The sequence below is a fragment of the Vitis vinifera genome, chromosome 14 (genome assembly GCF_030704535.1).
Source record: "Vitis vinifera cultivar Pinot Noir 40024 chromosome 14, ASM3070453v1".
In the NCBI taxonomy this organism is placed as follows: domain Eukaryota; kingdom Viridiplantae; phylum Streptophyta; class Magnoliopsida; order Vitales; family Vitaceae; genus Vitis; species Vitis vinifera.
The window spans coordinates 2,766,537-2,897,712 of record NC_081818.1 but is presented as its reverse complement, the minus strand read 5'-3'; the positions used below and the strand labels follow the sequence as shown (position 1 = coordinate 2,897,712).

At 36.6% G+C, this 131,176-nt stretch overlaps 7 protein-coding genes across 17 annotated transcripts; 6 read left to right on the top strand and 1 right to left on the bottom strand.

The window, feature by feature from the left end:
• Nucleotides 1–1,810: 1,810 nt before the first annotated feature.
• Nucleotides 1,811–6,058, top strand: LOC100242661 (F-box protein At1g55000). The gene is made up of 2 exons (XM_002284504.4): nucleotides 1,811–2,496; nucleotides 5,340–6,058. The coding sequence occupies exons 1-2, from the start codon at nucleotides 2,071–2,073 to the stop codon at nucleotides 5,712–5,714; spliced, it is 801 nt and encodes a 266-aa protein (XP_002284540.1). The 5' UTR covers nucleotides 1,811–2,070; the 3' UTR covers nucleotides 5,715–6,058.
• Nucleotides 6,059–19,027: 12,969 nt separating this feature from the next.
• On the top strand, nucleotides 19,028–23,247 carry LOX (lipoxygenase). The gene is given in 9 exon segments (NM_001281249.1): nucleotides 19,028–19,217; nucleotides 19,953–20,242; nucleotides 20,354–20,594; nucleotides 20,689–21,030; nucleotides 21,125–21,210; nucleotides 21,366–21,473; nucleotides 21,584–21,888; nucleotides 21,972–22,235; nucleotides 22,343–23,247. Coding segments are annotated over 9 exon segments (2,580 nt in total). The 3' UTR covers nucleotides 23,097–23,247.
• Nucleotides 23,248–26,652: 3,405 nt separating this feature from the next.
• Nucleotides 26,653–30,714, top strand: LOC100252850 (probable linoleate 9S-lipoxygenase 5). Its single transcript, XM_010661557.3, has 9 exons — nucleotides 26,653–26,985; nucleotides 27,263–27,552; nucleotides 27,664–27,904; nucleotides 27,999–28,340; nucleotides 28,435–28,520; nucleotides 28,676–28,783; nucleotides 28,895–29,199; nucleotides 29,283–29,546; nucleotides 29,654–30,714. The coding sequence occupies exons 1-9, from the start codon at nucleotides 26,748–26,750 to the stop codon at nucleotides 30,405–30,407; spliced, it is 2,628 nt and encodes an 875-aa protein (XP_010659859.1). The 5' UTR covers nucleotides 26,653–26,747; the 3' UTR covers nucleotides 30,408–30,714.
• Nucleotides 30,715–33,061: 2,347 nt separating this feature from the next.
• LOC100257990 (pentatricopeptide repeat-containing protein At3g14330) lies at nucleotides 33,062–35,161 on the bottom strand. Its single transcript, XM_002280608.3, has one exon. It carries the CDS (start codon nucleotides 35,132–35,134, stop codon nucleotides 33,176–33,178), a length of 1,959 nt encoding a protein of 652 aa, XP_002280644.1. The 5' UTR covers nucleotides 35,135–35,161; the 3' UTR covers nucleotides 33,062–33,175.
• Nucleotides 35,162–39,012: 3,851 nt separating this feature from the next.
• Nucleotides 39,013–76,036, top strand: LOC100263126 (DNA polymerase zeta catalytic subunit). Of its 5 annotated transcripts, XM_010661559.3 has the most exons (24): nucleotides 39,013–39,206; nucleotides 40,462–40,544; nucleotides 40,797–40,854; nucleotides 43,119–43,168; nucleotides 43,301–43,413; nucleotides 43,802–43,844; nucleotides 46,565–46,633; nucleotides 47,479–47,634; nucleotides 47,749–47,920; nucleotides 48,011–48,102; nucleotides 48,189–48,623; nucleotides 51,030–52,722; nucleotides 60,837–61,064; nucleotides 61,272–61,390; nucleotides 61,469–61,576; nucleotides 62,139–62,281; nucleotides 68,474–69,065; nucleotides 69,995–70,141; nucleotides 70,772–71,047; nucleotides 71,823–71,930; nucleotides 72,543–72,748; nucleotides 73,651–73,954; nucleotides 74,702–75,316; nucleotides 75,595–76,036. In XM_010661559.3, the coding sequence occupies exons 1-24, from the start codon at nucleotides 39,095–39,097 to the stop codon at nucleotides 75,766–75,768; spliced, it is 6,096 nt and encodes a 2,031-aa protein (XP_010659861.1). In that variant the 5' UTR covers nucleotides 39,013–39,094; the 3' UTR covers nucleotides 75,769–76,036. The 5 variants fall into 5 exon arrangements, with proteins under 5 accessions (XP_010659861.1, XP_010659860.1, XP_019080602.1 ...); XM_010661558.3 differs by having other exon boundaries at nucleotides 61,272–61,576; XM_019225057.2 differs by lacking the exons at nucleotides 39,013–39,206; nucleotides 40,462–40,544; nucleotides 40,797–40,854; nucleotides 43,119–43,168; nucleotides 43,301–43,413 and adding an exon at nucleotides 43,436–43,611 and having other exon boundaries at nucleotides 43,793–43,844; nucleotides 61,272–61,576.
• Nucleotides 76,037–76,808: 772 nt separating this feature from the next.
• LOC104881408 (uncharacterized) lies at nucleotides 76,809–84,235 on the top strand. The gene is made up of 5 exons (XM_010661562.3): nucleotides 76,809–77,510; nucleotides 78,469–78,586; nucleotides 80,821–81,173; nucleotides 81,819–81,917; nucleotides 82,394–84,235. Exons 1-5 carry the CDS (start codon nucleotides 76,912–76,914, stop codon nucleotides 83,688–83,690), a joined length of 2,466 nt encoding a protein of 821 aa, XP_010659864.1. The 5' UTR covers nucleotides 76,809–76,911; the 3' UTR covers nucleotides 83,691–84,235.
• Nucleotides 84,236–86,228: 1,993 nt separating this feature from the next.
• LOC100266555 (protein ALWAYS EARLY 2) lies at nucleotides 86,229–130,496 on the top strand. 7 transcript variants are annotated; one of them, XM_059742843.1, is made up of 19 exons: nucleotides 86,229–86,344; nucleotides 88,702–88,826; nucleotides 101,572–101,670; nucleotides 101,894–101,956; nucleotides 104,497–104,574; nucleotides 107,832–107,997; nucleotides 112,938–113,200; nucleotides 113,296–113,656; nucleotides 118,779–118,856; nucleotides 120,801–121,069; nucleotides 122,795–123,106; nucleotides 123,203–123,381; nucleotides 123,471–123,753; nucleotides 125,564–125,725; nucleotides 127,183–127,284; nucleotides 127,396–127,614; nucleotides 128,279–128,569; nucleotides 130,015–130,211; nucleotides 130,294–130,496. In XM_059742843.1, exons 2-18 carry the CDS (start codon nucleotides 88,722–88,724, stop codon nucleotides 130,183–130,185), a joined length of 3,201 nt encoding a protein of 1,066 aa, XP_059598826.1. In that variant the 5' UTR covers nucleotides 86,229–86,344; nucleotides 88,702–88,721; the 3' UTR covers nucleotides 130,186–130,211; nucleotides 130,294–130,496. The 7 variants fall into 7 exon arrangements, with proteins under 7 accessions (XP_059598826.1, XP_019080575.1, XP_019080576.1 ...); XM_019225030.2 differs by having other exon boundaries at nucleotides 127,183–127,305; XM_019225031.2 differs by having other exon boundaries at nucleotides 101,575–101,670; nucleotides 127,183–127,305; nucleotides 130,015–130,496.
• Nucleotides 130,497–131,176: the final 680 nt, after the last annotated feature.

Sequence of the window (131,176 nt, the reverse complement as noted above, 5' to 3'; positions counted from 1 at the left end):
GGTTATTTTTTTAGTTTTCATGTTGTATAAATCAAAATTTATTCATAATGTTTTTCAAAAAAAAATACCAATGTATTTATATCCAATTTCAAATAGTAAAGAGACACAATTCCAAAATAGTAAAAAAAAAAAAATTACATATATTTTCAAAAAAAATGAAAAATGTACATATATGATTATAGTTTATTATTTAAAAAAAATCTAAAAATTTATGAGAGAATAAAAATTTATAAATATTATAAAAATATTAAATCAGTTGGTTAGATTTTGGTTGTCTAAACCTTAATATAAACTCAACTTAAATTAAATTCCAGTTGAAAAAACTTAATTAAAAGTCGACTCAAGTATTAAAAATTATTTTCTTAAATTAAATTCGAGTTGAAAAAACTTAATTAAAAGGCAATCAAAGTATTAAAAATTATTTTCTGAGCTCGTCTAGAGATAGGATTTAATATCAAGTATTGCATCCTCAATTTCACTTTTTTTAATATAAAAATAAATAATTTTTAAAATATTAGTTTTAAATTTATTTTATTCTATTTTTTGGTATTTTCTATAGTTGATTCAAACACGAGAAAATAATTTTTTTAATACTTTCTTAAAACCAAATATAATACTACCTTATGTAAAGTTGAAATATTAGTAATATTTCAATTATATTTTGGATAATTTTTTTTTCTTTATAAACAAAAATAGTTTTAACTCATTAATCATATAGAAGACGTTTGATAATGATTTTAGGAAGTGTTTTAAGTTTTTTTAATACTTTAAAAATAAAAATTTCCCAAGTGTTAAAAAATGTCAAAAACACTTTATAGAATCAATACCAAATGTAGTCATAGTATGACTCAAAATCGAAAAAAATATTTAATCAAATGAGATTTATCTCAAAAAGAAAATCAATTCATTAATTACAACTAACAGAATTGATTACGAACAAATAAGAACATTTTTAAAAATATTGTAGATATGGACTTTTATCTTATATCTATTGATTATAAAAATAAGAATGACTCTTGTATTCATGGATCAACATTACAACTAAATAATCGTTGACAGATAGGAGGTTGGCCGCATTCATCAACTCTCTTTGTATTCGAATGTCGTAGGGCGTTTTGATGAATATATTACAAGGTAAGGATATGCATTTTTTGTGACAATAATTGTTTTTAGCATAGTTGGTAGCGGTTAAGGTCTTACAAGTGGTAGTAAAGTTAAAGTCATGAATTCAAACATTAATGGTTTAGTTCGAGGAGAGATTATTGGCAGATTGAAATAATCACCCAATATAATTCTTATAATCACAATACACATCCATTTTTGCTTTAGAAAAAAGGTCGATATCAAGGTATGAATCAATATATTAGTATCAATAGTAATAAAAATACAAGATGGATTGAATAATTAATAAGAAAGATATGTTTTATCAAGTTAAGAACAATTTCAATGCATTTGTTTTTTCAAATAATTAATGTATCAAAATATACAAAATAATATACATTTGATACTAAGAAAATGAATAAAAAAACAAATTATTTTTGTAGATCATCCGATGAATAAAACGAAATAGACTAAATACAAACCGATGCAAATAAGATAATTATGATTGAATCATTAGAATGATTCCAAGTTTCACCTTATTTAACATAATCATTTGCTTTGAATTTTAGTTAGGTGTTAAAGTAGAAATTATATTAGTAAAGAATTCTCATATAAGTTATAAAAAAAAGTTAGAAAATATGATATCTTAAAAAATAAATATTTATTTTTACTTTTAAATAGCCAATAAATTAAATTCAATAAAATCCTTGAGGAATTTTCAAAATAATTTCCTGAGGCCCGGTGCACCAAAGGGATGGTGCACCGGATCCACCGGACAGTCAAAACGGACGTTCCTGTTATCGATATACCACTTGACTGAAGTAAGCCAGCGTCCATGTATCTCGTTCCTTAAATCCTCTGTTTGGCTCTCTAGAGAATTGGGGAAAAAATGGAAAATTTTTGACTCGATTCTTTCGGCTCTATCTGTTGCAGGCAACCCATTTTCTCGGCGTCCAAACGGACCTCAAAATGGGATGTTGCGGCGATGAAGAAGAGGAATTCCTCAAACACCTCATGCCCAACTTCTCTGAAACCCTAACCTTAGGCTCCACCTTCCAAGCATCCACTTCCGGCGACTCCGACGCCGTCATTTCTGCGATGAACTCGCACTTCTCGGCCCTCACCTGCCAGGACGTCCTCAGGGGCATTTTCGAGAGGCTTCCGGTTGCCGATCTAGCTCGGGCGAGTTGCGTGTGCCGAGTCTGGAACTTGGTGGCCTCGGACAGAGGGATCCAGGTTCGAGCTTTTAGGGCTCCGTGGAAATTGAAGGACGTGGTTGGAATTCCGAGCTCCGGAAGCTTCTGGAGAGATGATAGTCTTGGAAAATTTGCAATCTCTCATCGGTTGGTGCGCGGTGACTCTGTTGCTAGCCTTGCCGTGAAATACTCTGTTCAGGTATTGTTTGGTTTTCTAGAAAATGAAGGAAAAAACGAAAAGAAGCCAAATGTTCTGGTTGTTAGACTAATGTATTTGATTTTGATTATTTTCAATGCAACTGGAATATGGGATTCGAACTCAGAATTTTCTTTTTTTTTTCTTTGATTTCTCAGCTACCAAGCGGACATTATCTCTCCATTTGGTGGTTTAGTTAATTTAGTTCAGATATCAAATCCGATTTGGCTGTTTGGCTGCTGAGATAGCATGGAAAAGAGAGGAATTTAGAATCTTCTATTGTCCATTCATTGCTTTGATAATGAAGGAGCACAAATAAAATAAAATAAAATAAAATCGCATAGAAGCATTTTAACACTAGTAAAAAGAAGGTCTATGCAAGATGATACCATACTAGATATACATGCGTACTGCAAGATCAATGAATGTCACAACCCACTTCTGCAATAATATTTCGAATTAGGGAACTTATAAGATAGTTGGTGAGTACTGGCTTGCCCAAGTGGTTTACAAACAGATGCTAAGTGTTTCTTAGGGACCTTAAAATGCATGAAAGCAAGCTGTTATAGCAGATCAATGGTCATACAACTTTGCTTTGGGTCAGTTTGTATTTGGGAGGGCTTCTTCACGCCTTCAAGTTTGATTTGGGGGTTTCTAGCTAGCTACACAGTAAGTTGGGTGAAAGGGTAGGATTGCATGTCTTGCACTCTTTCAGCCTTATTATGAAGGTTATTACCTGATGCTGATACCATTAAAACAGGGCCCCAGGAGACACAAGTTAAATATGGTCCTAACCTTTGGCATTTTTCATGATGTGGTTTCTCTCAATACTCAAGTCTCTGCATCTTTTGATTTCTTTTATAAGCTAATTAGGGTTTCTAGCTAGCTACACAGTAAGTTGGGTGAAAGGGTAGGATTGCATGTCTTGCACTCTTTCAGCCTTATTATGAAGGTTATTACCTGATGCTGATACCATTAAAACAGGGCCCCAGGAGACACAAGTTAAATATGGTCCTAACCTTTGGCATTGTCCATAATGTGGTTTCTCTCAATGCTCAAGTCTCTGCATCTTTTGATTTCTTTTATATGCTAATTGGGGAATGATGGTTTTCCATCCGAGTTGGAAGTAGATTGATGGAGAATTGGCATGGACAGGCATACAGTGGATTGAATTGAAGAAATGATCAGGTATTAAATCCCTAGATTTGTTGATTATGGTCCATTTGGGGCTAGAGCTAGAGTTGTAGAGAAGCCACAAACAAACCATAAATCCGCATGTAGGGATTTGAGAAAGTAGGGGAAAGAGAGTCTGGTGGAGAACGTCAGAATAACAAGCTAGGGTTTGTGTGAGCATTAATTGCCTCTTTAAGCTTCTTGAGAAATCTGTTAAGATGACGCTCTTGGGCTGGGATGAGTCTTTGTGGGAAAAAAGAGAAGGGAAGTTTGGAGAGCAGACCCTTTATGTATTTTTTGGACGGTTTTGAAGACAAAGAACAAAATTGCATTTGAAGATAATGTGCTGTCCATTCAAAGACTTAAGAGCTCTTTTGTTTATTTTCTATGGTCGGAGACGAAATTATTCATAAAAGATGGTCCTTTGACTTTAGTTGGTTTCATTGATTGGGTGGGATCTCGATGAGGGTGGTTTTTTTGGCTCCTCCGCTTTTGATGGCCGTTTTTTTGTCCCAGCTGGGGTGGGGGGTGCATCTCTTCTGAATTTTTTTGAGTTGCTATTTTAGCGTCTCTTTTCTATACAATTTCTTCTCTTTTACTTATATATAAAAAAAAAAAGCTTCTTGAGAAATCTGGGAAAAGAAAGTTAGATGAAGAAAGTGGAAATAAATCATTACGGTCAGTATGAATGCCAACAGGTAAGATTGGGGTTTGAGGGAAGAAAAATGCTCATAGGAGTTTGAAAGCTAGGGGAAAGAATGTTGAAAACTATTGAAATTGACCTCAGGTAAAACTTCATTGGAATATTGTATATAATACCTATCAAAAAACAAAAAAATTGTAAATAATAGTATTGCTACATGTTATTCTGACAAAGGGATTTAAAATCCTCAATAATAGCTTCTAGATAAATCCAGCCTCTTGAACTTATCTAGTAAGCTCTAGGGTGCAACCATACAAGAACTAATGCATCAGATCCCATGAGAACTCAGCACAGTGTGCTTGGCCAAGAGTGTTGCTTGGGAGGGACATCCCATAGGAAGTCCTCATTTTGACCCCTTCAAAGTGGAAACGATAGAAACAATAATGTTTTTTAATAAATAAATAAATAAACCTAAGCTAGTAACTTTCTTCCTTTGCCTGGGTGGTGTCATCTATCTACTTTGTGCAGGTGGTCTGGGGTCTGAACCTCCATGAGACTCCTCCATGAAGGTGTGTGTAATAGAATACCTCCATTAGTGGTGAGAATAATTGAGAGAGATGGGATTTTTGTGTTGGCTAGTAATAGTTAAGAAATGACTGGATGAAATCAAATTACAGGGTTGAATAAGTTAATATTCTTATATAAATTTGAAAGATAGATGTTAATTCAAAAGTGCAATATTTGGCACAGCCTCGTTACTTGTTTTTTGTGTTATCCCATTTTTCTTAGAGGCCTTAACATTGACTGTAGCATGCTGAATGATTCAATGATGGAGATCAGTCTTCCCTGTTGTGGCAACTTTTGTTCCCATAGTTATACATTCCTTGATTGCACAGAGATTGATTTTCTGCTATCATTTTCCACTATTTAGATTTTCACTTCTTGAAGGAAAGCTTCTTCGTTTACCCCCTTTTGTTGTTAACCAGAAGAATGCATTGCTGTCCTGAAAACATTTTTCTTGTGTTTGCAGGTTATGGACATAAAACGTTTAAACAACATGATGAGTGATCATGGCATATACTCGAGGGAGAGGTTACTGATCCCTGTAAGCAAACCAGATATTCTTATCAATGCCATCTGCTACATAGAGCTGGATTCCTATGCAAAAAGGGAAGTAGCGGTGCTGTATCTGGAAGGTGGGCCTGACAAAAAGCTCAACTCTTTGTTGAATAAGGTCTCCTCTGAGCAAGGCAGGAGAAGGGTAATTGAGTCCTTGAAGAGAAGCATGCAAATAGATGATGGAACTGCCCAATACTACTTGTCTATATCAAATGGTGACCCTCGAGCTGCAATCTCAGAATTCTCTGAAGACCTTAGGTGGGAAAGGCATGCAGGCCTGTCCTAGTTCAAAAAAAATAAATTGTGGAGCTAAGTTAGCTTCTACTGCAGATTTGTCCGCATTTTCATGGGTTTGTGTGTGGTGGCTTTCCTTGCAATGATGTCCATATTATTTATTTTTCTCAAGGGAATATAGACTGTAATTCTAACATGACGGTTGTGATCCTAATGAACGAAGCAAGGAAGTCCCTTGGTGCCATTTGTCCTGTGTTCATTCCTTTTACTTTAGCCGATTTTGTAAATATGTGGCTTCTAAAATGGTTGATGAATGTTGTAAATCAAACACAGAAGGGACCTGTAATAATGTTCCATTTAGTGAACTTTAAACTATAAGAATGGAATTTGTTCCAACTGCACTTGTGATACTTGTCTGACCAATGCTTCAAGTAATGTTGCCAGGTTTATTTACTGAGCTTATAAGCCACAAAAACAGGCATTGGATTTCATCTTGCTTCACTACTAGTCATGGCAGCAGATCAGCCTATTGTATGGGAGCAGCAAATAACCAAGCTTATATGCCAAAGGATTGGGCCCCTTCTTTGTTTATCATATATGACAAGCTACATACAAGGAGTTGAATGTTTCAACCAGCTAGACAATGCCAACAAACTCATGATCCATGAAAAGAAAGCCAGCTTTGTTTGGAATTTGTCCCCAAATCACAGTTTCCAGGAAGCTCTCTCAGTGGGAAACCTACCTCCAAGGGAGTGTATCCCTGATATTCATCAGAAGCTCCTCCAAGTTTTAAGGTGACTCCCAATTGATTGGGTGGAATAGGAGAGAGAGAGCGAGAGCGCGGCGGCGAGCGAGAACGTGATGAAGGGAGAAGGCGAGAATACGCCGGCGAGGGAGCTGAAGATAAGGAGGGGCCTTGAAGAAGACGAAGGGGGAACAGGTTCGTAGTGGAGTCCAAGGTGTTCGAGCTTGCGTTAATAGAGAGAAGAGGAAAACCCCAAATATTCATAGAGGAAAGTAAGGGAGGAGTCTCGTCTTGGGTCAGAGTGGGAGTGGAGAGCTTAGGGTTCCTAATGGAGGGCTTACACCACTACATAATGGACGAGAAAGAAGACAGATGGGAAAGGGAATGGAAGGAACAGGGGAAATCCTACTCTTTGCTACGAAGCCCAAATAGAGCGGGGTGCTTCCTCCGTCTAGGGGTAACCGACTTGGAACGAAAGCAATACTGTATCTACATCCCAAAAGGTAGAGGAGGAAAAAAGGGATGGGCTTCAATGGCGGAAAATCTACAGCTACTGCGAAGATCAATCGACAGAAAGGACAACATACAAGAAGAAAAGGTCGGTGGAAACTTGGTTGTGAAGAGAACGTTCGCGAAAGTGGTGAAAAGACCGATCTGCAGAGATAAAAGCTCAGTTAAGGTGAAGGTATGGAGGGAGGAAATCCATAGAATCTGGAAAAATTGGAACATTGTTTAGTTGGGAGCTGGAACCCTGGGTCAGGCGATGGAGAAGATTTGGAGAAATTGGGGAAATTTCTGGCGAACTCTTGGGGATTGAAAGGAAGGTTAGGGTTGGCAAGATTGGAGAGAAATAGAATTTTGTTGGAATTTGAATTATTGGATGAAGCTCAACGTGCTCTTCTTTCAGGAGAGAGAACGATGGGAGGGCTTAGGCTGAGATTTGAGCATTGGAGTCCAAAGACTGGTTGCAGGGAGGAGGAGGAACAAAGCAATGAAGTATGCGTTAGAATCTTTGAGGTACCAGTCTCGTTGTGGAACCCGACTGTGTTGAGTAGGGTGGGGGATGAATGTGGTGGCTTCGTTGCCATCGATCCGTAGATGGCGAAGTTGGAAGAACTCCAATGGGCTAGGATTTTGGTTAAGATGGACGGAGAAGCTAAGCTGAGTATGTTGGAGATTGGGGTTGAGGAGGAAGTTTACGCCCTTGTCCTCTAGTGGGAGCTTAGGCCATCCGTGAAGAAGATTAGGTTTGACAGTCGAAAAAGTGGGGAGGTTAGGGGTGACAATTTCTCACGCTCCGGCTCGCGCGTGGAGTTGGAATCGGTCCTCGAAGTCAGATGAGGGGACGAGGATGCAGGAGAGAGGTATGGGCCGGGAGGTGATAGCTGATCGGGCCCAAGAATCAGCGCCCATGGGATCTGTGAGGAGGGCCAGTGGGCTGAGCTCACAAAGAGAATTTATGGGCCTAAAGTTAAAGGGAGTGGTGAATGAAGGTGTTGGGTCAGAGGCTGGGCCATCCAAGAGATGGGCTTTTGACGGGAATGGTTCTATGCATGATGGGGCCAGACCAATTAAGCCCATGGCCTAAGAATTAGTTTTCAAACGGCCCGAGGTGCTGACGTATTTAGATAAGGGGTTGGGCTTGCAGGAGAGGAACTTGGGCTGGAAAGGGATAGCAGACCGAGCCTAGGTGCCAGTGATTAAGGGCATAGAGAAGAGATCATGTGGGCTGAATGCAGTGATGAGCCTAAAACTAAAGGAAGTGGTGGCTATCTCTGCTGGACTAGAGGCTGGCCAGCCCAAAAGATGGGCTCATGATGGGAGTGGCCCAATGTCTGAGTTGGAAGGGGCCAGACCAAGTAAGTCCATGGCCCAAAACAAAGTTAAAAGACCCCAGGAGAAGGAATGTCTCTTGGAATGCAGAATTGCTAGCAATAGGAGCTTTTCAGAGGGAGAACGCTTAGTTATTTGGGAAACAGAGGAAATAAGGAAGAAAATGGAGAAAGCCATACTCTCAGCAACAGACAAGGCTCTAGCAGAGGAAGCCATGAGGTATGATTCTGGCCTAAGAATAGAGGGGAAAAGGGGCTATGGGTCTTCTCATCTTATCCTTTATTCTTTTGATCGGGCTCCGGAGAGGGAGTCTTACGATCACTCTGGGGTGCTAGGGGAAATAAATGAAGTTGGACCCGGAGTGGATGGCAATGGATGTTGGGACTTGGTAGAATTCACTAAGGACAGTAATTTGGCTAGGGGGGTGGAGTGGGATTCAGAGATGACAAAGCCTCAAGAGATCAGGAGTGAGAAATAGGACAGATGGGAGGAAAGTAGCTTGGCGAAGTTTAGTCACTTTTTAGGAGAAAGAGACGAGAAAGAATTCATAGCAAAGAATTGATGGAGAAGTCAAAATTTGAAAGGGAATTGAAGAGGCTAGAGTGCTCAGTTAATTATGAGAAGGGGAATAAACAAAAAGGCCCTTCACAGACAAATGGGATCAAATTGCAATAGATTAATGAAGCTAAAGTTGTTAAGTTGGAATGTGAGGGGGGCAAATGACAGGTCCAAAAGGAAAATTATCAAGACATTCATAAGGAATAAAAAAGTTGACTTACTGTGTATTCAGGAGATAAAAATTTAGCCAATGTCGGAGGGGGTGGTGAGAAGTTTAGGCTTGGGAAGATTCTTAGATTGGAGGGCCTTGGATGCGGATGGGACAGCGGGAGGTCTGTTGATTTGCTGGGATAAAAAATCGCTGGAAATTGTGGATTGGGAGGAGGGCCAGTACTCTCTATCTTATAGATTCAAGAATGTGGAAGATGAAATTGTCTAGGTGTTTACGGGAGTCTATGGTCCTTTCACTAAAGAGAAAAGAGAATGTTTGTGGGAAGAGATTGGAGTTGTAAGAGGAATTTGGGACGAGCCTTGGTGCTTAGGGGGCGACTTTAATATTACCCTATTTCAAAGAGAAAAAAGCAGACAAGGGAGAATAACTCCGACCATGATGAGGTTTGCTTATATTATTGATGACCTAAGGTTGGTAGATTTTCCGTTGCAAGGGGGAGTGTTTACTTGGAGCGGGGGCCTTAACAACCAGTCTTGGGCAAGACTGGACAGGTTTTTGGTGTCTCCTAGTTGGTTAGATCAGTTCAATGGGGTGCTTCAAAGAAGACTGCCTTGTCCTGTTTCTAACCACTTCCCCATTCTTCTAGAAGGGGGCGAGCTAAGGAGAGGTCCTTCTCCTTTCAAGTTCGAAAACCTGTGGCTAAAGGTTGAGGGTTTTTTAGACCTTATCTGAAATTGGTGGAGGAGGATTGAGGTAAGAGGCACTACTAGCTATAGATTGGCAGCAAAGATGAAATAGATCAAACAAAAACTAAAGGTTTGGAATAGAGAGGTCTTTGGAAATCTGGAAGGCAATAAAAGTTCAGCTTTGCAGCAAATGGATTTTTGGGACCGTGTGGAAAGTGAAAGAAGCTTGTCTTTGGAGGAGACAAAATTAAAAAAGGAAGCAAATGAAAGCTATAAAAAATGGGTCCTTTTGGAAAAAAGTCATTGGAGACAACTCTCAAGGGAGATATGGCTTAAGGAATGGGATAAAAATACTGGATTTTTTCATCAGGTGGCAAATGCCCACTGTAACAATAACTTCTTGGACATAATTAAAGTTGATGGGGTTTGGCTCTTAGAGGAGCAGGAAGTAAAGGAAGGGATTGCTAATGCTTATCAGCAGATGCTCTTTGAAGACTCGGGGTGGAAGACGGATATTGTGAGGATTCAATTAGATCATATCAGCCAGCAAGAAGCAGAGAATCTTGAGATTCTGTTTTCTGAAAATGAGATCCATTCAACCTTGATAGAGATGAATGGGGATAAAGCCCTTGGGCTGGATGGTTTTACTATGGCGTTTTGGCAAAGTAGTTGGGATTTTGTGAAAGGGGAGATCTTGGAGATATTTAAGAAGTTTCATGAGCAAAGCTCCTTTCTCAAAAATCTCAATAATACTTTCCTGGTTCTAATTCTTAAGAAAGGGGGGGGGGGGGGGGGGGGGTTGATCTTGGGGATTTTAGACCCATTAGTCTCTTTGGGGGGAGGGGCTATACAAATTGCTGGCTAAAGTGTTAGCTAATAGACCCAAGAGAGTGTTAAGCAAAGTGGTAGCCCCAACCCAGAATGCATTTATGATGGGAAGACAAATCCTTGATGCTTCTTTAATTACGAATAAAGTGATAGACTCGTGGCAGAAAAGAAAAGAGAAATGGCTCATATGTAAATTGGATATTGAGAAAGCGTACGATAGCATCAACTGGCAGTTTTTGTTGAAGACTTTACACAAAATGGGATTTGGCTCAAAGTGGTTGGGTTGGATGTGGAGTTGTTTATCTTCAGCTAAGTTTTCAGTTCTAGTTAATGGGGTTCCAGCTGGATTTTTCCCGAGTTCTAAAGGGCTTCGTCAAGGGGATTACTTATCTCCTTACCTCTTTGTTCTAGGAATGGAAGTTCTAGATGCCCTAATTAGGAGGGCGGTTGCTGGCGGCTACCTCTCAGGATGCAGTATTCAGGGTGATAGAAGACACAATCTAAAAATCTCTCATCTTTTCTTTGCTGATGATACAATTGTGTTCTATGAGGCTAATAAAGAGCATCTAACACATTTAAGCTGGATTCTTTTGTGGTTTGAAGCAACTTCAATGCCTAAGGATTAATTTGGACAAAAGTGAAATTATCCCAGTTGGTGTGGTGGAGGAGATTGAGGAGATGGCAGTGGAATTAGGGTGTAGGGTGGGCTCGTTGCCTTCTCAATACTTGGGCTTGCCATTAGGGGCTCCTAACAAAGCTCATTTTGTTTGGGATGGGGTGGAAGAGAAAGTGAGGAGGAGACTAGCACGGTGGAAACGACAATATATCTCCAAAGGTGGGAGAATCACTCTCATAAAGAACACCTTGGCTAGCATGCCAATCTATCATATGTCTCTTTTCCAGATGCCTAAGTCAGTTGCTAGAAGATTAGAAAAAGTTCAAAGAAATTTCCTTTGGGGAAGGGGAAGCGTGGAAAGGAAAGCTCATCTAATTAAGTGGGAGATGATTTGTGCAGACAAGAACAAGGGAGGGCTAGGCTTAAGGAAGCTAGTACTCTTGAACAAAGCTTTGCTTGGTAAATGGATTTGGAGATTCGCTTGTGATAAAGATAATCTTTGGAAGCAAGTGATAACGATGAAATATGGGCAAGAAGGTCATGGTTGGAGAGCAAAGAGGGCTTATGGGGCGTTTGGAGTAGGGGTGTGGAAGGAAATTTTGAAGGAAACTGAATGGTGCTGGGACAACATGGGGTTCTTAGCTGGGAAGGGAAGCCGAAATTAATTTTTGGACTGATGTTTGGTGTAATGGTACAAGGCTGTCCCAAAATTTCCCTCATCTATTCGCTATGGCTTCCCATAGGAATGCTACGGTAGAGGAAATGTGGGATCAGAATTTCGGTCAAGGGGTTGGAATCTAAGATTTTTGAGGGATTTTAATGATTGGGAGTTGGATATGATAGGGGATTTGCTCCATGCTCTGAGGAGTTACAAGTCTTCTATGGAGGAAGATTCAGTTTGCTGGAAGGGAGGAAATAATGGAAAGTTTAGGGTCAAAGAAGCGTATAGATTGTGGGTCAGTACCAATGATATTGTTTTTCCGTCAAGATGCATTTGGGTAGATTCAGTTCCAACCAAGGTTGCATTCTATGCTTGGGAGGCTACATGGGGGAGGGTGCTCACTTTTGATAGGCTCCAGAAAAGAGGATGACAGCTTTCTAATTGTTGCTTTCTGTGTGGATGTGAAGAAGAAACTGTAAATCATATACTTATTCACTGTATAGTGGTCAGAGTACTGTGGAATATTGTCCTTGGGTTATCAAGTGTGTAGTGGGTCTTTCTAGAAACTGTAAAGGAGGTCTTAACTGGCTGGAGAGACCCTTTTGTGGGAAAGAAAAGGAAAAAGATATGGAAGTCCATACCGTTGTGTATTTTTTGGACGGTTTGGAAGGAGAGGAATAGACTAGCTTTTAGAGGGGGAGTGTTAGATATTCAAAAGCTTAAGAATTCTTTTGTTTGTAGTTTGTGGAGTTGGGCTAGATTATATATTGGAGAGGAGCATCTATCCCTTATAGGGTTCTTGGAATGGTTAGCGTCCAATTAAGGGGTGGTGAGACTTTGTTGGTCCTCTTTTTGTTTTGAGAGGTGGTAGTTGCTTTGTATACCCCCTGTATACTTTGTAACTTTCCGTCTCTATTTTAATACAATTTGCTTTACTTATCAAAAAAAAAAGTTTTAAGGCGACTCCCTATCCCTTGAGCAGTTTCTATATATAACTTACGTTAGTTGTGGAGAATTTTACCTGTACCATCTAAGAATAGGTTTTGCCTTGTTTCTGTAACTTACAAATAAAACCCCTTCACCCAATTACTCCTCATGTTTTCTTTTGTTGCTTCATTCTGATTCTGATATGGTCTCTTTAGTAACTTTCATCTAAACCGAAATGAAAAGAGAATATATTAAACTCAAGTCAATTCAATGTTGCACCTCATTCCCCACATGCAACTGTGCTTTACAGCAGTTGTGCTGAGGCAATGCTTGTATTCCAAGCATATATTCCTAGCCCACTCAAGGTCTTGGATTAAACAGAAAGGGTCTGGTTGGAGTTGGTAGATATACAGTTAGAATCTTCTTGTTCTACTTATATATGTAAACAAAAATATGTCATATACCAAGCCATGACAATATATTAAACAAAAAAGAGAGAATGAAGCAGTGGGTGGGAGTTGGTTTGCAAGTGACTTTTTAGGTTGTGTTTTTGGGGTTGCTGTTGGATGGCCTAGGGTCTAAGTGTTCGGCTTTCCAAAGAGTGGATGAGGTAGTAGTGAGTTCCTTTGGTTTGTTACTCACCCAAGTGTTTGTAAAGTCTGGAGTTTTTCTGGGTTGTAGGGTGAAGTCTTTTGTTTTGGGTATTGGTTTGTTGTTTCTCTTTCCTTTTACTTGTATTTGCCTGCCACTTGTACACTACGTGTGTACTTTCTGCGCCTTTTTCAAGCACTTTTAATATATTTGCTTTATTTACCTATCAAATATATATATATTAAACAAAATATGATGTTCTAAGATATGAAACCAATTATAAATGGTATGAATGGCATCCCAAGATCAACAAATACACTATGCTCCTTTCTTTTTTTGCTTGTGTTTATTTTGGTTTTCATTAATTTATGTAGAATTCTTTGCACGGTTGGGAGATTGTTCAGAATGTTTAGAAGAAATAATATGTAAATCCAATAATTAAAATTATCTCAACCTAATCCAATATAAAAGATCACAAAATCCAGTAAAAAAATGTTATATACCAAGCCATGACAATATATATTAAACTAAATATAATCTTCTAAGATACGAAACCAATTATTAATGGTATAAATGGCATCCCAAGATCAACAAATACATTACTCTCCTTTCTTTTTTGCTTGTGTTTATTTTTTATTTGATGCAGCTTAAGTCTACATGGTGCAGGGAGCAATACTATGAATTGATTTATTCATCTATTTGGTTTTCATTAGTTTTTGTAGAATGCTTTGCATGGTTGGGAGATTGTTCAGATGTTTAGGAGAAACAATATGTAAATAGAATAATTAGAATTATTTCAACCTAATCCAATGTAAGGATCATAAAACCTAGACTGACCCCACCTATTAAATAATGCTCTCATGGCTGCCCCTTAGTTATACTTTTTTTTTTTTTGATAGATAAGAAGATAAATATATTAGAAAGGGCTGCCAAAAGAGCAACCCATAGTTGTTATATTACATATTAAACAATGCTCTTATGGCTGTCCCATAGTTGTTATACTACACATTAAATAATGCTCTTATACCTGTCCCATAGTTATACTACTAGCAGGTCAAATGTAGGTTTAGCAACTAGCATATTTCATATTAGCAGAAATAAATTGCAGATTCTAAGAGATATATGATATAATTTTGTTGAGTAAAGGAAAAGAAAACAATGAAAAAGGGTATACTGTTAGCACATTTACCATTTCATAATGCTAATGCTGATCATCAAGAGGTAGAAAAATAGAACTTCATGTGAAACTGGTCATGCTTAGCTTCTGGTCCACCATTTTATTGTTAGTTGTCACCTTCCATAACAAGTTAAGACTGTTAGTTGATACAGTGAAAACTCAACTTTGGTCACATTGACCAGATTCAAATTCTACGAGCTTGTGCTTGTGATAAGTATCAAATTAAAGATTAGAACACGTCACTTGATGGTGCCAGTTTTTTTTTTGTTTTTTCACGCATGTTCATATGCACCAGGTCAAGTTCACACTAGATTATCTAATACTCATTTTCTATTTTGATGCTTGTTTTACAAGTTCTTCTAATGACTAGATGGTAGTTTTGAGAGGAAGAAAATCTTGCCTTTGATAGAAGTAGAACCAATGTTTTATGCATTTAAACTCCTGGTATATTGGAAATTATTAGGTGCTGGGTTAGGATCCTCATTAGAGATAAGAAGACTTTATTTCCACTTGTATTGAACACTATTATATTCAAAATCCAGACCTCAATGCTTACGTGGATTTCGGATTTCATAATGAAGTTATTGAATTCAGGTTAGGCAGGATTAGGTTTGTTTCAACCTTATACATGATGGAAACCAATGAACTTAATTGAATAGATGGAGTTGGACTTAAGTTGGCTTGACATCCCATGTGGAATCCTTAGCTTTAAGTTGGTCAAGAAAAGCCATCACCCGTAGGCCTTGTCCCAATGGGCAATTTCTATTGACTTTCTTACTTACCCAGCAGGAAGGTCATGTTTGAATTGTTGGAATAGTGGGCCATGTCCCAATTGGCAATTTCTATTGACTTTTCTTACTTACCTAGCAGGAAGGTCATGTTTGAATTGTTGGAATAGAGGATGGGGAGGTGAAAATCAGCTCTATCTATTATATCTTTTTGAGCTTTAATCCTAACACCCCTCACATACAACATCTCTAGATTGAATAGATTGAATTAAATTTGAGTTGGCTTGGCAGCCCATGTATGCCCTTCAGCCCTGAATTGGTCAAGAAAAGCCATCACACATTGTCTCACTCTGCAATTGGGAGATGATATCTTTGCCCATATGTTCTAATAGGAATAAAATATTGTGATTGTTGTGATTTCTTACATGATTATCTACCATTCTGAATTGATCATTAGGAAGACCACTTCCCACAACCAACTTCATCTTTCTGGTATGGGTCAATTTGAAGGTCTTAAGGAATGGGTCCAAGCCTGGAAATTGGAAACCCTAGCACAAGTTGCAGGATAAGGATGAGAAAGACAAGTCAATATGAAAATGGAAACTGGGTTTTTCCTGAATCGCTTAACAAAAAAGAAAGTGACCACCAATTTCATGTTGAATTGGAGCATTTCTTAAAGTGGGGTTCATTCAGAAGATGCAAAGTCTATGGGAATAATGACGTAGTGTGGTGTTCAAGAAAGTGACAGCATATGTGTTTCTTGAACCCTAAGTTTACACGGAAAGGTTTATTTTGGTGTGGAATTGGGCTTTTTTTTTTGGCGGAAAACTGGGTTTTCATTTCTAAAATTTCCATAATTCTAAGTTTACTTTTAGATTTTGAAAATTTTTAAGTCTTAAAAAGAGTTTAAAGAAAATAAGATAATTTTCTACTTTTTATTTAAGAGTTTTTTTATTTTATGTAAAAATTTATTTTTAAAAATAAGAAAAAAAAATCTAGATAGTTAATGTTTTTTTTTTAAAAAAATTGTTCGGTAATTTTAAGTATTTACGTCTTAACTTTTAAAAGAATGAATTATTTTTATAAGAAAAGAATAAGATCATTTTTGTTAAAATATAGTAAAAAAAATGACGGAGGAATAGTTAGATTTTCAAAATTGGGTTTTCAATTACCCTTTTAATCAAATAATCCATATATATATATATATATATATATATATATATGATGAAAATTAATTAACTAAAATGGTCGAATTAAAACGTTCAACATTTGCTAATTTGGTGGAAATATTAATAAAAAATAGACCATTGATTTGTTTATCGAAGCAAGAAAAAAAAAACACTTCATACATTCGAATGAGAAAGGAAATTACCTAAAATGTTCGAATTGAAAAGCTACACCATTTGCTAATTCGGTGAAAATATTTGCTAAATCGGTGAAAATATTAATGAAAAATAGACAATTGATTCATTTTATCAAACCAAAAAAAAATAAAAAACGCGTCATTTCATACATTTTCATGAGAAAGAAAAATTAGTCAACTAAAATGGTCGAATTAGAAAGCTACACCATTTGCTAATTGATTCGGTATACCAAAGTAAGAAAAAAAAACACTTCATGCATTTTCTTGATTTTCTCATGTACCCTATGATAATATGGAAAATTATTTCATAAACTCATTTTATATATATCACATTTTTTTTTTCACTTATTAAACAAAAAAAATACAAATGTTGGTTTTGACTTAAATTTTGGCTTGGAAGTTAATTTGGTTACATGAAAAATATTAAAATATTTTTGAAAAAGGAAAATTTTCATATTGAACATGAATTAATTGAATGAATCATGGATTCATGATATTATTAAGTTATTAACTAAAAATTGCAATAATTGAGAAATTCTTGAATAGTTTGTTTGAAGTCACATTCTAGACTTCTAGGGTTTAAGATTTTCTTGGAATTTGGGTGGTTTCTTTACCCTCAAGCTATGCCATGACCATATTTGCCTGATTCAATAAATTGAAAACAAATGAAGGAAATAAAAAGATTATAAAAAGCCCATTAAAATTGGACCAATACTAAATTAATTGCATACCTTGTTTGAATATTGTGCTACTATACTATTTTTTATGAACAAGAGGAAATGACAATTATGAACATGGATGTAAATAAAATAAAATACATATTTTAATATAATTTTATTATTTTTAATCATATTTTTTATTTAAATAATTGTTTTACTATTTTTCTCGCTACATTACTAAATTGGTATCCAATAAAAGGAGAATCGATCACGACATGCGTTGCTCTCGTTGTTTCGTACCTAATTTGTATCTTCAATCTTATTTATTTATACTTATTTCATTAAATATACCTTGATCTTATATATTTATACTCTTATCCAATCACTTAAATTTTATTATGTATCTTCAACGATTGAAATTATGCATTCAGAAGGTACTAGTTTGGTACTTACGAATTTTCATTATTTTTAAAACAAAAGGTAAATTGATGTTTGGTAAGATGAAACAAACCAAAAAAGAAAAAGGAAAAAAAAAGAGAAAAGAATATGCCAAAGACAAGAGACAAAAGCATGATTCCAATTCCAAAAGGGTTGAAAGATTTAATCATGTTTCTTATCCACATAACTATTTTACTATTTTTCTCGCTACATTGTCGAATTGGTATCTAGTGAAAAGAGAATCGATCACAACATGTATTGGTCTCGTTGCTTTGTACTTAATTTGTGTTTCATTATTTTATACCTTAGTTTGTTTTTTTTTTTTTTTTGCACTTCAATCTCATTTATTTATATTTATTTCATTAAATGTACATTGATCTCATATACTTATACTCTCGTTTAATAACCTAAATTTTATAATATCTTCAATGATGAACTTTCAACGATTGAAATTACGTGTTCAGAAGGTACTTAATCGGTACTTGTGAATTTTCATTATTTGTAAAGCAAAAGGTAAATTCATATTTGGTATGCATGATGTGCAAACATGTTTTATAAAGCCAAAAAAAAAAAAAAAAATGCCAAACATGGGACTAAAGCATAATTCCCATTCCAAAAGGGCTAGAGATATAAAGTTTGGAACTTGTTATATCAAGGCTGTACTATGTAAGACCCACCAAAGCAGCCATGTGATGAATAAGTGACAACTCCTTCATTTATGATAAAATAAAGACACCAATTCAAATAAATAAATAAATAAAATATAATATACATAAGAGGTAATGCATTAGAAGAATGGAGGGATCAAGAAAGGCAGCCCAACCAGCCAATGGAAAATAGTCAAAATACCTAGTCTATTCCTCCATTTTTGGCCTTCAATAAACCCTAGATTCCCTCCCTCCACCCCACACCTTTTTCTTTTTATTTTTTAATTTATTTATTTATGATTATTTTTAGTCTAATTATCTATAAAATAACAATAACCCACATTAGAAATCATTTTTTTTTTCTTCTTCTGTATCTTAATTAGCTGAAATTTAGAAATTACCCATATGTTTTTTTTATTAAAAAAAAAAAAACCTTTCTTGACTGAAGTTTCTAAAAATAACAACCATGTATATATTATTAATTCTATTTTTTAAAGAAGGAAAAGGAAAGTTTCTGAATAGAAAAAGAGAAGCTTCTCAGATATTTCATGTTTGATTTTAGGCATTTTATACGCGTATGTTTATGTCTATAAATACATGCACCACCTGAGCTTTTCTTCATATATTCTTCTCCTGCATCCCTCTTTCTCTCATATTCTTGGCTTTCTTTTGCTTTGCTGTTGTTATTGTTGTTGTTGTTGTTGTTGTTGTTGAAGAAGAAGAAGAAGAAGAAGAGATGATTCATTCAATTGTTGGTGCCATTACTGGCGAAAATGATAAGAAGAAGATCAAGGGAACTGTTGTGTTGATGAAGAAGAATGTGTTGGATTTTAATGACTTCAATGCATCGGTTCTGGACCGGGTTCATGAGCTGTTGGGACAGGGAGTCTCTCTGCAGCTCGTCAGTGCTGTTCATGGTGATCCTGGTGAGTTTTTTATTTTATTTTATTTTTTTATTTTTTTTCATGTTTTTGATGATGGGGTTATTGAAGTTGGAGGAGAGGAGAATGATGCCGTTTTGTGAGGGGTGAGATGGGTTTTGAGTTTTGATGATGGGAGTTGGAAGAAGATGTGTTTTTTGGAAGAGGTCAAGAGGGGTTATTCTCAGAAATTGAGTCAATGAGTTTCTTGACATCTTCCATTCAACTGGGCACTTTTCTAACTGCTTTTGTTTTTTGTGTTTTGTTTTTAATGCTTTTGTTTTCTACTTCTTTCTCTTGTTTATATTTCTTTTCATCAACCACTATACATGCCCACCTAACTCAATATGAAATTCCCATGCAGCTGCCCTTTTTTTTAAGCCACTAGATCTTGGGTGATTTTTTAGTCTTAGATCTTGGGTTAGATTTCCCCAGATTTCACAAAAGTTGAAACTGAAATTCATAAAATTTTTGAGGATCACTCCTGTTGGAGTTAAAGAGAAAGAATTGCCATAAACCAAGGAGATGAATTGTTGTGAAATATTTCTCAAAACTTCATCATCAAATACCTGCCAAAACAGCCACAGTTTCTGAAATTTCATGCAGCAAAGCCACTGCTGCTTGTAGCAAGTCCAAGCTCAAACATAAAAGCCTTTTCAACCCAGTGATTTTTGAGAATAACATGTAAAAATGCAGTGACCATCTGTTAGTGATGATATTGAACTTGTGTGCCTTTTGTAGCAAATGGGTTACAGGGGAAACTTGGGAAACCAGCATACTTGGAAGACTGGATTACCACAATTACTTCTTTAACCGCTGGCGAGTCTGCATTCAAGGTCACGTTCGACTGGGATGAGGAGATTGGAGAGCCAGGGGCATTCATAATTAGAAACAATCACCACAGTGAGTTTTACCTCAGGACTCTCACTCTTGAAGATGTTCCTGGACGTGGCAGAATTCACTTTGTTTGTAATTCCTGGGTCTACCCTGCTAAGCACTACAAAACTGACCGTGTTTTCTTCACTAATCAGGTAAGACTAATTTGCTTGATACTAGGAGAGTCTGCTGTGGCATTGTGGCCCATTGAGCTTAGGCAAGGAGAATTGTCTGCTAAAGGAATGTGTTTATTTTATCTGCTGCAGACATATCTTCCAAGTGAAACACCAGGGCCACTGCGCAAGTACAGAAAAGGGGAACTGGTGAATCTGAGGGGAGATGGAACCGGAGAGCTTAAGGAATGGGATCGAGTGTATGACTATGCTTACTATAATGATTTGGGGAAGCCAGACAGGGATCTCAAATATGCCCGCCCTGTGCTGGGAGGATCTGCAGAGTATCCTTATCCCAGGAGGGGAAGAACTGGTAGACCACCATCTGAAAAAGGTAGATATTTGATACACAAATTCATATTGTTTTCTCATGCTTTTATCATAAAAGGATGAATATGATTGATTTCTGCTCTTCTTTTAATTAACAGATCCCAAAACTGAGAGCAGATTGCCACTTGTGATGAGCTTAAACATATATGTTCCAAGAGATGAACGATTTGGTCACCTGAAGATGTCAGACTTCCTGGCTTATGCCCTGAAATCCATAGTTCAATTCCTTCTCCCTGAGTTTGAGGCTCTATGTGACATCACCCCCAATGAGTTTGACAGCTTCCAAGATGTATTAGACCTCTACGAAGGAGGAATCAAGGTCCCAGAGGGCCCTTTACTGGACAAAATTAAGGACAACATCCCTCTTGAGATGCTCAAGGAACTTGTTCGTACCGATGGGGAACATCTCTTCAAGTTCCCAATGCCCCAAGTCATCAAAGGTACTGCATACATCTAACATCTTGTAATCTTTGAAGCCAGATTTATATATTTATTTTTCATAAAATTGATGACGTTTTTATCATGCTGGAGCAGAGGATAAGTCTGCATGGAGGACTGACGAAGAATTTGCTAGAGAAATGCTGGCTGGACTCAACCCAGTTGTCATCCGTCTACTCCAAGTAAACTACAGCTTCCTTTCAAATAATTTTTAATGCCCTGTTTGTTTTCTGAGAAAATGGAACTTGGAAAGGCTTCCAGACTTTGTTTTCTTTCCCTCCATCTACTGTTCTAGCTCTTTTCTGATAATTATTGGCTCTTTCTACTTTGTTTGAAGGAGTTTCCTCCAAAAAGCAAGCTGGATCCTGAAGTTTATGGCAACCAAAACAGTTCAATAACCAAAGAACACATAGAGAATCACCTGGATGACCTTACTATAAACGAGGTAACGCTCTTAGGTTCCGTTCTTTCAAACTAAATTTTTCAATGTCGACATGTTAATTTTTTGCATTGGAACACAAGCCATAGTAACTGAAAAATGGTGCTTTTTACTAGGCAATGGAGAAGAAGAGGCTATTCATATTAGATCACCATGATGTTTTCATGCCATACCTGAGGAGGATAAACACAACTTCCACGAAAACTTACGCCTCAAGGACTCTCCTCTTCCTGAAAGACGACGGAACTTTGAAGCCACTGGCGATTGAATTGAGCCTACCACATCCTAATGGGGATAAATTCGGAGCTGTCAACAAAGTATACACACCAGCTGAAGATGGCGTTGAAGGTTCCATTTGGCAGCTGGCTAAAGCTTATGCTGCTGTGAATGACTCTGGCTATCATCAGCTCCTCAGCCACTGGTACGTAATCTCCCAAAGGAAAGTGCGTACAGTTGGGGCGTAAATCTGAAGCGGGTTATGAATATCTTTGATGTTGGTTGCAGGTTGAATACACATGCTGCAATTGAGCCATTTGTGATTGCAACCAACAGGCAGCTCAGTGTGCTTCACCCAATTCACAAGCTTTTGCATCCTCACTTCCGTGATACGATGAATATAAATGCATTAGCTCGACAAATCCTCATCAATGCTGGTGGAGTGGTGGAGAGCACAGTTTTTCCATCAAAGTATGCCATGGAAATGTCATCTGTTGTTTACAAAGACTGGGTTCTCACTGAGCAAGCACTTCCTGCTGATCTCATCAAGAGGTATATAAATACTGTTAGTGATTGTTTTCTTTCCTGCTGTGCAATGAATCTAGTGAAAATTGTGATTTTCATCTAACTGATATGCTCCAACTTGGGCACTCTTTCAGAGGAATGGCGGTTGAGGATTCAGAGGCCCCTCATGGACTCCGCCTACTGATAGATGACTACCCCTATGCTGTTGATGGACTTGAGATCTGGTCAGCTATTGAGACATGGGTGAAAGAGTATTGCTCATTCTACTACAAGACAGATGAGATGGTCCAGAAAGACTCTGAGCTTCAGTCCTGGTGGAAGGAAGTCAGGGAAGAGGGTCATGGCGACAAGAAGGACGAGCCTTGGTGGCCTAAAATGCGTACTGTCAAAGAGCTGATAGAAACATGCACCATTATCATCTGGGTGGCTTCTGCTCTCCATGCTGCAGTGAATTTCGGGCAGTACCCTTATGCAGGCTACCTCCCAAACCGCCCAACGATAAGCCGCAGATTCATCCCTGAAGAAGGCACTCCTGAGTATGAAGAACTCAAGTCCAATCCTGATAAGGCTTTCCTGAAAACAATCACTGCCCAGCTGCAGACCCTTCTTGGCATCTCCCTTATTGAGGTCCTTTCCAGGCATTCTTCCGATGAGGTTTATCTTGGACAGAGAGACACTCCTGAATGGACCCTGGACACAACACCATTGAAAGCTTTTGAGAAATTCGGAAGGAAGCTGGCAGACATTGAAGAAATGATCATAGATAGAAATGGAAATGAGAGATTCAAGAACAGAGTTGGGCCTGTGAAGATACCATACACACTGCTCTACCCCACAAGCGAAGGTGGGCTTACTGGCAAAGGGATTCCCAACAGTGTCTCCATCTAAATTTTCCTGGAAAATCATGAGCACACTGCTGATCAAGATGGCTTAAATGCACATTGCTAATATAGTATACTGTAATTTATAATACCTATTTTTCGACTTTGTAGGATTCATATTGATGCATATATTTATAATAAGGAATTATTTATTGCTAGAAAATTGGGAGCTTTTCACTTTTTTTATGATCTGTGCCACACTTAATGTTAAAAGATGAAGGTGAAGTAGCAAAACAGTTGATCTGAATGCGCAGCCATTGATATCAGGAATCAAAGTCAGATGGTGCAAATGCTCTCAAAACATCCACCCTCCCACAAAATTATCTATAATTTACATGTTAACAAGAACTCAAGAGTGAGTAAGAAACTATGTTGAGAAATACTTTCTGAAACCACTGAGGAAAGTGTCCATTTGAAGAAGTGTGAGACTCTTACCTAAGAAGTGTCTGTAGATTTGAATAGTAACTGCCAATATCTCTATCAAATCTTTATTATTACATGTATTAGATTTTGATATGATGCTTGGATAGTATGCCTATAAACAAATGCATCCCCGAGCTTCTTCTTTGTATATTCTTCTGCTCTCACATTCTTGGCTTTCTTCTGCTTAGCTTTGTTGTTGTTGTTGAAGAAGAAGAGATGTTTGTTCAATTGTTAGTGCCATTACTGGTAAAAATGATAAGAAGAAGACAAGGGAGCAGTTGTGCTGATGAGAAGAATGTGTTGGATTTAATGACTTCAATACATCGGCTCTGGACCGGGTTCATGAGCTCTTAGGACAGGGAGTCTCTCTGCAGCTAGAATTTTGACTCGTGTAGACAGACATAGAATCAAACTGAATTTATTGATCATTACATAATTGGATTAAGAGCTATATATTCTTCTTGTTGATCAACAGTTATCTTCAAGGGGTAGAAAAACATAACTTCATGTGTGACTGGTCATGTTTAGCTTCTGGTCCACCATTTCATTGTTAGTTGTCACCTTCCAAAACTAAGTGAAGACTGGCAGTTGATACAGTGAAAACTTCACATGCTCGCACTTCACTCTTCACACTAGCTTATCTACTACTCATTTTCTACTTTGATATCATCTTGGTTTTCAAGTCTTCTAATGACTAGATTGCAATTTCAAGAGGAAGAAAATCTTGCCTTTGATGAAGCCTGTTTTCAGCCTTTTAAGTATTAAGTTGTTTGTTTTTGTAATATTTTGTTTATATTAAATATTAAAAAAATAAAGAAAAAGCAAAATATTTGATTTTTTTTTTCTATTTAGCCAAAAACTAATAATAAGTCATGAAAAAAATGGAAAAACAAACAATGTAAAGTTTGAAAGCAAATTACTTTCAGCAAAAGATTAAAAAAACAAATACCCTCGAAGTTCGACTTAAGTTGGCTTAACATCGATCTCATGTAGACCGGGATCCTTAGCTGGCCCATGGCCCATATCCCATGTCCTAATTGGCAATTTTTATTGACTTTCTTACATTCCTTGCACTAAGGTCATGTTTGAAACGTTGGAATAAAGAATGGGAAGGGAAAATCGATTCTATCTATTATATTTTTCATTCATTCATGTGTTCGGATTGTTCTTAAGAACGAAAATAATAAAAAAATTCACTATTATGGAAATCAAATGCTACTCTCATTAGGATTTTTATTCCTCTTTTCTAAATGCCAAACGTGTCTAAATTGAATAGATTGAGTTAAATTTGAGTTGGCATGGCAGCACATGTATGTCCTTTAGGCTGAGTAGGTCAAGAAAAGCCATCTCACATTGTCTCACCAAGCAATTGTGAGATGATATCCTTACCCATATGTTCTAATAGGAATAAAATATTATGATCATTGTGATTTATTACATGACTATCTACCATTCTGAATTGATTGTTAGGAAGAGCACTTCCAACAACCAACTTCATCACTTTGGTATGGTCAATTTGAAGGTCTTATGGTTTGGAAATTGGAAATCCTATATAAAAATTTTATTTTTAAAAATAAAAAATAAAAAATAAATCAAAATAGTTATTTTAAAAATAAAAATCAACATGAAGGTGGAATAGTTCTCTTTCCTTATAATAGGTGGAAGGCAAGTAACACCCAAAAATAAATATACAAGGAAAATTAGTTACATTTGAAAGCTACATCATTAAGTAATTTGGTAGAAATATTAATGAAAAGTAGGCAATTCATTCATGTTTCATCAAATCAAGTGGAAAGCTGTATGCATTGTTGACTAATTTGCTGGAAATATTAATGATGATTGATGTTGTTTACATAGACATGTGGTTGTATTGATGGTTTGTGTGAGACCAAACATTTTTTGGGTATTGCATGAATTTGTGTTGCACCTGCATAGTTATATAAATAGCAATTCGGTAAATGTTTGAACAAAATATGATCGAAAAACCGTCACAACAAAACTTCTACAATACATCTCATTGCGGCTTTTATTATATAGTAGAGATATGAGTAAGAATAAATGACGATTTCTATGGCCTATAATATTGAGAAAGCAAATAAGAAAATTATGTGGTTCGTAATTATTAGGCTATTAAATATTTTGTGCCCCTGCGACCAAAATTATAACCATGGATGTAAATAAAATAAAATAAAAACATATTTTAATATAATTTTATTGTTTTTAATCATGTACATGACTATTTTACTATCGCTCTCACTACATTATCGAATTGGTATTCAATGAAAAGAGGATTGATCACAATATAAGTTGGTATAATTACTCAGTACCTAATTTGTGTTCTATTATTTTATACTTTAATATCTTTTTTTGTACTTTAATCTCATTTATTTATATTTATTTTATTAAATATACCTTGATATCATATATTTGTACTCTCATTTAATATCCTAAATTTTATCATATATCTTCAATGATCGATTTTCAATGATTGAATTATGTGTTTAGAAGGTACTGAATCGGTACTTACTAATTTTCATTATTTTTAAAGCAAAAGGTAAATTGACATTTGGTATGTATGATGTGCAATCATGCCTCATAAAGCCAAAACAAAGCAAAGAATATATATATATATATATATATATATATATATGCCAAAGACATGAGAATAAAGCATGATTCCAATTCCAAAAGGGTTGAGAGATTTAAGACCCACTTTATAGAGCAACCATGTGATAAATACACCAATTGAAATATATATATATATATATATATATATATATAATATACATAGTCCATTCCTTCTTTTGGCCTTTAATAAACCCTAGATTCTCATATACCTTTTTTTTTTTTTTTATTCTAGTTGTCAGTGAAATAACAATAACCCATTAAATGGAAAATACATAATTCATAATAGAAATCATTTTTTTCGGTTTTCTATCTTATTTTGTTGAAATTAGAAACTACCCATTTTTTTTATTAAAAAAAAGAAAAAAAGAAAAAAAAGAAAAATCTGTCTCGACTGAAGTTGGTCAGTATAGACTTGCAGCCATGTGTATGTTATTAATTCTATTTTTTTTTTGAAGGCATAGGAAAGTTTCTAAATAGAAAAAGTGAAGCTTCTCAAAAACGTCATATAGCATATGTGCGTAAAAAATACTTGCACCACCTGAGCTGCTTCTTCATACATACTTCTCCTTCATCTCTCTGTCTATCATATTCTTGGCTTTCTTTTGCTATGTGGTTGTTATTGTTGTTGAAGATGATGATGATGATGATGAAGAAGAAGCTTCTTTCAATTGTTAGTGCCATCACTGGGGAAAATGATAAGAAGAAGATCGAGGGAACTATTGTGTTGATGAAGAAGAATGTGTTGGATTTTAATGACTTCAATGCACCGGTTCGGGACCGGGTTCATGAGCTTTTTGGACAGGGAGTCTCTCTGCAGCTCGTCAGTGCTGTTCATGGTGATCCTGGTGAGTTTTTTTTTTTTTTTTTTTCCTTCATGTTTTTGATGATGGGGTTGTTGAAGTTGGAGGAGAGGAGGTTGATACCGTTTTGTGAGGGTGAGATGGGTTCTGAATTTTGATGATAGCAATTGGAAAAAGATGTGATTTTTGGAAGAGGCCAAGAGGGGTTGTTATTCTCAGAGATGAGTCAAATGACTTTCTTGACATCTTCCATTCAAGTGGCCATTTTTCTAAGTGCTTTTGTTTTTTGTGTTTTGTGTTTTTTGTTTTGATGCTTTTGTAGCAAATGGGTTACAGGGGAAAATTGGAAAACCAGCATACTTGGAAGACTGGATTATCACAATCACTTCTTTAACCGCGGGCGAGTCTGCATTCAAGGTCACGTTCGACTGGGATGAGGAGATTGGAGAGCCAGGGGCATTCATAATTAGAAACAATCACCACAGTGAGTTTTACCTCAGGACTCTCACTCTTGAAGATGTTCCTGGACGTGGCAGAATTCACTTTGTTTGTAATTCCTGGGTCTACCCTGCTCAGCACTACAAAACTGACCGTGTTTTCTTCACTAATCAGGTAAGACTAATTTGCTTGATACTAGGAGAGTCTGCTGTGGCATTGTGGCCCATTGAGCTTAGGCAAGGAGAATTGTCTGCTAAAGGAATGTGTTTATTTTATCTGCTGCAGACATATCTTCCAAGTGAAACACCAGGGCCACTGCGCAAGTACAGAGAAGGGGAACTGGTGAATCTGAGGGGAGATGGAACAGGAAAGCTTAAGGAATGGGATCGAGTGTATGACTATGCTTACTATAATGATTTGGGGAATCCAGACAGGGATCTCAAATACGCCCGCCCTGTGCTGGGAGGATCTGCAGAGTATCCTTATCCCAGGAGGGGAAGAACTGGTAGACCACCATCTGAAAAAGGTAGATATTTGATGCAAAAATTCATATTGTTTTCTCATGCTTTTATCATAAAAGGATGAATATGATTGATTTCTGCTCTTCTTTTAATTAACAGATCCCAACACCGAGAGCAGATTGCCACTTGTGATGAGCTTAAACATGTATGTTCCAAGAGATGAAAGATTTGGTCACCTCAAGATGTCAGACTTCCTGGCTTATGCCCTGAAATCCATAGTTCAATTCCTTCTCCCTGAGTTTGAGGCTCTATGTGACATCACCCACAATGAGTTTGACAGCTTCCAAGATGTATTAGACCTCTACGAAGGAGGAATCAAGGTCCCAGAGGGCCCTTTACTTGACAAAATTAAGGACAACATCCCTCTTGAGATGCTCAAGGAACTTGTTCGTACTGATGGGGAACATCTCTTCAAGTTCCCAATGCCCCAAGTCATCAAAGGTACTGCATACATCTAACATCTTGTAATCTTTGAAGCCAGATTTATATATTTATTTTTCGTAAAATTGATGACGTTTTTATCATGCTGGAGCAGAGGATAAGTCTGCATGGAGGACAGATGAAGAATTTGCAAGAGAAATGCTGGCTGGACTCAACCCAGTTGTCATCCGTCTACTCCAAGTAAACTACAGCTTCCTTTCAAATATTTTTAAATGCTCTGTTTGGTTTCTGTGAAAATGGAACTTGGAAAGGCTTCCAGACTTTGTTTTCTTTCCCTCCATCTACTGTTCTAGCTCTTTTCTGATAATTATTGGCTCTTTCTACTTTGTTTGCAGGAGTTTCCTCCAAAAAGCAAGCTGGATCCTGAAATTTATGGCAACCAAAACAGTTCAATAACCAAAGAACACATAGAGAATCACCTGGATGACCTTACTATAAATGAGGTAACGCTCTTAGGTTCCCTTCTTTCAGACTAAATTTTTCAATGTCTGACATGTTAATTTTTTGCATTGGAACACAAGCCATAGTAACTGAAAAATGGTGCTTTTTACTAGGCAATGGAGAAGAAAAGGCTATTCATATTAGATCACCATGATGTTTTCATGCAATACCTGAGGAGGATAAACACAACTTCCACGAAAACTTATGCCTCAAGGACTCTCCTCTTCCTGAAAGACGACGGAACTTTGAAGCCGCTGGCGATTGAATTGAGCCTACCACATCCTAGTGGGGATAAATTTGGAGCTGTCAACAAAGTATATACGCCAGCTGAAAATGGTGTTGAAGGTTCCATTTGGCAGCTGGCTAAAGCTTATGCTGCTGTGAATGACTCTGGCTATCATCAGCTCCTCAGCCACTGGTATGTAATATCCCAAAGGAAAGTGAATACAGTTTGGGCTTAAATCTGAAGCGGGTTATGAATATCTTTGATGTTGGTTGCAGGTTGAATACACATGCTGCAATTGAGCCATTTGTGATTGCAACCAACAGGCAGCTCAGCGTGCTTCATCCAATTCACAAGCTTTTGCATCCTCACTTCCGTGATACGATGAATATAAATGCATTAGCTCGACAAATCCTCATCAATGCTGGTGGAGTGGTGGAGAGCACAGTTTTTCCATCAAAGTATGCCATGGAAATGTCATCTGTTGTTTACAAAGACTGGGTTCTTACTGAGCAAGCACTTCCTGCTGATCTCATCAAGAGGTATATAAATACTGTTAGTGATTGTTTTCTTTCCTGCTGTGCAATGAATCTAGTGAAAATTGTGATTTTCATCTAACTGATATGCTGCAACTTGGGCACTCTTTCAGAGGAATGGCGGTTGAGGATTCAGAGGCCCCTCATGGACTCCGCCTACTGATAGATGACTACCCCTATGCTGTTGATGGACTTGAGATCTGGTCAGCTATTGAGACATGGGTGAAAGAGTATTGCTCATTCTACTACAAGACAGATGAGATGGTCCAGAAAGACTCTGAGCTTCAGTCCTGGTGGAAGGAAGTCAGGGAAGAGGGTCATGGCGACAAGAAGGACGAGCCCTGGTGGCCTAAAATGCATACTGTCAAAGAGCTGATAGAAACATGCACCATTATCATCTGGGTGGCTTCTGCTCTCCATGCTGCAGTGAATTTCGGGCAGTACCCTTATGCAGGCTACCTCCCAAACCGCCCAACGATAAGCCGCAGATTCATGCCTGAAGAAGGCACTCCTGAGTATGAAGAACTCAAGTCCAATCCTGATAAGGCTTTCCTGAAAACAATCACTGCCCAGCTGCAGACCCTTCTTGGCATCTCCCTTATTGAGATTCTTTCCAGGCATTCTTCCGATGAGGTTTATCTTGGACAGAGAGACACTCCTGAATGGACCCTGGACACAACACCATTGAAAGCTTTTGAGAAATTCGGAAGGAAGCTGGCAGACATTGAAGAAAGGATCATAGATAGAAATGGAAATGAGAGATTCAAGAACAGAGTTGGGCCTGTGAAGATACCGTACACACTGCTCTACCCCACAAGCGAAGGTGGGATTACTGGCAAAGGGATTCCCAACAGTGTCTCCATCTAAATTTACGCCAATGATGCCAAGAATCAAGTCAGATGCTGTAAATGCTCTGAAAACATCCACCCTCCCACAAATTTATATATAATTTACATGTAGAGTGAGTAAGAAACCATTTTGAGAAATAATTTCTGAAACCACTGAGGAAAGTGTCCATTTGAAGAAGTGTGAGACTCTTACCTAAGAAGTGTCTTTATATTTGAATAGTAACTGCCAATGTCTGTGTTAAATCTTTATTATTACATGTATTAGATTTGGATATGATGCATGTATGGTTTGCCTAAAATAAATGCATCCCCGAGCTTCTTCTTCATATATTCTTCTGCTCTCACACTCGTGGCTTTCTTCTGCTTTGCTTTGTTGTTGTTGATGAAGAAGAGATGTTTGTTCAATTGTTAGTGCCATTACTGGTAAAAATGATAAGAAGAGGACAAGGGAACAGTTGTGCTGATGAAGAAGAATGTGTTGGATTTTAATGACTTCAATACATCGGCTCTGAACCTGGTTCATAAGCTCTTAGGACAGGGAGTCTCTCTGCAGCTCATCAGTGAGAGCTATTCGTGGTGATCCTGGTGAATGTTTTTATGTTTCTTGTTGCTTTTTTGCATGTTTTTGATGATGGGGTCGTTGAAGTTGGAAGAGAGTAAAATGACACTGTTTTGTGAGGTGAGATGTGTTTTGAACTTTGATGATGGGAATTTGAAAAGGATGTGCTTTGACGAGTCGATGAGTTCGATGTATTTTTGAAGTGTTTAAATAAAAACCGTTCTCTATTTCACTTTGTTTTTAAAAACTGAAAACAGAGAATAACGGTCAAACAATATTATGAATTTAGAAAAACAATTCTCCATTTTTAAAAACACAAAACTGATTTTTAGTCACATGGCGGAACAAGATCTAAAAGAGCTAGAGAAATGGTAATCAGATCCAGAACCGGACCATCCAAAGCAGAACACTGCAAAGCATCTGAGGGAGCCGTACCAGTATTCTATTCTGCAGCAGAACACAGCTTAGAAGTGAGTAGTTGGGAAAATAAATCACCAGTAATCTTTACAAGTGCACACCCCATCTTTGAAATGGTGGAAACGATTTGTATCTCTCAAAACAATCTCTCTCCTAGTGACCTTGGACACAATCTTCACCCAGGAGTGGCAATCTACACAAACATGAAGATTCTTTGTTATCCTAATTGGCATCCCGGAGGCTGTATTGATGAGTGCAAACATGGTTGCAAGCCATACGTCCACATTGCCCTCATTTGAGAAATTCGGAAGGAAGCTGGCAGACATTGAAGAAATGATCATAGAGAGAAATGGAGATGAGAGATTCAAGAACAGAGTTGGGCCTTTGAAGATACCATACACACTGCTCTATCCCACAAGCGAAGGCGGGCTTACTGGCAAAGGGATTCCCAACAGTGTCTCCATCTAAATTTTCCTGGAAAATCTTGTACACAGTGCTGATTTCGATGGCTGAAATGCACATTGCTACTATAGTATACTGTAATTTATAATACCGATTTTTCGACTTTGTAGCATTCATATTCATGCTTATATTTAAAATAAAGAAGTATTTATTGCTAGAAAATTGGAAGCTTATCACTTTTTTTTATGATGTGTGCCGTACTTAATGTTAAAAGATGAAGGTGAAGTAGTAAAACAGTTGATCCCAATGCGCCGCCATTGATGTCAGGAATCAAGTCAGATGGTGCAAATGCTATGAAACATCCATCCTCCCACAATATTATCTATAATTTACATGTTAACGAGAACTCAAGAGTGAGTAAGAAACCATTTTGAGAAATACTTTCTGAAACCACTGAGGAAAGTGTCCATTTGAAGTAGTGTGTGACTCTTACCTAAGGAGTGTCTTTCGATTTGAATAGTAACTGCCGATATCTCTATCAAATCTTTATTATTACATGTATTAGATTTGGATATGATGCGTGTATAGTATGCCTATAAACAAATGCATCTCTAAGCTTCTTCTTCATCTATTCTTCTGCTCTCACATTCTTTGTTTTCTTCTGCTTTGCTGTGTTGTTGTGGTTGAAGAAGAAGAGATGTTTGTTCAATTGTTAGTGCCATTACTGGTAAAAATGATAAGAAGAAGACAGGAGAACAGTTGTGCTGATGAAGAAGAATGTGTTGGATTTTAATGACTTCAATACATCGGCTCTCAACCAGGTTCATGAGCTATTAGGAGAGGGAGTCTCTCTGCAGCTCATCAGTGCTATATTTATGGTGATCCCTGTGAATGGTTTTTATGTTTCTTGTTGCTTTTGCATGTTTTTGATGATGGGGTTGATGAAGTTGGAAGAGTGTAAAGTGACACCTTTTTGTGAGGGTGAGATGGGTTTTGAACTTTGATGATGGGAATTGGAAAAAGATGTGTTTTGAGGCTTTTTTTCGGAAGAGGACAAGAGGGGTTGTTCTCAAAAACGAGTCTCTGTAAAATGTATTTTTGAATAGTGTTTAAATAAAAACCGTTCTCTATTTCACTTAGTTTTTAAAAATTGAAAATAGAGAATAATGGTCAAACAGTATTATGAATTTTTAAAAACAATTCTCCATTTTTAAAAACACAAAGCTGATTTTTATTCACATGGCGGAACAAGATCTAAAACCACTAGAGAATTGGTTATCAGATGCAGAACCGGATAATCCAAACCAGAACATTGCAAAGCATCAGAGGGAGCCGTACCAGTATTCTATTCATGTCTGCTTTTCAGATAATGAAGTTACAGCTTAGAAGTGAGTAGTTGGGAAAATAAATCACCAGTAATCTTTACATGAGCACACCCCATCTTTGAAATGGTGGAAACGATTTGTATCTCTCAAGACAATCACTCTCCCAGTGACCTTGGACAAAGTCTTCACCCAGGAGTGGCAATCTACACAAACACGAAGATTCTTTGTTATCCTAATAGGCATCCCTGAGGCCGTGTTGATGAGTGCGAACATGGTTGCAAGCCGTTCACTGTGACCACACACCCACATTGCCCTCATTTCTTCACTTACATCATGAAGAACAACACCAGTGTCTGGGACATATCCAACTTCTTCCATAGCTTCCATCAGTCTCTTCCAAACTTTCTTATACTCAACTGAATTGCGAAACTCGTTACTCCCGCCTGCCACAAAAGTATGAATTTTGCTCTTGATTTGAAGCCAGCTGCATCCAGCCTCTTTCGTCATTCCCCTCTTTTCCATAAACTCTCTAACCACCTTAACACTCTCCCACATCCCTGCATTTGCATAAATGTTTGACAGCATCACATAATTCCCAGCATTATTGGGTTCAAGCTCAAACAACCGCTTTGCAACAGCCTCAGCAAGAGGAACATTACCATGGAGTCGGCATGAGTTGAGTAATGATCCCCATATGCTGCCCGTCGGCTTAAATGGCATGTTTTTCACAATTTCCAATGCCTCCTTGATTCTCCCAGCTCTACCCAAGACATCCACCAAACAAGCATAATGCTCTACAGTTGGAGAGATCCCGTAATCCATCTTCATCATTTCAAACAATCTGCAGCCGTCATCTGCAAGCCCTGCATGGCTACAACCTGACAACAAGGCAATGAATGTGATCCCATCTGGACTGAAACCAGAACAAATCATCTCCTGGAACGACTCCATCGCTTCCGTCATTCGACCATTGATTGCATACCCTGTGATCAAGGTATTCCATGAAGTCAAATCTTTACCTTGCATCCCATTAAACACTCTCCTACAGTAATCCATTGCTCCACACTTTGCATACATGTCCACAAGCGAATTTAGCACTGGTGCATCTGGTTTTGCGGTGGATTTCACAATCACAGCATGTATCTCTTTCCCACTACCAAGTGCAGTAACCCGAGCACACACAGGTAAGATCGTGGTAAGCGTCACCCAACTGAACCCCATTCCCTTCCCCTGCATTATCCTAAAAGCCTCAATTGCCTCAAACACTCCATCTTTCTTAACCAAACCCGCAATCAACGAGTTCCAAGATACAACATTCCTATGAGGCATTCCATCGAACACCCGTAGCGCCTCGTCGAAACACCCATCCTCACTGTACAACCGAAGAAGCGCATTGTTCACCACCTGATCCGGATCCTCAGTAGCTTTCAACACCTGGGCATGGACCGCTCTACCGGTCTGCAAATCACCTAGATCCGAACATGCTTTCAATGCCATAGAAAACGCAAAATTACCCAGCTGACCAAACTGGCACACCATCTCATAATAGAGAAGCAAAGCTTCTTTCGGGTACCCATTTCTTGAGTACCCAATTCCCATGGCCACCCAAACCGACTCCGGCAAATCTACATCCTCCCCACCATCCTCAAAAACGCGGCGAGCCTCATCAACTCTTCTACAAACTGAGAAGAGAGTGATGAGCTTGCCTTTCAATGTGGGGTTGTTGAGAAGATTGTGGTTGCACCTATCTCTATAAAGGAGGAGCTGAAGGTAGAGTCTTTGGCCATGTTCCAGAGCTTTTCTGGAGATACAGGAGTGTAGGAAGAGGGCGCAAGCCTCAACATCCGGTGCGGTGGCCGGGGATTTGGACGGCCAATATTCGATTAGACGAAGAGCCTCGTCTAGTTTACCAGATTTTGAAAGGGATTTGAGAGTTGAATTGTGAAGCCTGTGTTTGTGGAGGGTGGTTGGAGCCGAAGTGGCAGTTATGTTAGTTGAAACTGTTATGTTAGTTGACAGAGAAATGGCGGGTAGCACCATCATTTCTCCTTATTGGACTTGTGAAGAGCTTGTGGCGGCTTCTGTCTTATAACTATAATTTTTTTCCCTTTTTTTTTTAAACAACACGTAAGCATTTGTCTTATAACTATAATATCTTTTAATTATTTTCTTTTATTTTAAAAAATAATTATTTAAATATATAAAATGATTAAATATAAAACATTAAATATAAAAATTATTTTTAAAAATATTAAAAATATGTTAAAAATATTTCATATTTTTAAATAAATTTTTATTTCAAAAAACATCAAATAATAATTTTCAAAAATTGATTTTCATACATGTTTTAAAAAATAGTTACTAATCACCTCACAAGTTATTTTTTTAAGGTTTTATTTTACTTTTTTACTACAACAAATCACCCAAAACCCTCTTTTCTTTTCTAAATATCCAAATATCAAGGGCTTGTTTGTTAAAAAATAAAAATTAAATTTGTTTAACAAGCAGAAAAAAAAAAAAGCAAAATATTTTTAAAAAGGAATATATTTTAACTGTTTTGTTTTAAAAAAAAACAATGGGATAAATATGAATAATAATCGGTAATAAAGCATCGAATATAAAATTTTATTTTTAAAAAATATTTGAAAACATAAAAAGGAGATTGAAAACATCATTAATTTCAAAACACTTTTCTTATAAAAAAAAACCTGAAAAAAGTATTTTTAACTTTTTTAAAACAATTTTCAAGAACATTCCTGAACGTACCTCAAATCATTCTCCTTAAAAGTGTTCAGGAACAAAATCATAGTCTATTTGACAATATTTTTACTTGAAATGCTTTTAGTGGAAGTGTTTTATTTATAAGTATTTTTAGGAGAATCATTTATTATTAAGAGTGCATGGTAGTGATTTTAGAAGTATTTTTAATCATTTTAACATTTAAAAAATAAATTTTTTTAAATATTAAAAAAAAAAAGTTGAAACACTTCCTAGAATTAGTACTAAACACGTTCTAAGTGTTTTCTATAAGTGATTTTTCAAATTTTTAAAAGTGTTTATTAAATTTTGCTAAATACGGATTTTTTTTTTCAAAAAATACTTTTAGACTAACAATGCTTCGTAGAATCACTACTACATAGACTTTTAATTGATAGGTTGCTTTCCAATATGGTGTGGAAATGTATAAGTGAAACTAACATTTAGTTAATTTTGATTTTGATGATAACACAATAAGGTTTAGAACTAATAACTATATTTCAAGTGTGATTAGGCAAGAAGATTTCCAAAGTAACAATTACAAAGACAAAATCAAATCAAAAGAAAATCCATAAGAAGAAAAAGATTTCAAAGGGAAGTATTTTTCAAAACTTAAGTTTCATAAGATCTCTTTGTAATATTGTTGGTGGTTATTGGTGCATTAGGTTTTTCATGCATTACATTATTTATTTATGCAGCAAAATCATCTAAGAGTTATTTTGTTTTAATCTTTTAATTTTAGATGATTTTATGCTTTCAATTAAAACTTTGTGTCAAATGTTTTCCAAACCTATCTAAAAAGTCTTAAGTTGAAAAAAAATGGTTATTGAGCCAAAAACAGCTCAACCGGTTGAACTAGATGAAGAACCTATTGACTTATTCGGCTTAACCAATCGAGGGGTGCAAAAACCTTTTATATATTCTAGAACATTATTTCAACCGATCAAGTGACGGTCAAGGGGTGATCGAGGTCTAACGGTCACCTGTCATACACTAAATGCTAACGACTAGTGAATCGATCGAACTGGAGCTCGACCGAATGAACCCCCAAAGGCTAGTTTGACATTTTTTTTTTCCTCTATAAAAAGGCTTCAATTTTCATTGTTTTAAGAGTTTAACGTTCTTAAACATTTCTTGAATATATTTGAGCATTGGAAGAGTGTTTTTTTAGTGCACCACTGTTTTAAAACTTGCATGTCATTAGTGCACCATTCAATTATAGTTTTCTTGTATCATTTGAGCCTAAAGTTTTGTACTAGGATTTTGTGAGATTATTTCTTATTTTATTTATAAATCTTTAAGAGGAAGAATCTAAGCGTAAGGTATCACTTAGGGATTATCAAGTGTGGGGTATCACTTGAAGAGTTATTTAAGAGTGATGTATCTCTTGAAGATTATAAAGGGTGCTTGGTGTAACGACCCACATCCAACCGTGTAGATATTATCCGCTTTAGGCCGAAATGGCCCTCACGGCTTTAAAACACGTCTACATTGTTAAAAAGATATCATATTTATATAGCGCCAGGATCTCTTCTCTATTTAATATGGGACATCACAAACACCCCATTGTGCAGATATAATGTTCTCATTGTGTTCTATGAGATTATTGGGCTAAACAAATAGACATCTCTCATAGGGCTAAACAAATCCTCACATCAAAGTCAAGGATTGACTCTGATTCCATTTGTAATGATTCACACCCAACCATATAAATATTGTTCGTTCTAGGCTTCAAAGGGGCCCTTATGGCTTTAAAACACATTTATAAAGTTAAGAAGAACCTTTACATATATAAAGCCAGAAACTTTCTCCCCTATCCGATATGAGACGTCACAAACACCTCTTCATGCAGACATAACGTCCTCATTGTGTCTCATGGGATTGCGGGACCAATAGACAAACACTAATGGAGCTAAACAAATCCCCACACTGGGGTCAAGGATAAGCTTTGATACCATTTGTAACGACCTGCACCCAATTGTGTAAATATTGTTTGCTTTGGACCTAAAGGGGCCCTCACAACTTTAAAACACCTCTACTTTATTAAGAAGAGTCCATATTTATATAACATTAGAAACTTTCCCCCTTATCCGATATGAAATGTCACAAACACCCCCTATGTAGATACAACGTTCTCGTTATGTCCCATGGGATTATTGGGCCAAATAGACATATATGCCTCATAAGGCTAAACAAACCCCTACATCAGAGTCAAGGATCGACTTTGATTCCATTTGTAATGACCTGCACCAAACCATATAAATATTATCCACTCTAGGCCCAAAATAACCCTCATGACTTTAAAAACGCTTCTACAAGATTAAAGGGAACCTCTACATATATAACATTAAAAACTTTCTCCCCTATTTGATGTGGGATATCACAATTTGGAGCCATAAGTCTAAGATGGTGTATTGGAACCATAATCCAATTAAATTGTTTGAAGGCTTGGTTTGGAAGTCTTGAATTAGTAGAACCTCAAACTTAAGATTGAAGTTAGAGGAAAGTGAACGTAAGTTGGGTTGCGCCAAACCACTATACAAATCTTGTGTTTGCATTCTCTTTTCCCTATTCTTTTACTTTATATGCAATTGTCTTTGTATTGTTTTATTATATATTTATATATAATTGTCTTTTGCATTAACATATTTACAAAAAAAAACCATCACCTTATTCACCCCCTTTTAGGGTAACCTTAGGTTAAATTAACCCAATTTTTCTAACAGTATCACTTTGACAATAATTTTTATGTAAACTACCTAATTTTTTTTTTTACTAGTATTAAGTTATGAGTTTACACTAAAGAAACAAAGAAAAAATGGTAGATTTTTATGAAAAGGCATATAGGAATTTTGAATTAAAAATGATTTTTTAATCAATTATTTTATGCACAATTGTTAATTTTTTATTAAATATAAATTATTAAATTTTGTTAATTTTGATTTAATTACATCAATGAGTTTGGTTTTATGGGTGGTTTCTAAGTTTAACATTGAATTAATGATTAAAATTAAAGTTGACTTCATAGGAAAAAAATAATTATTTTATGTCAATTTATGAAAAAAATTAATTATTCAAGAAATTGCCGATGGCAGTTGAAGTAAAAGTCTTGAAGGTCCAGGGTCAGAAATGTCAAAACAAAGTGTACAGGAGAAGTTTTGCCCCTCCTCTGCAGTATAAAATCCGGAACTCAAAAACCAGAGCTGCAAAATTCGATGAATATTTTGTAAATTTCAGAGAAAATCGATGGAAAATTCACAGGACGATGCGAAGATTTTCAGCGTTCGAATCGTTTCGATGGATTACTATATGGCGCCTCCGATTCCAGACCTCGACATTTGTTACAGTAGCTTTCAAGGTAATGAGAGCAACCTCCAAACGACGTCGTTTGAATTGCTTTGGTTTTTGCAGAGTTGGAGTTGGAGTCTACTTGGTTGGTGAGGAAAAGGAAATGGAGGGTTGAATTTGAGAAATCAAGGGCTGAGGGTCAATCAAATTTGAGTGATAGAGCAGTTTGGCATTGATGTTTGAAGTTTTAATTTCTCGTGTTTTGCTTAGTTTTGTTGGAAATCGAAGCGAGGGTTAGGGTTTTGTTGAATATTTATCTATTCGAATTGTGTTTTTTGGTAGTGGAGTTCGACGAGTTCTTTGTTTGGGTCTGTTTCGTTGATGGAAAAAAGGAGGGAGAATAACAGGAGAATGAGGATTTGTATTTGAGTGAGCAGGTGCTCAAATAATTATAATAAAAAAAATTGAGTGTTACAAGAGTTTGGCATCGGTATTTATAGTGTTGTTTTCTTTCATTTTGCTTAGGCCTTCTCGGCAACCAAACGGAGGGTTTGGGTTTTATTTTGATCCCCATGTCTCTGTATTGTACTTTTGGTAGTAGAGTCTAATGAGTTCTTCGTTATTTGGTTGCCGAGAAAAAGGAGTTAAAAGAAAAAATATGGAAGTTTTGAGTTTGAGAAATCAAAGGCCTGAACTAATCAACTTTGATTAATAGAACAGTTTGGGATTGAAGTAAGAATCAGAATGTTGGGTTTTGAGAAATCACAGGCCTCAACGCATTAAATTGCAGCAGTAGAACATTTTAGTCTACATAAGTGCCAGAACCTTGGTTCTTTTATTTTGTCTCAGCTGTCTGCAAAACTGCAACCAAACACCTGGTTGGGTTCTACTTGATCTCTCTCTTATTCTGAATTAGTTTTATGGTAGTGGAGTCTGATGAGTTTCATCGGGTCCATTTGGTTGTTGAGAAAATGTAGGGAAAAGAAAAGAAGTTAATTTCTTTTTGTTACTTTCAGATTTTTCATTATCTGAAATTCAAGAGAACAAAAAAACCGACACTAATCATGCTTAATTTTAAAATAATTGAGCTACTTGAGGTGAGTGTTTCATTAGTAATAATAATAATAATAATAATAATAATAAATAAATAAATAAATAAATAAATAAATAAAACAGCATAAATATGCGATTTGAAATTCCTTTTATTTCTTTTCCTTGGTTTTCTCAGCATTAAACAGTTAAGGTTTTATTGCATTCAAACTGTCATCTTTCTATATGATAATACTTATTAAAAAATATTTATCATTGCTGGTGGAATTTTGAAGGTGGTATGGTGAAGGAAGTTCCTGTAATAAGGATTTATGGCTCTACTCCTGTGGGCCAGAAGACTTGCTTGCATGTTCATCGAGTAAGATCACTGCTCTATTTGTTTGAGATCGAAAGTTTTTGGGTTTCTCTGACATCTTAGTTTCAGAAATTGGATTTTTATAGATGCTTGCAAGCTGTTATGGGTTCAAGATTACTCATGCTCCATGACTGACCTTATAGTTCCACCACCCTTTTTTCGTATGCTACAATTGTGTTGTTAGATTATCTCCTCCATTCACTAATTTTGATTTGAAGCTTTCATGCTGAATTTTATGCCTATGATCTCGTGTAGGCTTTGCCCTATTTGTATGTGCCATGCACGGATCTAATGCCTCAGTCACCCCAAGAAGGTATTCTACATGTTTGGAGTTAGAGTATCATTACTTTTCCTTTTTTATGTTTTCTTTGCACCTACTGCTTGTGTTTGAGTATGTGCAATATTATGGAATGCTTATGCTTACTGTTCTTTAGTTTGATACTTTGGTCATTCTTGTATTATTGAGATTATTCTGCAGTGCTTATGATAGAAATGATTAAAAAATATTATTGTTTTGCATTTGTTTTGTGTACTGCCTTTTTGAGAAGATTTGTAGCTGAATGCACCCCAAAAGAGGGGGGTGCTGGTTGGTTTTGTGGCTGCCCTCTTCCCCATACATCCAAAATCTTTTGAAACTTCTAATTTTATTTCATTTAAATTTTGGCCCCAACAAATTGCATCTAACCCCCTTAAAATTAATTGAAACATTAATTCCTCTTTGTTTTAACCGACATAATAGTTATTGATAAACAAACTTTGATTATTAAATGTGGCACCTATAATAACTACAATGTTGCATGTACTCCATGACTATTTTTCAAATAAAAAATTCTTCTATTTCATTTAACTTGTTCTCTTTCTATTTTTTTTTCCTACAATAAATCTTTTATTTCTTTTAGAAAAACCTTACACATGCTTGTTTAATAGCAGAGATGAAACCTTTTTTTTTTTTTTCAAAAACATAAAACTAAAAGTTAGTAATTTTATTTTTATTTTTTATTTTTGTAACTTGTATTCAATTGAAAAATATTTCTAAAAATTGGTCATTTTTGGGGAATTTTACAGTATTATTTTTGCATTTTCTATTTTGAAAATGCAACACTGAAATAATTGAAAATGATCCAAAGACAAACAAAAAAGCATTTTCATTTTGAAAATGGAAATATTTTTTGAATTTTTTTTTTCATTTTGGTTACTAATCAGCCCCAAGACTTTGTCTCATTATGGTTTTACTGTGCATTCTTATTTGATAGATTTGAAGTACTAGTAGAAGAAATAAATCTAAATAAAAATTTTTCACGCTGACTTTAAACAGTAAACCCACCATATACGTTATTCCAACCCACCCTTATTTTCTTTTTGCATTTTCTCTTTTCTTGAAATTTTTAAAAATTTATTAATATGATATTCCATTTTTTCTTTAAAAGAGAAAAGAAGTAACTTTAGTGAGAAACTCTCACTTAGGCACTTTGATTTTGTCTGTGCCTCAGAAACTATAAAGCCCTATTTGGATTGACTTTTGAGAAGTGAAAAACTTTTTTTTTTTTTTTTGAAGTTCAATAATAGCTTTTTTACCTGTTTGACTAATTTTATTAAAGGAACTTATGACTTAAAATTTTTTAATGTTGCTTTTTGTAAAAGCTCTATTTTGATTTATGCAGGAAGTTATTTTATGTTCAATAAAATTTTAAACTATTAATATCGTACTTTGAAATATGATTTTGATTTTGGGTTCAATTTCCAACTAAAGCAAAAAATGGAAAGCTATCCAAAGCATGCTTGAAATATTTTCTTAAAAAATATAATTCTAGAAAAGAATTACTAATTTATATTAGCAAGGAATTGAAAAATCTCTAATTACAAAAATAAATTGCAAAGGTTTTAATAGAACTTTTTTTAGATTGGAAATATATGTTATTCTATATTTTATAAAATTTTGGATTATATTGCTACCTTGGCCCTTGCGAATGAATTTTTCTAGGTGTCTCTATGCTACATGAAGATGCTTTGTTTCCACAGTAGTTGTTGACTGGGACCTTGCATTATCATTATTAATATCAAATGTAGCTTTTGTTTTGCAACTGTTGAATTAATGTTTAGCAACACTGCCATAATATCAATTCTGTTTATGTGAGCCATACTCTCTTATTTGGTTAGATGCATTTGCTTGTCTCAATCTTCAATTGTTTGGATGGCCTAACTGTGACATGCATTTAATTTATTCTTATACTAAATAGATAAAACAGAATTTGGATATTACAACTTGTATTAATGCACTCTTGTTTGAATCTGGCCTGGAGAAATGCTATCATTTTCATTCATGTGTATGAACAACTGAACTCTATGTGAAGACATTTACTGCTTGTTGCAGTTTTTTGTGTTTCCTTTGCCTTGAGGATGCAGCACATAGTGCTGATATTCAACAAATAATCTAAGTATTCAGTTAAGATTATTATGATTGGTGATTATGCTTACTGTTTTAATTTGGATGCCAATTATACACTATGGTCCTTTTCATCTAGTTAAATAGTTTTACACTGTGTGTCTTTTAAATATGACTTTCTTTGTACTTTGCAGCTGATACATACACACATGCTGTATCTCTTGGTGTTGAGAAAGCCTTGAAGGTATGCTTGGTTCAATCATTTTGAGTTGTGAGTTATGTCATGAATGGTGCTTCTGACTTTGTGGCGCTTTCCTCTTACATGGCTGCTTCCACTGACATGATGTGAATGTATTTTTGGTCTGAACTTCAACAGCTTAAAGGTAATGCTGGTTCAAAACGACAACATGTGCATGGCTGCAGCCTTGTTCGGGCAAAAAACTTTTATGGTTACCATTCGTCAGAGGAGCTATTTGTGAAAATATATCTGTATCCAAATACCAGATTATTTTACCAATATGTTTTTCTGATTTTGTTTGTTTGTTTGGTGGTTGTTGTTGTTGTGTGCGGGTGTGTGTTTTTTGTGGTGCCTTGAACCAGGTGGATAGAAGCTTAAGTTGTTGCCACATTTGTTTTCATTTTGCTCTGGCAGTTTCTCAAAACTAACAGACCAACATTTGAGAATTGGTAATATGGCTAGTCACTAATCCCTTGATATCTTCCTAAAATGTCAGTAATCTACACTTCTACTAGAAAGATAATACTGATTATCTAATAATTGTTAAAAAGTTCTAGGAATTATTTCTTTGTTGTTTTTGTTCTTTTAACTTTGATATTATTGTGGTTGTGCTATAATATACCTTGACAGAAATATAAGCTACCATCCGCATGATGTCTCTCGTGCTGCTAATCTTCTTCTGGTACAGATTCCTGAACCTCTTATTTCTGTTACATTCTTGTTTTGAAATCATTTTGTAGTTATCTTTGAACTTCACATTCCTATATCATTATACTCTTTGGCTAGCGTGATGAATCTTAGTTTGTGGCTCCTCAATTTTTTTTTTAACATGTTTTAAGGTAATTACACTTTCATTCCCCTCAATTATGTCCTGTTTTGAATTTGATTTATGGATGCAAGCATGACTGTTGGCATAAAGTGATTTCCTGGAAAAAAAAAAAATTTGATCATTGAAGAAGGTTTCTTTCTTGAGAAAATTTATAACAGGAGTGGAAATTTAGTATGGTCGAGAAAACAACAAACCTATCTTCTTACATAACCACAGATTCTGAAAACAGACCCACTTGCCAATGCTATATAGACAGTGAAATTCTATTCACCTTCTTCCTGTATCTGATTTCTGCAACACATTCTGAGGCCGAAATAAAATGAAAAAGAAGGCAAAAACAATTTGCAGCATCAAGAGCAAAAACAAATACAAGAAATAAATTAAATAAAGACAAATAAAAGCAACTCAAGCGTTATTTTTGTTCTTTACAAGCTTTTTAGTAATGGATGCTGTTTGTTTTTGGAATATTTCTGTTTCCTAGTCCCTTGTATTTATATATTTGTTAGTGAAGAAATCTGGGAGGAGGGAGGGTGGGGGAGAACCTTGACAGTCTGGCCATGGGTGCCCCAGTTGCAAGATGACTCGTTATTGTTAAACTATAAACGTGAAGGCTAGTTTTGACATTTACAAGAATACAATATTTTTTAATAGTTTAAGCGTATAATGTCCATTTCTCACTTTTTGTTGATGGTGTCTATTCCCCTGAAAGTTCAGGTTGGGTATTTGATGTGTTTTAGAGTTTAAGGGGACAAGTTTCAGAACTTAATAATCCAGAGGTGAAAGCAAAAGTATAATTTACTCCACATACTTGATTTTGAGAATACAGTTTGCACTTTCCACTCATGGTTCGGCATCTTTTGCCTCCTGAAATTAAATTAATACATGACATAGTTGATCACTGTTAGAAATAAGGAAGTGTTTCTTGTGTATCATAATAAAGTTACAGTGCCTTCTAGTACTTTCTATATATTTTTCTTACCTATTAAAAATAAATTGGGATGTTTCTACCATGTAAGCATGATGCTTTTGTCATTTTCTTTTTAATCTTTTAAGTGCAAATATTGTTAATGACAGGCCTTCAATCAATTATTGTTAGTGACAGGTCTTCTATCAATCTTACTGTGCAATAAGGCTAATTTGCCCAGCTCTAGAAAATGTTGTTCATAGATTTTTTTTTTTTTTTTTTTATCTAATAATATAGGTTCCATGAATAGGAGGCAGATGTAATGTTTAGACGATGGGTGCAGTCAGTGTGTGGTTGGAAAGATATGTAACACTCGTTTTTCCAGCCGCACACTGACCACTACATCTCTTAGCCAAACTTTGTTTCCTAGCTCATTCAGGTTGAGCTGTTTCCATCTGCCTTGAGGCGTTATTTCATTTGTGCAGTTTCTTGGTTGTCGAGAGAAGAGCGTGTTTATCCCCTTCTTCTTGTGTTATACTGGAAGGAGAGGAGAGGAGAGGAGAGGAGAGAGGGGTTTTTTTCAAGGGAAATTTCCTGTTTCAGGATGCTAGGTTGGTTTGAAGGGGAAGTGCATCTGTGTTCTTTAGAGCATCCTTCTTCTTGCTTGAGTTGTTGTTTCTCTGTTATCATGCTTCATCATTCGTATAAAGAGTTTAGTATTATTTCTTTTACTTTTCGATGCATTTGAGCCCTTGTGATTCAAGCATCTAGGTTTAAACTCTCTCACACACATGCACACTCATATGGAGGTAGACAAGCGCTATGTTTTTTTTCCCCCCAGACAAATGGAGGGATGGAGGCTCCTTGGATTTGGTTTACTTCTTCTCTTCTTTTGGCCTCTGTTACTGAAGCTTCTACGGGTACTATTTTGAGCCTATATTCTACTAGTCCGGAACCTTGTTTGCTAGTCTGAAAGATTAAGTGAAGAGACTTTTGATCAGTTATTGCCTTTATGTGGTTCAACAATGCTAAACTTTTAATGGGTATTCTATCTGCAGAAGGAGATTTGGCGATCATTATTTCTTGGTTTCTAATAGGGAGAGAGATTAGTGGAAATGCAATGAATGACTTTGCTAAGTTTTGATTCTACTAGAGAATTAGCATGCTATTTTTCCTGACTTAAGCTGTGCAGTTTGTTTGTTTGGTTTGTTTTCTGTGGAGCAATATTTACATACTTTTCTCTTTTGATCAGCCACCTATTATGGAAGGGGTCCTTGCTCTTGTCTATAATTACCCTCTTAGTGCAATGGATTTGTCATATCTGATAAAAGAAAGTTTACATGCATGCATATATAAACATTCAGGAGAGCCTAGCTTGTGACTGCAATTATCAAAATTGTTTCTGAGTCCTTTCTATTCCCTCGCTTTATGAGGAAAATTTTTGAGTTTATGGAACTCAAATCTTCTTTTCCATATTACCTTCAATTCTTATGGATCTAAGTGTGGTTGATTTCCAGTTAATAAAATGATGACTACTTTTTGTATATATGCATATCTATTTTCATTTTATGGATTACATAAATATTGTGTTGTTTCTTTTGTTTTTTCTTTAATAGATACATAGCATTGTGTTGTTTTTTGCATGGTAGATGACACACTTGTTTTGCAGGGAGGTTCAGTTCTTGATAAAAGTTTACAGCCCCATGAATCACATATTCCCTTTCTTCTCCAATTTCTGGTAAACAATTCTTAACCTGTGATGGGATCTTTCTTGTGGTTTGAGATGGTGGGATTTTTATTCCCATGTTCTGGAATTAGAATTGTATTAACTCATTTACCAGCATACCCTAATAACCTATCTTAAATATAAGATTATAATAATGTTGCAAATACCATAGTTTGAAGATCTCTTTTCTTTTATAAATTTTTGTAATTTTTAGTTTTCTTCTATCATCATTGAATAGTTATTCACAGAACTTTTATTTACATTGGGTTTGATTGTAAATCAATATTTTTTAGATTTAAAACTTTTTAAGCAATTTTTTTGGCTCAAATTATAGGTATTTTTGCATTGGAGAATCAATCCAAAAATTTTGTATTGACTAAATTATTTTCCTCAAAAAAAGATATATAAATATCAAATTCCTTATTATTTAAAAATTAATCAAAACTTCAATCTCTATACAAACTAAACATAAAAATGGCAGTTGCTTTCTAATTGGATTCCTGCATTTCATACATCAAAATGGAAATGATAGATTCTTGGGATACCAATCCTTGGGATTTATACCAAGGTGTTTTATTCTCATTCCCTTGATTGCTTGAACCAAGAGGAGTGTTAGTGCATATGAGAGGCGGTTTCTGAATTGCACTCGTTCTTTATTAAAATGACTTTGTTTGATAATGGTAGAAATCCAGGGTAACTTGGTTAGTTTGATTTCTGCTAGTTTTATATTATGCCCTGTTCAGACTGACACTTTGCTGGCCTTGTCATTTTGTTCTGTCAGTTCTGCATTTAGCACAACTGTTGCACTTTCAGAGCTCTTGCTTTTTGTTTAACATTTTTGTGCTGAATAATGTTAGATTGACTACAACTTGTATGGGATGGGTCATCTACATCTATCGAAGATGAAATTTCGTCATCCAGTACCTGATGTTTTCTCCTCAAGGAAAGTTAATTATAATGGCCAACAAAAACTGGAGCCAGATGACTTTGCTTGCATATCTGCTCATTTGCAGGTCACCTTTTCTTTCCCTCTTTTTATGTTCCAGAAGTCTTTGGGATCAATCTGAATTGCCTTTGATGCTTTCAATTTCATAATAATTTTGTATGATGTTGGTACTTCTTATTAGGCAGATTCAAGTGGTGACACATGTTTAAGTTCACCAGTTTGGATATCTTCCACAATTCCAGGTGGTTGGATGTGGCAATTTTCTAGTCAACTAGATGCTTCACCAGGTCAGGGCATTTGCAGCCCTAAGCGTCAAAGTACCTGTGAGCTTGAGGGAGATGCTATTGTAGAAGGTTTGTTTGCATTCATAGCAGTGTTTGTCAGATATCTGGTATTGTCTTCATGATTTCCTCGCTAAATTGGTTTTTTTTGGTGCCCAACAGAGATTCTTAATCAGCAGTTTAAATTGTACTCATCCCTTTCACAAACCCATTCAGATGTGAAAATGGTCCGGTCACTGATACCAATTTGGGAGGTATGCTTTCATCTGATCTATGTATATGATTTAAAAATTTATGTTCTTTGCCATTCCCTTGTTGAAGTTTACATTCATTGCCTTAGGAGGAGTTTGAAAGGACTGGAATGCATGAGGTGGCAATGCCTCCTGATCCTGGCAAACCACTGCCAGAAGATGTTTTGAGAAGTCTCTCACATGGGCTTGAATTTGAGAACAAACTTGGAGAGTTGTGTAATCAAGCAGGTGACTCTTTGGCTTTTACTCCATTGGAGAAAGATGAGAGGTTTATGCAGTCAATAACATCTTCAGCTGATGAGAGAAATTTAGTTGGAGATGTACTTGTTCGCCCTAATGACAATGATGGAGAGCCTTCAAAGTGTTTCAAAGATCAAAATAAGAACATTTCTCCAGTATCACAAGGTTCATTGTGTGAAGAAGATGATGATGCAATACCCAGTGAAGGCAGGGGTATGTGTCTACAACAATTGTCGGTTGACGAAAGGCAAAGATCTGAAAATATTGGACCATCAGGTCTGAAGGTAACCCATCATGATCTTTGTGTTTCATTCTCTTTTTTTTGATAGACTGTTTCATTCTCAATATTGATGTTCTTTACTCCTAGCTAATTGTTTTCTCAGTGTCATAATTTACCTAGAAGTTTGGCTTATTTATGGTCTTGTAAAGTGAGGGCTACCATGTGGTGTGTCAAATTACTTTATTCCCTTTATTTTATACTGATTTAATACCAAGCTAGTGATCCACTTTGTTTTGTGATGTTCCTTTTGCATTTTTTACAAGTTCACCCAAAATGTGTGTGGGCCCAAGGTTTTCCAAAAGGCAAGTGATCAAATGTTTTGATAATGACAAAAAGAAAAAAGGATTAAGGACTAATAATTGGAAATGAAGCCTATGCAAGTTTATTGCATTTCAAAATCAAAGGTGCTTTGTTCAAGAGGATAATGAAAATCATGTCAAGGCATCAAGACCAGGGCATTAATCTTTTATTTTTATTTTGATCTCTTATAAGGGTTGGGAAAGGGTGCACACTAAAAGATGATCTATCACTTCAAACTTTTCCTTGTGTCAAAGAATGGTTCATAAAAATTATCCCTTGATGAAAACCTTTTTCTTAAGAACCATTTATGAAATTGTTTTGAAAGCTGAGGTATTTCTAACTTGGATAACTTAAAAAGGGTTTAGCTTGTTAAAATTTGTTTGGAAGCTTTTCAAAATTTTGGAGCACTCAACAGCATTGTCGACTGCGTGGTCGAGCGAGTGCCCTGATGCATTGTTTTCCTCATTCAAAAGCCTGCAGAAAGTTATGGATAGCTTGCCGGCTCGACTGGGCGGTCAATCAACAGCACCCGTGTCTCTTGCAATGGTTACCTATTATGAAATAAATGCTGCAATGGCTACCTAGCTTGTTGATCAGGCGGTTGACTGAACCAACCAACCTTTGACTCTAACAGCTAGTTGCCTCCCAATGCTATATGAAAGATCCTTATTTCACATTAACGAGTCTTCACCAACCTGTTATTGATTGCTATTCATTGTGACATGTCAAAATCATTTGAAGGTGTGCTTTTACTTCAACTTGAAGTCTTCTTGAGTGCACCTTTACTTCCTAGCCATTTATTGACTTGTATTAAATTTGCTCAAGTTTGAGGTTGAGTTAAATCACCTTGAAGTGATTAAAATTTTCTATTATTTGAGAAAAGTGTGACAGTGTATAGGAGTTGAGGGATACTCCTTGGAGAAGTGTGAAGGTCCATTGGAACCTAAAAATCCAATTGTACTCATTAAAGGCTTGGGTTGAAGCCTTGAAGAATGGTGGAACTCTCACTCGGAAAAGTGCTTAAGGAGATTGGATGTAGGCGGGTGGTTGCTAAACCATTATAAGCCTTCATGCAATTGCTCTCTCTACATTCTTTACATTTATCTCTTATATAAATTGTTTTTGTTTTAAAGTTTTAAAAGTGATCAACACCCAATTTTAAAAGTTTTAAGTTATTTTCACAATGTTGATCAATATGATATTTTTTTTTTTCCCTTTTTTTCTGACTAAGTGGTATTTAATCATTATTTGATGTTTCTATAAATACCTTCCTATATCAAATCAGGAACAACCTACCTAATGATATTTTGTTGGATAAACTATTGGATGTTTGCTCATGTAAAGATGGTCCCTCGTCTTTTTGGAATTTATCTACAATTATGTGTGGTTTTCATTGCCGGATGCTCTTTGTTGGTGAAGTAGTTAGGCAACAAACAATGGTCCAGCATGTGGCACAGTTGTTTTCATATAACTGCTGTTGATGTTGAGCTTTATTGTGGCATCAGTGAGTTTATAGTTCTTTATAAAGTAAGCAATATAAAATCAAAAGGCTGAAATAAAGCATGATTAAGTCGACATATCAGCACCCTCCACCCACACAAGAAGGTGATTTAAGATCATTTGCTTCAGTTTAAGAGATGGAGGTTCCTCTGCCTCAGATGTGCACTGTTTTGCTTTTTCCAAAGAGGTGTCATACCTTCCTTATCAAAAAGCTCCCCTGCTACCTGAAAGCAGACCACCAAGTTCCTGTAGAGAATGTTGTCACCTTTTGGTAATGGAGTTTGGCAACAGTGAAGAGGAAAAGGTCATTCCTTAGTGAATCTAATGAAGTTTATTTTATGTCATGGTTGATTGTTGAAGTTATTATCTTCAACTATGGCAGCAACATAGTCTTTAATTACTTGACCTGTTCTTATCTCTTCTTTTTCTATATTTTATTTTATACTTTTCCCACTCCTATAAGTTTATCCTTGAACCCTAAATGATTGAAGCCCTAGTCCATCTATTTGATTGGAAACAACTATCCTAATGATTTCCTTTTCTCTATTATGTTTGGCCATATTATAGTCTCATTACTCAAGCATTTTGAAAGATTATTTATTTTTTTCAGGTTGCAGATAATGAAGCCCTGGGGCTACTAAGCTGGCTTGCCTCTTCTCAGGCTGCAGAAGATATAAACTCTGACGATGAACTTGTTTGTCAGACCATTCTGAGTCCATTGTTGCCCACAGTAACTATTGATAAGGTGTTGGAGAAAGCCAATATGGATTATGAGAATGAATCCCAACAAGAGTGTCAGGACATTCTTGATTCAGTTGAGGATTTAGCTGACTTTAAGGGTTTAAAGGAGAGAGCCTCTTGTTCCACAGATCATAGCCATTCACCTCAAACTTCATTAGAGAAAATGATCCCCCAAGTGGATGGTTCTGGTGATGATCCTAATGATTGTTCAGGTAATTCATCTGAAACAGAGATGAAAAGTGAGACTAAGAGGTTTTCTCAGCACCAGGTCCTTCAAGATACTGGTGCAAGTTTCTCTAATAAGCATAAAAGGAACCAGTCTTTATGGGGCTCTTTACCTTTAACAACAACTCAAAAGGTGAATGATAACTTAAAATCTGTCAGTTTGAACATGGCCAAGAAAGATGCCAGTGAAGTTAAAGACGGTGCAGATAAAAGTTTCTTGGCCAGAAATGAGGAAGAAAAATGTTGTGAGGCTTTATGCAATGTGAGAACAGATGTCAATGATTTAAAAGAAGCAAGTACTTTAGTTGGATGCTCTATGCGGGACTTGATGAGGAGAAAAAGATGCCACCGGGTTGAGCCATCTGAATGTGTGATTCATACTAAAAAGGTTCTTTCAGAAAAGGAACTGAAAGATGTTTCATTTCTTCACCCAAAACAGTTTCATGCATTGCAGGACAATGGGCATCACATGAGGCCTTCTCAGTCTCCCAACTTCTGGCCTTCATCTACCCATCAGCAAATAGATTTTCAAGAGGCTTGTGATTTTAACTCTGACTATTCTGCCTGTTCTATGTATGGTAAATTACCTAGTTTTTCCAGCACTGATGGCTCATTGCTCATCAATATATCGAAGGATGTACAATTTGATCATTGCGGGAGACGGGATGATGAGGTTGGCACAGAAGCAACTGCTGGATCCAGAAACTTCACTATTACAGGTCACTCTCAAATGAACACTGGTACAAAAGAATCACTGCAGCCTTTTAACACTGAGGTGCGAGATTCTGCAGCTTCCATGGTCGATTTTGAATTTTCTAATTGCAAAGAGTATGCTTGCAAACCTGATCCTTCAACTGATGTTCAGTTTTTGAAGTTTGATACTGGTGATAAACATTTTGTTGATGAGAGATTGAAGCAAACTAAAGCATCTGCTTCAAGCTGTTTGTCAAATTCACCTTTTGAACATGAAATGGTATGTCGAGATGGGTACACTTGCAAAAGTGGCCGTGACTGCAGGACCTCCATTGAGTGTTTGCCTGAAATATCTTCTGAGAATCTTGAAGGTTGGGATGGTGCTACTGGCACAACACTTTCACAATTTAAGAATTGTGGTGGTGGAGATTGGGGAAATGATGCTGGCTTGTCTGGGACTCACAATTTAGTATCCACAGTTGTCAACATGGAAGCAAAACCTGTGGAACTTATTGGCATGACCTTCCACCAGAAGCCTCCCACTGTAGACTGGACGGATGGGACTTTTGATAATGCCTTGTTGTCACCTGCTATCCCCAATTGCTCTTCTCTTGAGAATGAGGAAAGTTGTAAAGGGAAATCAGGTCAGAATTCCAATTGCCTTGAATTGTATGCTACAACCCATGTGTGCTTTTTTTTTTCTTTCCTAAGCTTGGAACCTGCTTAAACCTGCTCTAATCTTGATTGGTATAGGAGGTATAGGTTTGTGTTTCCCCTGCCTTTAAGATTCCATGTTTGTCATCTCCAGCCTTGTATTTTCTTGATTATTGCATGGCATTAGATTGCCTTGAAGGGTAAGAAATCAGGGCCAGAGACTTATGGTTTAGAGATGATATTGGACTATGGTATGTGAAGTGCCTTTGGAGTTGCGACTATTGCTTAAAATTATACTGTTTTGGAAGATTAAATAAGAGAGTGTCATGAAGAAATGGATGCTGCATTTAACAGAATGCTAGAACATAAAGGGTCTTTTTTTTTTTTTCCTTTTTAATGTCATGATTTTCGTATGAACCATGAAAATGTGTTGTTAGGAACAGTATTTGGGAGAATGGTAGTTTTTTTTCTTCTTAAATTTTATTGTTTTATTATTTTTTTTATCAAAAACAAAACATATTCATTAAAATGTATAAAAGTACAAGTGAAAAGTGAGAAATCCTTCCCAAATTTACAAAATCTAATAAAAAACAGAGCTAGAGAAACACACTCTAATAGACATCAAAATGGTATAGTGGGAGACAATATACTGACTCGACATTCCTTAGGGGTTTGTGCAAACTCCTACAAAAAGTTCCCTTGGCATTGTTCCTCTATTTGCTATTTTAACTCTTTTGATCTACATATCAAAATCTAGTCAAGTTGTATAATATTGTGAGGAATGCCCTTGAAAACTATAGTAGAGACCCCAAAAGAGGAATATAAATAAATTTGATTCTATATCATCCATCTCTATCGCTCTCTATTTGTCCTTAAAAATCCTTGCATTTCTTTCTCGTCATACTATCCAAATCACTATAAAACGAGCGATATGTCATAGAACTTTTCCTCTAATAGTACTCCCCAAACCTCTAAAAGAAATGGTCATTATGTCATTGATACTTCTAGAACGAACCCAATTCAATCTAGCGAGTCTAAATAGCTTGTGCCATAATGCCAAAGTCATTGGATAGTGTAAAAGAAAGTGATTAAATCCATTCTCCACTTCCTATACACAAAGTGCAATGATCCAAAGTAAAGGCTTTGAAAGGTCTTATGACTTGAAGAAAGTCATTGGTATTAACCCTCTTGTTGGCCACTAACCAAAGTAAATGTCTTGACATTTGATGAGATTTGATTTCATATGAATTTTGTTGGAGAGAAAAAACTAAAGTTGATTGATTAGATAAGGCTAAGAGGAATGATTTGACCGTAAATAAGTGTGAAGATGATAATGACCAAACTCTCACATCTAGGAAGACAATAATAGATTTTCACAAGGGAGAATGAATATGAGACTTTCAAGATCCTTTATCTCTAAATCAATAAGATTTCAACAAAAGTTAAAGTTCCAAGTTAAAGGAGAAGAGAAGTCGAGGATAGATGAAACATAAGAACTTCTAATTGATGTAACTTTATAAAGATTAGGAAATTGAGAGCTTAAAGGTTGTTCCATCCACCACATCTGCCCAAAAAACAGATTTTGAAGAAATTTAAGGTAGAAAAAAACTTCTTTTTCTCTATTATTCAAATTGATTATACCACTGATATTTATGCATGAATGGCTGAGGCCATCTATCTTAGAAAAGAAATCTAATCCTTGATTTCAGGAGATAAAGTCTCTCATAAAATCAGGGAATAAGTTGGAATAGGAAATACAACTATACCACAGCTGTGACACAACTAGAACACAGCTGTAACACAACTGTAGCTGTAACACAGCTGTTAATACAATTGTACATTCCGGATTTCCACATTCCCCCTCAAACTAGGTTGTAAATGTTGATCATTCCTAACTTGGATCTCAAGTTTTCCAAGTTGGAAATAGAAAGTGCCTTGGTAAGGATGCTTGTTGTTTGGAGAGCTGTTGGAGTGTAAACCAATGAAATTGTTCCTTTTTCTATCTTCTCATTGATAAAATGGCGATTTATTTCCACATACTTTGTCTAATCATGATGAACCTTGTTCTTAGCGATACTTGCGACAACTTGACTATCACAAAACATTTTCATAGAATCTTTTACTGGAATTTTCAGCTCATTTAGAAGTCTCTTTAACCACATTCCTTCACAAATTCCATGTGCTATAACTCTAAATTCTGTTTTTGTGTTGCTCCAAGCTACAACAAACCGTTTCTTGTTTTGCCAAGTAACCAAATTCCTCTATACATAGGTGCAATATCTTGAGGTTGATCTTTAGTAAGTTATGGAACCAACCTAGTCTTCATCTGAAAAAATCTCAATGTTTCTCTTCTATGTTCTTTTGAAATAGAGTCCTTTTCCTAAAGTCATTTTGAGATATCTTAGAATACGATACACAACTTTCATATGTTCCTCAATTGGATTGTTCATGACTTGATTAACCACGCTGATTGAAAAAGTAATGTTTGGTCTTGTGTAAGAGAGATGGATGATTTTCCCCACAAGTCTTTGATATCTCCCTCTATCCATCAAAGCACTTCCTTCGACAGTTCCTAATTTAATAATGTAGTTAATAGGTGTGTTTGTAGGTTTATAACCAAGCATCCCAATCTCCTTTAGCAAGTTTAGAACATACTTACGTTGGGAGATTGCAATACCCGTTTTTGATCTAGCAATTTTCATCTTAAGAAAATATTTGAGATTCCTTAGGTCTTTAATTTTGAACTCATGGGTAAGAAAACTCTTGAGTTTGCCTATTTCTTCCTTACGGTCTCTGATTAGGACTATGCCATCCATATAAATGATGATAATGACAGATCTTTCCTTAGGTGTGTGTTTTAGAAACAGAGTGGGGTCAAACTGACACTAAGAGTAATTAAACCTCTTTACAGCCTTGGTAAAACGATCAAACCAAGCTTGAAGAGACTACTTGAGACCATATAGAGATTTTTTTTTCCTGCAGACTTTGTTAATGTTTGCCTGAGTCTAAAGATCAGAAGGAATTTTAACACACACTTCTTCTTCTAAGTCACCATTGAGGAATATATTCTTGACGTCCAGTTGATGAAGAGACCAATCTCGATTAACAACTAATGACAACAGAACATGAATTGTATTCAATTTGGCAACTGGAGCAAAGGTTTCTTGGTAGTCAATTCCATAGGATTGCATAAATCCCTTAGCAACCAGTCGAGCTTTGAACAAGTCAACACTTCCATTTGCTTTGTACTTGATTGTGAAGATCCATGTACTCCCAAATGGATTCTTTCCTTCTAGAAGTTCAACAAGCTCCCATGTCCCATTTTTTCAAGAGCTCAAATCTCTTCCTCAATGGTTGTCTTTTATTCAGGTATTTGTAGAGCTTAATGGATATCATTGAGAATCTGAATATCCGTAAGCCTGATAACAAAAGCTCGATAACCTGGTGACAAACTCTTATAGGAGATAAAGTTATAAATCAGATGATTTGTACAAGATCTTACTCCTTTCCTTTTGGCAATTGACAAATTGAGTTCTTCATCTTCCAAGACTTGTTAGGATTAGAATCAATGTTACTCAAATGTGTCTCTTTTGGGACTGAATTTGGTTCAATTTCATGTGCTAGCCTGGGATGTGTTTGTTGCTCCGTATCTTCTTGAGACTTCTTTTTCCTTGAGTAGACAATGAACTCACTGTTATTGACAGTTTGAGATTGGATTGGGTGAAGAGGAGTACTCAACTTAGTGTCTACGAATTCAGTTGTTGGGAGTGGGAGACTTGGAGCAGGAGAGATAGGATTTGAATTGTGAACTATAACAAACTCAAGTGTTTGAGGTTCAATCATGGTTTTTGTTTCCTAAAATTGGTATTCCTAAATTCTATTCTCCCCCTGAATATCGGTTTTGGAGTTATGGGGCTGATTTTCAAAGAATTCACATCTATGAAGGTGTAGAACTTTTTTGTGGCGGGAGAGTAACACTTATAGCCCTTTTGGTTTGGAAAGTATCCTAGAAAAATACACATAGTGGCTTGGGATCAAGCTTACTCTAATGCTATTGGGGAACATGAAGAAAGGTTGAGTAGCCAAACACTTTGGGTGGAATGGAGGAGATGAGCTGTGTCCTAGGGCATGATTTGAGAAAGACTTTGCACGGTGTTTGGAAACTCAAGACATGGGAAGACATTCTATTGATGAGATAGGTTGCAATAACTACAGTTTCTCCCCAAAAACTCTTTAAGACTTGAGTGGAGAACATAAGGGCCATTGTAACTTCTAACAAGTATCTATTCTTTCTCTTGGCTACCCCATTTTGTTGAGGAGTATCAATGCAAGAACTTTGATGAACTATACCTTCTCTTAATAAAAATTCCCATAGGATAGAATTGAAATAATCTCTAACATTGTTAGACAACTACTAAATATAACTTAAGGAAGTAAATAATCTCCAACAAAAGATACGAACAACTTTGCACCTCTTCTAACTAGATAGTTTGCCACTTGATTAGCAGAGTGAGGAACCCATCGAATGGAGCATCCTAACTTTTTAAAGATATCAAATATTTAGCATAGCTACCGGTTAAGACTCCATGAACCTCTTTCCTTTTTAGCAACCCATGAGATAACAAAAGCAAAATCCCCCTCCACTACAAAGTTGGACAAACCAAAACTTTTGCTTGCACAAAGCTCTCTAATAGTACTACAACTTGAGCCTTAATGGTGAAACTCTTACTTGCAAGTTTATAATAGATCTACCAAGTAGGCGAAGCACTCATTATTCTTACTTTTCCGGGGACCCTCCCATTGTCATAAGTTGTGGCAGCTCCAACTCGCAACCAGAGGGGTTCTCAATGATCTCTAATAACTTTGCAAATCCTAAGTTGTCATGGAGTCCCCAAAGAACATCCATTGAAGGTTAACTTGATTACTACTTCACTTGATGATGAACAAGTCTCAAACTGCATCCTTTGTCCTCCTAATATATTAAAAAACCCTTCCTATCAAAAAAAAAAAAAAATATTAAAAAACCCTTGTGTTTCTTTTCTATCATTTTGACAAGTCAAACTAAAGCTTGCAATACCCCATAAAACCTTTTGTTTGTCATGATCTCTAAAGCCTTTAAAGGAAATGGTCATCACCTCTACCACTGTACATGGTGGTACCTAATCTACCCTCACAAAGCTAAATAGTCTATGCCATAAACCCAAAGCTATTGAGCAATGAAAAAAAAAATGATCAATGAATTCACTGCTCTCCTTGTGCATGATCACCACTTCAGATTAAGAGCTTTGAGAGGCCTCCACTTTTGGTGCATATCATTGGTATTAGCCCTCTTACTTGCCACAAGTCATGTGAAAGCCTTAACTTTAGGAGAGGCTTTGGATTTCTAAATGAAATTTAGTTGGAATAAGACTGATTAAAGTAGCTTTGGGTATGTGTGATGAAATTTCTTCTGGTTGGCACTAACGTTCTTTTTCTACCATACTATTAAAGAACATGATAAAAAGTTTTCTTGCACTCATGTTTAATTTTATGTGATCTTATTTATTTAATTTTATTTAGGAGAGAGTGAAGTGAGTTGTGTTCAGGACTATTGTGATAGTGTTGTCTTGATTGGCAAGATTCATACGATTGATTCTTAGAGAAAACATTATTTAATATAGTATATATTTCTTGGAAAATGGTCTTGTTCTTGGTCATTTTATGTCTGATATCATTTCTTTTCTATAGATATTAAAGCATTTCTTTTCTTTGCAATTAACTTTTTTTTTTCTTTGATAAACAACAAAAGTCTATATTAAGAATTGTCAAAAAGAGGCGGTACACTATGTATATGTGTATACACAAAACATTCCAAAATAAGTACCAAACATATACAAGGTTAACCTACAAAAACAAGACAAGCTTACTACAAGAAAGAGCATCTAAGAAATCCAAAGTAGAGGGGTTTTCCATTTCTAATGAAGTATGATACCACTCTAAAAGTGATTTAATGAAAAGCTCCTTCAATGTTTTTATCTGAGAGCTCTTATCATCGAAAATCATTTGGTCGCGGTCTTTCCAAATACACCAAAATAAGCAAATCAAAGTCAAGCGTCAAACTGTTCTTCTTTTTTTATCTAGCCCCATAAATTTCCACTTGAAGAGGATATTTCTCACTGAAATCGAAAACACCCAAATCAAGTCAAAGACTGATAATAGAAAAATCCATAGCACTCTTGTCTTATCACAATGATTTTATTTGCAATTGTTGTCATGTGTCCTTATTGGTTTTCTTCAATAATTAATAATATTTTTATTCATGACGCAACATGAATTTTGTAGGGAAAGTATACATTAACCATATGTCTTTCTTGTGCTAAGTGGTTGATTATTAAAATTTTCTAGTTGCTAAATTCATTTTGATTTGAAAAAAACTTCGTCAGAAAAATGTATATTGATTCTTGATAAAAAGAAAAAAAATTGATTATTTTATTTCCTTTTTATCAAGTTTATTGTAAAAGCTCGCTAGTTAGTATAAATGCTAAAGCTAATTGGAGTTATCATATGAGCTTGCTTATTTATATAATCATTTTGCTTTTTAATGCTCATAATTGCATAGTTGGGAAAAAAAAAACCTAGGTGAATCTTTCAATGGCCATGGTTGAAGCAATTTGTTGCCTTATGTACTTAAGGGATTGCCCATAGGATGCGAGATATCTCATATCACACAATATTTGTGGTATTATTACTTCTCTATCAATTGCTTACTAACTACACATCTATAAACAATTTGGGGTGTACAATCAAAGACTGAAAAGAACTTTCTGTTAGTAAGCTACAGTAAAACCCCTATAAAATAATACTTTTGGGATCAAGAGAAATTATTATCTTAGCAGGGTTATTGATTCATCGATAAATTAATAATTTATTAATGAATGAATATTTATTAATTTAGAAAGATTATCATGTTTCTATTGTACAATACTTATACATGTATGACTTATAAATCCAAAAACAATGGATGTGATCAAAAGTTAATACATACAAATCTAAGACACACTAAAAAAGAGATGGTTATTAATTGTAGAAGATAGAAAGACTCTTAAAAGGAAAAGATTTGGTGTTAAAACTTCATACCTTAGAAAATAAAGAGGTTTCAAATATGTGATGGTTCTGAGAAATGAATTGAGAAAAATAGAAGTTGTAAAAAGTTACTTAATATTATATTATGAATTTTTGTGTGCTATTTTTTTATAGACTTCATCAATTATTAATTTATATTTTCTTTGGGTCTTAAGGATTCCTAAAAAAAATTATTATCTTCTACATACACGGGCCCGAGTTGGGATTAAGAGATTTTATTATTTTAACAATATTATTAATTTATAGAGGTTTTACTACATTTCTAACAACTATTCCAAAAAGAGAGAAGGTATTAGTTTTTAAAACAATAACGAAGTAATGACAAATCATTATTAGTATTCAACCAATATATGAAATGATTTAGGGATAGAACAAAATAGTGTTGGATTTGGAAGCCCAAGAAACACTTCCTGATTACATTTAGTTTATCTCTCAAGGAAATATTGCAATTGTAGTGACGGTGCCTTGTTTCATGATAAACATCATTGGTTAACATTAAAATCTTATCAAAGAGAGAAGTTTTCTTTCTCCTTTTTACTCATCTATTCTCTTCTCAAAACTTGTCGAAGCTATACTCAAAATTGTTTATCTATACTTGTATTTAATACTTGTAAATTGTGTAATTTATTTGTTTATTGTTATTGTTTTAATTGACTAAAAGAATTGGTTACTGCATAATGAACTTAGGCACACTGGGGAGCATTAAGGGTGCACCGAGCTTAATATTCATGTTGCGGCACTCGTCTTAGCAACAAATTGGCAAAGCTTTGCTACATTGAACTCCTTGTAGTGATTTATTTTTCTCTGATTATTGACACACTTTTAGGCTATCTTTTCTAACTTAAACAGGATTGATATCTTATTGAACATATGCTTCACATTTTCATGCCTTTTTTCTTCTTCTATGTTTGACACTGATCTTATTTACTATGCTTCTTTCAAGTTTATCCTTGAACCATTTATGATCTTTCTCATCACGCAGTTCAAGGCACAATTCTGGATGAATTCATCCCATTTTTTGTGGGGGACTGCCAGGAAGAGAAAAAAGTTTGGAACAAGTGCTATAATGACTTAAATAATCACCAAGAAGTTGGCATGGGTGTGCCTACCCACTATCAAAATGATGGCTCATTCTTGTACTTGTTGACACCAGTATTTTCACCTCCATCCGCAGATTGTGTTCATAGATGGCTGTTGCATGATGACACGGGTATGAAGTAGGCCTCATAAATGATGCTATCTTGTCTTTTCCAGCTTGTATTAATTATTATCTATATTTTGGTTGTCAAATTCTAGTGACTTCAAGAGAGATCTTAAAAGCTGCATCAATGGAAACTTCCTCACTGAAAGATAAAATTATTTCAATGCTTTTGATTGGAATCATATATCTTGACTAACTGCTAAGTGCTCATTGCAGATACCTCTGCTGAGCCTTTGCCTGTGGGGTCTGTGTCTCACGTGAAACCTGTCCTGGATCAACAGAATCATGAAATTCATGACAACCTCAATGCAAAAAAGAATGCTTTTCATGATAAGGTGCCAGAAAAAACACAGGTCAAAGGGAATATTATGAAAGTAAAAAAATGCACTAATTGCTCACAGGATATCTCTCAGATTTCAGGCCCAGAGGAGAAATCAAAACCTACTCCTCTTAGTCAAATTGGATTTCGGGACCCGGCAAGTGTTGGTGGGGGACAGCAAGTAACATTGTTAAGCATAGAGGTAGCACTAATAGCATTCTTATCAATTCATCATGCCTGGTATTCTTGCAAAAATGCAAAAGTGTGTCTAAGAATGTATTCTACAAAGAGAGATGCTCCCTACATGGTCTCCTAAATTTTTGAGTTGTAACTGGGTTACATAGAATAGAAATAAGTAGTTTGTGGTGGCTAGATCTGTGCAGGACTTGGAGATAGATTCAAGTTGCTTGTAAATGATGATTGATGAGTTCATTAGAGCTCATTGGATACAATAAAGAAACCCTTGCTTCATGCTTTCATTACTTCTAATAATCTATTAAATATGGATGGTGTTTCACTTGTGCTTGTATGAAAAACATACTTGTTCTATTGAAATTATTTTTGGGCATTAAAATTTTTTAAATGTTTGTTTTATTTTCCTCAACATTGATACTTCTATAATAATCAATTTCTTTATTGGATCTTGGCATTTGTCAAAGTAATATTTGAGTCCTTGTTAGCAATTGGTATGACCTATCATGATGTTTTGTGTATTTTGGGAATTGGAATTTGATGTTTGATTTGAATGCAATCCTGACTGACAGATTCAAGCAGAATCTAGAGGAGATCTCCGACCTGACCCTCGATATGATGCCATCAATGTGATTGTTCTTCTGATTCAGGAAGATGATGATTCTGCTCTTGAAGTTTTTGTGCTTTGTCGAAGTAATATTGAACCTTGTCAGAGGTATGAGTGTTTTTAATCTCATATTGAGAATTCACATACTCACCAAATCTACTGATTGATTTATAGCTTCATATGTCTAGCTTTCTTCTTGGTTGTTTTTGCAATGGTATGGATGTCGGAGGATTAGCATCACTTTAGGAACAGATATCAATAAGAAACTAAACAAAATTGAATAGCAATTATCAGAATAAAAGGTTACTGCTAGCACCAGTCTACTAGGCTTCTTGGAATCATTACCAAGGCAGAGAAAGGATCACATCCACTTTACAACTAAACTGTATAAATTTTTCAATCATTCTCCAGAGGAAGATCAGATTCCTTAAGCAAAGACAACCTTAACCTTCAGCTTATACTAGATGAAAAATTGATAAATTGACTTGAAACACTTAAATTTTAATGTATAATAACGTGATCAGTGCTGAGTTAGGACCATGAATAATGTTGCTATTCTTAATGAATGTACCATGCTATGTAAGCGAGAGCAACACGGAGGAAGAAATTCTCAAATACTGGGAGACAGAGGACTTGAGGAAGCAAAATATGAAGATCTTGCACTCGGTGACAGACTCGACGCTAGTTGAGGAAGCTCTGAGGTACGGGTCTATCTCATTGTTGAGGGGTGAAAGGGTTTCTGGGTCTTCTCATCTTATTCCTTTTCTTTTTGATCGGCTCCGGAGGGGGAGCATTACGATCGTTCAAGAATTGTTGGGGATGAGCCTCAGTTTGAGGTTCCCTTGTGTGTTTTATTGGGAGATGGAGCAGAGGAGAACGAAAACGGCTGTTGGGATTTGGTAGAGACTAATGGTGGCAACGATAAGTCTAGGAGTGAGGAGTGGGGCTCAGGTTTGAATGATCCTCAAGCTTTTAGAGGTGAGAAGGAGGATAGATGGGAGGAAAGCAACCTGGCAAAATTCAGTCACTTCTTGGGATTTTCGACTAAGGGATTAGAAAAGGAAATCCTGGATTTTTTGGTTAAAATCAGAAAAAGAAGGGAGAGAATACATGGTAAGGTGTTGCTAGAAAAGTCAAAGTTTGAAAGGAAATTAAAGAGGTTGGAGTGTTCAGTGAATTATGAGAAGGGAAGGAAGCAGAGAGACCCCTCACAGGGTAAAGGGTGCCAAATTACAATGGTTTAATGAAGGTAAAATTGCTGAGTTGGAATGTGAGGGGAACGAATGAAAAAGTGAAAAGAAAAATCATTAAGATTTTCATAAGGAATCAGAGGGTGGATCTAATGTGTATCCAGGAAACAAAAATTCAACAAATGTCGGAGGGTGTGGTGAGAAGCTTAGGTTCGGGGAGATTCTTAGATTGGAGGGCCCTGGACGCTAGTGGGACTGCGGGAGGTATTCTGATATGCTGGGATAAAAGGACCTTGGAGATTTTGGATCGGGAGGAGGGCCGATTCTCCTTATCTTGCAGATTCAAAAATGTAGAAAATGGAATTGTATGGGTATTCACGGGAGTTTATGGACCTTTCACTAAAGAGGAAAGGGAGTGCTTGTGGGAAGAGATTGGGGCGATCAGAGGGCTCTGGGAAGACCCGTGGTGTGTAGGGGGAGACTATAACATCACCCTGTTCCAAAGAGAAAGGAGCAGGCAAGGAAGAATAACTTCAGCTATGAGGAGATTTGCTCAGATAGTTGATGAATTAGGGTTGATGGATATTTCTCTACAAGGGGGAGTGTTTACTTGGAGTGGGGGTCCTAACAATCAGTCTTGGGCTAGATTGGATAGGTTCTTGGTGAATACTAGCTGGCTAGATCAGTTCAGTGGCGTTCTTCAGAGTAGACTGCCTCGACCTTTATCTGATCACTTCCCTGTCTTATTAGAGGGTGGTGGTCTGAGAAGAGGTCCCTCTCCCTTTAGATTTGAGAACATGTGGCTTTAGGTTGAAGGCTTCCAAGATTTGATTCGAAGTTGGTGGTGGGAGATTGAGGTGAGAGGCAGTGCTAGTTTTAGATTAGCTACTAAGCTGAAGGAAATTAAATAGAAACTAAAAGTTTGGAACAAGGAGGTGTTCGGGAATCTAGGGTGTAATAAAGCAGCAGCTTTGCAACAAGTGGAATTCTGGGACCTTGTGGAAAGTGAAAGAATTCTGTCAGTGGAGGAAACAGAATTAAAAAAGGAGGCCAAGGAAAATTATAAAAAATGGGTGCTTTTGGAAGAAACTCATTGGAGACAATTATCAAGGGAGATCTGGCTAAGGGAAGGGGACAGAAATACGGGCTATTTCCACCGTATGGCAAATGCAAATCGCAGAAATAATTATTTGGACAGAATTAAGATTGATGGGGTGTGTCTTTCTGAGGAGCAGGAAGTGAGGGAAGGAATTGCAAATGCCTACCAGCAGATGCTTTCAGAAGATTCGGGTTGGCAGGCTGACATTGGGAGGCTGCGTTTAGATCAGATCAGCCACCAAGAAGCAGAAAATTTGGAAGCTCCTTTCTCTGAGGCGGAGGTACATTCAGCATTGATGGAGATGAATGGGGATAAAGCCCCGGAGCCGGATGGTTTTACAGTAGCCTTTTGGCAAAGTTGTTGGGGTTTTGTTAAAGAGGAGATCTTGGCAATGTTTAAGGAGTTTCATGAGTAAAACACTTTTCTCAAGAGCTTAAATAATACATTCTTGGTCCTAATCCCTAAGAAAGGTGGGGCTGAAGATATTGGGGACTTTAGACCTATTAGTCTCTTGGGGGGGTTGTATAAATTACTGGCTAAAGTCCTAGCTAATAGGCTGAAAAAAGTGATTGGGAAAGTGGTTTCCCCTGCACAAAATGCTTTTGTGATGGGCAGACAGATTCTTGACGCCTCCCTAATTGCAAATGAGGTGATAGATTCGTGGCAAAAAAGAAAAGAGAAGGGGGTCATTTGCAAATTGGACATTGAGAAAGCTTATGACAACATGAATTGGCAGTTCTTAATGAAGGTTCTACAAAAAATGGGCTTTGGGCCAAAATGGCTGGGTTGGATGTGGAGTTGCATATTTTCAGCAAAATTTTCAATCTTAGTGAATGGGGTTCCTGCTGGCTTTTTCCCGAGTTCTAAGGGGCTTCGCCAAGGAGATCCTCTATCTCCTTACCTCTTTGTCATGGGAATGGAAGTGTTGGAGATTCTTATTAGGAGAGTTGTTGAAGGGGGATTCCTATCAGGGTGTAACATTCGAGAGGGCGGAAGGACTGCTTTGAACATCTCTCACTTATTTTTTGCAGATGATACAATTGTTTTCTGTGAGGCTAATAAGGACCATCTAAGTCATTTAAGTTGGATCCTCTTTTGGTTTGAAGCTGCTTCGGGGCTAAAGATTAATCTGGGCAAAAGTGAAATCATCCCGGTGGGTGAGGTGGATGATATTGAGGAGTTGGCAGTGGAGATAGGGTGTCGGGTGGGATCTTTGCTGTCCCAGTATTTGGGACTACCCTTAGGGGCTCCTAACAAGGCCTCTTCGGTGTGGGATGGAGTGGAAGAAAGAGTGAGGAGAAGACTTGCGCTATGGAAAAGGCAATTTATCTCCAAAGGTGGTAGAATCACGCTTATTAAAAGCACCTTGGCCAGCATACCCATTTGTCAAATGTCTCTTTTCCGGATGCCGAAGATCGTTGTTAGAAGGCTAGAAAAATTGCAAAGAGACTTCCTATGGGGAGAGGGAAATAGGGAGAGGAAAGTTCACCTAGTGAAATGGGAGATAGTGTGTGGGGACAAAGAGAGGGGTGGGCTTGGTTTGAGGAAGCTTGGCCTCCTGAACAAAGCTTTGCTTGGTAAATGGATATGGAGGTTTGCTTGTGAAAGAGAGAATCTATGGAAGCAAGTGATTGTGGCAAAGTTTGGGCAAGAAGATGATGGATGGAAGTCTAAAAAGCCTAATGGGGCGTTTGGTGTAGGGGTATGGAAGGAGATCATGAAGGAAACTGATTGGTGCTGGGATAATATAGAGTTTATGGTGGGGAAGGGGACTAAAATCAGATTCTGGACTGACGTGTGGTGTGCGGGTACAGCGCTGTCCCAAACTTTCCCGCACCTCTTTGCCTTGGCTGCTAACAGGAATGCTACGGTGGAGGAGATGTGGGATAAGAATTCGGATCAAGGAGGCTGGAATCTAAGATTTTTGAGGAATTTTAATGACTGGGAGGTGGGCATGGTAGGAGATCTGCTCCTTAAGCTGAGAGGGCTTAGGCTGTCTTTGGAGGAAGATTCAGTCTCTTGGAAGGGAGGAAAAAACGGTAAATTTAAAGTCAAGGAAGCATACAGTTGTTTAGTCAATCCCATTGACACCGTTTTTCTGGAAAAATGCATTTGGGTGGATAGTGTTCCTACCAAAGTCGCTTTCTTTGAGTGGGAGGCTACATGGGGGAAGGTGTTAACGCTTGACAGACTTCAGAGAAGAGGATGACAATTCCCTAATTGCTGTTTTTTGTGTGGATGTGCAGAATAATCTGTAAATCATGTCCTTATTCACTGTATAGTGGCTAGAGCCCTTTGGGAGTTAGTCCTTGGGCTTGTAGGTGTTAAGTGGGTCTTTCCAGAAACTGTAAAGGAGGTCTTATTTAGCTGGAGAGGTCATTTTGTGGGAAAAAAAAGGAAAAAGATTTGGAAGTCCATCCCGTTATGTATCTTTTGGACGGTTTGGAAAGAGAGGAATAGATTTGCCTTCAAGGGGGGTGTGCTACATATTCAGAAGCTAAAGAATTTTTTTGTTTGTAATTTGTGGGGTTGGGCTAGATTGGATATTGAAGATGACTCTCTCTCCCTTCTAGGCTTTCTAGAGTGGCTAGCATCCACTTAGGGGGGGTGAGGTCTTCTTGGTCTCTTTTGTTTTTGTTGTGAGGCTATAGCTGCCTTGTATATCTCCTGTATGCTGTGTGGCTATTGGCCTCTCCTTTAATACATATTTGGTTTACATATCAAAAAAAAAAAAACATTGAGGGATGGATGTTCTTTGAACAACTCAAGGTAGTTGGGGATAGGAGGGTTGCTTTGGGTCTCTCCTATTTTCTTGTAGTCGGAGATTATGCTATTTGTCAGATTATGGGCGACTAAGAAAGAAAGAGAACCGTAGAAGTTTGATGGGTGGTTGCACCAAATTATTGATATTTCTTAAAATTAGGATGTTTCTTCTCTTGGGCTCCTCACTTGGGCAATCGTGTGGCAGATGTGTTAGCAAAATGCAGACTAGACAAATGGTTTCTTTTGTACGGGATTTTATACCTCTATGAATTGTAGCAAGAGTCGACATAGGATTGTGTACTTCTTGGATGGATTTTTCATCATTCTAATCAAAAGTAAAAATAAAACAGTATTTAGATATATGATTTAAGTTCAGTTTCCATATGGTGTCCACTTCACATTTTGCTCATCCTGTTAATGCTCAGACCACAAATCTGCTCTTTCTTTTTGTTGTTCTCTAAATTTATATCAGGGAATCCCTTTCTGGATGAGTATGATATTTTTCAGTTGGATTTGGATGCAGTCTTTTAGCCAGGGAAGTTCTTTCCAGTCATTTGTAGGCCTGTCTTTAGATATATTCCATTTTGATTTCAGTTCGAGCCTGTTGAAAATATAACAGATCTAAAGCCCGAGTGTTGTGCTTGTACCCCTGCTTCAAGTTCCTTATCTGAATTTGGGTAATAATAAGTGCATTCAAATCACTTAACTGAGCATCCAATTTTACATGGAACAGTATCTCTTAATCATGGTGTATTTTTCTAATGTAGTGGCCCTTAAATACAATGTGCTTAGTCTGTCATAATAATATGTGCATTGTTCAATTAGTCCTTTAAGTGGACTCAGAATAGTTGCTCAAATCTGAAATTGTCCCAAACCTGACTAGGATTTTAAAAGTCCTGCTTAAGCCCAGGCACATAATTTGTATGTTTGATTTACCTTAAACAGTAACATCACCTTTGGATCTACCTCATTAGTTAAATCCTTTTCTTTTTTTAGCTGAAGGTGTCCTATTGTTTTCTTGGAGAAACAAACTAATTGCACTTTTTATTATATTCTTTTGTTTCCTCAAAATGTATCTTGCAAGATTTTGTCATGCTATACTACCTTTGAATTTTAGCATTTCAAAATTCATGAGGTTCTCTTTTCTGTTTCATCCACTAATCGTTATTATACTTTGATTCATTCTATTGGTAATGGAATGAATGATCATCTTCTTTGCATCTCATGCTTAGCTCCTTCTGTTTGCAGAAAACTTGACGGAATATCTGGTTGCAAGGTGTTGGTTTCCTCTGAAGAGAAACTCTTATTTGACGACTTTATTAATATTATATGTTCATTTGATCCAGATATTTTGATTGGCTGGGATATTCAAGGTGGCTCCCTTGGTTTCTTGGCTGAAAGGGCTTCACATCTTGGTATAGGTTTACTTAATAAAATATCTAGGACACCATCTGAAACCAAGACAGCTTCTAGAAATTTTGAAATTCCTGAGAAAAGAGTAGCTGATGAAATGCTTCCTGAAAATTTGGTTGATGATTCGGTTTTACTTGAAGAGGCAATTATTGAGGATGAATGGGGTCGGACTCATGCAAGTGGTGTCCATGTCGGTGGTAGAATTGTCCTTAATGTTTGGCGACTGATGCGTGGTGAAATTAAACTTAATATGTACACTGCTGAATCTGTAGCAGAAGCTGTTTTGAGGCAAAAAATTCCATCAATTCGTAATAGAGTATTGACTAAGTGGTTTTCAAGTGGTCCTGGAAGGGCAAGATATCGTAGTATTGAATATGTCATACAGAGAGCAAAGCTGAATTTTGAGATAATGAACCAACTTGACATGGTAAGTTAATGATGATTTGAATTGGAATGTGCACTTAGGTCTATTCATGCCCCATTCTTGATTTGCTGGTGGTTTTCTTCTTTTTCTTCTTCTTCCTTTTTCTCTCTATTTTTTGGTTCCTCCATGCAACAATGGTTTTAACTTGGAATTCATTTTACTTCCATTTCTTTTTAACATGCAAAAGAATGAATAAGTTGGTAAATTCTTTTGACACAAGCATGAGATTTGTCCTATCTGATTATAATAATTTGGCATGCATGATTGGAATTGCTAGGGGCTTTGTGTATCCTCATTTCTATTTAATTTGATGGTGGATATTTTAAATAGAATGTTTACTATAATGAAATCTTATATTTCTTGGTTGCCAAAGCACAAGTAAGATGATGGTCTAAAATTTATGTTGGTATTATGTCTCAGTTGATATCTTCATATATCTTGCAGTGTCAATAAATGTTTTTTGAAATCTCTATCCAAAATTTCCATGTTTTATGTTATATCTGCTATCTTATAATTGATATCAATGTCTCATATTTTCATAGCAACAACAATATGATGGTCTTGGAATGGGAAAAATCTGAGACTTGCCTCAACAAAATATATTCATCTTCATAAGTATTAGTTTGCCAACTTGTCAGTTCTTGCTTATTCAGAGAAGTTATTTGCACTTATCTTGGGGAATGATTATGGGATTCTCTATCCTTTGTTTTCTCCTTTTTTACTTCTTTTAGTTTCTGAGGCTTGCCATAAATCATATATGTTTATATTACTAATTTTTAGTTAAAGGAAATGACACATCTGATGATATTCTGTTCAAAAAGGAAAAATATATCTCCTACATGTAGATCCATCTATGATAAGAAAAAGTATCTATCAGCTGATGTCTTTTATTTATTGTATTTCAACTTCCCTTTATGTATGTGTCTGTGCAGATAAACCGGACATCGGAGCTTGCTCGTGTGTTTGGAATTGATTTTTTTTCTGTTCTCTCCCGAGGTTCGCAGTACCATGTTGAATCAATGTTTCTAAGACTGGCACATACTCAGAACTTCCTTGCGATTTCTCCTGGGCCCCAACAGGTTTCTGCTGATGGCCTCTCCTTTTAAATACTAACAGCATGTGTTTTTTTTTTTTTAATCTTTTTATATATTTTCACTCTATAATCCATTTTATGCATGAGATGATGTTATTGACCGTTGCTTTCACTCACTGCATTCTAACTGTTGGATTTGTGTCTTGAGTGCCTACTTGATGCAACCAGGACCTGAGTGTGAAGCTTAAGGTTTCTAGGAGTGATTCCTCGAGTTCAACTAGTGTGATATTAGTCATCCATCCCTAATTATTTTCTTTCCTTTTCATATCCTGCATCGCTATTGGAAACAATTTGAAATGGTATTATCTCTATGGCATGCCCAAATGCCCCATGATATTTAAACTCAGTCTTTTCCTGGAGCAATGTAATTGGCATATCATTAATCATTATACACATCTTTTTCTGCTCTATTCTCAATCAACATATAATGAATCTATTTTTTCTTGAGATTTTGTTATTTGGTCATCTAGATGTTTGTTCCCTTTGTGGCATTTGAAAGCAGAACTGACTTTGCGTACTTCTGTTTATCAGTCACCTGCACTTTCTTTCATTATGCTCAATTTGATCCTTTTGAACTTTGAAATGCTGAGAAAGCCTCATCTTTATTCTTAACTAGGTTGCTACTCAACCTGCTATGGAGTGCCTGCCTCTTGTAATGGAGCCAGAATCTGGTTTTTATGCCGATCCAGTAGTGGTTTTGGATTTTCAGTCTCTTTATCCATCTATGATAATTGCATACAACCTCTGCTATTCTACATGCCTTGGAAAAGTTGCACCTTCAAAGGCAGATGTACTTGGTGTTAGCATATATTCACCAGATCCGCATGCTTTACATGATTTAAAAGATCAAATACTGCTCACTCCAAATGGTGTTATGTATGTGCCTTCAAAGGTATCCTTTCTCAGAAGTTATTTCTTTCTTCCATTATAGAGCTTCTACTCATCTTCATCTGTTTATCATATTTATTATTGAGCATGCATTTGCAACAAAGTATTGTAAAACTTGAGATTGTTGATGGACCTGGACAGAAAGGGTAGGTATTACTGGATCTACTTCCATAAAACTTTTAACATGGTTATTGTGTCACTAGTGATGAATTTTGTAATAAACAGCATAAGCACAGTAGCCAAGATTGTTAGTGACTTTTCCCATGCATTAGAACATGTCCTTAACTGTTTCCTTACTTGTTGGGGAGTAGCTCCACCTTGTGTGGATTCAGAATACCCTCTTGATTCTCATAACCTTTATGATAGCACATGTTCTTTATACTTCTCTTCTTAATTTCCAGTGGTTGTAGTGCAGTTTGAATTTAGCTACACATGGAGCTCATTATGCTATAATACATATTTTGTGAATTGCTAGTCTGATTGTCTCCTTTGACTTTTACGTTGTCGCAAGGACAAGTATTAATTAGAAGAAATGGCATATATTAGCTACTATTTTGATGAAAAAATGACTCTAGTTAAACTTGTGGCAAGGAGAAAAAGTTGTTACTGATTTGATTGAGTTTTAGAACTGATGACAATGTGGCTTGGATTCTGTCCAACTGTCCATTTTAGCATTCTGTTAATGTGTTAGTTTAGTTATATTGACTTTAGGTGTAATTCTAAAATTTTTCGTCTTATGTGTTATCTATAACTAGCATTCATTTTGTGCTGCAATGTAGGCACGTAAAGGCGTGCTGCCTCGTTTGTTGGAAGAAATATTGTCAACTAGAATAATGGTGAAAAAAGCAATGAAGAAGTTGGTTCCTTCCCAGCAGGTTCTTCAAAGGGTGTGTTATACTTCAAAATTACCTCAATCTAATTCTGCATAAGAAATTTCTTAGAATTTCTGCACCTAGTGATCTAATTCCGATATCAGTTGTTACTCTGGACGCTTACCTTAAATGGACGTGTTTATCTGTCCAAAATTTCTATAACTCATGGAATTTAAGCTTTGTTCTTTTATTTGTTCAAGTGAAAAGAATGTTGACATTTACGACTAATATAAAATAAAAATGAAAGCAAAGGTGCAAACTTTGAAGAACACAAATTTGGAACATTTTTCCCTTTCTTTTCTTCCTAAACATGCATATATTCCATGGGTTTTGGATTTTTAATATATATGCTTTTGTGTAAGGTGAGATAAACTCTCTCCTTTTTTTTTTTTTTTTTTTTTAAACACGTGTTTATTCACATCATGACTTTGATATGTGGTCCTTTCATTATCAGATTTAAAACTCCAAGGTCATTTTTGTCATTACTTCTTGGATGAAGTAATAGTTTTCAAACTGTCTTTAGATCATGTTTAGATTATAGTAATATTTAGACTTTGTTTTGAAAGAAAGAATGCACAAATGTAAGCCATTAAATTCACTAGTTTCACAATATCTTTTCCCTTTCAGATATTTAATGCAAGACAGCTTGCTTTGAAGCTGATAGCAAATGTAACATATGGTTATACAGCTGCTGGATATAGTGGTCGTATGCCTTGTGCAGAGCTTGCAGACAGCATTGTTCAATGTGGCCGTAGGACACTGGAAAATGCTATTTCACTTGTAAATACACATGATAAATGGAAAGCTAAAGTTATTTATGGTGATACTGACAGGTATACTATCAATTTCTATTTTCCATTGTAGAAGAGAGTTGTTTGCATTGAAGGAGCTGGAGTCACTTCTAATGGTTTACACACTCACAAGATAACATGCGGTGACTGTTAGACTGCTAAAATTTCATGATCATGTTGTTTTTTTTTGCCTATGATAGTTCCCCTAATGTGATAAGTTTCATAGTCCAAGTTAACGTTAGGATCACCCAATTGGATCATCTGCATTACCCTATTTCTGTGAATGCCCTTCCAGGGGCAGAAATTTATGTGCTAGTTGGCACCTTACTAAAACAAGCTGTGACCCTTTTGAAAATCTAGCTGGGGCCTTATTACTCTCCCTCCCTCCCTCCCTCCATCCCTCCCCCACTCACTCACTTTTTTTTTCTTTGGTGCTCAGAGTCAGTGTTTGATTTCAAGGGAGGGAGATGGGAGGTTGTTGTGGACACCATTGTGGTCTAAGATCTCATTTTACAACGCCATGTAGAACCTTTTCAGTTGGTATTGCACTTATCATGTTTAAATAGTTTTTTTTTTTAAATCTTTACATAACATTTAGAAGGTTTACAGTATATGGTATTGTATTTATTGGAGTCCTGCATACATTCTTAAGATGTATAATGATTGCACTTTACACATACAGTCATGCATGCATTTGAGGGGACGATTTCCTGTGTAGCTGTCTCTATTGACACATTTCCTTCTTGTTTCGATCATTTCATTGAAGCTGTTACTGATATTGAAAAATTTTAGATATCCTGTTAATATCTCCATCTTTCTGTACTCTCAGTATCTTAGTTGATATCCATGCTTAAGAGCTCCAGTGTCATTCCTTATGTCATCACTCCATTTTTTTTCCTATTGTTTTCTGATTTCCCTGGTTAAAATAGCCTCTTATTGTGCAGCATGTTTGTCCTCCTTAAAGGCCGCACTGTCAAAGAATCTTTCCAAATTGGACATGAGATTGCATCTGCAGTAACTGCAATGAACCCTAATCCAGTTACATTGAAAATGGAGAAAGTCTATCATCCTTGCTTCCTTCTTACCAAGAAACGTTACGTTGGTTACAGTTATGAGAGCCCTGATCAAATTGAACCCACCTTTGATGCTAAAGGTATTGAGACAGTACGTAGAGACACATGTGGCGCTGTTGCTAAGACAATGGAGCAATCCCTGAGACTTTTTTTTGAACATCAAGACATTTCCAAGGTAGAAGTTCATACACTCTTTAGCATGTACTTGTGAATAATTGTGATGTTAGTGTTTGACTAAGTCAGGTTGGTTCCCTCCATTTTCTCAACCAATATGTGATATTTCCAAGATAAAGAGACCCTAAGAGAATTATTGCAGAGAAGTGCTTTTAAGCTCTTTCAATATTTCCTTCTGTTCTAAGCCAAATTATACTGTATTTGTCATAGAAGATTCAGTTGTCTTAGGTATCATTTAAGAGCCAATTATATGTTGATATTTGTTTAGAAGATTCAGTCGTCTTAGGTATTATTTAAGAGCCAATTATATGTTAGTATGTGCTATCATTGCATTTTGCCCTACACTGATATACACTTGGCACAATATTTATGACTTTACCTATAGATGGGCAATCCAAGTGGGACCTTGTCAATTATTTGTACTGCCAGGGAACAGTTTATGTTTTTGTATTTCAAATGATGCCCAGAATTTGGTACAAGCAATTGTCAGCTGTGCTGCTCTGTTACCATGATACAGATCAAAGTAGACAGTTAGAGTAGATTACTGCAACTTTGTAGAATCCATCTCTGCATTGAGGAAAAATAACCGCAGCCATGAATTCTTCTTGAAGTAAATAGGGCCTTCTTGTTCTTCAATCCGGCATTCATGATGAGTGCTGCCACGTTTCACCCTCAGAGAAGGCTACAAGTCTCCCTACATGTGTTTTGAATTTCCTTTCAGGTGATATTTTCCATTTGTTGTGTACAGGTTAAAGTATACTTGCAGAGACAGTGGAGAAGGATTCTATCTGGTAGGGTGTCTCTTCAGGATTTTGTTTTTGCAAAGGAGGTTCGCTTAGGTACATACAGTTCAAGAGCTTCTTCACTCCCACCGGCGGCAATTGTGGCCATCAAAGCAATGAGAGCCGATCCCAGGGCTGAACCATGCTATGCGGAGAGAGTACCTTATGTTGTAATCCATGGGGAGCCTGGAGCTCGCCTGGTTGATTTGGTTGTGGATCCATTGGATCTTTTGGCAATTGATTCTCCCTACAGATTAAATGATCAATACTACATCAACAAGCAGATAATCCCAGCTTTGCAAAGGGTATTTGGACTTGTTGGAGCTGATTTGTACCAGTGGTTTTCAGAGATGCCTCGCCCAGTTAGGGAAGTTTATGCTAAACACAAGTCTCATGCTCCAAATCCATACCGGACCAGAATTGATTTTTACTATCTCTCAAAACACTGTATCCTATGTGGTGAGCTGTCCCCGGCATCAGCCCATATATGCGATAAATGTTCTAAAGATGGAACTGCTGTTGCTGCAGCTGTGATTGGAAGAACTGCAAAATTAGAGAGAGATATTCAACACCTTGCAGCTGTAAGTATCATGATCTTTTTCTATCATGCCAGATTCCTAGTGTTCATCATCATCTGTATTTTGTATCGATTATTTGGCCAATTCAATTTAATTAGTCCCTGCAGTAGATTGTTCTTGAAATAGCCCAAACCATTTCTTCTTGCCCCATATGACAATCTATGGTTTTCTATGGTTAGTTTTCTGTGTTCATCATTCATTGAATTTTCCAGCAAATCATACAAGAACTTCCCACTGCTTCTTAGTGAACAATTGGTTAAAGGGTGTTGTTTAATTTGCAGATATGCCGACATTGCGGAGGTGGAGATTGGATCGTGGAAAGCGGGGTGAAGTGCACATCACTTGCATGCTCAGTGTTCTATGAAAGACGGAAAGTTCAGAAAGACCTGCAGGGTCTCTCTTCTGTTGCTACAGAAGCAGGCTTTTACCCCAAGTGTATGGTTGAGTGGTTCTGATTAGTGATTACCATCTTCTCTTGCTTGAACCCCAGTGGGGAATTAAAATAAACACCAGATTCATGCTGGAGCTCAGATGAAGGTCATCCTCCTGATTTTAGGACTATACCAAGCAAAAGACATCATTCCTTTTTCCTATTTTTGTTCTATATTATTCTCAGAATATTAGAATCGATAGAATACATGTACAAATTTGTGATGGTGAACCAATAATATTTGATTGTTCTACCCAATGAAAGTATACAATGAAATCTAGTTCATTGGTGCACGGATAATTTCATTACCCTCACGAGCAAGAACACATCCCTCATTACGAGCTTGTACACATGCTTTAAGAGCCATTCGGTTAGCTACGGCATCTGGTGCATTTCCCCAAGGGCGTCTTAAAGTTCCTCCATCAAACTATAGTAAGGAATCATCTCCAAAGATTTCAGTCGGAGTAGGCATATGCCAAATGTGAATACCCCTAGAAGCTAGTGGTAGAACACCTAATAGAGAGGCCTAATCTTGAGTAAAATAAATACCGTGACTTTGATCTTTTTCAATAAAATCATCATGATGAATATGAGATCAAGATATAAATAAATGATTCTAGATAAAAAATAAAATAAAATCTATTTTATGGAAAGTGATTTTTACATATAACCTTCTGTTTAAAAAATAATTTATTTCAATTTTTTTAATTTATAAATAACAGTTATTACTAATAATTTTTAATTATTTTTATGCATAAACTTCTATATGAAAAAATAAATTTTCAATTTATTTTTTGTAAGTAATAATTATTACACAAAATATTATATAGAAAATAATTTCAAACATCTTAGATTTGTTCTAAAAAATAATTTGTTTGTAGAATAAATTCTTGAAAAACTTTCTATTTTATTTTATTTTAAATGTTTCCATATATTTTTCTATGGATTTGTCAAATAATTTGGATGTAAATAATAATTCCATTAAGAAAAAAATTTGGGTTTTTAATAATTAAAAGTTAAATAATATTTATAAATAGATAAATAAATACCCAAAACCCTACCTCTCCCAAGTTCAAGGTTTAAGCTTCCCACTGGTCATGGCCTCTCACCCTCAAGTCTCAAATCCTCACTATATGAGGGTTTAAGCTCTAAACCCTGTCAGTCGCAAATGGCACAAAATCTTAACACTCTCCTTCCTCTCCTCAGACGCCTCTCCTCCCAAAACCCTAATCCTAACCTCACATTCTCTCTCTTCCTCTCCCACCTCCTCTCCAGACCCTTCTCAACCATTCCCTCCGCCACCCCCGCCACCACCCCCTCTACCACTAAACCCTCATCCCTCTCCTCCCGCCTTAGTTTTGTCTTCGACCAAATTGACCAAATCGAGAAAGAACGCCAATCATTCGAACAAAAGGACCAAGTTCTCCAACGAATTCGAGCCTGGCGCGAATCCAAACCAAGCACCGACTCCACCGCCGACCCGGATGAGGAGCACAAACCGGAGCCGCAGAATGAGAGGAGAGAATTGGGTGGTGGGGTGGTGGAGCTGGCGCACCCGTGGAAGGAGTGGGTGGAGTTGATGGAGAGGTTGGTGCAGCAGAACTACTTTGATCACAGGAGGAAAGATGAGGATGGTTTGGTTGAGAGTTTGGGATTTGGCGATGTGAAGGAGGTTGTGGACGATTTCGGGTTTGATTTCACTAGGGATTGGAAGACTGTTCAGACCGCTTGCCTCAATTTTGGACGTGATCGTTTTGATATTTTGAGGTGATGTTCTTGTCTGGTTTCAGAGAAAAAATGGGGGAAAAGGGAAGGAAACTTGAGTTTTCTTATGTAATTAGGTCTTTTTAAGTAATGGGAGTGAAAATTATGAAAAAGAATATAAAGTCAAGATGCTTTAAAGAAATTTTAAACTCCTTTTTTTTTTTTTTTTTTTGGGTTTTTGAAAAAAAAAATGGAGGTTTTCCATCTGAAAAGAACCCCAAAGTGGCATTTGCAAAGTTTTCGGTATTTTGCTTTTGGAAATGAGAGCAGTTTCTGGAAACCCGTTTCATTCTGAATGGAGATTTCATTTTCTGAGGGAAAATAAGGAATCAGAGATTCAGGGAATTTTTCCATTTTTCTGTGTATTCTCACCAAACAGAGTACTCCTTGGAATTGAAAATGTTGTTTTGCCGTTTGAGTATTGAGGAAATGCGGTTCTGCCTTGTTGCTGAGAAATGCAGTGGAAAAAGGAAATCGAAATTTTTGATTTTTTTTTTTCAAAAAAGTTAAAAAAGAAATTAAAAATTGGATTGAGAATTCAGAGCTTAGAAGGGCCATATATTGTTTGTTTTAGTATATGGATGTAGTATAGATACCACTCTTCTATAAGTTTCTGACCATTTATATGAAAATTAACACAATTATATTGTTACTGTATTTGGTCAATGTTGCTACACCAGAAAACATGCACTAAAAATTAACACATGTTATCCCCCAATTTCCGGTTCTGGGATTTGTAGTTCTCCACCTTCTAAATGATAACCAACCTATTAAAATTCAGTCTATATTTGAAGGAAAAAAACTTCCTCCACTAATCTGTGGGTGGGTCAATCTTAGTTAGCTCATTACTGTTGCACTAACTGACCTTACGAACAGACCCTTTAGTGGATGTAGTTTATTATCCTGCTTGTTGAATGAATCCACTTTGCATTTCTTCTGCTGAGATGATGTTGGATATCAGGTCATTGTCAAGACAAGATATTCAAATTTTAGTTGGTTATGGATGCCCTAGCGAGGACAGGAAGCTGGTTTTCTCTGCAAAACTATTGAGAAAGCTTGTCCACCTTGATGAAGGAGATGTGAGTTTACTCTTTTCTCTTTTAGTGGTCATTGTTTTATAAACTTTATTTTATTTCGTTTTTTTGTTGATATTTATAAACTTTGAGAAAACCCTCTGATAAAACTGGTAGCATTTCTTTTTGTCATTTTTTTTTTGTTTCTTACATTTTATCATTTGCAATATAAGTGCAAATATGTTTCTAAATCAAGGTTTTGCATTTTAATAAAAGCCCTTCAGGCTTTAGAGACTTGCATTTGTTATTATGTGGTTTGGTCTACCTTCCAGATTGCTCGGACATAATCAAACTAATATCTGAACATTCATTATCCTTTTTTTAGCTGGTGAAGGGTGATGATGTTTGCAAGTCTTTTTTGTTTGTTTTTTTAAATCTATTTTAACATATTGTAATAGATAAAAGAAAAGAAGATGTGTTACATGGGGAAGGGTATCGACTTTGGGTTAGTTGAAAAGAAGAAGGTTGTCTCTAGTAAATAGATGTTGTATGTGTAAAAGGGAAGAGGAATCCATCGATCACATGTTTCTTGGGTGCACTATAGCAGGAATCCCATGGCAGTTGGTTTTTTCTTTGTTCAGGTTGTATTGGGTTATGCATTTTTCAATCAAACCGTTGTTACTAAGTTGGAACAGATCTTATATGGGAAGGAGGCGGAAGAGAGCTTGGTTGGGGCCCTTTGTTCCTTTTTTGGACCATTTGGTGAGAGAGAAAGTGAAGGTCTTTTAATAGTGTGGAAAGTTCAGAACAAATGCTTACATCCTCTTTTATGCATAATTTATTGGAAGGTGTTAGACTTCATTTAGAAGGGTTTTCTATGTATATAGCATATTTCATTGATTGGTTAAGTGACAAGTAGATGAGGGAAGGTGTTGTATTCTTCTTTCATCTCTTTTTTCTTGGTGCCATTTATATACTCCTTGTGTATAGTCTCCTTAGCTTCACTTATCAAAAAAAGAAAAGTTGTCCTTAGCTTCATCCTCCTTGTCTTTTTTTCTTCTTTTTTTTAATAAAAAACAAAAGATGTATCAATTAAGGATAAAAAGAACATGAGAAGGATGAGTTGTTCGCCCCACAATTGTGAGAATCAATCAGAATATGATTCTCCACTATACAAGGAGCCTATACAAAAAGGTTTAGACCACAAAACAAGCTCCTCTTATTTATAAGATTATTTTTCATGTGCTTAGGAAAAATAAAAGATATACAAAACTGGGAATAAAAAGTCTTTAGGAAAGAAAAGACACACGAATCTATGAAATAAAAGTATAAATTTTCCTACAGAATATCCTTGGGCAGCCCAACCCTAAGAATATGTCCCTCAAAAACTCAAGGGAGTGTGAGACCCACAATCATAGTGAAGGGAACTAGGGAAGAGACTTCACTTTTAGTCAGCGTAAGCAGGGCGCATTTTGCATTATCAAATGTTAACTAGGATACTACGCCGCCTTCCCAATGGGCATATTTTGGAATTCTTGGTTTGTGTTTAAAGCGAGTTTTTTTGCTTAGAAAGCTAGTTGGGAGGAGAAGGTGGCTGTGAACAAATAGATGTTCTCTCTATGAAGATGAAGAGGAATCAATTTTATCACATTCTTCTTCATTGTGTCAAATCAAAGATTTTATGACAATTGTTTTTCTCCTCATTGAGCATGGTTCCATTGTGGGAAGATAATGTAAGAAGGCATGGATAATTGCTTCTCTGTGCATTTTTTGAACAATTTGAAAGGAAAGAAATCAAAAAGCGTTCAAAAAATAGGAGCGGTCTGACCAAAAGCTAAAATGTTCATTCCTAAGTATCATTTAATAGGGGTTAGGTTGTACATAAAAAAAAGTTCAATGCCTTTGATTAGTTTTGTAGATTAGTTTGGATCTTGCTAAAGGGAAGAGTTGTTTTTTGTGTTCTCTATTTTTTGGCATTGCCATTTATTGCCTGGTATATAAGTCCTGTGTACTTTGGTGTACTACTATTTTGTGAATCTATAAATTTTATTGCCTAAAAAAATTGATGTCAGTGCCCAAAAGGATAAAGATCCTCTAATGGATGCTTCAAAATAAAATGAATTGTGACATGTGTTTTGGTGCATAAAACAATGTCCAACTTGGCCAAAAACACAAAGTGTCCTTGATTCATTGTATGGGATGGAACATGCATTTGCAATCATGTCACCCTTATTTTGAAGTAACTATATTACTGATTATAAACTTTTCTTCTAATAATGACCACACTATTCATATTTCAGGTATGTAGTTCCTGCAGTCTGAGGAGCTCCTGTGAGAAAGCTTATCTGCTAACCAATAAAGAGGATGAGGCACGGACTATTGATGTTATGCGAGTTCTACTGACTTTTGGGTTTGATCCAGTGAATGGATTAGTCACAAATAAGTCACTTATGAAACAAAAATCTGTCAAGAATGTAGTCCGTAAGTTGCTTCATGAGGTTGTGAAATTGAGTGCAGTTCCAATAGATCCAAATCTTCCCCCTCCAGTAATAAAAAGGGCCCCACCAAAAGTGAAGCAACCTCCTCCCCCACCAAAGAAACGTGTTGGACGTGATGACATTGAGATGAAAAAAGGGGACTGGCTATGTCCAAAGTATGTTCCCTCTTTGAAAATTTTATGAAATGCTTTTTTTATCTGTATAGATCCATACTAGAAGAGTGCTGGTTTCCATGGATGCATATAAATGTATAAGTGAAATTATCTTTTCATGGGCATAAAAGTAGAGAGAAAAAAAATGTGTTGAACACCTACTAGTGGAATTCCTCGATTGATTGCTTTCAATTGATGGGTAACTTGTTAAAGGAACTTACACCTGGATACTCAAATGCATCCTTGGAAATATCAGTACCATATGGCATGTTGTTTGTCAACCGAAGCTTGGATAAACTACTCAGAACAATGTGCTGGTTTAAGTACACTTAATTCATGTTATACTCGTGTTGTCTCTGATGTGCCCCTCTCCAGGTGCGTGCTTGAGTATAGCAATGGAAAGCAACCTGCTTTCTATCCAGTTATGGATAATTAACCCTGATATCTCTAGCTGTCAACAGGAACATAGATATCAAGATTAAATCACCTAAAAAATGGGTGATTTTGTCTTATTGCCTGGATTGATACTGTAGTTATAGTTTGTTTGAAAACATATTTTGAACCTCTCATAAGTCAATTATGCCTTTGGCAACTAATTTTGGAGGTGGAATGTTCTAAGTTTTTGAGGATGCTGAACTCTGTTCTCAGGTGCGACTTCATGAATTTTGCAAAGAATACAGTGTGCCTGCAATGTGATGCCAAGCGGCCAAAGAGGCAACTGCTTCCAGGAGAATGGGAATGCCCTGAGTAAGTTTCTAATGCACACATTTTCCTTTTGTCTTCTCATTTTACCTCTGAATCAACTCTAGCTCTTGTCTTGTAAGCAACCATGCCTATATAATCCAATTTTGCTTACTATCATGATGGTGATTTTGAAGTTTCTTATGGTACAATAACATAGTAGTGTCCATTATGCATGCAGTTTATATGTCGATGGTAAAAGTAGCAATCCTGTAAAGCTAGGTTTGTGTAGGTGCATGCCTGTATTTTACCCATTTTATTGTGGCCCCCAATGGTTATTGTTCAACCCAACACAGTAGATCTGATGGTTGCAGTCTAAGAAATTATATTTGGTCTTGAATATCACCTTGTTAGTTGTTGCAACTGTAGCATTAACAGTTTTACCCCTTGAATGGTTTTTAATATAATTCTCCATATTACTAAGTATAAGGTGTCTAGTTTGATTGGGAGTTTGACAAATTGTTCATCATATTCTTTGGCAGCTGCAATTTCTTGAATTATAGGAGAAATATGGCATGTTTTCATTGTGAACACAAGCGTCCACCTGATGAGTTTATGGAGAATCAAAGACAAGAAAGGGAAAGGGGTCCCAGAACAAGGTTGGAGAAGGTTGCCAGCAGGGCTGGAGTTCCTAATGCCTGGAATTTCAATTTTGATGATGATGAATCAGATGGGGCAGATGTTGCTGCTTTTGAGTATGCGGATTCTCCAAGAATGGGCCAGGATGCTCCTTTAGATGATCGGGCTCAAGGAGAGAATTTTAGAGGGCCAGACGATGATTTCAACAAAGGTAGCAGGCTTCCAGGGGGCCACAAAAGAGAATATCAGGATCCAGATGTTAGCAGACCAAGAATGGGATTTGATGACTTTGATGATGAGGATGATGATGTTGACAATTACGAGCTAGAGACATCCAGTAGCAATCCAGCACAGAAGACTTCTTCAATTGATTTCTCTGAGCTTGAAGAATACTCAGGGTCTGAAGATATAGAAGGCTTTGATGAGAATTTTCCTGGTCGTCACCAAACAAAATCCTCAAAATATAATAAATCCTCTAGGCCCATTCATCGAAAAGCAGCTTTATCTGGCATTGAGGATGATGAACTAGATCTTGATTCAGATGAAGAACTTTCAGTTAATCCCAAATGGAAATCTAGTCATGTTGCTGATTCTAGACAAAGGGGTAGAGGTGCAACTGGTCCATCCAGGGGATTGAGCTTTGGTTCGGATGAAGAACTTGGGCTTGGTTCTGGCACTGATGATGATCTGGGGGAAGATTTCGGATCGCAAAGTAAAAGGAATAAATTGGGTTCTGGTAGACGGGATCGTTGGAGAGGAGGTTCTGATACTGAAGATGGACACTTCTCTGAATCTAATGATGATGATCCACGTTCGTACAGATCCAGAGCCAACAAAGCAGCTCCTGGTAGAAGACAGAACAATTCTAGAGGCCGTGGGGATTTTGACTTTACTCACGATTCAAAATTCAGGTCCAACAGTGCGAGGGGTGGCAGAAGAAATTCTTTCAACGATGACTTTAATAGATCATCCCCAGGATCTCGTGGTGGTAAGAATAGAGGAGGGTTCCGAGGGAATGACTATGATGGCCCCAGAATGAGTAACAGAGCAGGCAATTTCCGGGATTTCAATGGACCCAGACGAGGACAAAGATTTGGAAGTGGGCGAGGAGGAAGGGACAAGGATTTCAATAATCGGTCAGACAAGAACTGGGATTTTGATCATGACAGACCCCGGAGACAACGCATAATTGAGAGATGAATCATCTGATGAGAAGACATGGCATGACTAGAATTCCAGTTCCCAGTGCCCAGTTCATCTCTGCAGCTGACAGCTTGTTTGAGGTTCCTGAAATGAGCGAGTCTGACGATTCATTCTCCTTAAGATTGGCCCCAGAACCCAGAAAGACAAAATACAGATGTTCCTCCTGGCCACAGCCATATTTATAATCTCCAAAATACCAACTACAACCCAACTGGTGGGTGGATAAGAAGATTGGATTTACAGCATTTAGGGTTTTCACACATTCTTTGCAGTCAGATTTTCCAGTGTGGAAGGTACTGATCTGTTGTTCTACTCAATTCTGCTCGGTTAATGCTACTAATTTACAGTTTGTTTAAATCTTTTTCTTGGGGGAAGATTGGCATGGCCTATTGAATTTTGTTGTAGCTTCTTGGATAATAATGCTAGGCCTAGTATTTATGATCCTGACCTGAATGAACAATTGAGCATTTTGCTCCAAATGCCTTGTAAAGTGTTCTTGTCCACATTGCATTGGAATGATATATAGGGATATTTTTCAAGTATATTTAAGATAAAATTTTATCAAAACATGTCCTTTTAATCAAAATATGCCTTGTAAGTTTTATCAAAATATTTATGATTCATTTCATCGCCTTCTAATCAAAATGTCGCGTTTTAATCAAATAACCCTAATATATTTAACATGGTTCTATCTATAGAATAATTTTCAAATTAAACCTATATCCTTAGTTGTTTTTATTTTATTTTATTTTATTTTATAACTTTAATTTACTAATTTTAATTTGCAAGATTGATTTCATTCAATGCTTTTGTATATCAGAGAAAAAAAAATCTTTGGTTTGTTTGACAACTGTTTTAAAAATAGTCTTTCAAAGTGATCTTTTAAAATAGTTGTTAATTGTTTTCGAAAACAAAATATCTAGTTGAGAATTTACTAATTTAGATATGAAAAATAGTTCAACATAAACCTTATCTACACTAATGTGAAACATTAAAAACACTTTCACATGTAAACACGTCTTTGTTATGTTCCATGGGATTACATGATCAAATAGATAAACATCATTGTCCCATGGGATTTCAGGATCAAATAGATAACCATTCATAGGGTCAAACAAACCCGGGTCGGGAGAATCGATACAATTTGTAACCATCGCTCCTAATCATATAGATATTGTTTGCAATTGGTCAAAAAGGGTTTATGACATTAAGAATTCATACTCATATGATGTTAGGAACTTTATCCTCTATTCTATATGAAATATCATATTAATTATTAAAACAAAATTTTAAAATAGAAGAAAATTATTAACTATAGTGTGACGCAATGACTTTAATTTTAGGTAAATATTTATGCATTTTTGGTAATATTTTTTATTATACCATTAGAAAATTGAATATTTTATTTTATTTTTATTTTCTTCACAATTAAAATAACTAAAATTTTCAGATCTTACAAAATTTCATTTATCAAATTTGATTTTTATTTTTTTATTTTCAAACTATTATATTATTTATTATTGAATTACATTATTTTAAAAATACTTCTAAATATGGTTTTCTATTCTAGAGTCTAAAAAAAATAGCAATATGATTTATCTATATTTTGAAAAATATAATATTTTTTCCTATGAACTATATATATATTTATTTAATGTAATAGTTATTAAAATTAATCTTATTTCAATAAAATTAATTTTTTTTTTTAAAAAAATTGCTTAATATTATTTAAGGGTGTAACTTAGATAAGTTGACTTAATGAAGCTTAAACTCAACTCATACTTTTGACCAAATTTAGACAATCATTTTTAATATTGGATGTCAAATTTTAGTTAAGCTTTTCAATTTAAATTCAATTTAATTTGAACTCAATCGAGACAAGGTCCGAATAACCAGGACTTAATATTTTTTATAATATTTTATAATAAATATTATCTTATATAATAAATAATATTTTTAAATTAAAAAAATTTAATTATAATTATATTATACACTTTTTTTTATCTTTTAGAAATATGTATAGATTTATTTTCCCTTTTGGATATTATCTTAAAATTTTATCATATTTATTATTTAAATTTTGGTATCAATAAAAAAAAATATTATATATGATTTTTGGATAATATAACTTGTTAAATCTGATCAATTTGAGTTAACCTAAATTTTAAAAAATAAGATCGGATTGATTTTCAATTGAATAATTAAGATTAGAGGTTAAGTTGAATTGAATTCAATTTTATCGGTATTTTTAGTTCAAATTAGATTCATTGTGAATCTAATTCAATAAAGTAAATGTAAGAACCATAATTTAATGCTTTTTAAGTAAAAATTGAAAAAATATTTAATTAAAAATATTATTTATTATTTTTCATGTTTTTGGAAATAATTAGTAATAAACTTAAAATTTTAAAATTTAAATTTAAATTTAAAAAATAAATTTTCATTTATAGAATGCAATTAATTTTATATAGTAATTAAAGAAAAATAAAAGAAAAAAATCAATTGACCCAATTGGCTTAGCCACCATACATTCAAGTTTCGCGGCAACACCATCTCTCTCTAGAACTCTTTAGTCTTTACTCTCTGTGGAAGCCCCGATCCCCTCCCTCTCTCTGAATGTCTCCAATCTCATCTCCGAAACCCTAAACTCGGTAGGATGACACTCTACAACCTTACTTCCATGCGTAAACTATGGTTCTACGTTCAACAATTTCAAAATTTTTCTTGAATTTCGCTACATTTTTTTCAAACAGTTTTTTGAAGTTTCTTGATCACCTTTTTTGTGAGGGATTGGTTTTGGAGGGAGGTTTCGAAGCAGTTTTTTGGACTGATTCATCTGGGTATAAATTTGAATTGGGTTGGTTGTGGCTTGATGCTGGAGGGCTTGAAGTGGATTGCAAATTGTGATAGCCGTGCATTGAACTGAACTTGGGTTTTTATTTTTTTGAGCGTGTCAAATTAATTTTGTAACTTCAAGTTGGTTTTGATCTTTTCCTAAGTCGAATGTAAATATAAATTGGGTATTTATCAATTTATTTTTTAAAACTGGTTGTGATTGTGAATGTGTGAATAGATTGGTTTGATGCCGGGGACTTGAATAGTAGTGGAGGATTTGATTTGATTTGAATTTTATTTATTTATTTATTTATTTATTTTTTCTGTAGTGCATTGAATTGAGATTTTCTTTTTCTCTTCTTTGCTTTTTTTTTTCTCTCCTTTTTTTTTTTCGGGTTTTGGGTGGAATTTTAAAATCCATTTCCAGTTCCCTTATGGTAAAATGAAAGCAAGCATTAGTGAAATGGAAGCTTATTATTGGAATCTGAGTAATTTATTAGAAAATGAAGTTTGATGGCTTAATTGCCCCAAATCCTTGAAATTCCCAAGTACAAGCAGGGTTATCAAATTCGAATTGGAATTCCAAATTGAGTTTTAATTGTGCACAGCTAAATGAAACCATATTTGTATTTTTTTTCAATTCAATCGGGTGCATAATGCTCTCTTTCTGCAATTTCTATTGATTTTCATGATGTTGTGTTTTTGCTATTTCTATTGATATGATTCCAGTCTTTTCCACCACCATCATCATCTGCATCATTTCAGTCTTGCAAAATAGCATAGGTTGGTTGCATCATTCTGCTCTCTCTGCGACCATTTCTTTGCCTTTATCCCTCTTTGTTTTCAGAGGCCATTTGAAATTTATAGATTGGATTTCCTTAGTCTGGTGCCTTGGGCCTTATTCGCTATAAGGTTGAACATCTAGTTTTCTAGACAAGAGAAGGTACTCCAAGAATCTCTCAGGATCATTTTAGATGGTTATCTGGTGTTACTAAAGAGGTTGGGTTGTACACCTTGGGGATTGTTTCATTTGATAGAATAGGTGACTGACCATTTTTATAGACTGCCTAGTAGATACTGGTAGATGAATTAACTACCAACATGCAGTATTTTATCAGACTCTTAATGTCATCCATGTGATTACAGACCGGAGAGCAGGACCCTTATGAATCTTTTGGACGATTTGGAAGGCAAGGAGCAAAATTGCCTTTGATGGTGATGAGCTTTTGCTCCAAAGGCTAAAAAACTCTTTTATTTTTTTATTTTTTTGTGGTTGGAGACTAAGCTGTTTATAAATGATGGTCCTTAGACTCTAGTTAGTTACTTCGATTGGTTGGGCTCTTGTCGAGGGTGGTGTTGTTGGAGCCCTTCCTGTTTTGTAGCTCCTTTTCTTGGTTGAGCCTCTTGGCGGTCGGTGTATATGTCTTGTATACCTGCATCACTCTTTTGGCGGCTCTTTTAATATTCATACTTCTATACTTCATTATCTATCAAAAAAAAAAAAAAAAATCAGCAATGTCGTAGAATGTCCGATGTTAAGGTAATTTTTTCCCCATCCTTTATTTATTTATTTATTTATTTTTGAGTAGATCTTATACTCTTACCTCATATCTGTTCTTTTTCTTTTTGAACAAAAATAAAAGATGGACAATGTTTATCTTATGAATGTATTAATCTTGGTTGTACATCATATCGCTTTATAAAGATTAACTACTTCTACAACTGTCCTTTCAACCTGATCTTGGTGCATTAGTTGCCATACATAACAACATGGTAGCATGTAAATCATCAGCAATCTCTCTCCTTGTGAATAATTAATCTTAAGTGGCCAAATAGTTTTTCTCTTTTTTGGTATTGCATATTTATTATGTCTATGTCATATGTCAATTTTCATTAATAATATCATATGCTGACTTATTGTAGCTAACTTATCATTTCTGACCTTGCATTCTCCAACATCTTTTTTGAGAGTTCTCAGATCTTTTTCTAAATATGCTTTTATAAGATCGTTGGGCTTGTGCCTCCCTTTCTATAAATTGATGAGCTTTTATATTTGTTGCCCCTTCTGTGAGATTATGTTTTTTCTTCTTATTATCCATTACCATATTTTTATCAATCAGATTGTGCTTAAGAAATTTGATTTGCTACCTTTTATCTTATTGATGCCTCTCAGATTGATAAAGAAAGAAATTCATGGCTCCAACAAAAAAATATAGAGGTGTGAATAAGCGGTTTTTAAACTCCCATGAAGTTTCTCTTGATAGAGACATTGAGAATTCAACCAAATCTAGGCAACGGGTGAGTTTTGGCTTCATTCACTATGTACCATCTGCTGATGCTATGAGAAGCAGTTACCTGGTTTTATCAATCTTTCAAGAAAAGTTACGTATATAGTTGCTAAATGAAAGCTTCTTGTATCCATGTGCTTATTCAAGAACTTTTCTATTATGATTAGCCATTCATACTCTAGTATGCTGTTCTGGTTTGATTATAGAATATGATGGGCGGTCCCTACAGCGAGACTTGTTTTCATCTTGACCTAGCTGCAGGGACCTACACCTGTAATTGTAATTAATTATTGACATTTCTATGTATTACCTGTCGCTGACATATGCTTTTGTCTTGGATCATATTGTATTAGTCAGGAATGGGGAGTAGAAATTATGTGGTTTTTAAGTGATTATAGACTGGGTTGGGTTGTGCTTTGTCTTGGATTCCTGTTCAGCAAACCAAGTCACAGATTAGTTAGCCAAGCAAGGAGCAAAGCATGTGGCCTCCTTTGTTTGAGATTTCCTTCTCCCCTGAGTGTCCAATGTTTTTTGCTCCTGTTTATATGTGGGATTTTATGAGGAGGGGCTAGTTTTTGTGGTTTTCATGGTTACTTTCTACCATCTTCTGTACATCTTTGAAGGATTGCTCATCCTTCTTGTATTTATCATTTGTTTGATGAATGAAAATGTTTGTTTCTGATAAACAAAAAAAAAAAAATTGATATTGGACTGGAGTTTAGGGAGAAAGATTACTGTAAATTATCTACTCCAGGGAAATGTTGGTTTTTCAGTGTCAAACTGATGGGTTAAGGTAGGGTCAGGAGTTAGTTATAACAGCAAGGTTTTAGGGTAAAATTAAGGTTAAGTCTGGGTTGAGTAAATACAGCAATGCAGAAAATAAAATAGAAGAAGAGTAGGCCTTGGAATTTTCACTTTGGCCTTCTAGGATTAGATTCTGGAGTCAAGTCAATACAAAATCAAAAAGTGCTGAAAATTCTTGTTCTTTGAGTTGGTAAATTGACTGTAATTTATTTATGGTCACCATCTATGTTGCTTGGACTTGGGTGCAGTTAGATGTTTAGGAGTTTGGTTCTTTTAACTTCAAATTTTAGGATATGGGGAACCGGCTAAAATGGATCCAAAATTTAGATATCGGTGTGGTGACATGAAATAATAAAAGGAAAAAATAAAATAAAATCAATTAAAAGTAAAGATATCTTTGATAAGGAGTTCCTATCTTTTTTCTTTTATCTTTATCTTTTCTTTCTTATCCTTAATTGTTATTTATTTATTTATTTTGTTTCAATATGCTAATATATTAAGAAAGTCGGAAAAAAAAAACAATCAAAATCAAACAACCATATTCAAAGTAAAGTGGGAGCGTCCGACAAAGATCCCACACCACACCCATGTTGTGTTATGTCAATACGCATATGTTGGATGAAGTTGGAGAGTCCGAGTATCATAGACCACTATAAAAGGGGAAATTCTTTCTCAAATCTTAAAGGAACTTACAACTTGGTTGTGAAGGGTAATGGCACCCATGTTGTGTTATGTCAATATGCATATGTTGGATGAAGTTGGAGAGTTCGAGTATCATAGACCAATATAAAAGGGGGAATTCTTTCTCAAATCTTAAAGGAACTTACAACTTGGTTGTGAAGGATAATGGAAAAATCTATTAGGTATAGATCAGGTGGTTTTGTAGATTAACTATGTGAAAGAAGACTTTATGTGAGGAAGACCCACAAGTTGGTGAAATTTTATGAAATTATCAAACCTCTCATGCTTCTAGTGACATGTCTTCTTGCTTGTTTTTCATGGGAAAACCAAACATTCTAATCACCCCTTTGTTCCAACAAAGAGGGCATAAGATACAAAAATAGAGTTTATTGGAGGAGGGTCCATAAGGTTGCAAGACTAAATGAAATTGTTAGACCTTCTTTTTCGCCTAGTGATTCATCATGCATCTATTTCCTTGACTCTCATGGGAAGCCAAACAACATGAAATCATCCCTAGGTACCAATAAGAGGAGCAAGGATCTAGAAGGATGTTAAGTCACCCAAAATCCATTCCTTAACAGGTATTTTAAGATTGAATACATTGGTAAGCCGTTTGTTCTCACTGTAGCCAAAGCTTTAAAATCAATTATTCAAATAAATGATCCACTATCTTTAAATTGGAAATGATTCGATCTTCCTAAACCCTCATCTTTAAAATTAAGAATGGTTCAATCTTCCCAAAACATGATTATCTTCTTTGAAGGTCCTATTGAAGAAAGGAAACATCCATTCTTAGCCTTCAATTTTGTAATTCTTTTATATAAAGAATTGAGCTAAGTCTTGAGTCATGTCTACGTTTGGGGTGATGAAATCTTTGGCAACTCTTTTTTATTTTTATTTTTATTTTTTTAATCCACTATAAGTCCTTGATGAAATATTTGGCCACTTTTTTATTTTTTTATTTTTTTAATCCATCATAAGCCCTTGATATCAACTATGAATCTTCATGGGGAATTTGATCCATTCTTTTCCCACTTTGCACCTTTTTTTTTTCTTTTGTGATGGGAAACAAACAATTTATTGAAGTAAATTCTTAAGTAAAAATTAAGGACGTAAGATTTTTCCAAGAATAAAGGATGATAAAAAAAAGGAAGGAGAAATATCTAACATGAGCAACAAGATAGCTATGTAAATCAAACATGATAGAATCAAACATGATAGAAGACCATGTAAAGAATATAGAAACGATATGCCTCTCAAGGGTGTAAATAATCCCCTACAAAATAAATCATCCTCTTGGATTCATGTTTTGCTAATTGATTAGCTAAACATGGGGACCAAGAAAGACATAGCCCCAAGTTGCTAGTTATCTATTGATTCCCTACTTCTACACAGAATACACTATTTTGAGTTGTGGGCCTTATGAGGTCTCCTCTTCTAGAGCAAATAATTTGTATTAACCTTCTTATGTGCCAAGGACTGTGCAAAGACCTTGACTTTCAGAGGGTTTATAGATTTTCAAATGAAATTTATAGGAATAAAGGATCTTGAGTTGGCATAAAGTAAAAGGGCTTAAAAAATGAATTGAATGAAAATAGGTTAGAGGAAAGTGGTGTTTGTTTTTTAGTTGAGTAAAAAAGCAAAAATATTTGACCTTTTCTATTCAGCTAAAAGTAACCTGTTGATATCAACCAATACAAATAAACTGAACTTATTGATAACAAGTTTACTTTGGTTATATTGGTTGATATCAACAAGTTACTTTTAGCTAAATAGAAAAAGCCAAATATTTTGACCTTTTCTATTGAGCCAAAAAACAAACACCACTGAAGTCAAGGATTAAGTTTCACATCGGCAATACTTTAGTTATGGTTAGGGCCCAGGCGGAGGAGGGTCGTCCTGCTGTGGTAAGTGGCCAAAGCCCAATGAGGGGCCCAGACGCTGCTATTTCTCCTTTCTGGGTGAAGGATGGTCTGCGGAGGCTTTCTGAGGAGGAGACTCAGTCGGAGGGGACCTTTAAGACTGACTATGCCTTGCTGGAGGAAGCTGCAAGGTATGATAACACCCTTTCCTCTTTTGGAATGGTGGTTTTTGATCCTCCTTCCTCCCCCTCTTCTATTTTTGGTCGGACTCCTTTGGGGGAGTTTTTCGACCCTTCTGGGGCTCTCTTGGACATAACCCAAGGGGTTACTCATAAACCGTGCAACGGTTCTGGATCTACAGAGCAGGAAGAAGGGAAGTGTTGGGAAATGATAGAGGTCAATAATGACAGCATGGAAGAGAGTAGAGAGGCTTTGTGCCTTGCCCGGTCTATGCCACAAGAAGAAAGAGGATGGGTGGAAGCAAGCTGTGAAGAAAGTGATTTGGCTAGGTTCAGTAAGTTTTTGGGATTCTCGACAGAGGGACTAGAGAAAGATATCTTGGAGTTCCTGGTCAAAATTAGGAAGATGAGGAAAAGAGTTCACAGCAAAGTTCTGTTGGAGAAATTGAGATTTGAAAGAGAATTGAAAAGGCTTGAATGTTCAGTCAATTATGAGGGGGGGAAGAAGAAGAATTGTACTGTGCAAGAAAGAGGGTGCCAGATTATGGAAGTCCAATGAAGATAAGGCTTTTGAGTTGGAATGTGCGTGGAGCCAATGATAGCTCTAAAAGGAAAGTGATTAAGGCCATGATCAGAAGTTAGAAGGTTGATTTGTTTTGTGTCCAGGAAACGAAAATTCGGTCAATGACAGAAGGTCTGGTGAGGAGTTTGGGTTCTAGGAGGTTCCTTGATTGGGGTGCCATGGGTGCTCAGGGAGTTGTGGGAGGGATTTTGATATGCTGGGATAAAAGAACCCTGGAGGTCCTTGAGATGGAGATGGGGCAATTCTCAATCTCTTGCAGACTTAGGAATGTAGAAGATGGGAAGGCCTGGATCTTCACAGGAGTGTATGGGCCGTTTTCCAAAGAAGATAGGGAGATTCTTTGGGGAGAGCTAAGGGTTATAAGGGGCATCTGGGATGACCCTTGGTGCTTAGGGGGCGATTTCAATGTTACCCTATCCCAATGGGAAAGGAGTAATCAGGGGAGGCTGACTGGAGCCATGAGAAGATTTGCTCAGGTGGTTGACGAATTAGAGCTCCTGGATCTTCCTATGCAAGGGGAGAGGGGGGGGTGGCTTCTTGGAGTGGGGGCAGGAACAATCAATCTTGGGCTAGACTGGACCGTTTTCTAGTGACCCAAGAATGGCTTGATTGTTTGAGTGGGGTTGTTCAGAGTAGGCTTCCCAGACCCACTTCTGATCATTTTCCCATCTTGTTGAAAGGTGGAGGGATCAGAAGGGGCCCGTCCCCGTTTAGGTTCGAAAATATGTGGCTCAAAGTTAATGGGTTTAAGGAGCTTCTTCGGGGTTGGTGGCAGGAGGCAGGGGGGAGAGGGAGGGCCAGCTTTAGATTGGCTACAAAGATGAAGGTCTTGAAGGATAAAATCAAAGGATGGAACAGGGACGTGTTTGGAAAGTTGGAAGTCAATAAAAACTTAGCACTTCAACAAGTAGAATTTTGGGATGGGGTGGAGAGTGAAAGGAGCCTGACTGAAGGAGAGACGGAGTTGAAAAGAGAAGCTAAGGAAGTCTTTAAAAAATGGGTGCTTTTGGAAGAAACGCATTGGAGACAATTGTCTAGGGAGCTGTGGCTTAAGAAAGGGGATAAGAACACTGGGTTCTTTCACCGGATGGCTAATGCCCATAGAAGAAATAATTCTATGGAAAAGATTAAGATCAATGGGAGGTGGCTGGAGGAGGAGCAGGAGGTGAGAGAGGAGGTTGTGAATGCTTTTCAGCAGTTGTTGTCAGAGAAGCCAGCTTGGAAAGCTGATATTGAGGGGCTGAATCTTCAAAGATTAAACCATATTGAAGCTGAAGGCTTGGAACAGCCTTTCACTGAGGAAGAAATTCATGCGGCTCTGATGGGAATGAATGGAGATAAGGCTCCAGGCCCGGATGGATTCACAGTGGCCTTTTGGCAATCTTGTTGGGACTTCGTGAAGGAGGAGATTGTGGATATGTTCAAGGAGTTTTTTGATGAGAAGTCCTTTGCTAAGAGTCTCAATTCTACCTTCCTAGTCCTCATCCCCAAGAAAGGGGGGGCTGATGACCTTGGGGATTTCAGGCCCATTAGTTTGCTAGGGGGATTGTATAAGCTCTTGGCCAAAGTGTTGGCCAATAGGCTTAAGAAGGTTTTAGACAAGGTGGTCTCTGCGGACCAAAATGCTTTTGTGAAGGGAAGACAGATTTTGGATGCCTCGCTCATAGCCAATGAGGTGATTGACTTTTGGCATAAACGTAAAGAGAAAGGGCTGATTTGTAAATTGGATATTGAAAAAGCCTATGATAGCATTAATTGGAAATTCCTCATGAAGGTCATGCACAAGATGGGTTTTGGGGCTCGTTGGATGGAGTGGATATGGTGGTGTATTTCAATTGCAAGTTTTTCTATTCTGGTTAATGGGGTGCCAGCAGGTTATTTTTCCAATTCCAGGGGGTTACGCCAAGGAGATCCACTCTCTCCCTACCTTTTTGTGTTGGGTATGGAAGTGCTAAGTGCGCTTTTAAGAAGGGCTGTTGATGGGGGATTCATTTCCGGCTGTAGTCTTCGAGGGAGGGGGGGAATGGAGATGAATGTGTCCCATTTACTATTTGCTGATGACACTATTATCTTCTGTGAAGCAAGGCAAGATCACCTTACCTATCTAAGCTGGATTTTGGTGTGGTTTGAGGCAGCCTCTGGTCTTAAAATAAACCTAGCTAAGAGTGAAGTAATTCCGGTTGGGGAGGTTGAAGACATTGACGAATTGGCTGTGGAGATAGGGTGTAGAGTGGGGGCTCTTCCTACTGTTTATTTGGGGCTGCCCCTGGGAGCCAATCACAAGACCACGACTATGTGGGACGGGGTGGAAGTAAGAATGAGAAGAAGGCTAGCCCTTTAGAAAAGACAATATTTGTCAAAGGGCGGGAGAATTACCCTCATTAAGAGCACTTTCGCTAGTATACCTATTTACGAATTGTCTCTTTTTCGTATGCCCAAGCTAGTTGCAAAAAGGCTCAAAAAATTACAAAGGGATTTTCTTTGGGGAGGGGGAAGTCTGGAAAGAAAAATTCATTTAATCAATTGGGAGGTGGTGTGCACCCAAAAAGAGAGAGGGGGTCTAGGCATTCGGAAGATTGATCTTCTGAATAAGGCCTTGTTGGGCAAATGGATTTGGAGATTTGCCTTTGAAAAAGAAATCCTTTGGAAGAAGATGATCGGGGTGAAGTATGGCTATGAGGGTTTTGGTTGGAGAACTAATGAGGCTTGCGGAACGTTTGGGGTGGGGGTTTGGAAGGATATCTTGAAGGAGTCGTATTGGTGTTAGGATAATATAGAGTTCAAAGTGGGAGAGGGGACCAAGGTTAATTTCTGGACTGATTAGTGGTGCGGCAATGAGGCGCTGTCCCAAACTTTCCCCCAGTTGTTTGCCTTGGCGGCCTAAAGGAACGCCTCGATAAATGAGATGTGGGATTCTAGCCTTGGCCAAGGAGGTTGGAATATAAGACTCTCTAGAAACTCTAACGATTGGGAGCTGGACGCTTTAGGAGAACTGTTTCATATGCTGAGGGATTTGAGGATTTCTCCTGAAGAGGATTCAGTGATATGGAAAGGAGGGGGACACGGTCTTTTTCGGATTAGAGATGCTTACAAGCTGCTGACATGCCCTAATGCCATCACCTTCCCGAAAAAGAGTATTTGGGTGGACAAGGTCCCAACCAAAGTTGTTTTTTTTGCTTGGGAGGCTACTTGGGAGAAGGTCCTAACTTTGGATAGGCTTCAAAGACGGGGTTGGCATATTCCAAATCGGTGTTTTTTGTGTGGTTGTGAAGAGGAAAATGTAAATCATATTCTTTTACACTGTATAGTTGTAAGGGTTCTCTGGGAGATTGTCCTTGCCTTGTTTGGGGTTAATTGGGTGTTCCCAGAGACAGTCAAAGAAATGTTACTTAGTTGGAGGAACCCTTTTGTGGGGAAGAAGAGGAAAAAGATTTGGACTTCCATTCCATTGTGTATTTTTTGGACGGTTTGGAAGGAGAGAAGTTGATTAGCTTTCAGGGGGGGCTCTTTAGCTATACAGAAGTTGAAAAATTCTTTTGTTTGTAACTTGTGGAGTTGGGCTAGGGTGTATATGGGAGAGGAGTCCTCTTCACTTTTAGGTTTTTTGGAATGGCTTGCCGTTCCTTAAGGGTTGGTGAGTGTTTTGTTCTTGTGTTTTTGCTTAGGCTGCTATGTATACTTCATGTATGCTTTGTGGCTTTTTGCCCCTTAATATATTTGCGCTCACTTATCTAAAAGAAAAAAAGTTTCACATCGGCAATATGGATGACAAATATGAATTGGCTAAAGCCAACAAAGGGAAAAAATTGTCTTATGAAGTCGACCTAGTGTAATGTAGTCTTGATGCTAGTCTCTCCTTGGTGCTTTATTATCTCTTTCAATCCATTTTGCTATGGGGTGCAACATGATAAATATTAAAAACATTTCAGTAACTACACATAGATATATATATATACATCCTCCCTAAATTTACAAAAATTGATCAACAAATGGAACATTAAACCTTCTCCTAAAAAACCAAAAAGACCTATACATCCATATAGAACTTATGAGAACATGCAACATAAAACCTCTCATCCCTCCATGAAGATTAACACAACTCCTTTGAATAAAATCGAAACAAATCTCCTCTCTTCTCAAAACTAACCTTTATGGCTTACACATAGAATGCCAATCAAGCTGAACCACATTGAGACAAATGCCCTTAAATATCATGGAACAAGAGGCCCAGAAGGATGAATAGAGATGAATTAGATCTCATAGTGTTTCTGAAGTCCTCCTCTTGTCTTTGAAAATCCTAGCATTTGTTTCCCTCCACACAATCCATATCATCGAGAGACAAGTGATTTGCCACAAGACTTTACCTCTGATAAAGTTCCCCAAACTTCTATTTGAGATGGACATCATGTCATCGATGCTCCTAAGAGGTACCCAATCTAAGCTGGTTAATTTGAATAGCTTGGACCAAAGGCTAAAATTCAACATGCAATGTAAAAAAAAAAAAAAAAAAAGCTTAACTGTTTGTCCACTCATGCACAAAATGCACCATCAAATAAGATCAACCATTTCATTGCATTAAAATAGCAAATACAAGGAAGTAAAGAAGTCTTTCCCATAAGTACACAATCCTCTAAGCTAAGTGTAATAAAATTGGAAAATAGATGCACACAAGTAAAAAATGGTAGCACTGGTGAAAATAGTTAGAACAACTCTCAATCCAAATTATAGAGGTAAAAATGTCCTACCAAAGAAACCAAATATTTTGCTTCATGCTTTGCTAACCATCTGCTTTATGATTACTTAACCTAAGGAACCTAACAAAATTGATCCACAATTTAATGCAACCAACCACTAAAATTCCACGATCCTCTATCTTTCTTGGATAGTTTTTGATATTATTCATAAGTTAGTTGAATCACTTGTAGAAGGAAGATGGCTTGATTGGATAGATACTTAAAAAGGTTGTAGAAAATTGAAATTCCATTGGGCTTTACCTCTTTGAACTTCTTGTTGCATTTGATGATAACAGCTAAGTGTCACGGACTTAGTCTTTTCCTAAGCTCATGCGGCACTTAGACAAGTCAAGACACTTGATCTTGCTAAGTCAACCTTACTCCCAATGCTTAACTTGTTAGGCTAAGATGCTCATGACTCGGAGGCTTTATAAGGCATAGTAGGCAACTCTTAAAGGATGAAAGCTTTTATTGCTCAAAGGAAGCTTTACAAGTGCTTTGAGAACTCACTTGCTTGGTTAGGAAGTGATTTTGGGTGGTGCCTTGGCCAAATGAGGGTCTCACCTATTTATAGGCACCAATGAAACTCTCTGGAACCTTGGAGGGTTCCTTACAACTCAAGAATAATCTAGAACACCCTACATAATTCTATGTACAAACCTATGTACAAGAATATACAAGAGATTCCTAGAATTCTCTAGAAAGCCTTGGACTCCTCTCATGCCTTCCATCATAGTGTAGAGATGTGTGGACATCTCTAGGCTTCTTTAGAACCTTCCACACTCTTCCCATCAACGACTTAGTGTAGATGGCTCCAGGAGTCTCCAGAAGCTTCCTAGGCTCTATATGAACCCATGGGGAGGCTCATTTGAAGCATCCTGTGACACTTTCCCCCACTTATGCCGTCGACGTCCCCGTCGTTGCCTCTTCTTGAAACCTTTCGATGTGTTTCCAGAACCTTCTCAAGGCATCCGCATGTTCCCAGCTTAGCCGCCTCTTAGGTAGTCATTTCCATCGGACTAGATACTCTATCATAGGAGGGACCCCTTGTCTCCTGGTGACCCGTTCAACCAGGATATTCTTCACCTCCTTCTCCTGTGAGGCCTCGGATGGATGCAAACCCTTGCACTTTCGGTTCTTGGAGTGTTGCTTCCTCTTACCCATTGAGTTCACCTTTCCCTTGGTGACCTTGTCCATGTGTGTGTGGGCTACCTCAGCTCGCTCCCCTTTTGCCTCCTTTACTTGCACCCTTGATGGTAAGGAGGTCTTAGGCGTACTAGGCTTTGGGTTGACTTGGAGGGCACCTAGCAGCTGCATCGAGCTCATATGTGCTTCATGTTCCTGCTCCTTCTCTTCGATCATGGCACTGAGCGCCTTTCTCTTTGGGACAATCCCGTGCCCAATGTGGACCGTTACACAGGAAGCATTTGATTTTAGGCGTAAACTCCTTCCTTTCTGCCTTACCCCTTCCTTCCCGAACGTTAGGCGTCTTGCCTGATCCCTTTCTAGGAGCATTGTGGTTCCTTGAAACATTGTCTCCCCCGCCCATGGTGTGGCTATCCTCCAAAGACTCAACTTTGGAGGAGTCTCCCCTCTTATAATCCGTTAAAGACTCTGCTACTACCATAGCAGTGGCTATGTCTTGAACGCCTTGGCGCCTTAATTCCTGCTCGGCCCACCCTTGCAGGTTATCCATGAAGTTGAATAGTAACTCCTTCTCAGTCATGTTAGGAATCTCAAGCATGAGCGAAGAGAAGTCCATGACATAGTCGCATATCAAGCCTGTGTGCTTGAGATGCCTTATGTTTTTCCTAGCTAGGTAAGCCACGTCCTCGGGGTAGAACTGCCTCTTGATCTCCCTCTTGAAGTCCCCCCACGTCTTTATGGTGCTAATGCCTTTTTCCATATCGGCGAACCTCCGACGCCACCATAGAGTAGCTGTGTCAGTAAGGTAGAGGGTTGTAGTTCTTACCTTAGTTGCCTCATCAGTCATTGCGATAGTCTCGAAGTATCGCTCCATATGCCATTAGAAGTTGTCCAACTCCCTGGCATCTCGCTTGCTACTAAACCCTTGTGGCTTTGGCACCTCCACCCTAGATGCCTCTTGGGTGGCCATGACTCGTGCCGACACAGCAGCTTTGTAGATGGCCAACTCCTGCCTAACCTCCTGGTCTTGGGACTCCATTTGAGTGGCCAAGGCCTCTATCCTTGACTCCATGCTAGCAAACATGCTCAAGACCTTTTCTTGGAAGGATACAAACTCCTCGTGTGACATTGGTTGAACCTGTGAGACTAGCACCCCCTCACGAAGGTCTTGGATTTGCTCCCTTAGATCCTCTAAGCCCTTCTCCATGCCTTGATCAAGTCCAACCCCTCCCGAGTGTCTGCCATGGCTAGCTCCACCTTAGCTAACCTTGCCTCCATGTTGGCAACGACATCACGAGATTTATCCTTTTTGCCCCTGCCTCGTGTAGCAGGCTCGGTCTCTCTCCCACGGGTTTGCTCACTAGTCTCATCCACGTTGGAGCCTGACATGCTTCCTTTACTATGCCCGCTTCATAGCCTTGCTCTGATACCACTTGTCACAGACTTAGGTGGTGTTTGTTTTTTTAGCTTTTTGCTAAAAACAATTTAGTTTTAGAATTTAGGTTGTTTGTTTTTCTACTTTTTCATGACTTATTATAAACTTTTTACTAAATAGAAAAAGCCAAAATATATAGCTTTTTCTAAATAGAAAAAATAACATGTTGATTTTTTTTACTTTTTAATACTTAATAGAAATAAAATACTACAAAAACAAACAACCTAATATTTAACACTATTAAGCATTAAGGTTCTATTTAGAATTAAGTAAAAAAACAAACACCACCTTAGTCTTTTCCTAAGCTCGTGCGGTACTTAGTCAAGTCAAGACACTTGATCTTGCTAAGTCAGCCTTACTCCCAATGCTTAGCTTGTTAGGCTAAGATGCTCACGGTTAGAATGCTTTAGAAGGCGTAGTAGGCGACTCTTAAAGAATGGAAGCTTTATTGCTCAAAGGAAGCTTTACAAGTGCTTTGAGAACTCACTTGCTTGGTTAGGAAGTGATTTTGGGTGGTGTCTTGGCCAAATGAGGGCCTCACCTATTTATAGGCACCAATGGAACTTTTTGGAACCTTGGAGGGTTCCTTACAACTCAAGAATAATCTAAAACATCCTACATAATTCTATGTACAAACCTATGTACAAAAATATACAAGAGATTCCTAGAATTCTCTAGAAAGCCTTGGACTCCTCTCATGCCTTCCACCATAGTGTAGAGATGCATGGACATCTCTAGGCTTCTCTAGAAACTTCCACACTCTTCTCACCAATGGCTTAGTGTAGATGGCTCCAAGAGTCTCCAGAAGCTTCCTGGGATCTATATAAACCCATGGGGAGACTCATTTGAAGCATCCTGTGACATAAGGCTCATGTTCCAAATGTCCATTCCCTAGGTCCTTTGTCTTAGATCTTTTGTTCTCCATTAATAATTGATCAATATTATAATACTTATAACTTTAAAGCAATTCCGTTGATTCCTTATAGATCTCCTCCCATGAGTTAATCCTTATCTATCCTTTTGAAGAGTTGCTTGGAAGTTGGTGAACATTGCGTGGTTTTGTTGCCTTCCTCTAAGGCCAAAGAAAGGTAGCATGCAGTTCAATTAAAGTGTCCTATCTTTGCTAACTTGCATCGCATTGACTCAAGGATGCAGTCGACCTTCACTCTTTGAAGTATGCGCAAGATCTTAATGTGGTCATCCTCTTTAAGTTTTCTAGACACATGCTGAGCTTTTCTTATTGTGAGTTATTCATAACAATTTTAATTTCTTTAAAAGCTTTACTCTGATCTGTCTCAATATGTTGGCTATCATGTCTTCTGTTCTGCACAGAAGAGGAAGTTGTCTGATATGTTAGGATCTCAATGGAGCAAGGAAGAGCTTGAGCATTTTTATGAAGCCTATAGGAAGTATGGGAAAGATTGGAAGAAGGTATGTCATTCTTTGCTATTTTGATTCACTTGTCACTGTTTGCTTTATTCTTTAAATGTCAGCTTTTATTCGATCTAATGAAAATTTATATGTAATTGGGGGATTCTTGCTTGTGATTTCATATTTATTATTTTGCCATTGTCAGTGAAATTTTTTGTTGTTACAAAATAATTTACTGTGCTTTTTGCAGCTTGTCTAGATTACTAATTTTGTAGATTTCCAGGTAGCTGGTGTAGTACGTAACAGATCTCTGGAAATGGTGGAGGCCCTTTACAATATGAATCGAGTATGCATTTTCCTTGAGCAGTAGCCTATCTGAGAAATGGATTCTCTGAATTTTCTTCATGATTTCTATAACTTTGGACACTTTGGTTTATGTATGAATATTTAGTTTAAAAGTTTTTTTTTAATGCAAGTTACAACTCTTATGCAACTGATTTTTATTTTTCTAGCGGCTTTTTTGCATTAAAATAGCTGGAAAAGTGATCAACACTGATAAAAAACGAGAAAAACTTATTTACTCTAAATCAATGGAATGCATAACTAAAAGTGGTTACAAATATGAATTCAAAAGCTTGGTGAGGGAGAATCCCCTACAAAAGAGATCAATTGATTGATTTTTCTGACTTTTCATTTTGCTAACATATTTGCCACATGGTTAGCTGTTCGAGGAAGCTTGTAAAAAGAACATTCCAACTCTATATTAATATAAAAAATTTGGCGCAACTATCCATCACACCTTCATGAGCTTCTCTTTTTATTTATCCAAGATAGGACTACTTAAAAATTCCTCTATACTAGAAGGTTAGATAAACCCTTAGCTTTAGCAAGCCTTAGGCCTTCCAACAAGGCAACCATCTCCACCTAGATAGCTAGACCACTCTAGCATTCTTAGAGAATGCTCTTACACTAATGTTCCATGATGATGCATAAGTGTTCCTCTAATTCCCAATTGTCCTGGTTTATCCAAGGAATATTCATCAAATTCAATTTGACATTGTCCGTTGATGGAAACATCCATATAAGGAGTATCCCCTCAATTAACCTAGTAGATTTAGTATTTCTTTAAGTTCAGTTGGGTGATTTCAACAAGTCTTTGTTCTGTTCAAGCCCTTGGGACCTAGAACAAGTGGTTTGGTGTGGGGTTGAGAGAGCTTCTAGGTTTGAGTCTCAGTGCAGACAAAAATAAAAAAGGAAAAAAAAGGTTATCCATAAAAAAAATTGTTCTGTTCAAAGTCATACATGAGTTTGGCTGGTCAAAGTTGCTTTCATATTAAAAATATTTCATGAAAAGAAAAAAATTATAATTAGGAGACAGCTAATGCTTTTGGATATTTTCCTGTGTTCATTAGGCTCATATTTAGAGATGTAGTCCAATTCTATGTTTAGAGGGTGTTATTTCAGGGGTAGGTTTGGCTGAGGGCCATGAACCAGACCAGTTTATGGTCAGTTCCCTTAAACAAGTGGAATTGTTTTTCTGGTTGTTAACACTGTAAATCTGTGTAGGGAACTGAATCCACTTGGTTTTTTTGGCTTTTATGAACATCTTTCTGTTTTTCTGGTTATTGAGGGGGTAACACATGAAAAGTGCCTGGACCAGAGGCGCAACAAAGTACACGTAGTCTATACATTTGATGCTGAACAACTGGCAAGTAGAAGAAAGATGAAAGAAACAAAAAATAGCCCCCTCATCCCCTCTCTTTTACTCAGAAGTAATCCAATCTACAAGGCCTATCATGGACATGGGATAATCATCTACATACAATTTAACCCATTCCAAAAGAGTATTCATAAATGAGAGTTTAATTGTTTGTTTTGTTTTTTCTAAATCTTCAAAGACCTTTCTATTACTTTCCATCCATTGCTTCCATAACAAGCACACTGGAGTTGCCCTCCAAGATTTTTTTCCGCTTCTTGCCAATGAAGGAACCATGCCAACTAAACAAAGTTTCTCTTATTATTGAATGCATCACCCAAATCACACCAAACAGAGAAAAAATCAACTGCCACAGGATACTAGCTATAGGGCAGTGGAGGAGTAAATGATTAGCTCCACCTTTTTATACATAACACATGTTTCACATACTCCAACCCCTTCTTTTAAGTTGATCAATTGATAAAATTTTGCCCCCTAATGCTTCCTAAGCAAAAAAATCCCCACTTTTAGGGAAACCCAGGGATTCCAAACACATTTTGCGGGGAAATGCTCACTTCTTCCTTAGACCAATGAATGGTAGAAAGATTTAACAGAGAACTTGCCACCCTTGAATTCCTTCCACTCCAAACTATGATCGTCTTCTCTCCTAACTAGGCAAGCTTGGAGTTTCTCGAAAAATTGTCACTCCTTCGAGCTCCCACTCCATTCATGAAACTGCCTAGAAAAGTGAGGGCTCCACTAGCCACTTTCCCCATTCTGCTCCCATACATCCACTGCCCATGCATCTTTGTTTGTGGCGAAAGAGAACAAAGACGGAAAAGATTCTTTCACAGATGAGTCACCACTCCATCTATCTTTCCAAACTTTGACCCTTCTTCCATTGCTAATAGAGAAGCAAACTCTGTCCTTGATGGAGTCCCACTCTTTTTTTTATCACATTTCACACACCCACTCCACAAATCAAAATTTGCTAAGATCTTTAGATATTTGATTTGCTTGAATGTATCATATTTTTCATTGTGGGGTATTGCATTTTGACAAACTCAAGAAATTTTTACCATCTTAGGTTTTCATACATTGATAATCTGATGTCCTTCCTTGACTTTATGATTTAACAAATTGTTTATTTCTTATAAAAAAAAATGATTTTGATTTGATTTGATATTCAGGCATACCTATCTCTGCCAGAGGGGACAGCTTCTGTGGTTGGCCTAATAGCAATGATGACAGATCACTACAATGTCCTGGTGAGTTTGTAGTTTTGATTTTAGCAGACATTTTGAATGCTCTTAAACGTATCTTGTTGTTTTTTAATATAGTTAATGATATTCTGGAAGCTGTTTCTCTTCTGATTTTTCGTCAAGAGTTGTTCCCTTATTCCTTCTCTTAGTATAAGAGAAATGAAAACTTTCTTTCTAAATTGCTACTAGTAAAATAGAGAGAAAAGTAAAGTCCTAAGATCATCTGAAAGTCAACTTTTAGGGTCATAGAGTGTAAAAGTAAAGGTTTAGGCTTTTATTTATTTATTTTATTTTTATGAAACCAACCCTTCATTGGAAAATGGATTTTAAATGTTGAAATTTTCATTATTTCTTACCCCTTATCTAATTCATTGTTGGTGAAGGTTCGAAAATTCCTTTTTGTTTTTTCAGAATACTGAGATGGATGGACACCCTTATTTCCACTATCTTCTTAAGTTTGAATATATATCTTCTTCCTAGAATTTTACTTGTTGCAGAAGTATTAATGGATGACCTATTCTCTCTCTCTCTTTCTTGCTCTCTTTCTCTCTCTTTCTTTCTCTCTTATTTGGGAATATTTCATTTGACTCCTTTAGAAGAGTGTTGCTGGATTTTGGTTAAATGAAATTTCTTCTATTCTAGCTCTTTTGTTGGCAACTCTTCCTCTTGTTTGGGAACCTTCTCTAGTCTAGGAGCATTTTCCACTTGGAACCGTAATTTTCATCGTAACCTTATTGATTTGGAGATGAGGACCTTGAAAGATTTATGTCTTCCCTCAATTGTGTGCATTTGTCTCCAATCATCCTAGATGCGTAATCTTAATTTTTATCATAACCTATTGGTTTTTATCCTCATGTTTTTCCTTAGTAAAATCCTTATATGTGGCTTTGTCCAATCTATCAGATTTATGTCCCTTTTCTATGGCCAAATTCGTATAGAAGTTTAAAGTCCCATCTAAGGTCAAAGCCTTTGCTTGGTTAGTGACATATAAAAAGGTAAATACCAATGACATGCTATAGTTGAGAAGACCTTACAAAGCCCTTAGCCTTAATTTGTGCATTCTATGTTCGAGGAATACATAAATAGTTTATCATCTTTTTTTACATGCTAGTGACTATGTGGCTATGGCACCATCTATTGAAGCAAGCTAAGTTGGACTTGGTTCCACTCATGAACATATGTGACATGATGACCATCTCATATATGGGTTTCAAGAGGTCCCTAAAAGGTAAGATCTTGTGGTAGATCGCTTGTCTCACATTAATGTGGATTGTTGGTGGGAGAGAAATGCTAGGGTCCTTAAGGATAAGTGGAGGATGCATAGATATTGTGGGATCTAATCCACTTCTATTCCTTTTTCTAGGCCTCTTGTACACTTGCTTTTAAAAACATTCCTCTCAATGTTGTTCAACTTGATTGATCCTTGGAGTGTAGAACAAAAGTGGCTGAATAATAACAAAAAGATTTTTGTGAGGGCTAGTGGAGAGGCTTTTGGATTTCTTTTTAGTCCAAACTGGTTGGCTTTATTGTGGTGGAGTTTAGCCATTTTTGATAAGCTTTTTGTAACTATGGTGGGGACTCCTCATCCTTCTCATGTACTTTTATTCATTTTTAATACAATTTTGTTTCCAATCACAAGAAAAAATAAGAGTGATAATCTTATCACTTTCCATTCAGCTATAAGTTATAAGGCGAAGGCCCCTCCAAATTCAAAGCTTGGTATGGCTAGTGCCTCACAAGAAGGTAATATCATTGACATACTTCATATTCGGAGGCCTTATGAGCTTTCAGTCCTTATAGATGTATCTTGTGTACGGCTTCTGGAGAATCCATTGATCATTTTTTCTTCCATGCCCTTTAGCTTATTGGCATTGGTGGAGACTTTTCTCATTCACTGGTATTTTTTGGCTGACCCCAAAGTAGATTTGCATTGTGTTTGTAATCTCTTATAATCTTTGGTTAAGAGGAAAGGATTGGGGATCTATGATGGTGTGTGGCATGACCTTCACCATAACAGGGTTGATGGTTGGACCAGAAGGATTTCTGTGAACAGGTTTTGGTTCAATAGCAGAAATATCAGATAAGATCTGATTCCTCACATCATTTTTGATGTCAATAACCATAGAGTTTCTTAATATTCCTTTTAGATTCATATCTTTGGATTACAAAGTTGCATTCTTAGAGAACCAGAGAAGAAGAATAAGTGTTTACTTTAGCCCTTTCCACCTTGGATTTCTTCAAGATAAATTTGATACTTACGGTTTTAGATGAGCATGTGAAAAGGTATTAGGAGATTTGAGACAGAAGGCGGTGAGGGTCTTCTCCAAACTGGATGGTATAAATTTTTCTGTCAATGCTTTAGCTCTTTGGGAAGGATTAGGCATGGCTATTAGCTGGGTATTATGGACCCCAAACAAGACCCTCATGTCGAAGGGGATTTGTCCATTGTTATTGCATAGGTTTCTTTGGGAGGTAGAGCTGTAACGGTCCATGATGGCTTGTTCATTGAACAAAGAGAATTCATGCTTTCTGACATGGTATCTTCTTTTATGCAGATAACTGGGTTGGTCAATCAGGTGGTTAGCAGTTTAGCTAAGAGGGGAGCTAGGTCTCTATAGATCCTTCTGGCAGATACTTGTTCTCCTTGAGTGCTTGAAGATTTAGCGTGGATACTTTGCAAATTTTGTTTCTTTTATTGGTCGCATGTGTTTTGACTTTAGAAGAATATCTCTTTGTTTGTTTCTTTCATTATATCTAATAAAGCTTTGTTTCTTATATGAAATAATGAACTGGTGCAGCATGTTACTTCCATTGAGATATAGGCATCTTCTAATCGATCTGGGACTTGTATGTTGTAACCTGATAAAGATACCGCATTTTGTATGCTATTCCTAATTATGCTTTTTCAAGTGAATGAGAGGTGGCTACGTGTTTCATTTATGTACTGTGACCTCTGCTTACAATTGCTTTTACTAAGCTGCTTCTAGCTACATTTTAACAGTTCTTTAATTTGAATTTGACATAATATTCTTGTTAAAATCTAGAATCATTATTAGTGGGCCTTCAAACTGCACCATCTTTAGACATAAGTGATTTTGATCTAAATCTATTGTCAGTGTCCATATCTTGTAGGTTTTTATTTTTTACTTTTTCTTCCAAGTTTGGTTCGGCATGAGAATATTCCTAGGTGAATCACTATTCTGTTTACTCCCTTGGAATGGATTCAGTTTTGCTCCTTAATTCTATGGATTGTAAACTGTCAGGGAGGTGGCGACAACGAGAGCAATGATGTTTCAGGTACACCTCGAAAAACTCAGAAGCCTGTGCGGGGAAAAGTTCATCTTAGCATCTCAAAAGAAGAGCTTTTGCAGCCTCCATCAGTTGCAAATGATGGATGCCTATCATTATTGAAGAGGAGTCTCTCAGATGGTAACAGACTCTGCTTTTAAGTATAGCTCATGGGGACGTCTTGTTGGTGTTTTTTTCTTTTCTGAATTCTTTTTTTTTTGGTTGTTATATTTTCTGTATTTTTATGATACATTTTAGTTATTGTAGTTTTTCCTCGCTCTTTTGTCTTACTAAGAAAGGAAGTACTATTATAGATAAAAGGGAAAAAAGTTGCACATAAGCAGGAACTAACATGGTGCCAATAAAGGAAAATGAAAAGGTTCTCATTATTTTGTTTTTGCTTCTTTTTTCTTTTTCAAATACCACTCCAAAAGGAAAATTGGAAAGCAGAGGAGCAAACAGAGGCCAAATTTTGTGTTTAAGAGGTGGGACAAGCAAGAAAAGGGAGCAAGGGAAATTAGTATCTTCTTTAAATTATGGCAGTCAAAACTCAGTCTGGTGATAAGAGGGAGGGCTTGTTGGTTGGTTCATTGTCTTGGTGAATTAACACAGCTGCTAAGGTCCCAAAGGTCAGAGTTGGTTTGCCTTGAATAAACTAAGCAGGTTGTTTGCTTATCCTTTAGGATAGCAAGGTTTTGGATTTAGTTAGAACTAAGGAAGGTTTTTTCTCTTCGCCTTGTAGATTTAATTTTGAAGATGGTTTTCATTTGGTGTTTATGGGGACTTATGGCCCTATGTTGGACGTAAAGTGTGGGAAGAGGAGAATGGGGGAAGTTATGGGAGGATCCTTGTGCCAAAGCTTTTGCTTTTACAAGGTCCTGCAGAAGCACTACACTCTCAACCTCAATAGCAAAACCATGACCTGCAAGATTAGAGTATGCTTTGATTATTGAACCTTGATGATCTCTAATCACACCGCCTATCCAAAGTTGCCTTAGGGTGCCCAAAGCATGTCCATCAAAGTTTAATTTAACTACTCCCTTAATTGGCGCTAGCTATACTTGTGAAGTCTTTCTAACCAGCCTCTTTGACTTGCAAACAAGCCACCGGTCTAACAATATAAGGCTCAAGGGAATGCCTTTGAAGTCCTTGCTAGTATAAACAAAAAGAGAGGAAGAAGAGTAAAATAAATCCTAAATTGCATCTAATGTCCTCCTAGTATGTTCAAAGATTCTCACATTTCTTTCCTGCCAAATTAGGCACATCATACTAAGGCTTACAAGTTACAATATCCCATAGAACCTTTCCTTTTGATTGATTTCCAAAGGCTTTAAAGGAAATAGTCAACATCTTTATTGAGTTGAAAGGATTTTTATTTTTTATTTATTTATTTATTTATTTTATTCAACCTGATTTTTCCACCACATAAAACTCTAATTTATAGAGTTACAAGATAGTAAAACAGAAGCCAGAGAGAACCTCTTGGCTGACCTGAAATCTAGGAAGAGAAAATAAATTTAAAAATGAACAACCTCATCAAATAAGATAGTTGCCTAACAAAAAAATCTAATTTAATCTTTTATTAAATAATAAAAATTTAAACTAACTAAAAAACATAATCTTTTGACATTCTCCTTCAAGTTGGTGAATGATATCTATCATTCCTAACTTGTCTACCAAATTTTCAAAACTTTGTCTAGACAGTCCTTTGGTGAGTATATCTCCTTTTTGTTGTGTGGTTGGTACATAAGTCATGCAAATCAATCCTTTTTCATCTTTTCCTTGATGAAATGCTTACATACCTCTACATGCTTCGTGCGGTCATGGTGAATTGGGTTGTGGGCGATGCTAATCGTAGCTTTGTTATCACAAAAAAAGCTTCATAGATTTCATACTTAGTATCTTGAGTTTTTCCAACAATCTTTGAAGCCAAATAAGCTCACATGTTCCTTGTGCTAGTGCTCTATATTCAGCTTTTGCACTACTCTGGGCTACAACATTTTGCTTTTTGCTCCTCCATGTGACTAGGTTTCCCCGTACAAAAGTGCAGTATCTTGTTGTTGACTTTCTATCATCAACAAAACCTGCCCAATCTACATCTGCATAAGCCTCCACATCCCCCTTCTCATTTTTTTTCCAAATAATAGCCCTTTTCTAGGTGTAGTCTTTAGGTATCTCAATATTCTATGCACATTGTCCAGATGTTCTTGAAACAGGTCATGCATATACTAACTAACTAAACTTATTGCAAAAGTTATGTCAAGTCTTGTGTGAGCAAGGTATATTAGTTTTCCAATCAGTCTCTGGTATCTCCCCCTATCTATGGAATTATCTGCCTTCATTCTTAGCTTACCATTCCATTCTATAGGTGTCTTAGATGGTTTGCAACCAAGCATGCCTATTTCCTTCAATAAGTCAACTGGGAGCTGGTGTTAATAGAAGAGTTGCTTATTTTGCTAAGGGACTTCAGGATATCCTCAGAGGAGGACTCAGTGTTATGGAAAGGAGGGGGTCTTGATATTTTTCGGATTCGGGAGGCTTATAATCTGCTGGCAGCCCCCAATCCCCTCATCTTTCCAAAAAAGAGCATTTTGGGAGGACAAGGTCCCAACCAAAGTTGCTTTCTTTGCGTGGGAGGCTACTTGGGAAAAAATCCTCACGTTGGATAGGCTGCAAAAGCGAGGGTGGCGACTCCCTAATCGTTGTTTTTTGTGTGGTTGTGAAGAGGAAAATGTAAATCACATTCTTTTACACTGTACAGTGGTCGGGGCCCTTTGGGAGATCATCTTTGCCTTATTTGGGGTTTAGTGGGTGTTTCCAGAGACAGTCAAAGAGGTGTTATTTTGTTGGAGGGGCCCTTTTGTGGGTAAAAAGAGAAAAAAGATTTGGAATTCCATTCCGTTGTGTATTTTTTGGACGGTTTGGAATGAAAGAAATAGGTTAGTTTTTAGAGGGGGCTCTTTGGCTATTCAGACACTCAAGAATTCTTTTGTATGTAGTTTGTGGAGTTAGGCTAAGGTGTATATGGGAGAGGAGTCCTCTTCGCTTTTAGGCTTCTTGGAGTGGTTAGCGGCTCCCTAAGGTCTGGTGAGGTGTTTCTGTTTTTGCGCTTTTGGCCTAGTGGTTGCTTTGTATACTCCCTATATGCGTTGTGGCCTTCCGGCCTTTTTAAATATATTTTGCGCTCATTTATAAAAAAAAAAGTCAATTATGCATTTCTTCTAAGATATAGAAATCCCTTTTTTTGTTCTAGCCATTTCCATGCCCAAGAAGTACTGCAATTGACCTAGATCCTTGATCTCAAATTCTTGTGCTAAAAGTCCTTTTAGTCGTGCTAATTCCTCCAAGTCATCTTCCGTAAGGATAATATCATCTACATACACTAATAGAATAGCCACTTTCCCATTTTGAGAGTGCTTGAAGAATAATGTATGATCTGTCTAGCCCTGGTTGTACCCATATTTCTTTACAGACTTTGTGAAGCGATCAAACCAAACTCTTGGTGATTGCTTCAGCCCATAGAGAGATTTCTTCAACCTACATACTTTTCCACTTTCATTACCCCCATCAAATCCCAAGGCTAAGTCCATATGCACTTCCTCATCAAGTTCCCCATTAAGGAAAGCATTCTTCACGTCCATCTAATGAAGTGGCCAATTGAGGTTTGCAGCTAGTGATAACAGTACTCTAACGGTGTTGAGCTTAGCAACTAGAGCGAATGTCCCATTGTAATCCACACCAAAGGTTTGGGTAAAACTTTTGGCCACTAGTCGAGCCTTGTATCTTTTTATATTACCATCCGATTTATACCTGATGGTGAACGCCCATTTGCAGCCCACTGGGTGTTTCCCTTTTGGTTGCTCCACAATATCCCAAGTATCATTCTTTTTTAAGGCTTGCATCTCTTCCATCACTGCAACTTTCCACCAGGGAATTTTTAGAGCTTCATGAATGCTTGTAGGCACTTATACATCTGTAATTTTTTCACTTAGAGGCCAATATGATGAAGATAGGTTGCTGTAGGACAGTTGCATATCGGATGCTTCATGCATGATCTGATACTTTTCTTGACTGCAATTGACATGTCCAAATCATTTTGTTGTTGTAATATGTCTTCTTGTTGACTGCTCGGGAATCCTGAGACTCCTTCACATTTGGGATTTGTTTCCGGTTCAGTCAATTGGCTGTGCTTGTGGAGTGTGACAGTAGGTACTTCTTGAGGAGCCTGATGCTTTGCCTTTCACGAAGAAACACGGAGCTCAGGTTGGTGATTAAGCCTAGGCAGATCTCCTCCTGTTTCCAAATCTGTTTTTGTATTTTCCATAATTGTTAGTGGCATAATTGACTCAGGTGGAGATTTGGACAGATTTGATGACTCTGTTGAGACTGGAAGAGGAATAGTTATTGGAACAGGTTCAAATTCATGAAAAGGCAAGCATGAAGGCCCATTATTATGGATTGATGGACCCCGAATTTTCCATTCAGTGTAACTAAATGGTTTCTGTTTAGTTATGATTCTGGTAGTTACCAACATAGGTGGTAAGCTAGATTTTTGCCTTTCTTTGGGGTTTAGAGCATATCACATTTAACATAAATCTTTTAGTAACCATGCCCAAGAAAAGATGCTTTGATTTCTTTTTGGGTTCAATATTTCTCCAAATGGTTCAATAGAGGAAGCCAGACGAGTTCTTAGGTTTGATAGTGATCGTTCCAAAAGGGACATCAGCTGGGAATTTCTGTTCATATTACAAATGGTATTCAGGAATCAGATTCAGATTGGTATGAGATAACAAAATTCAGTACCTCAATCAACTGGGATGCTTCTTTGATGCTGTGTGTACACCTGGTGATTGAAGTTTCTAAAGAAACTCAATGCTGACTCAGTGAAATGGCTGTCTTTGAAATGTTGCTTTATGTTTCTTTTCTGCAGTGTTTAATTATGCAATTTGAGCATAAGAACTGCAACTGTAGCTTGAATATTTCCCATAAAGTGCCAGTGATCTAATGCTAAATTCCTTTTCAATGCCATGTTTAAAAATAGGTTTGAATTTAACTGTTGGCTAACTATGAATTGATATTAGGTATTCGTCCACATGCTGTTAGGAAAAGGACACCTCGCTTCCCGGTTTCATGTTCATATAAAAAAGGCAATGAGGAAAGTTATTTTTCTTTGAATAAAGTAAGCCTGAGATCAGATATGGATACGACTGATGATGAGGTTGCACACGTGGCAGCATTAACACTAACGGAGGCTTCACTGAGAGAGGGCTCTCATGCTTCTCAAGCCCCATTCAGAAGAACAGAGCACATGAAGGCATCACCTGTTCAGAGCAGGGAAAGAATGGTAGTCATTCACATATTCTGTCATTGCAATTGTTGTTTTATTATAAATTCCCATAATATTGTTTATCTGACTTATTTTCTGTTCATGTAATTTAGCCTTTGCAGATGGTCCAGACCAAGATTCATGGTATTGTGACGGATGAAGACTATTTTGAAGGTAATTTAGAAAGCAGGGGAGCTGAGAATGGAGATTACGCTGGAGATACATGCTCCTTGATGGATTCGGAATGTGTTGGTACAGTAGTTCTTCAAGAGGGGAAGAAGTTTTGTGATAATGAGAAAGTTGAAGAAATTGGAAACAATCAGTTTGATGATTGTAGGGAAGCATGTAGTGACACTGAAGGACACAATATGAATCCTGTGAAGAGAAAAATTGATACTGAGGTGACAAATGCTAAAATTGAGCCCAGCTCTCCATGTGGTCAAAGGAAGAGGAGCAAAAAACTTTTCTTTGGAGGTATGGATGTTATCAGATTTCACTTGAGCCTTAATCCGGATTTCACATGCCTTAAAATTTTTATCTTTATGTTCTTTGAGGGGCCACTTCTTTTTTGAAGTATGTTCGGGACTTTTTCCCCATGAGCTTGTGAGAATTTGCTTTGGATTGGGAGTTTTGTTCTATGGGTGTTTGGAGTTGGGGTCCAGCTTGTTTTTTCTTTGCTCGTTCTGCTGTTTTTTCAACTCATCCTGTCATACTTTCTTTCTTATTAGTAATATTTTCCGTTTTCTGTCAAGTAAATAAATAAATATGGAGAACATGATACAGTGATTCACTTTATAAAGGTTGTGGAACATAACGTGCATATATGAGCAACCTTAATGTGGAGTAAATTCACCTAAATGTTAAGAAAACATTGGAAATTCACTTTTTTAAATGTTTCAGTAGCATTTTCTGTGGGTAATCGTTGTGCTTATGGAGCATATCCAGTAGAGGCAGATTGCTTGTTAGAGATAAGTTTCCTGGAAAGTTTAAGTGTTCGAAAACCGAAACTGATATGGAAAGAAATAACTTTGTAAAGCTGTAAATTATTTATTAGTTGTCAATCTTTGTATTTTTAGGAAAGTAATTGTTAGGAGTTATTCTTTCCTTTTAATTAGTGATTTAGTTTCCTAATTTGAAGGATTTGTATATGCTGTAAACTCTATAAAAGAATAATCTCAATGAAAGAAAATTCTTCCCGTGAAACCCTATTCTTCAACTTGGTATCAGAGCTAGCAATTTGCTTGCCGAAATCCTACTTTTTCCTCTCTTTCAATCCCTGTTCTCTGAAACCATGTCAGATATTTCAAACGAGTCCACTACTGTTCCTCAACCTTCTCTGAACAATCCCATCATCACTGATTCTTCAAAAATCAGTCCTACCACCTCGGAATCTCACTCTGTCCAAATCACCACGATTCACTTGAATGGTGACAACTTTCTGAGATGGTCTCAATCAGTTCGGATGTACATCAGAGGACGTGGAAAGATGGGCTACCTGACGGGTGAAAAGAAGGCTCCTGCAGTGGATGATCCGAACTATGCTATATGGGATGCTGAGAATTCCATGGTGATGGCATGGCTTGTGAATTCTATGGAAGAAGACATTAGCTCTAATTACATGTGCTATCCAACAACACAAGAGCTTTGGGAGAATGTAAATAAGATGTATTCTGATTTAGGGAATCAATCAAAGATTTTGAATTAACCCTCAAACTTGATGAGATACGACAAGAGCATCTTCTTGCACTGCTGAAATCCAACTTGACATCGGGTACTTCTAGTGTTTCTTTGGCACACACAGGTAATGAATTATATGCTCTATCTTGTCGTTTTAAATCTACTCCATGGATAATCGATTCTGGAGCATCCGACCACATGACCAATTCCTCAAACATGTTTGAATCCTATTCACCGTGTCCTGCAAATAAAAAGGTTCGGATAGCTGATGGTAATTTCTCACCTATTGCAGAAAAAGGTCTAATAAAAATCTCTGAGGGAATAGATCTTAAATCTGTTTTCCATGTTCCTAAACTTACTTGTAATCTCTTGTCTGTTAGCAAATTATCTAGAGATTCTAATTGTTGTGTTATCTTCTGTGAATCCCATTGTATTTTTCAGGACCAGAGCTCGGGGAAGACGATTGGCAGTGCTAGGATGATCAATGGTCTCTATTATTTCGAGGATAATTTACCTAGTAATAAAATTGCTCAAGGACTAAGTAGTATTAGTTCTGTTTCTGTTCGTGATCAAATAATGGTTTGGCATTGCAGATTAGGCCATCTTAGTTTCTCTTATTTAAAACATTTATTTCCCGTGTTATTTCAAAAGGTTGATCCTTTATCATTTCAATGTGAAAGTTGTTTTTTGGCAAAGAGCCAACGAAAAACCTACATTCCAAAACCCTATTATGCATCAAAACCATTTTATCTTTTTCACAGTGATGTTTGGGGACCTTCAAAAGTAACCACAATTTCAAGAAAAAAATGGTTTGTGACCTTTATAGATGACCATACACGTCTTTGTTGGGTATATTTAATGAGGGAAAAATCTGAAGTCAAGAATTTTACAGAATGATTGAAAACCAATTTCAAACAAAAATCAGTATTTTGAGATCTGATAATGGGACTGAGTACTTTAATAAAGTTTTGGAAACCTTTTCAAACGAGAAAGGAATTTTACATGAATCCTCGTGTTCTGATACCCCTAAACAGAATGGAATAGCTGAACGTAAAAATAAACACTTGTTAGAAGTAGCACGGGCTATGATGTTTTACATGAATATTCCAAAATACTTATAGGGGGATGCCATACTAAATGCTTCATATCTAATCAACAGGATGGCTACAAAAATTTTGCAGTATACCACTCCTTTGGAGTGCTTGAAAAAGGTTCCAGAATCTCGAATTAATTCTGAATTACTCTTGAAAATATTTGGTTGCATTGCATATGTATACATTCCAAAAAGGTCAAGATCTAAGTTAGACCCAAGAGCAGAAAATTGTGTTTTTGTAGGATATACTCCTAATAAAAAGGGTTACAAATGTTTTAATCCCCTTACAAAACGTTTTTACACAACTATGGATGTTTCCTTTATGGAAAATGTCCCATATTTCACCAAAAATTTACTTCAGGGGGAGAAATTAGTGGAACCAAATTTTTGGGAAATTGTTGAACCTTTGCCTAGTGTAATTCTTGATATCTCTCTTGAAAAAAAATAAGGAAACTAAGCCTATTGAATCCGAATCTAAAATTGGTCTGTCAGAAGAAGAAATACTACGAATGAAAAAAAATAGAAACAATCTTGAGCCTGTGGTTTATTCAAGGAAAAAAGTCCCTGGAAGAAGTAAAGACCAGCCGATCATCCCAGCACATGGTCAACCAAAAGCCCTGGGCAATGGCTCTCTAAATGTCTCAGGTAACCCTCCTTCTATTCCTACTCATATACATGCTTCTTCTTTTGTTATTGATCTAAGTTTACCATCACACTTTGGTCCAAGTCCAGAAATATCTGCACCCGAACCCGGTTTAGGATTAGCCCTAATTGTTCCTGCACAGGACCTTGACCTTGATCTCCCTATTGCTCTTAGAAAGGGAACCCGAGCCTACACTAAACATCCCATTGCCAAATATATCTCCTATAGTAACCTTTCTGACAACTATAGAGCATTCACTAAAAATATTTCAAAACTTGTGGTACCTAGAAATATTCAAGAAGTACTAGATGAACCGAGTTGGAAATTGGCAGTGTTTGAGGAAATGAATGCCTTAAAAATGAATGGCACTTGGGAGGTTGTAAATTTACCAAGGGAAAAAAAAGTTGTAGGGTGCAAATGGGTGTTTACAATAAAGAGTAAAGCAGATGGAAGTATTGAAAGATACAAAGCCAGACTTGTGGCAAAGGGTTTTACTCAAACCTATGGGATAGACTACCAAGAGACTTTCGCCCCCGTAGCTAAAATAAACTCGATTAGAGTTTTGTTGTCCCTTGCAGTAAATTCCAATTGGCCCTTACACCAATTGGATGTTAAAAATGCCTTTCTTAATGGAGACCTAGAGGAGGAAGTGTTCATGAGTCCTCCACCAGGTTTTGAAGAAAGTTTTGGAGTTGGGAAAGTGTGCAAATTGAAGAAGTCCTTATACGGACTTAAGCAGTCGCCTAGAGCTTGGTTTGAGCGCTTTGGCAAAGTAATAAAGCATTATGGATATACTCAAAGTCAAGCTGATCACACGATGTTCTACAAACATTCAAATGAAGGTAAAGTAGCCATCTTAATTGTGTATGTTGACGATATTGTGTTAACTGGGGATGATTGCAATGAACTAGAGAAGCTGAAGGGGAAACTTGTTGAGGAATTTGAGATTAAGGACCTGGGAGCATTAAAATACTTTCTTGGGATGGAGTTTGCTAGGTCCAAAGAAGGTATCTTTGTAAATCAACGGAAATATGTTCTTGATCTTCTTGATGAGACAGGTATGTTAGGATGTAAGCCTACTGAAACACCTATAGAGCCAAATGTAAAACTACAGCCTACAAAAACCAAGAATGTGAAGGACCGGGATCGTTATCAGAGACTTGTTGGGAGATTGATTTACCTATCCCATACACGCCCTGACATAGCATTCTCAGTGAGTATGGTTAGTCAGTTTATGCATGCGCCTAGACCAGAGCATTTTGAAGCTGTTTACAGGATTCTAAGGTATCTAAAGGGGACACCTGGTAGAGGTCTTCTGTTTAAGTCACGAGGACACCTACAAATTGAAACCTACACCGATGCAGACTAGGCTGGAAGCATAGTGGATCGAAGGTCCACCTCTGGGTACTGTTCATTTGTAGGTGGCAACTTGGTTACGTGGCGAAGTAAAAAATAGAACGTGGTTGCTAGAAGTAGTGCTGAGGCTGAGTTTAGAGCTGTAACTCATGGTATTTGTGAGATTATGTGGATAAGAGATTACTGGAAGAGTTAAAGATGACAGGTTCATCTCCTATGAAGTTGTATTATGACAACAAAGCAGCAATTTCAATAGCTCACAATCCGGTTCTCCATGACTGCACCAAACATGTGGAAGTGGACAAGCATTTCATTAAAGAGAAGATAGACAACGGATTGGTTTGTATGACCTATATCCCTACTGAGGAACAAGTGGCTGATGTCTTCACCAAAGGACTACACAAAAGGCAATTCGATTTTCTAGTTGGCAAGCTGGCTATGGAAGATATCTTTAAGCCAGCTTGAGGGGGAGTGTTGGAAAACCGAAACTGATATGGAAAGAAATAACTTTGTAAAGCTGTAAATTATTTATTAGTTGTCAATCTTTGTATTTTTAGGAAAGTAATTGTTAGGAGTTATTCTTTCCTTTTAATCAGTAATTTAGTTTCCTAATTTGAAGGATTTGTATATACTGTAAACTCTATAAAAGAATAATCTCGATGAAAGAAAATTATTCCCGTGAAACCCTATTCTTCAACTTTAAGAGAGAAAATCCCATTAGTTCTGGAAACTATTCCCCAAGCCATGAGGACAAATTTTCATGCAATTACATGTGGATTTTTTTAATGATACATATATACTTATCACTCTTATTGTTCTTTATGTAGATGAAAGCTCTGCCTTAGATGCCCTGCAAACATTGGCCGATTTGTCTCTTATGATGCCGGACTCTGCTGTAGAATCTGGTGAATGCTTAATGCTTTCTTCTTAAATTCTTTAGAGTGTGAGCATGTGTATGTGTATGTTAGGATCTCATGTTAAAGGTCATTGTATTTGTATATATTTTCTGGTCTACATTGCTTTGCATTCTGTGGCAAACTAGGCTCATCTATTTCATCTTTTGTAATGTGTATTGATGTTTCACCAACTCCACCACACTGCTCAGAAGCGCTAAAAAGGGGCAGGTTGTAAAGTAGATTTAGGTTGAGAGTGCTTAATTTCCTCACAAGCTTCAAAAGTTTGGACCAGATGAGGAGTATTTGTATGTGCACATGCATGTGTATCTATTTTCCTTAATTTCATGTGTTTTTTTTTTTTTCTTTCAATCATTTGCCTCATCTATGTTACTGTGCTTTGTTATATTTCATGTCCCACATCTTTGTCTATGCAATACAGCAACTTCTCAGGTTGCTTGTGGAGTTAGAACCACTTCAGTTTTATTACATTATTGCCTACTCCTTGTATGAAAGAATAAGGGTTGATAGTTTGGATTTGACTTTAATGACTTGCACCAACTTAAAGAGTATCATAATCCAAGTATGGAGTGCCCTTCTAGTTTTTTTTCTTTTTTTCTTTTTGGGGAGTCCTCTTCCCAAAAATAATGACCAGTTTTAAGATTTCTCCATATCACTCTCATCAACAAATGCCTCTGGTGCCTGTTATTCTTACCTTAGATAGGATCTTATTCTGTCAGCAAAATCTAACCTAGGTTGAAAGTCTTCTCCATGGACATTGCTAATAAGTCTTGTCCATGGACATTGCTAGCAACACTGCCATCAACACTTCTAGTACGTAATCACCATGAGAAGCACATCATCACCACTATCATTAGCACCATTGTGGTAATGCACACATATACCAATGCCAACAACACTACTTTGGAAACCTCTACTGCACCATCATTGTCATCATGCAACCTCTTCCACCTGAGGAATGAACCCATTTCTGTTCCCTGTATTTTAACCTCCATTACTTACATCAACGCAGTATTGCAAAACCTTACCAATACCACTTCCATTTTCACAAATTTGCTATCAATTCCATCATTGCCTCCATCATCTCCAAGATATTAAATCTAATCCTCAAGATCTCAGCTGGGCTTTTGCATCTCAAAGGGTCTCAAGAAAAAAAATAGGCTTCACTTTCAAGCCTTCAATTTCTCATGCAGAATCTTGATATATTTCAAGGAGATATCAAGATATCTGAAGAACGTCCCATTTGTTATTCTTTGTTGCATGAGATGCTGCATTTGAATCCCTTTTAGCTGTTCTTTTAGCTAATTATCCTCTATTTTGAAGAAGTAGGTGAATTATTATATGATATCTTAGTATTCAAACATGTTTTTGTTAACATTTTTTCTATTTTGATTGTTGATAATTTTTTTTGCTTGTGTATCACAAGTCATATTTCCATTTTACTTGTAATAATGACTGTAAATGGTGATTACTCTTTCAATGTTTCCATTAATCACTTTCAAATTTCTATTTGAAATTTCCATATTTTGGTACTAATTTCCCTCAAATTTTTTCCAAACCCCAAAATGAAATTGAGGACCCATAGTATCTCGGTGTTTTTGGATCCTCGGTACTCTTGCACTATAGAGATTCAAGTCCTTGAACACCATCATGCATTGATAGAAATTCATTTCCTTTTTCTTTTATTGGATTTGGTAATTGAGCATTTTTTGTTTCTAAAAAGGGAAAGAAAGAAAGAAATTTTGACAAAATCTAAGTCCATCCTGACCTGACTTCAGGATTCAATGTCCTGAGTTTCAACTGCAAAAGTTTCTGTACAGCTACAGAATTCACATTTTTGTTGCTTTTGTATGTGTGTGTATCATGTATTTGGTGTTTATTTTCATGTTCAATCTCTTGCTTATTTTTGTTTTTTGTTTTTTTCTTTTGGTTTAGAATCATCTATACAGTTGAAGGAAGAAAAAATAACCCTTGATAATGTACATGAAGCAATGTTTGCAAGCCATCAAAGGGACAAGAATAAGCTCATGGTAGCTAAAGAGAGAGTAGTTAAAGCAATTCCTGGAGTTGAGGTTACTGCCTCTATAAAATACGAACATGGAAGGGACTCAGCCATTGATGTTAATGCTCTTTCAGAAGCACAGCAACGACCTGAATCTAACAATAAACAATTGAAAAGGAAAGACAAGTCCTTGGCATCAAAGGTTAGTATAGAGACTACTATTCTTAATGAAAAATTTCAGTGCTCCTCCACCTCTCTCTCTCTCTCTCTCTTTCACACTCCTTTTTCTTGCTGATGTCATGAATCTCAGCCAATTTATGGGTTGACTTGGTGACCAAAACAATTCTTGTTCAAGTTTCAGATATCAAATGCTGATGCATATTCCAATTCTCATTTTAAGTGTATTTCTGGAGAATGAAAAAAGCAAATTGATTATATTTAGCAGCAGATCTATTATTCTTTTTTTTCAAATTTTGTGTGAGTTATTCACCTTAATGGTGTTTTGAACTAGTTATTAACCTCCTAAATTTCTGTCCAATATGTAAGTTATAGTACAGTCATTTTACAACCTCATCATCAGTTTAGATATATCAGTTATGTTGCCTGATGGAGTTCAGAGGTTGGTAATCCCATTTGATTCTATTTTTTGACAAACAATGATAATGATTTATTAAAAGAACATATTCAAGGAAAAAAAAAAAGAGAATCTGTTAAAAGAAAAAGGTACAAAGAAGTTCCTGTCAAACAAAATTATTAGAATTTTGAACTTTGCTAATTAATGCAATTATTCTTTCCTGTCAAACAAAATTATTAGAATTTTGAATTCTGCTAATTAATGCAATTATTCTTTCCTCATGCCGTTAGAAGAGATGAGATCAAACAAATGACCATGGTTGATTCCAGAAAGATTAAGAATGTAAATGTATTTCATTTGTGTTGATTATTATATGTGGATGCTCATGTGATGCAAATGTTTGTTGCTTGAATTTGGATCTTCATTTGTTGTGTCTTTCTTCTTCTTTTTTTCTTTTTTTTTCTTTTTTTTTTAAAGAGAAATATTTGTTCTGTCTAGCATACAAACTTTATAATTTGCCATAGTATCCTGTATATATTAAGTTTAATGGCTTAGGTCCTGAATGAATTTTCACAGTTCTTAGAGATTTTTGTTGAAATCTAATAGCGTTTGATTGGTTGGAACCAAACAGAATGAATTAATTGCCTAGAGACTTACTCATCCAAGTGGGTTTGTTTGGGTTCTATTCCTAACTGGTCCACTGAGGTGCCTGGACCAATTAAGGAATCAAGACCACCGTTTGCATATCTGACCAGGCTGTCCCATCTGGTTCTGAGAACATTGATTCAGATTTTCCAGCACTGTTGAAATGCCTTTCATTTAGTTGTTATTATCACTTTAGGGGTTTGTTATTTACCATAATCAACCAATGCATCCTCGAATTGAAGGTTCAAATCCTTAAGGTGGGGAATTGTTGGAGTGTTGTTAAAAGAATAATGTCTTTACTTTTGAAGGCAAATACATATACATATCTTCAAGATACTTCACAAGTAATGTTTTGAAATCTGGCAAGGACACTTCTATAAAGCTGTTTTGTCAGTGCAGATACATGGGATTTTTTTAAATTGCAGACACTTTGCCAAAACTCTTCTATCATGATCTGGACAGATAGTAAACACTCTGGAATACTGATTTTTCTTGTCTTAAAATTTAGAGCAAGAAAAAATTGTAATGGTCTACATGAAAGTTAGAGAGAACTCGAGACATTTTTCAAAAGTAGAAGTCTAATAACAATGAGGTCAAGACATCTTTATTTTATAATCACAATTCTTTCTTCAAGAATGGCTGCGGTGTCAAGTTTGCTTTGTTGCACAGGTTGTTACATCTCCATTTCCTATGCACTTGTTTTTTCAGGCCTTAGCTGAAGAAGAGAATAAATCTATGGTTAAAGGTAGACATGCTGGTCAAATTGCTGCTCTGTCAAAACAATGGAAATCTGTCAGACCTCTGGAGCATTCTTTAAATAGTGATCAGAAAGAAGCAAGGAATGATTTAGCAGGTTCCACTGCAAGCCATGTTAACTTACCAACCAAACAGAGAAGTAGGCGGAAGATGCATCTGAAGAAAACATTGATCCAGAAAGAGATGAAGTCTCCTGAGAATAGTTTTAGTAAACAATCCAGTAAATACTCTACTTCACTACAATACAGCACAGACTACCTAAAGGTTGAATTTGCATCTTCCTTCACTTTTTCAGAAACTTCAGTTATCTAAGATATAAAATAAAGCTGACATAAATTGTTTTTTTCACTGTATTTGTAGAAGAAGATTTCTTGTTCCTTATCATCTTACATGGCACGTAGATGGTGCACTTTCGAGTGGTTCTACAGTGCAATTGATTACCCTTGGTTTGTTAAAAAAGAATTTGTAGAGTACTTAGATCATGTTGGACTGGGGCACATTCAAAGACTATCTCGTGTGGAATGGGATGTCATAAGAAGGTAATTTGTTTTCCTGCTGTTGCCATATCTATTTACAACTGTACATGTGGATGGTGACATACTCTATGTTTCATTTCTTGTTGATGCAGTTCCCTTGGCAAACCTCGAAGGTTTTCTGAACGCTTTCTACATGAAGAAAAAGAGAAACTTAAACAGTATCGGAAGTCTGTTAGGACTCATTATACTGAGCTTCGTACTGGTGCCAGGGAAGGACTTCCCAGAGATCTAGCGCGACCTTTATCAGTTGGACAACGAGTAATTGCTCTTCATCCCAAAACGAGAGAAGTTCATAATGGAAGTGTACTCACAGTTGATCATGACAAGTGTATGGTTCAGTTTGACCGTGCTGAGATAGGAGTTGAATTTGTCATGGTAGTGCACTCATTGACACTGTCTTATCATTTTTCATTAATGTCCATATTTTCAGCTTGAAATATATTTTTTAGTCTGTTTACTAAAATTTCATCTAAAAATGTGAAAATAAGTTTAAATGAAATTGCAATAATCAGAAATATACATCCTATATCAACCTGATCTTGAAGATCTTTGGCCTCAAACTTCATGCTAATGCTTTTGACTTTATGCTTAAGTGATATAGCATAGAGATACTAGCCCTGTTAATGATAGTGGTCTTTTATTAATGATAAGCTAAGTGTATTGCTACACTAATATTGATTACTGCAATTTAGCTCCCTGCATCTTTCTCCTATCTGTTTATTGCCTGTTCTTCCTCTTCTGGTAGTAACTAAGTAAAGTCATGACATTCTCGATAAGGTTTAGTCATTGAGGCAAAGAATTTAGCCCTTTAGAGTGCTCTTTACCTTTCTTACTTACAGGTGAAATATTCTGCCATTTTGATATCTTGGGTGTCTAAATCAAAGCGAGGGCCTTGGAGGTATAGTGGGTGGCTCTATCAAATTCTAGATGTTCTTGTATCTTGAGCTGTTCTTTTGCTTGGTTGTCTTGTTCAGCTAATAATGTTGCCGATCTTTTAGAAAAAAAAAAAGAGAAGCCAAGCACTGGGTTCCTTTTGTATGAGATTTTTACCCCCTTGAGGAATGTGGAGACGTTCTACCTCATACAAGTTCATGTAGCATTCTTGTGATGTAGAGCTGTTGTCTTGTTCCTATTGGAGAAGTTCCTCTCAATTTCTTCTTTTAATCAGATTTTATATATTTTGAAAAGATTTCTCGTCCTTCATTTACACTTAAAAATTGTGCATTAGTTTGTTTTTAATCACTTCAAAAAGCGAAAAGAGGCAATGAGATTCCTTGGAAATGGCTTTTTAAAGACACCGGTCACCTAATTACATAGTTAGACTAATTTTACATTGCTCTGCATGAATCTGCCCAAAACATTAACCACTACAATGGAAAGAAAGGGAGGTAAAGGGTCGCCTTCATAAGACCTCTAGACACTCCTAGTAGAAGATTGCTCATCCTCCTCCTCAACCTAAGCCTACAACCTCTCCCTAGAAGAGCATGGTCCATGAAACCTCAATCTATATGGTGTGGGCTTTCTCAAAGTTGACTTGTAAATCATGCCTTACTTTTCTGATCATTGTTTCTCATCTGCAGCTTCCCTTGCAACTTGAACAATGTGCAAAATTTACTGGCTCTCAATAAAAGCTCCCTGTAAAATGCAGACAGTTTTGTGAATCTCATACAATAAAAGCTCCATGTAAAAAGGAGAAAGTTTTGTGAATCTCATAAAGATTGGACACCAAAATAATGGGTGTAAAATCTTAGAGCTGAGAATGATGGCTTATTAAAGTTCTTTTTATTTACATTTAAGTGAATTTGGTATGAATGCTGTTGCTCCTCTATATGATCATTTTGCTTTCTCCTTTTGTTTTTTCCGTTAGAAGAACCACTTTCTAGATGATGAAAATTTTGCGGGATCCAAAGTTCTTTTTATTTGGATTTGATTGAATTTGATTTGCATGTTGTTGCTCCTCTATATGGTAATTTGCTTTCTTCTTGCGTTTTTTCTTTAGAAGAACCATCCTAGAGGTTAAGAAAAATTAGCAAGATACTGCTAATAATTTATTTACTTTAGTGAAGTTGCTGTTGCCTAGAAAAGAAAAAATGTTATGTTTCTTATAGGAATCGAATCCATATTTCTATTTTTAAATCATCCAATACTTACTTTTGGAATGACACAAGGTGATCTTTTATTATAGGATATTGATTGCATGCCTTCAGATCCATTGGATAATATGCCAGAAGCTCTTAGGAGACAGAATTCTACTGTGGGCCAGTTCCTTGTGAATTCTAAAGAGCAGAAAGTGAGGCATCTTGTGAATGCACATACTCCCATGAATTCTTTGATAAAGCAGGCAAAGGTTAGCATACTTCTGGAATAAATTTTCTAATGAGTTTTGCTTATGCTAAAGCCTGGTATTTACCTATTGTGGTTGGAAAACTAGGTATATTTTATATTCTGAATGGTTATGCATCTTCTTCTATATGAATGCCTCATTTTAAGCATCTATTTCTGTTGGTAATTCGGAGTGCAAAATATTTTAGAACAACAGTTTCCCCTGTCAAGTCTGATTATAAAGTATGCTGCCAGGTTTTGGATCAACTTGATGTATGAAAATATTGTTTTAGAGCCTGGATTATAGGGGTTTCAACTGTGAAAACTAGAACCTGGCATTGTTCTTGTGATTGATTTATACAAGTGGCTTTTGGTTAAAAACCAGTTTATATTGTAAAATACATACATACACACACACACACACACACACACATATATATATATATATTCATAGTTGAATCTGTTATCCTCTTTATCTCTTTCATTTATATACATTATAGTATTGTATGAGTCTTCTGTGAAACTGATATATTTTCTTTTGAATCTGTTTTTCTACTAAGTAATTATGGACAGAATTGGAAGTTCAATTTGACAGGCAAACCTTCTGGAATCTATCCCTTTCCTTGTTCTGGTTTAAAAACTCTAAATTCATGAACTGCTTTTTTTATGATGTAAATGTCTTCTCTTCTTACATGATTAGCACAATAGATTTAGATTAACAATTGATCGTATCAGTCAAGAAAAATATTTGTTGTCTGAAATTGATAGATCTTCTTTGTATCAAATATTTAAATCAAAACATTTAGGAAACAATGGTTTTTCTAAATTAATTTAAACATAGAAGTTTTAGTCCAGTGGGATACCATTAGTTCCATTTTGCAAGCTAATACAGCAGCTATTGACATTGTTAATGCACAGTGAGCAACATATGGTCAGCCCTATATGGTGGCAGTCCAAGCAAGGGAAGATGATATACAAGCACTTTCTGAATTGAATTGTGCTTTTGATAAAAAGGTCATTCCATTTATTATTTATTAATCAATCATAGATATAACTAATCCAAAATAACACTAAAGTAAAGTTGGAATTAGTGTTGAGTGCCCTTTTTCCACAGTGATTTTCACTATTTGCTGCATCAACCAAATGCTTTTTCTCACCTCATTTGGTTGGATGAAGTAGATTTAGCCACTTTCTATTGGTTGGATTGCTATGATGCTTGATCACCATCCATTAAAGTCATGATTTTAAATTGTGTCTTGGCCATAGTCTTGGTCAAGATTTCAGTCTATAGGCATTAAGTGTAACAGATGTTATGAATCTGAAATGCATGCTAGAACCATGTCATTAAAAACCACTATATGAAGTTTTTTACCCTATTATGATTTTTCTTAATTTATATATTAACTGCATACGAACCATTTGCAAGGAACTATATTAAAATTGATGACTATAACTGCTGATACATTTTGTTCGGACTGATAGGAAGCATTGTTGATGGAGCTTAGGCATGCAAATAATGATGTATTGGGGAATGAAGACGGGTTTCTAAAAGATTCTGAATCTTTGAAGAAGCATTGTGCCATGGTACTTGTACATCTGAAGGAAGTCTGTGTTCTGACATGTGGATTCCATGGTCTAGTATTCAGCTTTCATTTTTATTTTTCAATTTATTCCTGAACTTTTTGAGTGTGGCAGGTTTCTTCTGCTCTTCTTTACTTGAGGCAATGTGAAGCTTATCCAGGAAAAACCCTTCCTCCCTGGTTGACAACCTCAACCATTTCTAGTGGTCCTCTTATGCCCCCAAGTTCTCTTGATAATCCATCATCCACCTCTCTAGAACCAGGATTTAATGTTGGGGAAATTGTCTTGGGCTCACGATCAAAAGCTCATAAAATGGTACATGCAGCTATGAAGGTAGGAAGGTCCTCATAATCTCTCTCTCTCTCTCTCTCTCTCTCTCACACACACACACACACACACACACATTTTTGTGATATTTACTGTATCAATTAGGAATTGTAGATCCATTCTTTCTCATTCACATTTTGAAATTTACTTTCATCAATAAGGAATTGCAGATTGGTTCTCTTGCACTCACATTTTGAAATTTGCTTGTATCACTTAGGAATTGCAGATTTAATGTTCATTTCTGTAGCATTTAGCTTAAAAAATTTGAATCTTGTTGCACAAGCATGGATTTTGGGGGGTTTCCCTGTAAACTGCATCCAGACCTCAAGCATGGGAATTAATCTTTTAGCTGATAGGCTGCCACTTTGATGCCCCACCATCCAAAGACAATATTTTATTAATGATCCTATCATCTGATCAGGACTTCAACTGTGATACATTTTCTTGATTATCTGAAGAGGATTCTTAGTATTGGATGATTTTGCAATTTCTGGACCAGAACTCATCCAAGTTGGTGCTCTGCTAGTTACAACTTATATAGCCTGAAGTGGCTGACCCTTACTGTAGTTGTGGATCGTGTATTGAAACAAGCTTCCTTTTGTCTTCATCTGTGTGCATACATCACAATTGCCAAACAATTATTCTGATTATGTCTTAATCACCATTTCAGGCAATAGCATCGATGAAGCAAGGGGAAGAAGCGTTCACCAGGATTGGAGATGCTTTAGATTCTATGCACAAACAGCAATTGAGATCTGATTCTGGGGTCTCAGTATTGCGGGTATTGGATCCAGTCAATGGCTCCTTTGCTCATCCCAACCAGTTAACTTCCTTTACATCAGAGCCTCTGCTGACAAGTCATGCATCTGGTCCAAAATTGCCTAATGATTCTGGCAAAATAGAAGCGCCAATTGCATCGGAGCTTATCACTTCATGTGTAGCTGCTTTGCTCATGATACAGGTAAATTGGAAACTGTCTGAACGAATATCTGATCTTGCACTTCTTCACAATGACCATGTATATGGAATGTCTGAACTGTAAGGTAGGATAATGATGATCTTTTCTTATGATGAAAATAAACACTTCCTAAAATGGCCATGTGTTTGGAAAATGTAAGGTACATGATAGGATGAGTTTTCTATAGTTTCTTTGGTGGTTTATTGGGTCAGGCACCAGGCAATTCCCAGTAGTGCTCAATATGTCACTGCCCATAAAGAAACTCCACTAAAACCAACAATCTGCATGTAGGAAACAAACTCTTTTTCTTTTTCTTTTTTGATTTTTTGTTAGAAGGAACAAACTCAATGAACTAAGAAAAAATCTTAAATTGACCATTTGGGTCTACAACTTGATTCTTTTTCCAATGCTCTACTCTATCCTCAGGGCCACAAATTTTATTAATTTGTACTCCATGTCAACCAATGTCAATATCCATTAAGACCAACATAAATTATGTCACTTTCTAGTGGTGCATGCTTTGGTATTTGATGCATGTTGTCTCAACTAATTTTCATGACCACTCCTGATTAGTGCAACCTCCACACCTTTCCAAATGCATTCACTTCTAATTTGATCCCTTTTTTTTGCTTCCCTGATACTATCTTAACATCTTCATTTTAGATATTCTTATTCTTCGTGCCCAACAGTTTGTGCCATAATGCTTGTATCAAGATCTTCATTATCTTCAATCTCTCATGGATAGTCAGGCCTTTGATTTTAGTGATCTTCCTTGGGATTTTCTTGGTTATCAATCTTAACCATTCCTTCTTGTCTTTCATTCTTTTTCTTTTATCTTTTTTATTTTTTGGATTGGCAGCATTTTTTTTTCTCCTTTTTTAGGGTGCATGAGATAGAACCTGGAACTTCTTTATATTAACCATTCATTCACCTCTAACTTCTTCCATCTTTATTCCCTTAAGTTTTCAAATCCAATCATTAGGGACATTGCATTAGGTCCTAATCAGATTTGAACTATTATTGGCTATAAAATAATAGACCCATATTGCTAATTGTCCTTGATTCATCCCAAATTTTAGACCTGAATCCTTATCAGATGTGGGATAATTAGGCTATACTGGCACCCGTTTACAGATTTTTTTCTCTTATCTCCAGAATGTGAAATGCTATGCTAGAGATCAGTCCAGGACTCATCTTTAAAATCAATCTGGCTACAATCTAAGGTTGAAAGGCCTTACACTTTAGCTCTTTATGCAACTCAAATTGGCATTTTATAGTTACTCCTGTATCTATAGAATCACTCCTCCCCAAAAATTTTCTTTGTAAAGTTATCTTTTGTTTATCTTTAGTGATAGTTTCAGATCCTCCCTGCAGGCATAAAAATTTTTATTTGCAACTGTCTCAATGGTGTATCTCGTGATCTAAGTATTGTTTCGTGAAACATGCAGACATGTACTGAACGACAGTATCCGCCATCTGACGTTGCACAGATATTGGATTCCGCGATCATCAGCTTACATCCGGGCTGTCCTCAGAACCTCCCAATCTACCGAGAGATAGAAATGTGCATGGGAAGAATCAAGACCCAGATATTAGCTCTTGTACCGACTTTACATTGACACTGGCTATTTGTCATTAGAAGCATGTAAATATGAAGCTGAACTGAACTCCTATTTTCAGCTTCGGTTTCCAGTAATATTTCTTATTTGTTTCTGTAATTTCCTCAGAAATCAAAAGCTATACCAGTGACAGAGTCAGAAGGATTGAGATCAACAGAGAATGAGCCAGCACTGAAATTTCCACCTATCATCAATAATGACCATGCAAGGAAATATTTGTAACCATGACTAGATGTTGAATTGAGGCCCACAGAGAAACAACATGTGAGCTGTTCTTTTATTAGTAGAATTATTAAAACTTGTTATGCTCATCTACCATGGCAATGAAAATGTTGTAACTTGTCTGAATATGTAGAAATTGACCATCTGATTTGGAGTTGAAATTACTGTGGAAATTCCAGGATGGAAGAGTGAATGATGCTCAGGTATGTTTAGAGGGAGCTGGGATTTGAAGTTCTCACATTCACATTCCTTCAGGGTGCAGAGGTTGGTAAAAATTCACTCACTTTAGTGTCATGCATTATCCTTTTCGGATCCAGCCGAAGGATTCTTTTAACAACGCAAACTGGGTATACCCTCCATTGAATTCTTTACAATCATTTCTACTCCGCTCACCACATAGTCTTGAGGCTTGGTTCAAGTGGTAAAGGAGAAAAAATACCTATCAAAACTAGAAAAATAAAAACAGTACAATCCAAAATAAAGCAGGGCACGAGTTTGCCTCCAACCAACATATGGATTCTGTACAAGATCTCTACGGCCGTTACTAGTATCTTTTTTTAGTGTCTTATATGGGTCTTTCCTTTCCTTCTTTCCATGCCAATTTGAGGGAGATCTAAGATTGCTTCTCCCACATGTCCTCCAGTGTGACAGTCTCACGTAAGTACATATCTCAATTAGATAATAAAAAACACCTGTAGCTTAAAAATCCTAATTTCCCTACTTTTTCTCCATTTCTTGGCAACCAAACACAACATGAATTGCAGAGAAA

Coding starts and splice junctions, on each gene's coding strand:
- LOC100242661 (XM_002284504.4), top strand. CDS start 2,071: ATGGGATGTTGCGGCGATGAAGAAGAGGAATTCCTCAAACACCTCATG. Junction 2,497..5,339: donor CCGTGAAATACTCTGTTCAG/GTATTGTTTGGT, acceptor TTGTGTTTGCAG/GTTATGGACATAAAACGTTT.
- LOC100257990 (XM_002280608.3), bottom strand. CDS start 35,134: ATGATGGTGCTACCCGCCATTTCTCTGTCAACTAACATAACAGTTTCA.
- LOC100263126 (XM_010661558.3), top strand. CDS start 39,095: ATGGAAAATTCACAGGACGATGCGAAGATTTTCAGCGTTCGAATCGTT. Junction 43,845..46,564: donor GTGCTGCTAATCTTCTTCTG/GTACAGATTCCT, acceptor CTTGTTTTGCAG/GGAGGTTCAGTTCTTGATAA. Junction 75,317..75,594: donor ATATTCAACACCTTGCAGCT/GTAAGTATCATG, acceptor TTTAATTTGCAG/ATATGCCGACATTGCGGAGG.
- LOC100252850 (XM_010661557.3), top strand. CDS start 26,748: ATGTGGTTGTTATTGTTGTTGAAGATGATGATGATGATGATGAAGAAG. Junction 26,986..27,262: donor TGCTGTTCATGGTGATCCTG/GTGAGTTTTTTT, acceptor ATGCTTTTGTAG/CAAATGGGTTACAGGGGAAA. Junction 29,200..29,282: donor CATCAGCTCCTCAGCCACTG/GTATGTAATATC, acceptor TGTTGGTTGCAG/GTTGAATACACATGCTGCAA.
- LOC100266555 (XM_019225030.2), top strand. CDS start 88,722: ATGGCTCCAACAAAAAAATATAGAGGTGTGAATAAGCGGTTTTTAAAC. Junction 104,575..107,831: donor CAGATCACTACAATGTCCTG/GTGAGTTTGTAG, acceptor GTAAACTGTCAG/GGAGGTGGCGACAACGAGAG. Junction 121,070..122,794: donor ACAAGTCCTTGGCATCAAAG/GTTAGTATAGAG, acceptor TTGTTTTTTCAG/GCCTTAGCTGAAGAAGAGAA.
- LOC104881408 (XM_010661562.3), top strand. CDS start 76,912: ATGGCACAAAATCTTAACACTCTCCTTCCTCTCCTCAGACGCCTCTCC. Junction 77,511..78,468: donor GATCGTTTTGATATTTTGAG/GTGATGTTCTTG, acceptor GTTGGATATCAG/GTCATTGTCAAGACAAGATA. Junction 81,918..82,393: donor GGAGAATGGGAATGCCCTGA/GTAAGTTTCTAA, acceptor ATTCTTTGGCAG/CTGCAATTTCTTGAATTATA.